We start from the raw sequence: 112,410 nt of genomic DNA, 5'->3' as shown, positions 1-112,410 counted from the left end.
ATAATACAAGGACTAAAACCAAACACTTTCACTCGAGGGATCATACTATCAACATAACACTGAAAATGTTCTACTATGATAAAACTAGTAAAGAACTAACATAAAATTTGCTTCGTCGTCATAACACAAGTGAAAGTTACATGGGGCGAAACTGTAACACAGTGTTACAACTACCCCCGATGGTAGTAGCCATGTTTCATGCCAAGTCACATGTTAACAACTTTGGGCTTCTCAAATATTTTTCAAAATATGTCGTAATACCTCGATTTTACACTTGAAAAGTTAATTCCGTTAATTTCATACCAAGCAACATTTACTGCATTAAGAACGTTTTAGTACATTTTGTAAAAAAAATTTACTTACCCATGTGAAAAACGACTTTTCGTCAACTGCGTCTCGTCATGAGCGAGCAGCTGATAGACGCCAGGAAAACAAAGGGAAATAACTCTACTCACCAACACTATGCTCGAGCGAAAACCTTTAGGGAGTAATTGCCCCGTGTTACCATTGACCCTGGTCCCCCATACAATATAGACTTGGGCACGGCCTCATCACTGCGCCAGAATATTCAAAATAAGCCATCGGCCGATTGGAACCCCGTGACGTCAGAACAGGCGATGATGACGTCATGCCCTCTGTACTCCGGTGGCCTTTTAATGATGACGTCACTACGAGCATGAGATGCTCTGGGGTTGCTCATCTTGCGGGAATGGCCATCCTCGGTCTTCCGGTTATGTAACTGTCAGATGTCTGGTTGACGCGTCTGTTTAGTCTGATTTGGGGAAGGGGTAGCCCGGTGGTTAAAGCGTTCGCTCGTCACGCCGAAGGCCCGGGGTCGATTCCCCGTGTGGGTACAATGTGTGAAGCCCATTTCTGGTGTCCCCCGCCGTGATATTGCTGGAATATTGCTAAAAGCGGCGTAAAACTAAACTCACTCACTCAGGTCAAGAAATCGTGGCACTTGGATTCGAACTCCTGACCACAGTGTTCAGAAGTGCCAACCCGAGACAACTCCGCACAGCGATGCGGCGATGGGGCCACCTGTGTGCCCGATATATTATAAGAGCATTAACGCGAACACGCGTGTGTACGGACATAATGCACACCTGGGAGAGGTTACGAGGTGCTTCGATGTTTGACAAAGCTGTCTTTGTCCATTTTCCATTTAATGCGTGTAAAATGACAAGAAAGTAAAACGCGTAGAACATCAAACAGAGATGAAAAGTCTTCATCAAAGTGGCAATATTGATTGTAAAGTATTTATATCAACAATCGAAAGTTTAATTTCCCTGATGCATAGTAGAAAACATACGCTACAGACAAAAATTAGGGGGTTGATGAAATGATAGTGAAGTGAAATGACGATACACGTCCATAAAATTAATTCCGGGCATGTAGATCAATATCTGGTGTATCCACCGTGTTGGGCGATAAATACACGACTCTTTGATGGCCCTCTGTTGAATAACTAACGTATGGGTGCGTTTAATGTTGACCGCCATCCCGCCGGAGGAGTTATCAACAGCTGGATTTATTTATCCCGTACAGTCTGCGATGGACATGTTTGTTTGTTGTTTAGCTCCGTACTTAGCAATAATCCAGATATATGACGGCGATCTGTAAATAATCGAGTCAGGACCACATAATCCAGTGATTGACATCATGAGCATCGATCTACGCAATTGGGGTGACATACATCAAGCAAGTCAGCGAGGCTGACCACCCGATCCCGTTAGTCGCCCTTTGCGACAAGCATGGGTTGCTGAAGACCAAATCTAATCCGGATCTTCAGAGGTTTCTAGAGAACATGCCATAGATCTGTTTGGAACACGTAGTCAGACGGTCTACATTCTCTTTGGATCTCTTTGGGACACATTCCCGGATGCCGGTATACATTCTCTTCCCACAGAGGTTACTCAAGTCATTATCTTCCCACGTACGTAGGTTTGGAAGATACGACTTGAGTAACTCTCAGTGGGAAGAGAATTGCCGGTCTATTGTCCACGTGTCTTATCATCGGATAATTATACTCGCTGGTGGCCAGGGCACGATGTGGTCGGGCATTGTCAGCCTACAGTTCAAACTTTCTGTGGATAATTCTAGCGAATGGAACAACGACTGGACACATTATTACCTCAACACGATCCCTTGACAGTAAATGTCCTAGCACAATAACCAAACAGGTTTCTCTGGCTTGTGATACCACCCCACATCATGACACTGTCGCCTCTGGGAACACCACTCACCGCTGCATCGCCAGCAACGTTTTCCGCTGTCTTATGATTCCTTCATGAATATGGCGTAAAAACAAGGACAACCGCACTCCTTTCCGCCTGTGGTTAGCTGCTAAGGTCACACCCTTCACTTTATCCCAATTACGTAGATCGATACTCAGGATGTTCATCACTGGATTGTCTGGTCCGCCGTCATACAGCTGGAATATTGCTGAGTGCGGCGCAAAGCAACAAACCAACCAGCCAGCCAGCATAGTCGTCCTTGCTTTGTGACATAGAACCGGTTTTTAACGGTAGATGTTGCAAGGATTTCTCTGTTGATAAAAGGAACAGATTTGAGTCTGGCTGTTGCACTGTGCATTTCATGTTATGAGGCGGTCTTCTCAAGGTGTGGTATTTTTAGGCCTGCCATACGTTTTCAGCACCTGTGGTTTGTGTTTCATTCCCAGCATGGTGTGTGTACTTATACTGTGGCTCAAAAGGCCACAAAATATCTATATGCATAAATTAGTGTGCGTTCTTGTTAGTTTCAGGACACGGTTTTCCAATATAGCGCACTGTATCTTGTTGTAGGGCAGTGTGACTCGCTGAGTAGCTGAGTAACAATGTGTCAAGTGTAATACCTTATATATGTGACCCGTGAAGATCGCGGTTAGAACTGATCTTCAGTAACCCATGCTTGTCGTAGGAGGCGACTAACGGGATCGGGTGGTCAGGCTCGCTGGCTTGGTTGACACATGTCATCGTATCCTAACTGCGTAGGTCGATGCTCATACCGTTGATCACTGTATTGTCTGGTCCAGACTCCATTATTTACAGACCGCCGTCATATAGCTGGAGTATTGCTGAGTGCGGCGTTATATATGTGGACAGTCAATATAGCGCATTATATCTACATTATCATATATCGATTACGTGGCATACTAGTGAGTGAGTGAGTTTAGTTTTACGCCGCACTCAGCAATATTCAAGGTATATGGCGGCGGTCTGTAAATAATCGAGTCTGGACCAGACAATCCAGTGATCAACATGATGAGCATCGATCTACGCAATTGGGAACCGATGACATGTCAACCAAGTCACGTGGCATACTATAGTTGCCATGGTAATATACGTTTATAACGAACTCGCTTATACCGAACTGATGGATGTAACGAACTGATGGATGTAACGAACTGATGGATGTAACGATCTCGGTTCTGTTGTCAAATATTTGATGTTTTAGTCAAATGCGAACCACGAACCACCGTTATGACGAACAAAAATTAGTGCGGGGAGTTCGTTATAACCTTTGTTTACAGTTTTACCAAACTCGAGCTCGTATTCGCATTACCTGATGAAATACAAGACTAGTATTCCTTTCGTTAAATTATCACGTAACACATATTGGTGTAACAGTCTCTCTTTTGAACACTCTTATCTTCCACTACAGGATAAAAATAGGAACTGCGCATTCAGCAATTTAACATCTGCATGACGTGCTTGACGTCCCTGACCTCACGGTGCATTCCATACATGCTAGTGTATACTGGCGTCGTGGCACTAACGATAAGGTCCTTCTCACGGGTGTGTCGTGGAAGGACAATTTGTCCCAGAAATAAGCTTATCTTATTAAAGATATGTGTCCACAAAAATATTAAAGTCCAAATGGAACCCTGCACATTGCTTCATTTCAGGCCGGAGCTGAGAAAATGGCTTAAGTTGGACTCCTTTTTCATTTACTCTCCGGGAATCACATTACACTATTTCTTTAAGGTCAAGGTAACTATTACAACTGCGTAGATCGATGCTCATGCTGTTGATCACTGGATTGTCTGGTCCAGACTCGAGTATTTACAGACCGCCGCCATATAGCTGGAATATTGCTGGGCGCGGCGTAAAACTAAACTCAGTTGCTCGCTACTCACTCACTCACTCGCTCACTCGCTCGCTGTAGCTGTTATACATACGTATTGTAATATGTTTTTTTAAGTGTACGTTTATTAAGACCAGACATACTGGTAATGAGCGTTTGGTGGTTCTCGGTGACTCGGTGGCTCGGTGGTTCGGTGGCCCGGTGGTTCGGTGACTCTTTGGCTCGGTTGACGTATGTTACCTAATCCCCAATTGCGTTATGATGACGATCATTGGATTGTCTGGTCCATATTCGATTATCTACGGACTGGCATGATACACATGGATCCACTGCAAACAGACAAAATCTAACCGCACCATGCAAAGAGATACGTTGCAAACAGTTATACTTTAAAGAATAATATATTCAGAAGTTACGGGGGGAAACAGTTAGCTATGGCTTACCCCTTTTAAATGCCTATAGTGTTACGCCGCTTTTAGCAACATCAAAACGAGGGATACAAGAAATAAGCTTCACACATCACCCCCATGGGGGAATCTTCGGATATTGGCCTGGCGCCATCCCCTATAAAGGGTTTACTCTTGTTTAAGATCGAGATAGAAAGAAAAAGTTGTTAGTGGGGTACTAGGTTCTGTGTTTTGCACAGTCCCAAAAACTGTGTTAAAGTCCATCAAGCACAACTTTGTCTGTCTACACGTCCATATTTCATTATGTATATCAATACCTGACGCCCCTGAGACGAATGCTATGCACACATGTATTTACGTATATTAGTGTCTGACCTCCATAGAAACCTGTTTCTGTGCAAACTGTCTCGCGTACATGATGATCGTGGTTGAATAGACGGGAAACCAGTTTAAATATCACTTTCGATTTTGAACCAGCTGATGTTTACATGTTAGATATTAAAGGGTCTTTTCTCCTGTTTTCTATCATCATTATTCTTAGGGGCAGCTTAGTGGTGTTCCCTCCTCACTTCGCGGACCCTGGCTCGATTTCCCACCTTGGTACAATATGTAAAGCCCATTTCTGGTGCCCACCGCCGTGATACTGTTGGCGCTTTGAGCACCCATGTAGTGGTTGGATATAGCGCTATATAAATTTCCAGTATTATTATTATTATATTATGATATCGCTGAAAGCGGCGTAAAACTAAACTCACTCGAATTTTCATTTTCAAATATATTATGTAACCCACTACATACCCAACACGTCTTAAATCCGGGCGGATCTTCAGCAACCCATGCTGGCTAAAGCGTTGGCGACTCATGCTTGTCGTAAGAGGCGACTAACGGGTTCAAAGGCTCGCTGATTTGGTTGGTCATTGGTTCCCAATGCGCAGATCGATGCCCATGCTGTTGATCACTGGATTGTCTGGTCCAGACTCGATTATTGACAGACCGCCGCCATATAGCTGGGATATTGCTGACTTCGGCGTAAAACTAAACTCACTCACTCACTCACCCAACACGTCTTAAATAATAATGAGACTGTAACACAAACCAGAATAATACCAGAATCAGATTTTTATGCTTTCGAAGCATACCGTTGACGACAGTGAAATATACCTGGATTTGGAAAACAAGAAATGGAAACAGCTGCTTTAAGTCAAGAGAGGATAACGGTAATATGGGTGTAAGGTTAAAGTCGAGTTGGACTAGAAGCTGTGTGCGGTACGTGATGGTCACGTGGAGGGAGCTGCATGGACAGGCTTGTGTGTAGGATATCTCCAGCATCTCTTGCAGTTGATGACAGGCGGTGTCTGGTGTCGATGACGAACACCATCATCTGTACAATGGAGTGATAACCTCGCACTTGATGAGACAGAGGCATTGGCCATAACACATTTTAGCGAGATAAAATCTGTTTGGAATTGTGTCTGAGTCAATTTGTCCCTCCATCCGTCGTGGGTTCGAATCCCAGACCCTGTCCTCGGATGTATCTTCATGGAAACATCACACTTGGGTTTTACAATGGTCCACAGCCTGTTTCAAGTTGTGACGGGTGAGGTGGATTTAGTTGGGTTGAGGTTATGTCGGGTGAGGTGGATTTGGTTGGATTGAGGTTATGTCGGGTAAGATGGATTTGGTTGGGTTGAGGTTATGTCGGGTGAGGTGGATTTGGTTGGATTGAGGTTATGTCGGGTGAGGTGGATTTGGTTGGATTGAGGTTATGTCGGGTGAGGTGGATTTGGTGGATGGATTGAGGCTTATTATGTCGGGTGAGGTGGATTTGGATTGAGGTTGGCTGGATTGGGTTATGTCGGGTGAGGTGGATTTGGTTGGATTGAGGTTATGTCGGGTGAGGTGGATTTGGTTGGCTTTATGTCGGGTGAGGTGGATTTGGTTGGATTGAGGTTATGTCGGGTGAGGTGGATTTGGTTGGATTGGATGGATCTGAGGTGGATTTGGATTTGAGTTGGATTGGCTGGAGAGGTTATGTCGGGTGAGGTGGATTTGGTTGGATTGAGGTTATGTCGGGTGAGGTGGATTTGGTTGGATTGAGGTTATGTCGGGTGAGGTGGATTTGGTTGGATTGAGGTTATGTCGGGTGAGGTGGATTTGGTTGGATTGAGGTTATGTCGGGTGAGGTGGATTTGGTTGGATTGAGGTTATGTCGGGTGAGGTGGATTTGGTTGGATTGAGGTTATGTCGGGTGAGGTGGATTTGGTTGGATTGAGGTTATGTCGGGTGAGAGTGGATTTGGTTGGATTGAGGTTATGTCGGGTGAGGTGGATTTGGTTGGATTGAGGTTATGTCGGGTGAGGTGGATTTGGTTGGATTGAGGTTATGTCGGGTGAGGTGGATTTGGTTGGGTTGAGGTTAGGTGGGATGACTTGATGTGATGTGAGATAGATTTGGTTTGGTTGGGGTGAGTTGAGGTGGTGTGAGCTTGGAGTGAGGGTGAGATGGGGTGGACTTGGAGTGAGGGTGAGATGGGGTGGACTTGGAGTGAGGTTGAAATGGGGTGAACTTGGAGTGAGGTTGAGATGGTGTGGGCTTTGGGTGAGGATGAGGTGGTGTGGACATGGAATGAGGGTGAGATGGGTCGGACTCGGAGTGAGGGTGAGATGGTGTGGACTTGGAGTGAGGGTGGGCTTGGGTGAGGGTGAGGTGGTGTGGACTTGGAGTGAGGGTGAGGTGGTGTGGGCTTGGAGTGAGGTGAGGTGTTGTGGACCTGGAGGTGGGTGAGATGGGGTGGAGGCTTGGAGTGAGGGTGAGATGGGGTGGACTTGGGGTGAGGGTGAGATGGGGTGGACTTGGAGTGAGGGGTGAGATAGTGGCCTTGGAGTGAGGGTTGAGATGGTTTGGGCCTTGGGGTGATGGAGTGAGAGGTGTGGACATGGAGTGAGGGTGAGATGGGGCGAACTCGGAGTGAGGGTGAGGTGGGGTGGACATGGAGTGAGGGTGAGATGGTGTGGGCTTGGAGTGAGGGTGAGATGGGGTGGACTTGGAGTGAGGGTGAGATGGGTGGACTTGGAGTGAGGGTGTGATGGTGGGCTTGGAGTGAGGGTGAGATGGTGTGGACATGGAGTGAGGGAGTGAGATGGGGTGGGGCTTGGAGTGAGGGTGAGATGGGGTGGACATGGAGTGAGGGTGAGATGGTGGTGGGAGCTTGGGGTGATGGTGAGATGGGGTGGACTTGGGGTGAGGGTGAGATAGAGGTGGGCTTGGGGTGATGGTGAGATGGGGTGGACTTGGGGTGAGGGTGAGATAGTGTGGGCTTGGAGTGAGGGTGAGATGGTGTGGGCTTGTGGTGATGGTGAGATGGGGTGGACTTGGGGTGAGGGTGAGATGGTGTGGGCTTGGAGTGAGGGTGAGATGGGGTGGACTTGGGGTGGGGGTGAGATGGGGTGGACTTGGGTGAGGGTGAGGTGGGGGTGGACTTGGTGTGAGGGGTGAGATGGGGTGGACTTGGAGTGAGGGTGAGATGGTGGCCTTGGAGTGAGGTTGAGATGGTTTGGGCTTGGGGTGATGGTGAGGTGGTGTGGACATGGAGTGAGGGTGAGATGGGGCGAACTCAGGTGAGGAGTGAGGAGGTGGGGTGGACATGGAGTGAGGGGTGAGATGGTGTGGGCTTGGAGTTAGGGGTGAGATGGGGTGGACTTGGAGTGAGGGTGAGATGGGTGGACTTGGAGTGAGGGGTGTGATGGTGGGCTTGGAGTGAGGGTGAGATGGTGTGGACATGGAGTGAGGGTGAGATGGTGTGGGCTTGGAGTGAGGGTGAGATGGGGTGGACTTGGAGTGAGGGTGAGATGGTGGGGACTTGGGGTGAGTGGTGAGATGGGGTGGACTTGGGGTGAGGGGTGAGATGGGGTGGGCTTGGGTGAGGTGAGATGGGGTGGACTTAGAGTGAGGGTGAGAGGTGAGGGCGGACTTGGAGTGAGGGTGAGATGGGGTGGACTTGTGGTGAGGGTGAGATGGGGTGGAGCTTGGAGTGAGGGTGAGGGGGTGGACTCGGGGGTGAGGATGAGATGGGGTGGACTCGGAGTGAGGATGAGGTGGGTGGACATGGAGTGAGGACGAGAGATGGTGTGGGCTTGGAGTGACGGTGAGATGGTGTGGGACTCGGAGTGAGGGTGAGATGGGGTGGGCTTGGAGTGAGGGTGAGGTGGTTTGGGCTTGAAGTGAGGGTGAGATGGGGTGGGCTCGGAGTGAGGGTGAGATGGGGTGGGCTCGGAGTGAGAGTGAGGTGGGGTGGACTCGGAGTGAGGGTGAGGTGGTGTGGGCTTGGAGTGAGGGTGATATGGATGGCTTGGTGTGAGGGGTGAGGTGGTGTCGTCACCATCGTCAATGTCATCATCTTGGAAATACCATCATGTTGTCAATAGCCCCATGTTGTCAATATCATCGTGTTGTCACTTTCAGCGTACTGTCAATGCCATAGATTTGTCAGTATCAGGGTATTATCAAAACCACCGGGTTGTGTCATCAAAGGAATGATGTCACATTGTTATTTCAACACGAGTTCTTGTAACTGTGAATAATGTTTTAAATTATGAAATTGTTTTTATAAATAGTTTAATTAGTCTTTCCTACACAGTTGCACGTGTATATAAATATAACACTGTTACATAATGGAAGTAGATAGATCATTATTTATTAAAGTCTCACCTCATTTGGTACATTTTAATTGCATACAACATATTTATAAGCGCATAAATTACATAAAAAACCATGAGCCACTCCATTTGGAGTTATGAGAGACTATAAAAGCATAAAATATACATATATACACAATATACAAAAAATAAAGAAACATAGCTATTTGTATAAAATATTACTACGAATATCTAAAATGGTAACTATAAGCGAAAGGATTTGCAAGTCAAGTCCTCTGTTCTTCTGATAACAAAGTATTTAAAATTTCAATAAGTTCAATGACTTAGAATACTTGACAACGACAGAAACACCCGTATGCATATGTAAACGATGCCCTGTGGTCCCTCAAGCGATTTGCATTTAGACAATTGATCAAATGACTTATGTGAATATATTGTATTTTACCCTTTCTTTATCCAAATTTAACGGTGCATCGGTATTGTTTGTCATTACGAAACATTTATTTCTGTATAAAAATAATGTAAATATTTATATAAACGAAAAAGCTTAACAATACAGCTTAAAGGCGTACACCCATCTAACAAATGCAACGCAATAATGCTTTTGAATACATTAAATGGATGTGATACAGAGAGCTAAATTGTATACTATTGTCTTATCAAAAAGATGTCATTCATAATTCATTTTCTAAATAAAAGTTAAATTAACAAACGGCGCACGTGAATATATTACGAATACATAGTTTAAGTAGCCTTTATACGTATTCATCTTCTTTATAGTTTTGTGAAAGATCATAATGGAAATGTATGATATTAGAACTTCATGCATTAAAACATTAGTTGGCTTTCGTCCGGTTTATTGACTCAGAAACTCGTTTTAGTCGACACGCCCCCTGTCACACCCCCTTTTTAGGGTAAACGAGGGAGAATAATTATTACTAACAATTTACTTGATAAAAGAGAATAAACACATTTATAAACGATAGTTATTAATTATCATCTACTATATACTCCTACTTTTGTACTATAAAAAGTCCCAAAACGTTATTTATTCTACTATTCTGTCTTGTCGTAAATGTAAATGAGTTGAGGTGTTTTCTCGCAATAACTGCTCCCTAGCGGAAGTGCCTTCATCAAATGCCACATTTTCATCATGGCGGATGATGGTCGGTGTAGCAGATAAACCAGATAATATTTTACTGTTTGCCCGATTTGCTAGGTATACTGAACACCAAGCCTCAGCCGTTTTGTCGACGTCGCCACCCTCTACTGTGCATTATTGTTTTTACAGTTCAGGTAAGCCGGTTTCTTCTATGTTCAGAGAAAACATTCGCCGGATTTCGTGTCACGGTTTGTTTCAGCGAACCTTCGTAACCCGTGACCTAGACTTGAGTGTCACCATGCGAGTCTGTGTACACTGACAACACCCTACTGTGATAACATTGTGTATATACCCATGACACGCCACGGTCACGTTTTTCTAAAGGAATGTTTAGTGACGTTAACACAACGAAGAACGTTAAGCTATGTTTATTCTCCCAGCTGCTCCCCTCGTGTTACCATGAGGCTACCTATACCTACTACATATGGAGGATTGTAGTAATTTCCCACCGAGCATGCCGGTGGTCTAAACCAATGTTAGCAAGCCTGCTGTTTGTAACGGACTCGTATCCTGTAATTTCAAGGTTAATTTCTTATGAATTTATTTGCCTAAACCAATGATCTTCACGTCATCTGGTAGGTAAATTATTATTCATTTCATATCCACGTTTAAACCTTTACGAATCCGGGTCTCCACATCGAAACAATTGCTCATCTATGAAGAAGTAGACTCTTTTGCTCAGTTTAACAACTCCCATGGGTAACAAATGCTAACTAGTTTTTGCTGGTGGCTGTCCGGTAATTGTTTTTATTGTGTAGAACATTTATGATCGAGATGTTATGACAGCATATTTCATATTTATTGTGAGGCAATGGTAGACAGTAAAGAAATGTCATTTAGTGTAATAATGTCTTGTAAGTCTTTGAAATTCATGATAATCTGTAGGCCCAGGATTTCTAAATTGTGCTGTGTAACAATCCCCAATGGATAGTCCTCAGTTGTACTACTAGCATTTGAGGGCTGTAATTCTGAACCAGATTTCTATATTTCAGAACTGATAGAAAATGTAAAGATTTTTGTCTTGCTCAGGCAGGACTAGATGCAATAAGGATTGGTGAAATTAGGTTGTTATTAAAAAATAATACATTTATACTAGACTGAAAAGTCTGTTTCAGTCTGTATGTAACAGGGAACAATTGGGGACATGTCACCTTGTGTGTGTGTGTGTGTGTGTGACACATGTGACTTCCAATGTATGTGTAATACATGGAGTATTCTTGCAGAGAAGGAACATGATAGAAAATACCAACAAACATTAAACATGATAATGAATATAAATCCAATCTTTTGAGGACCAATGTCAATTAGAAAATGCTATTCAACATGTTCAATTCATAATATTTTCCATTGCATAAATCTAGAGGCAATGATGATGCTTACATCTAACTGTGAGAATAATAGGATTTGAGTTAAGTAATCTATTGCAATTGCTATATGTCTAACAATACCGGTGAATTTACACCAGTTGGGTTTTAACTGTATCCCCATCTTAGTGTGCTGATATCCTGCCCTTTCAGGTGCCAGGTTTTATTGATTCCTTGGTGTGTCTTGCAGTTGCCCAGCATAAACGACCATTTAGCATCAGAATTATTCTTAATCGTGGCCTGCTTCAAACAAGTCAAGAGCTGGTATTATTAAGCGGAAAAAATAACGGATTCTGATCTGTCATAATCATCCAATCTTTAAACATATTAACTTTGTCATGCTGTTTATTGCCCTGAGGTTAAGAATGGAAACCAAGTAAACTGTCAAGGTCTACTTGTCTGCAGTTTAATGGTTATTTCCCTTCAGATTTATAGCTTAGATGTTTTTCAGATTTGGAAATTGCAATTTCCTGGGGATATCATTCATGTGAGAATAGTTCCAGGCACCTATGCTGGTTATGAGAGACTTGGTGACCATGTTGATTCTGTTTCATACCCTGATGGCTTGGATTGTTGGCGGAATATTGATCACAAGTTCGTCTGGTCTATATTCAGTGTCTTACAGTTCATACCCATGAAGATCCAGCTTAGAATTGGTCTTCAGCAACCCATGCTTGTCATAAGAGGTGACTGACAGGATCGGTGGTCAGGCTCGCTGACTTGGTTGACACATGTCATCGTATCTCATTGTGTAGATCAATGAATCATGAATGATCATGATGTTGATCACTGGATTGTCTGGTCCAGACTTGATTATTTACAGACCGCTGTATTATAGCTGGGGTATTGCTGAGTGCAGCGTAAAACTAAACTCACTCACACAATCAATCAATCAGTTTATTGCATGAAAGCCAGAGGCCCATATACAAAATAAATATGTATGATATGTACAACATATACAACATGCGACACACACGTTACATTGAATCTCTTCTCAATATAAGCGCGTGATAAATAAATAGAGCTACCTTATATTGTAATAGGGATGCTTTACATGAAAGTATTGAATACAGTTTTGTAGCATTAATATTTGATAGTAGCCATTGTGGAAAATACAGTTGCCTTAAATCATTATATGCAGGACAAAGAAATAGAAAGTGTAATTCATTCTCTACAGTATTACAAAATGGACAGAACCTTTGTGATTTTATAATAGATGAATATCTTCCTTGATTGATATATAAATCATTTAGGCCAAGTCTCAGGCGTATGAAAACATTACACACTTACAGTTCGTAGTCATAAAGGTGGAATATTTCTCTATGCTAAAGGTGGATTATTTCTCTATGCTAAAGGTGGAATATTTCTCTATGCTAAAGGTGGAATATTTCTCTATGCTAAAGGTGGAATATTTCTCTATGCTAAAGGTGGAATATTTCTCTATGCTAAAGGTGGAATATTTCTCTATGCTAAAGGTGGAATATTTCTCTATGCTAAAGGTGGAATATTTCTCTGCTAAAGGTGGAATATTTCTCTATGCTAAAGGTGGAATATTTCTCTATGCTAAAGGTGGAATATTTCTCTATGCTAAAGGTGGAATATTTCTCTATGCTAAAGGTGGAATATTTCTCTATGCTAAAGGTGCTAAAATATTTCTCTATGCTAAAGGTGGAATATTTCTCTATGCTAAAGGTGGAATATTTCTCTGCTAAAGGTGGAATATTTCTCTATGCTAAAGGTGGAATATTTCTCTATGCTAAAGGTGGAATATTTCTCTATGCTAAAGGTGGAATATTTCTCTATGCTAAAGGTGGAATATTTCTCTATGCTAAAGGTGGAATATTTCTCTATGCTAAAGGTGGAATATTTCTCTATGCTGAGTTAAACAAAAGATAACACAAAGCAAAGTGTGTCCACTTCAGTTTTCTAAATCAAATTTCTTTTTTAGCTCTAAGAATGATTATCTCCATCAGCATTGTTTTCATTAATGAGGATGTATGTAAACTAACATTGATTTAAAAATCCCTTTAGATCTCAGTGTTAAAAGTATAGTGAATTCTTAATAACATGACGTCATTCGGTAGATTTTAAATACATTAAGTCATCCAGCAGCATGAAATATATGCTGCATATATTAATAAATAATGTTCCGGTAACCATGGTAACAACAATGTAATGTGGTTATATTTGATGTTTAATCAAGGTTAGTTCATGTAATGTAAGTAGTTGCAATCTGCTTGAATTGAGTATTCTGTGTTGTGTAATCTCAGATTGATTATTGGGGCGATGCTGGTGGGCGTGTTTGTATGCCAGCTGTACATACCTATGGTACGCCATGAGACATCAATTTGATCAGATTACTAAACTAATTGGTTCAGTACGAAAATCAGTAAAATAAATGATCTTATCTGATGTATATCGACTCACTTCTGCTTGAACAGACATTTATCAATTAATGATTAACATTGATCACTGCTTGAACAATAATTTATCAATTAATGATTAACATTGATCAGTGGACATCAGTCTGATCTTAAGCAGCATAATTCACTGGTGGATGTCAATTTAAATTATTTCCTAGCCTCACTGTGTCCAACAGTGACGGGACTTGGTTGACACATGTCATCGGTTCCCAATTGCGCAGATTGATGCTCATGCTGTTGATCACTGGATTGTCTGGTCCAGACTCGATTATTTAAAGACCGCCGCCATATAGCTGGAATATTGCTGAGTGCAGCGTAAAACTAAACTCACTCACTCACTCCAACAGTGACGGGCAGTGGGGTAACCTAGTGGTTAAAGTGTTCCCTCGTTACACCGATGACCTGGGTTTGATTCCCCACATACATACAATGTGAGCATTTCTGCTGTCCCTCACTGTGAAATTGCTGAAATATTGCTAAAAGCGGCGTAAAACCATACTCACTCCAACAGTGATGACAGGGATAAGTGTTTAAACTGGGAGCAAAGTAAGATGTTTAAATCTCCCTTGTTTTGTTGAAACATTTCATTCTCATGAAAAACATTGGGCACAAGTTATCACAATTTATCACAACTTAGAATGCCCTCTCCCATAGATTTTTTATGCATGCTTGTGTATGGTAAATACATGAAATGGCAGACAGAAAAGAAGAGAAATACAGAAATGTGTGTACTTGACCACTTATGGCCAGGACAAGATGGCCAAATACCCAGCACCCTCATTGCCTTCATTCATCGGTGTCAATAATGGCCTGTGGATGGAAATATGTTCATTTACATTATTAATTAGTGTTTGTTTGACGTAACAGTTGACATGGCCAACATTATGAATCTATTGACTGTGATCGATACTTGTAATACTGGGAAGAATGTCATGATTCTCCATTGTATCGTCCCATCACTATACGTTACCCTACATTTATCCCGTCCTGTTTCAAGAGAATATTTATAATAATAATAATAATAATTGGTTGTATAGCACCTAGTTTTGATCACAGATGCTCAACGGCGCTGCATACATCGTTAAAAACACAATAAGTGTGAAAAGAGTTCTATTCAGAAGCCATCTTGAAGTTTTTGAGCAAGTTCTTGAAAAGTAGGAGGCTTCACATTCAAGGACAGAGAAATATGATGCATCAGGTTTTACGTTCATCAATAAAGCAATAAAATGTACAAAGGTTCAGGTTCGGTGATAACGGAACCTAATACATCAGGCCTCATGTCCATCAATAAAGCAACTGGATAAGCTAGGCTTCAGCTTCACAATAAAAACAAGAAACAAATCTTCAAGGATGTCAGATTTATCAATTGTGAGGGTTCTTATGAGCCAGAGTCTTCAATAAGTAAAACAAAATACAGTGGGTTTCAGATTCTTCATTGTAAAATATTGTATATCAGGCTTTAGAAGATTGGATTTATTTGAGTGAAATAACTTTGGCATGAAAGTTAATGATGGCTAAATGGTAATAAAGGTAGGGGTATTGCTTGTCTGTTAGAATGGCTCATTGATGTTTTCCAGTCCATGTTTGCAATCACTGGTCTGACAAATAATAGAGCAGGTGGGGTAGTCCAGTGGTTAATGCGTTCGCTCACCATGCCGAAGATCTGGGTTTCATTCGCAACATGGGTACATTGTGTGAAGCCCATTTCTCGTGTCCCCCGCTGTGATATTGCTGGAATATTGCTAAAAGCGGTGTAAAAGCCAACTGACTCACTTCAAATAATAGACAGTAGTTATTTTATGACCCTGGCAACAGTGGAAACTACAGCTTGGCTGGAATACAGCAGGGTTTTACCTCGACTCATAAACATGGGGGTCCCGGGGACCCATTACTAGTTTTAAGTAGGGCTGCAACGAATACACTATGTGGCGAATATGATACGTATCATGAATATTGGGTAACGAACATGAATACAGTATTGATTGATGTACAATATGGAATGCCTATTTTGACAGTTTTGATTTGTCACTGCAAATAACCAGTGATCTCTTGACACTCAAATTTGGTATGCAATAGTTATAGTTGACAGTACCATGTGCGGCCTTGGCAAACTAACATGACTTGCGCTACTGCAAGGCTAGTACATATTCAATCCTTGCATATCCCACTTTCCAAAAGTACACAAGGATTCAAGTAAAACATGCTCCCTTAAAAAAATCGTAAATATTCGTTAATATTCGGTTCTGGTGACCACGAATAACGAATTGAATTCATGAAGGGCTACAGTTTGATTCACCTAATATATGCGAGTGAATCGTTACAGCCTTAGTTTTAAGAGTCCTTGATAACAATACGGGGGTCCTGTGAATGAACAATGTAGAGAAGTGTATGTCTTGATATTTTCTTTAGAGCCTGGAATGAATCCTTGATCATATGGACCGATGGATGACATGATGCTTGTAACCCAAAATACTAAATGTAAGTTTCTGAAAAATATGCACATAGGTGAAATTCGCTGTTAAATATGGTCAAAGTTTGCTTACAATTTGCACAGTTTTTGTCAAAATTTGACTGTTTAATTTTTTCATTTTATGTTTTCATTCATGTGAATCAATAACTTGAACAACTATAAATGACTAACAAATTTTGTTCAATTATCTGCATAAATAACACTTTTAGACACGTTTTTGTGTGACATGCAGAATTTCCCTGTCTTTGATCAGGCAGTCAGGCAAATGAGTGACCCTCTCTCACATAGTCACTTGTACACGTAATGGGGGACCGTCTCGCGTACACATTACAGGGCTCGATTTAGTGCTTTGTTACTTGCACTGATGCTAGCCAATATTACAAAATGCAACGTATTTATTAGTCTAACTTGCACCAGGTGCAAGTCAAGTTGTGAGTGGATAAACTACTGAATAAAACATCTAAATAATTCAATAGCATATTCCATTCATTACATATTACCATAAAAGCAGTATCACAATACGTAGGTTACGTTATGTATCACAATACGTAGGTTACGTTATGTATCACAATACGTAGGTTACGTTTATGTATCACAACGTGCATATTTATATTGAATCTTTACTATGAATATTTGAGAGCAGGTTCAAAAGGAAACGCCAGCCGTAGAAACCTGTTTGCAGCGTCTGTTTTAGTAGTGAATTTGGAAGGCTACACAACACATTTTCAATATTAAAATGGCCAAAATACTGGTGTATTTTTAAAATATTAGTAAATATATTTTAGGCATCTGTCGATACAGAAAAGTAATGCCACGTATCTCATTGTCCTTTGGAAACTCAAGGTGCACTGGTTGCACTAACGTATCATGTCCTCCGAGGTTTGCTTCCATTCCACCTGCTGGGGATGGAGATGATGATTGAATGAGTACACATGCACTTGGATCCCAAGCTTCCAATTCTAAATGAGATTACTGAGTGCCTGTAGACATTACCCAGACTAGACCTTAGGAGGGCAGGTTGGTTGGGAGACACAATGTATGGATTTCATGTACAATGATGTATGTGGACTTTTACAGTGACTCCAAGTTGTATAGTGCAGAAATATTCAGCGTGTACAGCTAGCTGATGATTCATCAGATGAAGATGGGGATCATCCTGTGTGATTACAGTTGCTTAAGCTGATGTGATAACATTTGATTGCTTTGATTAACCCTGTGTGATAACATTTGATTGTGTTTATTGTGACTGTGAGCTGATTGTTTTGATTAAACCTGTGTGATAACATTTGATTGTTTTGATTGACCCTGTGTAATAACATTTGATTGTGTTGATTAACCCTGTGTGATAACACTTGATTGTGTTGATTGACCCTGTGTGATCCGATTGTGTGATAACATTTGAATGTGTTAATTAACTCTTGTGTGATAACATTTGAATGTGTGATTAACCTTGTGTTGATAACATTTGAATGTGTGATTAACCCTGTGTGATAACATTTGAATGTGTTGATTAACCCTGTGTGATAACAGTTGATTGTGTTGATTGACCCTGTGTGATAACAGTTGATTGTGTTGATTAATCCTGTGTGATAACATCTGATTGTGTTGATTAATCTTGTGTGATAACATCTGATTGTGTTGATTAATCCTGTGTGATAACAGTTGATGTGTTGATTAATCCTGTGTGATAACATTTGATGTGTTGATTAATCCTGTGTGATAACAGTTGATTGTGTTGATTAATCCTGTGTGATAACAGTTTGTGTTGATTAATCCTGTGTGATAACATTTGTGTTGATTAATCCTGTGTGATAACAGTTTGTGTTGATTAATCCTGTGTGATAACAGTTTGTGTTGATTAATCCTTGTGTGATAACAGTTTGTGTTGATTAATCCTGTGTGATAACATTTGATTGTGTTGATTGACCTTTCCTGTGATAACAGTTTGTGTTGATTAATTGACCTGTGTGATAACATTTGATTGTGTTGATTAATCCTGTGTGATAACATCTGATTGTGTTGATTAACCCTGTGTGATAACATTTGATTGTGTTGATTAACCCTGTGTGATAACAGTTGATTGTGTTGATTAATCCTTGTGTGATAACATCTGATTGTGTTGATTAATCCTTGTGTGATAACATTTTGTGTTGATTAACCCTGTGTGATAACAACTGATTGTGTTGATTAATCCTTGTGTGATAACAGTTTGTGTTGATTAACCTTGTGTGATAACATCTGATGTGTTGATTAACCTTGTGTGATAACAGTTGATTGTGTTGATTAATCCCTTGTGATAACATCTGATTGTGTTGATTGACCTTGTGTGATAACATTTGATTGTGTTGATTAACCCTGTGTGATAACATCTGATTGTGTTGATTGACCTTGTGTGATAACATATGATTGTTGATTGACTCTGTGTGATAACATTTCATTGTGTTGATTGACCTTGTGTGATAACATTTGATTGTGTTGATTAACCCTGTGTGATAACATCTGATTGTGTTGATTGACCTTGTGTGATAACATATGATTGTGTTGATTGACCCTGTGTGATAACATCTGATTGTGTTGATTGACCTTGTGTGATAACATATGATTGTTGATTGACTCTGTGTGATAACATTTCATTGTGTTGATTGACCCTGTGTGATAACATCTGATTGTGTTGATTGACCTTGTGTGATAACATTTGATTGTGTTGATTAACCCTGTGTGATAACATCTGATTGTGTTGATTGACCTTGTGTGATAACATATGATTGTTGATTGACTCTGTGTGATAACATTTCATTGTGTGGATTGACCTTGTGTGATAACATTTGATTGTGTTGATTAACCCTGTGTGATAACATCTGATTGTGTTGATTGACCTTGTGTGATAACATATGATTGTGTTGATTGACCCTGTGTGATAACATCTGATTGTGTTGATTGACCTTGTAACGTGATAACATATGATTGTTGATTGACTCTGTGTGATAACATTTCATTGTGTTGATTGACCCTGTGTGGATAACATCTGATTGTGTTGATTGACCTTGTGTGATAACATATGATTGTGTTGATTGACCCTGTGTGATAACATCTGATTGTGTTGATTGACCTTGTGTGATAACATATGATTGTGTTGATTAACCCTGTGTGATAACATCTGATTGTGTTGATTGACCTTTGTGTGATAACATCTGATTGTGTTGATTAACCCTGTGATAACATTTGATTGTGTTGATTGACCTTGTGTGATAACATTTGATTGTGTTGATTGACCTTGTGTGATAACATTTGATTGTGTTGATTAACCCTGTGTGATAACATCTGATTGTGTTGATTAACCCTGTGTGATAACATTTGATTGTGTTGATTGACCTTGTGTGATAACATCTGATTGTGTTGATTAACCCTGTGTGATAACATTTGATTGTGTTGATTGACCTTGTGTGATAACATTTGATTGTGTTGATTAACCCTGTGTGATAACATTTGATTGTGTTGATTGACCTTGTGTGATAACATTTGATTATAGGTTGATTGACCTTGTGTGATAACATTTGATTGTGTTGATTAACCCTGTGTGATAACATCTGATTGTGTTGATTGACCTTGTGTGATAACATTTGATTGTGTTGATTAACCCTGTGTGATAACATTTGATTGTGTTGATTGACCTTGTGTGATAACATCTGATTGTGTTGATTGACCTTGTGTGATAACATTTGATTGTGTTGATTAACCCTGTGTGATAATAACATCTGATTGTGTTGATTGACCTTGTGTGATAACATCTGATTGTGTTGATTGACCTTGTGTGATAACATCTGATTGTGTTGATTGACCTTGTGTGATAACATTTGATTGTGTTGATTAACCCTGTGTGATAACATCTGATTGTGTTGATTGACCTTGTGTGATAACATTTGATTGTGTTGATTAACCCTGTGTGATAACATCTGATTGTGTTGATTGACCTTGTGTGATAACATATGATTGTTGATTGACTCTGTGTGATAACATTTCATTGTGTTGATTGACCTTGTGTGATAACATTTGATTGTGTTGATTAACCCTGTGTGATAACATCTGATTGTGTTGATTGACCTTGTGTGATAACATATGATTGTGTTGATTGACCCTGTGTGATAACATCTGATTGTGTTGATTGACCTTGTGTGATAACATATGATTGTTGATTGACTCTGTGTGATAACATTTCATTGTGTTGATTGACCCTGTGTGATAACATCTGATTGTGTTGATTGACCTTGTGTGATAACATTTGATTGTGTTGATTAACCCTGTGTGATAACATCTGATTGTGTTGATTGACCTTGTGTGATAACATATGATTGTTGATTGACTCTGTGTGATAACATTTCATTGTGTTGATTGACCTTGTGTGATAACATTTGATTGTGTTGATTAACCCTGTGTGATAACATCTGATTGTGTTGATTGACCTTGTGTGATAACATATGATTGTGTTGATTGACCCTGTGTGATAACATCTGATTGTGTTGATTGACCTTGTGCGATAACATATGATTGTTGATTGACTCTGTGTGATAACATTTCATTGTGTTGATTGACCCTGTGTGATAACATCTGATTGTGTTGATTGACCTTTGTGTGATAACATATGATTGTGTTGATTGACCCTGTGTGATAACATCTGATTGTGTTGATTGACCTTGTGTGATAACATATGATTGTTGATTGACTCTGTGTGATAACATTTCATTGTGTTGATTGACCTTGTGTGATAACATTTGATTGTGTTGATTAACCCTGTGTGATAACATCTGATTGTGTTGATTGACCTTGTGTGATAACATATGATTGTGTTGATTAACCCTGTGTGATAACATTTGATTGTGTTGATTAACCCTGTGTGATAACATCTGATTGTGTTGATTGACCTTGTGTGATAACATATGATTGTGTTGATTGACCCTGTGTGATAACATCTGATTGTGTTGATTGACCTTGTGTGATAACATTTGATTGTTGATTGACTCTGTGTGATAACATTTGATTGTGTTGATTAACCCTGTGTGATAACATCTGATTGTGTTGATTGACCTTGTGTGATAACATCTGATTGTGTTGATTGACCTTGTGTGATAACATATGATTGTGTTGATTGACCTTGTGTGATAACATTTGATTGCGTTGATTAACCCTGTGTGATAACATCTGATTGTGTTGATTAACCCTATGTGATAACATCTGATTGTGTTGATTGACCTTGTGTGATAACATATGATTGTGTTGATTGACCCTGTGTGATAACATCTGATTGTGTTGATTGACCTTGTGTGATAACATATGATTGTTGATTGACTCTGTGTGATAACATTTCATTGTGTTGATTGACCTTAGTGTGATAACATTTGATTGTGTTGATTAACCCTGTGTGATAACATCTGATTGTGTTGATTGACCTTGTAGTGATAACATATGATTGTGTTGATTAACCCTGTGTGATAACATTTGATTGTGTTGATTAACCCTGTGTGATAACATCTGATTGTGTTGATTGACCTTGTGTGATAACATATGATTGTGTTGATTGACCCTGTGTGATAACATCTGATTGTGTTGATTGACCTTGTGTGATAACATTTGATTGTTGATTGACTCTGTGTGATAACATTTGATTGTGTTGATTAACCCTGTGTGATAACATCTGATTGTGTTGATTGACCTTGTGTGATAACATCTGATTGTGTTGATTGACCTTGTGTGATAACATATGATTGTGTTGATTAACCCTGTGTGATAACATTTGATTGTGTTGATTAACCCTGTGTGATAACATCTGATTGTGTTGATTGACCTTGTGTGATAACATATGATTGTTGATTGACCCTGTGTGATAACATCTGATTGTGTTGATTGACCCTGTGTGATAACATTTGATTGTGTTGATTAACCCTGTGTGATAACATTTGAATGTGTTGATTGACCTTGTGTGATAACATTTGAATGTGTTAATTAACCTTGTGTGATAACATTTGAATGTGTTGATTAACCTTGTGTGATAACATTTGAATGTGTTGATTAACCTTGTGTGATAACATTTGAATGTGTTAATTAACCTTGTGTGATAACATTTGAATGTGTTGATTAACCTTGTGTGATAACATTTGAATGTGTTGATTAACCCTGTGTGATAACATTCGATTGTGTTGATTAACCTTGTGTGATAACATTTGAATGTGTTGATTAACCCTGTGTGATAACATTTGAATGTGTTGATTAACCTTGTGTGATAACATTTGAATGTGTTGATTAACCTTGTGTGATAACATTTGAATGTGTTGATTAACCCTGTGTGATAACATTTGATTAACCCTGTGTGACAACAGTTGTTTGTTTTGATTACCCTCTATGATAACATTTGATTCTTTTGATTGAACCTGTGTGATAACACTTTATTGCATTGATTAACCGTGTGACAACAGTTGATTGTTTTGATTGGCCCGATGTGATCCGATTGTGTCGATTATCCCTGTGTGAACTGATTGTGTTGACTCTTTATGAGATCTCTTGATTGTGAGTAGATTGACAACAGTTGACTGTATTGGTTTACGCTGTGTGACAACAGCTGATAAACTCTTTGTGACTTGTTTTGATTAACCCTTTCTAATAACAGTTGATTGTGTTAATTGATCCTGTGTGATAACAGTTTGTGTTGATTAATCTTGTGTGATAGTGTGTGTGCTCCTGTGTGAACAGTTTGTGTTGATTAATCATGTTTTGATAAACTGTGTGTTCATTTATCCTGTGTGATAACAGTTTGTGTTGGATTAATCCTGTGTGATAACAGTTTGTGTTGATTAATCCTGTGTGATAACAATTTGTGTTGATTATTCCTGTGTGATAACAATTGTGTGATTTTTTGATTTGATCCTCCTGTGATAACAGTTTGTGTTGATTAATCCTGTGTGATAACAATTTGTGTTGATTAATCCTGTGTGATGACAGTTTGTGTTGAATATTCCTGTGTGATAACATTGTGTTGATTAATCCTGTGTGATAACAGTTGTGTTGATTAATCCTGTGTGATAACAGTTGTGTTGATTAATCCTGTGTGATAACAGTTTGTGTTGATTAATCCTGTGTGATAACAGTTTGTGTTGATTAATCCTTGTGATAACAGTTTGTGTTGATTGATGGTACTTCTTGTTACCCTGCCTGGTGATCAACATTAACATGATACAACAAGAACTGGTCAGCAAGCGGTCAGTATACTGTGTTTATGCCCGGTATATCAGTGGACTGTCACCATAAACCCATTGTTGGCTGTGGGCTAGCCTAGTGGTTAAAGCGTTCGCTTGTCACACTGAAGACATGGGTTCAGGGGTATGATGTATGAAGCACATTTATGGTTCCATGCCATAAAATTGATGGAATTTTGCTTCCACTCACTATATAAACCCCTTGTAAGTTCGGACAAGAGCACACTCGCATATGTTACTGTAAGTCTGTGAAATAATTTAAGTCTCCATTAAAGGCCATTTCAATTATGCATTATTGTTTCGAGCATTTCATCCTCTGAACATATCTCTGTCAAAAACCGTGTTGTCTGGAGCTCCAGACAGCTCAATTGACCTTCGGACTGAGAATATTTTACTGCTCCATTTAGATTGATTTTGTGGGTATTGTTGAAACAAAAGCATTAAAAATTCAATGTTTCTCCTCGCTAGCAGAGTGTCTCAGAATATTCCTCGCAGACAAACACATGCTTCAGGATCACTTCTTGAAGAGAGTTTTCTCCCAATTTCACCATCTTGCAGTGTAATGGTAATGAATGGCCCAGAATGGCCATTATTTGATTGGTCAGTGAAAAGCCGTCCAGAGCCGTCGATATCGCCTTGCATAGTTTGTTCAACCCGGCTTTTGTAAACATCAATAAAACGTGGATCCCTTTCTCAAATAGTTGGCAATGCATTTACATATGAAAGCCATGGATGTCTTCCTACCAGAGTTGATGGTATTACAGCTTGATTGCAAGCCCCTCTTGAGACGCACACCCTATGCAGGTTTTGTTGTAATAATGATGAGGAGATAGCCCCTGTGATGTAATGGAATAGATGTGTTCAAAGGTACCCTTATGCTTTCAGTATAATGATACAGTTACAACCAGACATGAATAGGGGTCGTCTCAAATGCAAATAGGGTAATTTACTCGCATGAGTGAGTGAGATCAAATTTACCATTTCTTTGGCATTATGCTCTTTGGAGATTGGTATTTTGTGTTTTATGTGTCAGATGTGAATAATACATTCATCGTGCTTAGTCTTGCATGATTTCGATAATGACCTGTGTCATTCATATTTTCGACCCATGAAAATCCCATTTAGGATGGGTCTTCAGCAACCTATGCTTATTGTAACTAGTGGTGGTCTGATTAATTGAAATAATCGAAGATTGGTCGCAGTGACTAAACGACCAAGCAATCGATCATGTTTTCTCATAATCGAACACAAACAATTCTGGAACACTTGTTTTCATAAACAATATTTTTCACAAGGTTGGTTTTGTCAGTTACATTTCCTGAGCACTACAAGCTCGTTTCAAGTCATGATTGAATTTATCTTAAAGACTCCAAGAAATTTATTTTCCTGACATACTAGTCATCCTTTAAACAGAGGCCCAGATAAGCTGCGTATCCGGGTAAAAATACACATAGAAAATTTCCAATTACATTGAAAAATAATTGTTATGCATTACCAATTACAGCATTTAAAATGTTAGATACACAAAAGTTTAAAACAAATCGTCTGAATATATTTATAAAAATAAAACTTAGCGTATTGAAAAAGACATCGATTGCTATCAAGTTGTACTGTTAGTATGGGACTAGTGTTGTACTGTCAGTATAGGATGAGTGATTTTTATGAAATCATTTCCATTATATTTAAGTTGGTTTTGATTAGGTATGATATAAGGCAGGACATACCTGCTTAGTAAACTTACTCAATGACATAATACTTAGGTGAGTAAAATGACTGAAATACGCATATTTTGAAAGCAGTGGAGTAGCGGAAAATGAAATACCCACTCAACATTCATAATACCCACTCCAAAAATTACAGTGGGTACAGTACCCACATGAGCTAAATCTTATCTGGAGCTCTGTTTAAAGATGTGAAATTTTGCCAAAACACCCCAAAAGAACTACATGTTTTTTCTTTATTTTTATGTGCATTAACAAATTTCATTAATGATGCTAACCAATTTTTTTCGATGATTGATCGGTTGTAATAAACCAATCATCAATTATGAGATTTTAACCAAGTCCCAACACTAATTGTAACCGGTGACTTATGTGATCGGTGGTCAGGCCTGCTGCTGACACATGTCATCTTAACCCAATTGCATGCTGCCGATCACTGGATTGTCTGGTCCAAACTCAAATATTAACAGAAAGCCACCATATAGCTGGAATACTGCTGAGTGTGGTGACAAATTATATATATTTTAAATTTTTATGTTGCAAGAGATATATTGCAATGTTTGCACACAAACATGGAGGTTACCATGGTTACAAGAGGGATCATGTTTACCATGTTAAATTAAAGTCATTCTGTTGATCCGAAAATGAAATGAAATTAACCTGAGGATTCGCAGCTGTTTAAAAAGTAGCCAACAATTTAAATGTATAGTGCAAAAAGTTTCTTTGGCAGGTTAATGCCTGGCCCGCACTTCACTGAATGTACAGTCAGACCGTTCTATCAACACGATCAGGATGAAGGGGTAGTCCAATGGTTAAAGTGTTCAATTGTCATGCTGAAGACCTGGGTTGATTCTCCACATGGGTACCGCCAAAGAATTTTCATATTGCAATATACAGTCATCCCTACGCAATAGCGGCTCTTAGCGATACAGCTGGATTCGGTTAAACCGGCGGGGTAATCCGTGGCTCCCATAAAAGTTGCCCAGTGATCACACATATTCCGCGTGATCGAAAATAGCACATCAACAAATCCGCTGTTGAGCTCTGGTTAATCAAGTAGTCAACTAGTGAAATTCAGTCGCGGATTGCAATTAACAGTGTTTATCGTATATATCCATGGTTTTCAGATGCTTAAAACATGCAGGGTCTTTTCAATAATAATTGATGAACAGCGAAACATCGTAATAACTTTATCATAAAGACATGTCGATTATCAGCCGAGTAATTGCCTAGCGTTTGCTATGATGCAACACACGGCGTAATTGGCGCTGGAATACACCGCCATCCGAGAATGTATGATGTCAGAAAACACATTTTATTTGATTAAATTCAATCCTATTTTCATTCATTAAAACTGTTAACAATAACAAAGGAGAAACCGTGAGTGAAATGGCATTACCTCATTCCATACAACACCCGCTTACCACATTAGCATTCGGTGAGGGTCCGTTTTTCAAGCCTACAGCGATAGCACCAATTTCACATTTTTCTCAGCAATCACGAACAGATTACAGCCTTGTCATCCATTGACCCCAAAACCAGCGTTATTGACTCGTTGAAGTCATATTTGACAATTAATTGCCAACATTTTGTTTTACAATCAAAGTGGCGCGTGCAGCGGAAGTCAGCGGTGACTTGTCAAACTGTCTCCCTACGTAAAATGTATCCAGCCAGGTAACCCAAAGTGCTTAGCAATGCTTATTATTATGTTAAATATGTTAAATCGAACACATGCATTATACTTATACGATGTAATATATAAGATCTCTGTTAGAGTAACTGCTTGACATATCAATTATTCTGATAATGGAATAGAAATTCCTGGATGTTATATTTTCGGATCGTTTTTAAATGAATCACCGGTACATTGGACCAAAACATCGATGTGTGCCCAGCTGATTGCTATTTCCGGCTTAGTTGAATAACAGGTAGCATGACAGGAACAACAATTGAATTATCATGTCTTGTGGTGTTTGATTGCAAGTTTCATGTACATACATCTATTTTTTATTTACAAACTTGTTACTTTTTTCACTTCCAACAATACGATATAGTTTTGACTGGACACAATAAACGAAATAGCAGTTTTGTTATGTCCATGGAAAATACGATTTTACTTGGCCTTTGTTCCGCGTTATGTAATCGTTACTTATAGCGAATTGTCTAATGTACTAACGCGGGGGTCATCCATGGACCCCAAGACCAGCGATTATGGCGAAGATATGCCTGTATTGCGATCACGAAAGCATTTATTGTAAGAAGTATTTTTAACAAAAAACTACGTATAGTCGTGTTAATGCTTGATTAATAATGCATGAACACAACAAAATCCACTATGCTTGATTAAGCTTTAATAAAACTTTTAATCATGACAAAATAATAATGTAAATAATATTTAGCACAAATGAACAAGGAAATATCCGAAGATTTCCGTGTTCTGAAGTTTTCGAATGCAAGTCAAAATACCGTTTTTAATCAATGCGTGACGCATAATGCGGTATTGTTTTCATGTCTGAACCGGTAAATACCGGTAAACCGGTTATATTGCGCATCCCTAGTACCATGTGTGAAGCCCATTGCTGGTGTCAACCGCCGTGATATTTGGAATATTGCTAAAAGTGGCAGATGTTGTCAGCAATGAGGCAAAAAGCGTTTCATTTGATGGATATTCATGTTCATTGTGTGCTACCATCTGTTACCGTGTTTGCCATATGTTATATAATTTAAATATAAAATAATAAGTTATGAGTTTTATTCAGCTTAATGTATTTCAGTTAGATCATGATGAACCAACATTAGCATTGGGCTAAAGTTGGGCTTCTGCTTGTGCTTGAGGAATGGGATCACGTGATCAGACTCTCTGATTCTGCCAATGTAGTTACTCATAGCCCAGTTTGTTTAGATCCTCGGGTATTGTGGGTTCAAAAAGGTCCCCAGTCACGAGATGAATCCTCGGGTGGTGCTGTGTTATCCTTCCTTTATCGGGATGCAGATAATTTTTCAACATCAGGAGCATTACTCCTTTATTTGTTCAATATAGGAGTCCTGGAAAAACCTTATGTGTACATTTAGAGTACTGAATGGAAATTAATGGACTATCAGTAATCTTGTGTTTCGTTTTCATATATGCACCACAATATTGCTACTCTTGTGTAAACAGGTCAATAAACAATAAAACAATACTTTTTTCAGATAAATACGCCTGTAAATGATTCTAAGACCGTACAGCATTGCTGTGGTGCGTATCTCGTTTTTTCTGAATTAATTCCTACCGTATTGTGCATATTTTTATCCGTATACCGATACGATAGCCCCTTATCTGGAGCCCTCCTTGATGGTGTAGATCTTTGTTCCTAATATCAATCACTGGATTGTTTGGTCCAGACTACATTATTTACAGGTTGCTGTCAGACAGCTTGAATACTATTGAGTGGGGCATTATACAATGACCATGTGATACGAAAAGACGTCAAAAGATGAACATGAATTGTTGCCTTGCTTGGCACTTGACAATAAAGGGAGATAACGAGGGCAGATCAGCTTGGAGGTTTTATGCTGTGTCTGAATGGGGGATAGTATCTCAGTGGGATTTAGTGGGACTGGTTTAATCACCAGGAAAAACCCTCACTCACTCATGAACGACATGAAAGATTGAAATTTTACCTCACCTGGCCTAAATCTTTTCATCATTTAATTCAAAATTAATTTCTACTCGACAGCTTTGGCTATTTCGTTTTGCCAGTTGTGACATGCTCCCTTCCTGTCTGTATCGATTTGTCATAAAATTTTGTTGCTGTGCATTTTTCTTGTGTAACTGAAAAACCAACTGAAAATAGTATAAATCTCGTCCAGTGATCATGCAGAGCCTAACCATGTATTTATGAACTTTCCAGCGCCCTTTTTGTGGCTTATTGATCTGTTTGTGTGGTTTATTAGATTAGAATTCCTCAAGTGACACACAGATACGGAACATTGCATAAAAAATCACGATTGGAAATGTTAAACTATTTTTTGTGTTTGAGATGGCCCATGTTCAGATATTGATCTGTAGCGTGTATGAATCTTTGTGTTGTACTGTGACTGTGGTGCCTTGTACATGGGAGGAAGTGCTTCCTTTACAAGGGGGAGGATCACGTATGTGCATGAGGATAGTACACAGGAGATGGCAGTCCTGAGAGGATAGAACACGTGCAAGGGTAGTACACAGGAGAGGATAGTACACAGGAGGGAATAGTACACAGGAGAGGATAGTACACAGGAGAGGATAGTACACAGGAGGGAATAGTACACAGGAGATGGCAGTCCTATGAGGATAGAACACGTGCATGGGTAGTACACAGGAGAGGATAGTACTTGGGAGAGGATAGAACTCAAGATAGTACACAGGAGAAGGCAGCCATAAGAGGATAGAACACGGCAAGGGTAGTACACAGGAGAGGATAGTACACAGGAGAGGACAGTACACAGGAGAGGATAGTACACAGGAGATGGCAGTCCTATGAGGATAGAACACGTGCAAGGGTAGTACACAGGAGAGGATAGTACTTGGGAGAGGATAGAACTCAAGATAGTACACAGGAGAAGGCAGCCATAAGAGGATAGAACATGTGCAAGGGTAGTACACAGGAGAGGATAGTACACAAGATAGTACACAGGAGAAGGCAGTCATAAGAGGATAGAACACAAAATAGTACACCTAAAATAGTACCCAGGATAGAACACACGACTGACACTGGAGAGGATAGTACACAGATGATAGTACCCAACAAGATGGAGGTATGTGCATGTTTCACATCCTGTCATTTGCGGACGTGAATGTCTTCATTGGTTTTCTCTATTTTCATTCTTGGTAATATGAGATACACTTCAGTGATTTATTTATGAGAAGAGTCTGTGTTAGAAGTTAACTATAAGGTGTCTGTTGGTATATAATATTTGCTGCTACAGTATTTGAATTTTGGAGCCCTCTCTCAATTTTCAACTTATGCTCAGTCATTCATCCAACAACCAAATACCCAGTTACCCGCTCACTCATGGCTTGGGAGGTCACTCACTCACTCACTCAATAACTCACTCACTCACGAACTCACAAACTAACTCACGAACGACCAGGGGCCAAGGTGAGGTGAGGTGAAATTGGGTTTAACGCTGTTTGAGAATATTTCGCTCATATGACGACGTGCATGCGTGTGTATGTGTATGTGCGGCTGCTTGTACTAGCCCAGACTGAAGCTGGTTTTATAGTGCTAGCCCACTGAGATACCATGCCACAGTGAAGCATGAATACCCCACTCAGACACATTATACTGACTCCGAGCCGACCAGTCCTTGTTGTACCCATTAATGCCGAGCGCCAGGCAGGGACCAACAAGTACCATATTTTAACGTCTTTTTGGTATGAAGCGGTTGGGGATCGAACCCGCGACCTAATCCGCTCTCTGGGCAGCCGCTCTAACCACTACACCACGGAGGCGGCCGGGGGTTAGGGTGCATAACCACATTTTAACATTGGCTGATGTTATGAAGTGGACCCGATGGCTTAACACTCTCTTCCCCCTAATTAGGTCTTTGATATTGGCATGGTGGCAAGATGTCATCCTTCATTCTGCAGGCTGGATGATTTGGTTCATCCAAGCCCATCCATCATCGAGATGGATGAATTACGTTTGTGTATTTTGACATCTGATGGTTGATCACATCCGCTGTTTAAACCTTGTCAAGATGGGATTTAGTTGGTTGGGTTGTAGGTTAACACAGCAATCACCAATATTCTAGCTATATGGTGGTGGTCTGTAAATAATCGAGTCTGGACCAGACAATCCAGTGATCAATACAATGAACATTAATCTACACAATTGGGTGAGTCAACCAAGTCAGGAGTCTGACCACACGATTGCCTCTTACACGACAAGAATGGGTTACAGAAGACCAATTCTAACCCGATCTTCACGGGTACCACACAGTGGTAATGCGTTAGGTACCTAGGTGCATATGCTGGATATATCAACTACATTTGTTGAGGCAGTTGCTTGACAATCCACATTAGAATCTATGTCTAAACGTCAAGCTCTATATAGAATAAAGAAGTTGTATATCATAACAACGACATTAGAATCTATGTCAAACGTCGCCTATATAGAATAAAGAAGTTGTATATCATAACAACGACATTAGAATCTATGTCGAAACGTCACCTATATAGAATAAAGAAGTTGTATATCATAACAACGTCGAAACGTCACTTCTATATAGAATAAAGAAGTTGTATATCATAACAACGACATTAGAATCTATGTCGAAACGTAGCCTATATAGAATAAAGAAGTTGTATATCATAACAACGACATTAGAATCTATGTCTAAACGCCACCTATATAGAATAAAGAAGTTGTATATCATAACAACGACATTAGAATCTATGTCCTAAACGTCACCTATATAGAATAAAGAAGTTGTATATCATAACGACATTAGAATCTATGTCGAAACGCCACCTATATAGAATAAAGAAGTTGTATATCATAACAACGACATTAGAATCTATGTCTAAACGTCACCTATATAGAATAAAGAAGTTGTATATCATAACGACATTAGAATCTATGTCTAAACGCGTCACCTATATAGAATAAAGAAGTTGTATATCATAACAACGACATTAGAATCTATGTCGAAGCGCCACCTATATAGAATAAGGATGTTGTATATCCATATAAATAGTCCTTATTCTTGAAACTGACTAGTGAACTTGGTTTACATCAAATAAACAGAAGTAGCTGTCAGATCTTGTAACTCGCTCTGTGTTTTCTCAAACCTCTACTGCTTCACTATGAATATACAGACCAGTTTTAGACTAAACGACAAAAAAGAGAAGATGATTTGTAATAAACATGCATATTCTTAATGATTGATATTACAATTGCCAAGTAAAAATATTCCGTTGAATGTTGAAAATTGGCAAGTGTCAACCAAGTCAGCGAGCCTGGCTACCGATTCCGTTAGTCGCCTCTTACGACAAGTATGGGTTATTGAAGATCAATATTGTAACCCGGATCTCCATGGGTCAGATGGGAATTGTGATGTAGTAAGAGCTTGGCACACTTGTATTAGGTATCCTAATTAGCTGGGTATCGTGTTGCAGTGTAATACTTTTTGTTTTGGCCTAAATGGAGTTTTTTCAACCTAATCAATAGCAACAGCTTGTCGTTAAGCCAGATGCAATTCAACTTTGCTGCAGTTATAAAAATAAGATAGTTCCTCAAGCAGCCTTAAAGATGTTTTCGTTGAGCACAGACTGTGATATGAAGACTCTCACACAACAGGCTTGTAATCAATATTGACTGGAACACTAGGCATGAGAGACTACAAACAATCCTCTTTAACTGTCAGAATTGAAATTAGCATTGATCTCGGACACAGGTTGTATTCAGAAAGCTGGCAGATAGTTGATTTCCATAAGCATCTAGGTCTCTAGGTCTGACTTTCAAATTCAAGTAAAAACTGAATAATAATCAGGACCACACAGTGAGTGAGTGAGTGAGTGAGTGAGTGTGATTTTACCGGACTTTTAGCAAAATTACAGCAATAGGACACCAGAAATTGGCTTCACACATTGTACCCAAAGGGGGAATCGAACCTGGCTTTTCATTGTGACAAGCTAATGCTTTAACCACTGGGCTACCCCACCACCGGCTACCCCACCGCCGGCTAGCCAACCAAAACACTTGTATTTGTTTTGCAACGAACCATGTTCTGACATCTTCTGGTATGAAAAGAACTGGGTTTAAGCCACATGCACGTTGCTCTGTTCACGCAGCAGAAAATGGGTACCCGGTGGGATAAGTCATGTGACTATTAACCTACTAGCGCCTCCCAGGTAGCTAGGGGTAATAATGTCTATTATGTTGTATAAACTTAGAGCATGTCCTTGTGCCGTGGAGTTCATATAAGTATATATGTGGCAGGGCTCAATTTAGGAGATGTTAACCCACTTGCACCAGGTGCAACCTAAGATAAAAACCTAGTTGCACCAGTCAAATTCCAGTTGCACTGCTTTTAATGCAATATGTAATATCAGAAATATGCTATTGAATTATTTAGATGTTTTATTCAGAAGTTTACCCACTCAAAAATTGACTTGCACCTAGTGCAAGTTAGACAAATAACTAGGGTGCACTTTGTAATATTGGGTTGCACCAGTGCAAGTAACAAAGCACTAAATCGATCCCTGTGTGGCCATATTATTGTATAATTGATCCTATCTCGATGATGATAGGAAGCCTCACCCACCCTCATCAAAGATTTGGTTAATTACAGGTACATGAATGGTGTACATGTTGATTACGAACCCAGTCTTAGTTTTTTGACATGTCAATTAAGAAACAATGTGACATTCCTCTAAAAGAATATGGTCTGTTGCCTTTATTTTCCTTTTTGTCTGCATCCAATTATGGCTTCAGTTCTTACAAAATGTCAACAGTCAGTTGTGAAAAGTTAAAAAGTGCCGGAGAATCTCCCGGTGTCTTTTTCAAATGTATTGACACGAGTTGATACAAATTTGAAACTTGCCGAATGTACTTAACAGTTACCCAACATCATTCTCCCAACTTTGGAAAACGTGTCTGAATCCAGCATCCGAATCAGACATCAATTCTTTGGGAGAGAAATCTGTAGTGTGACACAGCTCGATTTAAGAGATGTTAACCTACTTGCACCAGGTGCAACCTAAGATAAAAACCTAGTTGCGCCAGCCAAATTCCAGTTGTACTGCTTTTATTGCAATATGCAGTGAAAGAAATATGCTGTTGAATTATTTAGATGTTTTATTCAGAAGTTTACCCACTCAAAACTTGACATGCACCTGGTGCAAGTTAGACTTATAACTAGGTTGCACTTTGTAATATTGGGCTGCACCAGTGCAAGTAACAAAGCACTAAATCGAGCCCTGACATGTAATCATCTGTATGCGTGCCTGTGGCATGTTCGGAAAGACATATCTCTCCTTGTATATTCAGCATGTGGAGAAGACAAGAATGGTGGCTTGTGTTGCATGCATGTATACAGTGTATGAAATAAGCCCAAACCCAGCCAGACATCAGGGTATGTGGATGTAACCATGGAATTTGCTTAGATGTATGGAACATCTAAAATATTTAACAGACCATCAGGCTGGCTAGCTGTAAATTTAGACTGTTTAAGGGCCTTATTTCGTACACTGATGTATGATAAATTCTGTATAATTATTTCCTTCCTGGCCGTCTTCAGGGACCAATCAATCACCTCATCTCCATTCATGTCATGCAGTGTCATGTGATGTCATGTGATGATAGACACGTGGTTCTGCTGGGACCGGTAAAAACCTTCCACTTGATTGATGTGTACAGAAATGTTTGTCTTAACATATGGCCATTCTATCCTGACAGTCCTGCGGGGATAATATACATAAAAATATGCAAAATTTGTACAGCACCCAATATGGTTTTAGACCCATGAAGATTCGGGTTAGAATTGAATTTCAGTAACCTATGCTTGTCGTAAGAGATGACTAACGGGATCGAGTGGTCAGGCACGCTGACTGAAGTTAGTTGACACATGGCATCATATCCCAACTGTGTAGATAGATGCTCATGCTGTTGATCACTAGATTGCCTGGGCCAGACTTGATTATTTTCGGACTGCCGCCATATAGCTGGAAATTGGAATATTCCTGAGTGGGGTATAAAACTAGACTCACTCATTCACTGTGATTTAGGTAGAAACAACCACTCTAAATACTGGCCTGTGTTTTGAAAAAAGTGTCACTGGTGCCCGTGTTAGGTAGATCTTATGTCAGGCTCATAGTTTGATGTTTGTATGGATCCTTATGGAAGTAAATTTACGTGTCAATATGTTCGTCACGGCAGACTGCAGTTATTTAATGTATGCTTGGTTTGTTTTTCACTCTGATGACTCACCAAAGAGGTGAAAGTCTGAGATGGACTTCACTTCAGGTTTTCCTTCAACACTTAGGTAACTCGCATGCTGTGACATGACTAGAAGACTGCTCAAAATGGTGATAAACCTACCTCTTTCACGACCTGTGAAGGTCCGGGTTAGGATATTGATCTTCAGTAACCTATGATGCTTGTCGTAAGAGGCGACTAACGGGATCGGGTGGCCAGGCTCGCTGACTTGGTTGACACATGTCATTGATTCCCAATTGCGCAGATCGATTCTCATGCTGTTGATCACTGGATTGTCTGGTCCAGACTCGATTATTTACAGACCCCTGCCATATAGCTAGAATATTGCTGAGTGCGGCCTAAAACTAAATTCACTCACTCACTCACTCACTCACCTCTCTCACATTTCTTGATTCGAATTAGTCTCTCAGCCACCTATGGTTTCAGAAACGGCTACTTGATGAATGAGTGGTCAGACTTGGTGATGACTCGTTACACATTGGTTCGTCAGTGATTTGATTGGCCATCCAGACAGCTCGACAACCTCGACAGCTCACTCACTCACACACTCAATCAATCAATCAATCAATCAATCAGCTTGGTGATGGCGTGTTATGCTTCCCAGATGGCGTAGATCTTTACTCGTAACGTCAATCACCAGATTGTTTGGTCCAGACATCACTCCAGACCCTGCTCCCCCCATCAGGCTGCGATGCCTTGATTACACCTCAACCACTGTTCAAAGGGCATTTACAAAACTACAAGTTATCTTGAGAATATTAAATGATTTCTGGCTTGTCCCTGGTTTCGGTGAATTATTACTGCAAGTAATTGCCTGGCCGTGATATCATGGGTGTTGTATTTGACCTGAATCTCAGTCCTCCAGCTGCCGGACCTGGTGACCTGCAGATGGTTGGCCCTGGTGGTTGTGATTGATGATTGGCTGGTGACCCCATGAAGATTTGATGACCAATCACATGGGCCCAACTCGACTGCCTGGATATGTATGAAATCTAACAGGCTGTTGGTGTTTGACAGCAACACTAGTGTTTAATCTGCTCACAGACAGTGTGTTAGCCGTCATTAACGTGGTGAGGGGGCAACCAGCCATTAATTATTGTGTTACTGGTTGAACCTTTTGGGTCCAATTTCAATGAAGTTTGGTATGATATGTTACCAGATGGGTAGGTGGGTAGCCTAGTGGTTAAAGCGTTCTCTTGTCATGCTATAGACTGTGGTTCGATGCCCCATTTTGGTACAATGTGTGAAGCCCATTTCTGGTGTCCCCCCGCAGCGATGTTGCTGGAATATTGCTGAAAGGGGCGTAAACCAAACTCACTCACTATTACCGGACGTCCTTTGAACATGTTGAATAATGAAATCTGTTGCAGACAAACCAGGGGTTGATATCATGAGCAAACACCTATACCACTGTGAAACAATGACAGGCAGTAATTGTTCATGAAGCAATTCACCAAGTCAGACCTTCCAATCTGTGTTAGTTTTCAAGCTGTATGTCCCTGGGACACCTGATACTAGTTTTCAAGCTGTATGTCCCTGGGACACCTGATACTAGTTTTTCAAGCTGTATGTCCCTGGGACACCTGATACTATGTCCCTGGCACACCACCTGATACTATGTCCCTGGGACACCTGATACTATGTCCCTGGGACACCTGATACTATGTCCCTGGGACACCTGATACTAGTTTTCAAGCTGTATGTCCCTGGGACACCTGATACTAGTTTTCAAGCTGTATGTCCCTGGGACACCTGATACTAGTTTTCAAGCTGTATGTCCCTGGGACACCTGATACTAGTTCGGCTGTCTTTATCATGAAGGAAATCAGGATTTTGTTATATCTGGGATGTTCTAGACCGCTTCTGGCATCTTGTAGATGGATCGGTTGGTTGGTTGGTTGGATGGTTGGTTGGTTGGATGGTTGGTTGGTTGGATGGTTGGTTGGTTGGCTGATTGGTTGGTTGGTTGGCTGGTTGGTTGGTTGGTTGATTGGTTGGTTGGTTGGTTGGTTGGTTGGTTGGTTGGTTTCGAGTCTGGACGAGACAATCCAGTGATCAACACCATGAACATTGATTGAAACAGATCACATGTATCAACCAAGTCAACAAGCCCTGACTACTCTAACGACAAGCATGGGTTACTGAAGACCAACTCTAACCCGGATCTAACGTGTCGGATCAGGTGGAGGTTGGAGTTTTGTTTCCAGCAATGGTGAGAAGTGGTGCTTTGTGTGTTGGCCATCTCGAGCTGCTTGCATGTCCCACAGCGAGAGAGTAAGTTTGAATCCTGGATGGGACTCAGTGTACTAGACTCTGTACTTTTACTAAGAGACGACTAACGGGATTGGGTGGTCAGGCTCACTGACTTGGTTGACACATCACATCATATCCTAGTTGCGTAGATCGAGTCTCATGTTGTTGATCACTAGATTGTCTGGTCCAGACTTGATTATTTCCCGACTGCCGCCATATAGTTGGAATATTGCTCAGTGCGGCGTTAAACAACAAACCAACTACTGAGAAAGTGTAATCCCAAGTATCTCGCAGTAAACGATAATTGTTGTAGGGACATTAATGGGATAGAACACTAGTTAGGAATATTGCTCAGTGCGGCGTTTAAACAACAAACCAACTACTGAGAAAGTGTAATCCCAAGTATCTCGCAGTAAATGATCATTGTTGTAGGGACATTAATGGGATAGAACAAGAACATTGCTGAGTGCAGTAATCTTCAGCGGGACGGTATACCCCATTTCCCTTTGTTACAGTTTATGTCCATGTCAAGTTCAAGCCTCCATCATTGGAAGCAGGGTGTGAAATTGAAATGTCCATTCCCAGACACATAATTTTCCCCAGTGTCCAAATCATGAGCGTTTAATAGCTAGCCTGTCATTAGGTAGATGGTCATATCAGGTCATGTATGCATCGGTGCTCTGGGAAGGAGAGCTCGTCGTGGTGTGAAATTGTTCAGACTTTCCTGAGTTACGATCATGTGATGATGTGCACTTTGGGGTTGACAGTTGTATGGGCCAAAACTGATACAGTGAGATGAAGGTGAGACGGAAGCTGACATTGTGAGATGTGGGTGAGATGTAAGCTGACATGGTGAGATGAAGGTGAGACGGAAGCTGGCATGGTGAGATGTGGGTGAGATGTAAGCTGACATGGTGAGATGAAGGTGAGACGGAAGCTGGCATGGTGAGATGTGGGTTAGATATAAGCTGACATGGTGAGATGAAGGTGAGACGGAAGCTGGCGTGGTGAGATGTGGGTGAGATATAAGCTGACATGGTGAGATGAAGGTGAGGCGGAAGCTGACATGGTGAGATGTGGGTTGGATATAAGCTGATATCTCACTGGTAACATCCAGTCTCGACTATTGCAACTCCCTCCTAGTGGGCGCCACCAATGTTCAACTATCAAAGTTACAGCAAGGAAAGCAAAATGCAGCTGCCCGAATCGTAACCAGGACCAAACCATGAGAGCATATCACTCCAGTACTTAAGCAGCTCCACTGGCTACCCATCTAGCACAGAATACTCTTCAAAACTCTCTGCTTTGTTTTCAAGGGGTGTAACTGGCCAAATGCCGCACTATATAACTGAACTGATTCAGCCCTACATCCCTCGCGAGAACATTCTGATCCAAGTCCAAGTCACTGCTCGTGGATCCCTCCAGTTAGAACGTCCAGCTATTGGAACTGGCCAAATGCACTGACTATATAACTGAACTGATTCAGCCCTACATCCCCGCGAGAACATTACGATCCAAGTCCAAGTCACTGCTCGTGATCCCTCCAGTTAGAGCGTCCAGCTATTGGAAGTGAACCTTCAAGTATGCTGCATAAGGCATGGAACGAACTAAACTGCTGGAATGTTTGAAAAACTGTCCAAATCTACTTGACTTCAAAGCGAAGTCTCAAAACTCATCTCTTTAGACTGTCAGATGACTAGTTTCATCTCAAGTGACTAATATTTTAATTCTGTGCTTTGAGCATTTACTGTGAATGGAAATAGCATGGTACAATGGACTATAATAATAATATAATAATAATTATGATAATGATAATATGGTGAGACTGAGACTGTATTCTTGCTCTTTTGCATTCCATATTCTCGATATGTGTGTTTTCTTTTCATTTAGCAATCTGTGTTGTATATATCAGGCTACTGCACTGCAATAAGATTTGACAAAGGGTAGTGTTTGGCGGTTTATAAGTGAATCAACTTAGTTAACAATATTTCCTTCCTAGTAGTTGGTAACATATGTTATATTTGGGATTACACTTTCTTAGTAAAGTACAGATTCTAGTACTTTTTTGGGGTTGAGTCCCATCCAGGATTTTTGTGGAAAGCAGCGGTGGCTGAAGCCGGTCTAGGCGTCTGACTTTGTGTGCTGGCGATTAGGTGCCTGACTCTGAGGGTGTGGAGTTCGAATCCCGGATGGGACTCAACCCTAAAAATACTAGAATCTGTACTTTACTAAGAGAGTGTAATCCCAAAATATACTAACGATACTGTAGCGTATTATTTTAGCGTGGTGCAATTTTTAGCGGAATTGACAGTTTAGACTACTTGGCGGTCAATTATTGGCGCAATCAGTAATTGCCCTAACCTGCCAGCTGTCTCTTTGGCCGCCACTAATAGCAGTGAAAACAAACAGAGTGGCTGAACCTGTCGAAGAGCGTTTATTGCCTACTCACAGGAAATCCCTATCTGTGCGATATACTGGTTTACACAGCAATCCGTTTACTCACGGAAGTATTAAGTGCTTAGGAAGTGAGATACCGTGATGCAAGTACTAGTATATAAAGAGATGAAAACCACATCAGTCTTATGTTCCGAATTCTGACGAACTGACTATGGCATTGCGAATGTGGTTGAAGAAAGCACCTACCCCCAAGACACCTGGACTTCCAGATCCAAATGAGTGTAAAGATGAGACTGAGATCGAAGTCGTAATAGCTGCAAATGCTGCAGTAGATCTACTTGAGGAAGAAATGGCGACAAGTGACACGTCACGTGACCCATCATTCCGTAAAGGAAGCGTGGGGAATACCAAAACTATGATTAGAATGCGGTGAAAATTGCTGTTTATCGCGATTGAACATGGTGTTATGAAGGCAGCCCGTAAGTACACACCAGTGACCTGAAGAAGAAGGTGAACGAATCTACAGTCCGTTAGTATGAAAGCCAGTTTTTGAAACAGCAAAGTAAATCGGCAGAATCTCCGCGCTATTGGTTAAGGCTGTCGAGGTCAGAGGCCAAAGCTGGGTCAATATGAAGAGCGAGATAAAGAACTGGGTGAGAAAAACAAGATTGTCTGGTGGTGCTGTCAACACAAGAACATTGCTTGCAGCAACTGATGGAATCATGAGAAAGCGTCACAAATCTGTGTTGAAAGAATTTGGTGGACATGTTCAATTGAATGATTCCTGGGCTAGATCACTTCTAAGAAGAATGGATTTTGTTAAGCGCCAAGGGAACAAAGGTGTGAAGAAGCTGCCGTCTGATTTAGCCCGTCATCAAGACTGAGTTCCTGAATGCGTGTAAAGAGTGTCATCGAACCAGAATGTCATCCCGATAAACTAGTGATCAACTGGGACCAGACTGGCCTCTCTCTCCTTCCTGGTGGTGACTGGACCATGGAAGAGCGTGGGATGAAACAAGTGACCATCTCAGGCATGGATGACAAGCGACAGATCACAGGTCTACTTTCTATGACAAAGTCCGGTGATTTGCTGCCCCTCAGCTGATCTCACGGCTGGAAAATCAGACCCGATGTCATCCATCCATCAACTTTCCTGCTGACTGGGACATCACACATACTGACTCACATTGGAGCACCGAGGTATCCATGCTCAGATTTGTAGAGAGCGTCCTTGATAGACCCCACGTTAAGTAGCAACACGCGTAATGAACTGGGATTAGATCCCGACCACAAGGCATTGTGCATCTTTGATGTCTATAGAGCTCATCGTACCGACAGTTTGAGCGTGAACTCCTACAAGAAAAGAACATTTGTTTACGTGTACGTCCCAGCCGCCTGTACTGACAAGCTGCAACCACTTGACCTGGCACTCAACAAGAACTTTAAGGCCGAGATCAAACAGTGTTTCCACGGTGAAAGTGGTATTCATGTGAGGTTGTGCGCGACAACTGGACCGAGCAAGAGGATGCAGGGAGCGATGATGCAGTGTCTGCAATCTCAGTTGACACCAGGACCAGCGTCATTAAAAGCCCTTCACGGACAATGGGTTATCAAGGCATTTGATACCATGTCAAAGAGGAAGGACCTCATTCAGAGCGGATTTAAACAAGCCGGTTGATTGAGTGTTAAATTGACAATCATTGACTTCTACTGTATATGAAGCTGTTTGTAATTTCAAACAAGCCGGGTTGTTGTGAGATGATTGGGTGCTAAATTGACTACCAGTATTAAGCTTCATGATGTACTGGTAAAATCTTAATGAATAAATAAAATACTGCCTTATTATTTCTTTCCGAGTATGTTTCATGGTAATCTGTTTTGTATCAAACCATCTGTCACTACTGATTGAATTGAAATAGACCATGTGACCAATTTCAATGGCGACACAACACACATTGCTGTTTTAAGCTAATTCAGCTGATGGGACTTGGCTCATTATTTAGTAGTAATTAATGGTTTGGGAAATCCATTACAGCGACAGTTAAGTATGATTCTTTATGCTACTATCAGTCGTCATTTTAAGATTCCGTAGATTTCTGTCTTCAAACTTGATGTGTTATGGCAACAACTCAGAGGCGAAAGCGTGGCTAGAAATGATCTATCTGTACACACCATTCTCAGACTGGCTGGTCAAGAGCTGTGGAATAATTCAAAATTATTGTGACATTATATACATTGCAACTCTTTATTGTGCTCTAGTGGCCTTTCTAGCAATATAGATGATATATTCAGCCAGCAGAGAGCTTCTGGAATTGTGATATTGGAATCAATAATGGAAGCTACTTGCATCTCTTTCTTGTTGAGCATGATATCTATGTTGAGACTTGAGCAAGGATGGAACAGTTCCACCCTCCATCATCCACAAGTAAAGTTCCATGTTGTTGTGATAGATTCCTCGTGAAGATCCACGGTAGAACTCCATTTGCCGGGATTAGGTGGTCTGGTTTCTCACTTGGATTTTGCATGTCATCGTCAGGGTTTTATGGCACGCAAGATTCCTGCGTATTGGACGCAGAAATTTGGTGAAGTACCCCCAAACTAAAATCCTGTGAGTCCTTGTGGACTCAATATAATTTTTTTTCTGGGAAAGAACTTTCTGAGTTTGTAATGACATCCCATATTAATATGTTAACATTTTATTTACAATCGTTATTCTAATGATATTGAAAGTAACACATATCATAACGTAATCATTATCAAATGGGAAGCATCCATTATCACTGATTTCATGCAAATTGATTGACTCCCAATTTTGGAAATGGTCTGTCAAAAAAATATGCCCTGAGTCCCCAGGACTCCTAGTTTCGAAGAGCTATGTCAAACCCTGCATCGTATCCTAGTTGTGTAGGTCATGGTGTCAGTCACTGGATTGTCTGGTCCAGTGTCTGTACCCTAATTTGGGGAATGGAACTTGGGTCTACAGCTTGATGAGCATGCTAGGAGAATGCTTTAACCACTATGACACCCCACCACTCTCGACAGATGGGAAAACTAATTTCCCTTCAAAGCAAAGTATCCTTCACATTAGGGGATCATTTCAGCGTTAGAAATACGGTCTTTATTCCATCACACCTTGAGGTCAGGACTGAAACAACACACTGAATTAGTTTTCGCACCCTGCGAGGTGATATGAACATAACATACCAAAAAGTGAAGATGTCAGAGTTTGAGATAATGGGGTTTCCAAGTGCAGATGAACAAAAATGTTTCTCTCTCAAGAATTAGGTGAACAAATTCACTACAAAACAGCTGTGAGTTTTAAGTTTTGCTGAGTTTACAAAAATGGATATGCATCTACAAAGAGCTGTGGCGTGGTCGGTGTAAATGCTCACAGTTTGACTCAACCCTCTTAGCTTTTCTTCTAATTGCTTCCCCTAATCAGTTTGCTGTTGGTTTTGCAATTTCTACCAGCCATCTATTAATTCGTTCCTGCGATCGCTGTCACGTTGGAGTGTGGAAAATGGTCGGATGAGCGGCTTTGAGATGAGCTGCCATTACTGATCAATGGGTGTAATTTGTTTGAGCTCCACCGGTGCAACTCTCCATGTAGACTGGGTCTGTTGGTTTGTCAGCGTCATCGTGGGAGGAGAATGTTGGAGATTGAGTAGACAGTTTGGAAATGGAAGTCTGGCTGAGATTCTGTGATGTGTTCAGGAATGTTACCGCTGTGAACAAGTGAGTGAGGGTGAGAAGGGGTTTGATTTCAGTTGGTCGTATCACAGCTGTATCAAGCACTTGGAGAAGAAACTTGATTTTGTTACTGAGAGTTTGGAAATGGCAGCTTGGCTCCGCCTGCTTGTTTCAGGAAGGGTATCAATGTGGTTGCCTTGAACATGTTCAGTCACCTGTGTTCAAATATATCATGGCAGTCGTTGACATAGGCAGGTAAGCAAGTGGTTGATAGCATGGCAGCCGTTGACATAGGCAGGTAAGCAAGTGGTTGATAGCATGGCAGTCATTGACATAGGCAGGTAAGCAAGTGGTTGATATCATGGCAGTCGTTGATGTAGGCAGGTAAACAAGTGGTTGATAGCATGGCAGCCGTTGACATAGGCAGGTAAGCAAGTGGTTGATAGCATGGCAGTCATTGACATAGGCAGGTAAGCAAGTGGTTGATAGCATGGTAGTCGTTGACATAGGCAGGTAAATAAGTGGTTGATAGCATGGCAGTTGTTGACACAGGCAGGTAAACAAGTGGTTGATAGCATGGCAGTCGTTGACAGGCAGGTAAGCAAGTGGTTGATAGCATGGCAGTGGTTGACATAGGCAGGTAAGCAAGTGGTTGATAGCATGGCAGTGGTTGACATAGGCAGGTAAGCAAGTGGTTGATAGCATGGCAGTGGTTGACATAGGCAGGTAAGAAAGTGGTTGATAGCATGGCAGTGGTTGACGTAGGCAGGTAAACAAGTGGTTGATAGCATGGCAGTCATTGACAGAGGCAGGTAAGCAAGTGGTTGATAGCATGGCAGTCGTTGACATAGGCAGGTAAGCAAGTGGTTGCTAGCATGGCAGTCGTTGACATAGGCAGGTAAACAAGTGGTTGATAGCATGGCAGTGGTTGACATAGGCAGGTAAGCAAGTGGTTGATAGCATGGCAGTCGATGACAAAGGCAGGTAAGCAAGTGGTTGATAGCATGAGCAGCGATTCAGTGGTTTGGCCTTCTGGTCGATTTGATTTATTTGTCACTTTGTCCACTTCTGCTGTTCATGTCCCATCCCGTCCTCACCCTCACGTTCCCTCCCAATCTTCAACCCCTCTCACATCCCCTCACAATCTTCAGGGATGAAAATTTTCCGTGGATCTGCAGAATTCCGGGAATATCATATGGCCAAGGGTCATTTTTGTGAATCATCTAAATCCGTTGACAATTGTATGAATGTGCTTCAGCAGATTTAAACTTTCTTAATGGTTGCTGTGTTCATGATATTGTCATTTCTGAGCCAGTTTTAAAGGTCTAAAATGCCTAAATATCAGGAGCTTCGGCTAGTTTTCAGAGTTTTTCTCAAAACTTCATTCTCATCCCTGCTCTTTTCATGTCCCATCCCAATCTTCATGTCCCTTCCCTCTAGTCACGTCCCCTCTGAATCTTCCTGTCCCCCCGCTCTATTCATGTCCCCTCCCTGGGTCACGATATGGCTGAAATATTGCCGATGTGACGATAAATATTAACTCACTCACTCATGTCCCCTCCCAATTTCCATCTCCCCTCCCTCTATTCACATAATCAGATGTCGCTTACAGTGAATTATAACTTCCCTCATTTACTGTTTTGCCTTTCAGCATTTTGGGATGTAATTAATTAGGAGTGAGTGGGTGAGTATGGTTTTACGCTGTTTTTAGCAATGTTCCAGCAATATCACGGCGGGGCACACCACAAATGGGCTTCACACATTGTGCCCATGTGGGAATTAATTAGGAAACAGTGTTGTCGTGTGAGTGTTTGCTGTCTTCCATGATGTCCATGTTGCAGGTTCTGTTGCTGTCTGTGCAACAGGCAGGGGCTGACTGTAAAGTTGCCATACAAACAAGCTGGATGATAAGCTGGTGTTTCAGACCTGTTGCCGATCCAGGTCATGACATTGTAGGTCACCTCAACTCTTCCATGTTGCTATGACCCCTTCCTGGTGGGCCGCCTCCGTGGTGTAGTGGTTAGAGCGTCCACCCGGAGAGCGAAAGGTTGCGGGTTCGTTCCAAGAGACATTAACATATGGTACTTGTTGGTCCCTGTCTGACAATGAGCATTAATGGGTACAACAAGGACTGGTCGGCTCGGAGTCAGTATAATGTGTCTGAGTGGGGTATTCATGCTTCACTGCGGCATGGTATCTCAGTGGGCTAGCACTATAAAACCAGCTTCAGTCTGGGCTAGTACAAGCAGCCGCACATACACATACACATGCATGCACGTCGTCATATGAGCAAAATATTCTCAAGCACGACCTTAAACCCTATTTCACCTCACCTCACCTCCTTCCCTGATGGAATCTGAGCATTTCCTTCCCTGTTGTAAACAGACCTATATCACGTGGCCAGCTTCATATACATCCTTCCTTGATGGAATCTGAGCCATTCCTTCCCGTTGTAAACAGACCTATATCACGTGGCCAGCTTCATATACATCCTTCCTTGATGGAATCTGAGCCATTCCTTCCCGTTGTAAACAGACCTACCCCGTATATCACGTGTCCAGTATCACGTGTCCAGTATCATGTGTCCGGCTTTATATACATCTTGCCTCAACACTCTAGTTTACTACCACCCAACATTTCTCAACAAATTCTAAACAAATTGTCCTTGGCAGATTAGCAAAGAAATCTTCATCTTGTTCAAAATTGGGATATCTTAAAACTACTTCTAAATTCTGAAGAATATTAACGTTGGAATAATGTAAACCTATTTTCAAATTAAAACCTTGACCTTGACATTGGTCCTGCTATCGGTGGTACCCAGTTTTCTCTGTCAGTGTTTGCTTTAAGTTTATGACATTAATTACAACTATGTCAACTAGGATATATCTAGTGAGGTGAGGTGAAATGTGGTCTAACGTCATACTTAATAAGAATATTTCACGCATATGACGACGTGCATGTGTGTATATGTGTGGCTGCTTGTACTAGCCCAGGCTTAAGCTGGTTTTATAGTGCTGCACTGAGATACCATGCCGCAGTGAAGCATGAATACCCCATTCAGACACATTATACTGACTCCGAGCTGACCAGTCCTTGCTTTTCCCATTAATCTCAAGCGCCAGGCAGGGACCAACGAGTACCATATTTTAACGTATTTTGGTATGACGTGGCCGGGGATCAAACTTTCCCCGCTCCAGATGTAAGTCTGTGTTATGAAGCATACATCTGTACTAGTGCTACAATAGTTTTATGAAATTGATCCCAAGTCCAGATAAACCCCTTTCAAAGTCTGCAGCGTCAAGTTATTTGCCAAGATCATAGATTTACCTTGAGTCCTGTTTTTGAGGTTCCCTGGGACTCATACCCTCAATTTTCATGGGTCCCGGAAAACAAAATGGGGGGTCCCATTCACTTAAATATTATTATTGATATTGTTATTGTATTGTGTATCATGATCATCATCATGTTACAGTAATTGAATTGAAAATTATACCATAACCCAGCTAGTAGCGAACTCTTTGATAACTTATTGTTACTTGATTGGAATTTTTACAAAAAGTATTTGGACTTTTTCTGCGTCCCTGTGGATGCGCTAATAATTTTTTTGCATCCATTGTCAATTTTTATGCATATAGGAGGCAGGAATTCGCGTCCTGTAAATCCCTGCAAGTTGAAAGTTTTGTCATGACTACCAGAGGCCCCCCTCCAGAGGACACCCTCTAGAGGACACCTCCCATCAGTGTGTGGATTTGATGGGAGTCTGTCTGTGGAGTTCATCTCAATTAAGAATTGATTGTTGTGTAATTGCCATCATGTACATTCTGTGGGGCAGACATCCATGTGTAGAAAATTTGTTGCCTTGTAAACTGTGGAATATCGACTTTCTTGCTAACTTGATTAAGTGTTTTGATTTAATTACCATGATAGGACTTTAAAAATGCTGCTCATTATAGAAAGAGCCCCATGCAGTGTCTTTGATCTGCTTCAAGTGATGGGGTTTCAACGCTGTGATATAGAGATTCCATACCTGCTATTAAGTCCTTTGTTTGCTGTAGGGCAGTGGGGTAGCCTAGTGGTTAAGGCCTTCGCTCGTCACGCCGAAGACCCGGGTTCAATTCCCCACATGGGTACAATGTGTTAAGCCCATTTCTGGTGGCCCCTGCCGTGATATTGCTGGAATATTGCTAAAAGCGGCGTAAAACCAAACTCACTCACTCACTCACTTTGTTTGCTGTAGGCTTGTGGTCGTCTTAGGTGTTTCAACTTCTTGTGTTGTGACCATTTTAATACCTCTTGTACATTCTGGCATAAAATAGTATTTTAGGGGCCCTTGATAATATATGGCTAGGGGGGGATGATGATGATTGTTATGGAGAAGCATGTACAATGTGAGTGGCCCCCCCTACAATTTATGTACAAAGTAAGTGCATGTCATGTACAAAATCAATGACCCCCTCCCCTTCCCATATTTCTTAAGCATAATTTTAAAATATTTTTATGCCCCTGCCATATATGGCTGGGGGCATATAGGGTTACCCTCCGTGTCCGTCCGTCCATACGTCAGTCTGCATGAAACAGGGAATGTACTCTATCCACTTCTCCACAAAAACGCTCTGTGGAATTCAATGAACTTATACATGGGCTTTCTTGGGACTCTAATGATGTGCATCTCATATTTTGTTTTTGTATTTTATAGTTTTTTGTATGTTAAGAGACATTTGAACTTAGATAAATTTTGTTGAATTTCTCTCTGATGATAGTGAAATAGGGGATTAAGTCTATCCACTTCTCCACAAAAACTGCTCAACAGAATTGATTAAACTTATACATGTGTTTCATTGGGACTCGAAAGGTGTGCATCTCATAGTTGCATAGATGTTTATTGAACTTGTTCGTGAGTTTTGTTCAATTATTGATCTTTATATCTGTCTTATGAATGTCAGCGGGGGCATCCGTGTCCCTGGACACAATTTTTTCTTGTTTAAAATAGTGTTTTGTTTTACCTTCATATATATATATGCTCTGCTGGCGCTCTAACTAACTCATAAAGGGACAAAACAAGAATAGATGTCACAATTCATGTTTGACCATTGAAAATACAACTTAATGTTTAACCCTGAACATCATTCTCCATGGATTTCAGATAGAAATGACACATGTGGAATATTGTCTAATGAGCTGATAAACATCATCGCTTGATTTTCTGTTAAAGGGCAGGGGTTTTAGATATTTCACAGTAAAATGTATCCTCTCTTCAGCAGATAAATCTTTTTTCTCATTATTGGGTTCTTGCAGGTTTTTGTTGTTGTACAGACATTTAGTTGTCTTTGAAGTTGGATGTTTTTATATCTCTGATCCATCATTACGGTTGGCGGCAATGGTAAAGTTTTACCATTTCTTTGTTGTTGGCGTCAGTCAGTCAGTCTGTAACCATGGCAACCTTGAAGATTATTTTAACAAACGTAACAATCATGCCAGGCAAAGACTTTTGACTTTAATTAATTTAGATAAAGCAATATTGATAATCTCATTTTAGAGACTTCAAGAGTCTGATGCTTTGAAAAGAAATAAATTGGCCTTGTTTATCTCCAAGGAATATAACTGGTCTGATCTTTTAATCATGTTTTTGGATGAATGTTTTGTCAAAAGAATTGCTAGAAAAACAACATTTGTAATGATAGTGGCTCTCTGCACCATCACACATTGTGATTAGACAAACAATCCAAGTTCTTCAATTCAACAACAAAGGATTTTCTTTCTGATTGTGTAAGTTGAAGAATCTGGACCATTTTCCAAATGTGGAGTCCGTTCGACATATGTTGACACACGGAACTTTAAGATAAGTTGTTATCTCATGTCGATAAGTCTCTGTCACTGTTTCCTGGCCATGATGACAAACAGTTTTATACTCTGAATGTTTTCAACATGGCATGCCAGCATGTCTATTGAACAATTAATTTCTTTTACAAAACCCAAGACTAAAACATGTTTTTCAAATATATGCAGGAAAAGATTCTGTTTAATACTAAGTGGTAGGCATCAGTGATCTATTTCACTGACGGACAGTTGTAAAGAAAGACAGCCTTCTTACAACCAGCCATTGTTTGTCCTCAATTAAAGATGCATCTGATTTGTTCCTTTTGGTTATGTTTCTGTTTCCATGGCAACCCTGTGGGAGATTGTTCATTTGGTCCTATGTTGTTGAGTTGGTGCCCTGGGACATTAGTGAAAAGCAAAGTTTACGTCATCATAAAATTATGGATGTATGGTACAACAATGTTGTCGGGACGGAAGTGAATGTTGTGACTCTGTGAAGTCAGCTTGTTAGCCTAGTGGCTAAAGCGTTAAGCTGCGAAGGGTTGATTTGTGGGCACTCTGTGAGTCATCTGACATACATTGGTATTTTCCAAAAGTGATTAGACCCGTGATTAGACCCGTGAAGGTCCGGGTTAGAATATTGATCTTCAGTAACCCATGCTTGTCGTAAGAGGCGACTAACGGGATCGGGTGGTCAGGCTCGCTGACTTGGTTGACACATGTCATCGGTTCCGTCAGGCTCATGCTGTTGATCACTGGATTGTCTGGTCCAGACTCGATTATTTACAGACCGCCGCCATATAGCTGGAATGTTGCTGAGTGCGGCCGAAAACTAAACTCACTCATTTACTCCAAAAGTGATTATTATCATTAACATGTCCTGTCATATACTGACATCACAATCCTTGAAAATAAAGTCCGGAGAAGGACTGGGACATGGAGGATACATGATTTCAGCCAGCACTGTCTTCACTGTCTTCATTTGCTTTGTACAACAAGCAAGAAAACAGGCAAGATATTTTATCCAGGAATCCCTTGGGTGCACACAGCATGAATCAGTGAATGACGAAACGTTCTGGAAATGTTTAAAGCACAAACGTTTGCAGTTTTATGGCCTCTCATGAACACTGAGCGATAAAGATGAAATTGCATTAAAAAAATCATCAGTGGCCGATCCTGGTAATGAATGATGAATGGAGCAGAAATCAGGAGAATAAACCGTCTGTAAATGACTTGAGTAAAAGGTTAACAGTCCTAGTTCATGCTGATGTCTGCTGGTTAACAGAGACAGGCCATTCCCTGGTGTCAAACTTACAGAATCAATTACGCTAACCTGGTCTCCACGTTTATCTCCATCACTCCCCCAATTCTCGTATTTGCTTCGTCCGTGGAAGCATGACGTGGAAAACATGATTCTGCAATGGAAGTGCCACCATCTTGAATATTCAGACTTAACCATTAGTGATTTCAAGCAGTCTGGTCCGTCTGTGGTTGTCACGAACGCTGTGGCTTGAATCAACACTGCTGCTGTTTGACTTTGATTCTGCGATTCAAGAGCCGACCATCCCCGACGATTGACTCCCTAGGAGATCATGAGAAGTAGGCTGAATGGGCCAAAATTGACAAACTGATGTCATGAATCCTGGCGATGGTTTGTGTTTCATAAACATTATGACTGCAGCATAGAGGGACACTGAGTGTGTTTGGTGATGCGGTCATGCCGATGTTGATCCAATGCTGTCACTGATGCTGGTGTAATTGATTCAAAGATTGAATGCAATGTGATCTCTTTGACAGAAAATCGGTACGTTTCTTCTCAGTTTTTTGTTTCTCTTTTACCAGAATCTCATGGAAATTGTTTGTTTTGCATTGTGTGGATGCTATGACTGTGGGGAGGTGTTGAAAGTTGTGAATGCTCAAGGGTTCTGATAGTGTGGGTACGATTCACAATCGCCACAAGCAACTCTAAATCTACAGGTTCACATTGCCAGAGTGTACAATAGATTGAGTGTACAATAGCTTGAGTGTACAATGACTTGAGGGTACAATGTCTTAATGAGCATACCAATGGCTTGAGTGTACAATGGCTTGAGTGTACAATGGCTTGAGTGTACAATGTCTTAATGAGCGTACCAGTGGCTTGAGTGTACCATGACTTAAGGGTACAATGTCTTAATGAGCGTACCAGTGGCTTGAGTGTACCATGACTTGAGGGTACAATGTCTTAATGTGCGTACCATTGTTTGACTTCACCATGACTTGAGGGTACAATGTCTTAATGAGCATACCAGTGGCTTGAGTGTACCATGACTTAAGGGTACAATGTCTTAATGAGCGTACCAGTGGCTTGAGTGTACCATGACTTAAGGGTACAATGTCTTAATGAGCGTACCAGTGGCTTGAGTGTACCATGACTTAAGGGTACAATGTCTTAATGAGCGTACCAGTGGCTTGAGTGTACAATGACTTGAGGGTACAATGTCTTAATGAGCCAAGTACCAATGTCTTGAGTGTACAATGTCTTGAGTGTACAATTGCTTCAGTGTACAATGACTTGAGTGTACAATGTCTTTATGAGCGTACCAATGGCTTGAGGGTACAATGTCTTGAGTGTACAATTGCTTCAGTGTACAATGACTTGAGTGTACAATGTCTTGAGTGTACAATTGCTTGAGTGTTCAATTGCTTGAGTGTACAATGTCTTGAGTGTACAATTGCTTGAGTGTTCAATTGCTTGAGTGTACAATGTCTTGAGTGTACAATTGCTTCAGTGTACAATGACTTGAGTGTACAATGTCTTGAGTGTACAATTGCTTGAGTGTTCAATTGCTTGAGTGTACAATGTCTTGAGTGTTCAATTGCCTGAGTGTACCATAGCTTGAGTTTCAAATAGCTTCATTGTGTACAGTTGCCACGGATGGCAATTTTCCGCTGATCCACGGATTTCAGCTGATTTTATTTCAAATTGTTCAATTGTGAATCGTCTAATTCCATTGAGAAACCCTCAACTCGATGACACAATATTAAGTTTTCAGCTGAAAATAGATTTTCCTGTTGCCATCCCTGAACTGCTTTAGTTTACCATTACTTGAGTGTTTCAGTCCTTGAATCTTTCATGGCATGAGTTAACCATAGCTTGTTAACCATTGCTTGACTAAACAATGCTTGAGTGTACCATTGTTTGACTTAACAATGCTTGAGTACACCATAGCTTGAATGCACCATAGCTTGAGTACACCATAGCTTGAATATACCATAACTTGAGTACACCATAGCTTGAATATACCATAACTTGAGTACACCATAGCTTGAATATACCATAACTTGAGTACACCATAGCTTGAATATACCATAACTTGAGTACACCATAGCTTGAATATACCATAACTTGAGTACACCATAGCTTGAATATACCATAACTTGAGTACACCATAGCTTGAATATACCATAACTTGAGTACACCATAGCTTGAATATACCATAACTTGAGCAAACCCTGCCTGAGTACACCATTGCATGAGTGTACCATTGTTGAAAGTGCTTTAGTGTCCCATGCAATGAGTTTAACACTGCTAGCGTGTTCATGGTTAAAGTAGCTCAAGTGAAATAAGTATTTAAGGGCATGACTTAAGGGCAATGGGCAAGATCTGACAGCTTAAAGAATAAGTGCTTCAAACTAGGGCTGGAACGATTCACCGATGCATCGATGCATCGCGATACTTTTAAGTTTGATACAGCTATCGTATCGTCGACTGGTGTATCAATACAAAATGATACACAACTTTTTTTCAAAACAGTATTATCTTAAACATGTTACACAGTACTTGTTTAGAAAAAATACACAAGTATGATGGAGTTACTTGTTTGATTATTACAACAGTGTTTTTGTTATACACAAATACCTTGAAATAAATCATTTTAAATCTAGATACCGTGTCATTCTTTCAAGGTGTATGTATCGTGATACATATCGTGATCGCAGGTAAAATATTGCGATATGTATCGTGATCGTGACATAGTGTATCATCCCAGCCCTACTTAAAACAGCAAGACATGAGAGATAAAGCAGAAGTTATGGACAAAGAGCAAGATTTTCACCTAAGAATTAAAACAAATAAAAGAGCAAGAGACCAGGATAAAAATAATAGCCAAGAGTTATGAACAATATTTAAATCAAGAACAAAACCTAGGTGTTAACGCCTGAAAGCAGGAATTAAGAGCATAGTGCTGAGAATATAACCCAAGAGCATAAGTTAAGTGCAGTTAACTACAGTGAACGGGGTCTCCTCACTGTGCAGGCACCTTTTCATAATTCAAAATTACTGAAGCACTCAGGCGCATTAAACAACTAAACAAAGGGATTACTAGGGGACTGTATTAGTATTTTTCTGTCTAGCAGAAAAATAGTGATATAAATTTATTCTTCATACAGGAGGTGAGGTGAAATTTGGTTTAGTGTCGTACTTGTTTAGTGGTTTCGCCATATGATGCAAAGCATAATGCGTGTGTATACATGTAGTGGTACAAAGTTTACTAGCCCAGACTTAAAGCTGAAATATCATGCCGCAGTGAAGCATGAATACCCCACTCAGACATTATACTGACTCGAGTGATACAGTCCTTGTTGTACCCATTAATGCAAAGTTTAATGCAGGGACCAACAAGTACCTTATTTTAAAGTCTTTTGGTACCCGACCTTCCGTGATACAAAGTTTAGTGCTTCTAACTCCCAGTTTACACCACAAGGCAGTCTCTTCATACAGGAAATAGTGATACAAAGTTTAGTGATTCAAAGTTAATCAAAAATATTATTCTTCAATACAGTATCGTAACTAACATACAGGCAATAGTGATAGCTAAATAGAACTTTAATTCTTCAACAGTGGCACAGAATTGAATCAAACTTTTACTTGTAACACAGTAAACACGTACTGTAACATACTCCGTTGTAATAACAGGTCAACAATGGAAGAAATCAGCACTGAATTGGGAATAACTCTGCACCGGACAAGATGAATTTATTCAGTGACATTAATTGAACATGGATATTGGATAATTGGTGAGTTGATATCTGGTCTGAAGACAAAACAGTGGAACAGATCGCGTAAATGCACCATGCTTCTCGGCAAACCGAGGAGCATGACTTTTCACGTCTTGTCCGACCACATGCTCTTGACCACGGGAAAAGCGGTCAAAATCGGTTGAGTTATGCATGGGTTAAGGTCTAACTTGAGTTTAGACGTCAGTTGAGTTCAGGTTTCCCTTGAGTTCGGTTGTTTCTTGAGTTGGGTGACAGCTCGTCAAAATAGGATTTAGATAGACTGATATAAAGAATGTATTAGTGCATCGAAATAGAAGTTCCATATAGCTAGCTGCTATAGAGCTAGATAATGTAGATAGTAGACTTACGCTGCAATAGAGCTAGATAGTGTAGATAATAGAATTTAAGGTATCACATTAAGTTTCTTGCCTCATTAGCATTTGTTATAAAAAATTCACATTTAGTTCCCCATTTATTGTTTGAATTATTTCATCAGTTTAATCAAGAGAGTCACGTTTAGTTCCCCAAATAGCATATGTTGATACTTTAATTTTAGTTAGTTTAGTTTTCAATTCCACTGGGCAACAATATCAGTCTGACAATCTATCAGCTTGGGATCTGTCCCATGGGTATGAGTTACGTTCTGCTAAATCATGGGACGACCCCTTTCCTTAAAACAACATCACTAATCCTCTGCAGGCTGCCTGCACAGTGAGGATAAACCACAGTATGAGCTGAACTGCCAGAGCAACATCAAGAAACAGCACACCAAAAGTTACCCTGACCAGACAATGACAACTGTGAAGTTGAGAGTAATCCCTTGGCTTGGTCCTGCTATGCAGGGGCTTGTCTTTATCACCTTGTTATTGCCCCATTGTTGAAGCATTGTCGTCAACATGCTTCAGAGTCATTTGCCTGGCTCCGAATTGTAGCAAATTAATGCAATAGTCAACTCAACCACATAAAAAATCCTTTAGCGTGTAATTTAACTATTTGGAGGTAGAGAAGTTGGTTGGAAGGATATATGCCTAGGTCCCAGAGGTGTCCCATGTAATGGGCAAAGAATACGGCCCAAATTGAGTTAGGGATTATTTGGCTTTTCGTCATGCGCTGGAAGCATCTTCTTGTCGCGCTCTGATGGGGAATCAATACAAACTGCACTTGTTGCGCCATCCCATCACGAAACTCGTCAACTGGCTCGGCAGGAATTATGAACGGGCACACGTGGCACGACATTTCTACGGGACTAATGAAGTTATCAATTTCTGGATGCATAGCCGGTGCCTTTCACTTTACTTACTCATTCCAGGTTTATTTAAGCTGTTGGCCAGCGTGCGTTAAATGTTGAGCAGCGATGAATAATTTATTGCCTCTGCCGCGTCCGACCAGAGGAAGGATCCCTCAGGGTTCAGATCTGTTCACGATGCTGCTCTGGCCACTGGTCTGAAATGAAGTTGAAAGCTGAGTTTCCATACTGATAATTACATGTTGGGATGTCGAGTCTCAGAATGCTCGTCATGTAACGGGGAATCCTGGAGGGAATTGTGGGTCTGAGGAAGATGGTTCGTGTCGGGCCATGTATCCTCATGAAGAACTTGGTAATGGACCATGGGGAGGTTTGCCATGTTAGTTGACCTTCTTTGTGATAACATTGTAACCTATCAGTTATTTGGTTTTAATTTTATATTTCAGCTTGTAGATTGGAGGGATTTTATTATATAGAAAGAATCTCACCCAAGTGTCTACTGGTATTAATTATATCAACAAGTTATATAGTTACAAATATTCGAGGTTTGCGAGGTGTCTTCTGATATATTTGATATCAGAAGACACGAAGGTGAGATTTTATTTATCATCAAAAAGCACTCTTCATTAGTTTTCAATGAAAAATGTACATCTCTGAACACGGTACTGCCATTAGACTTGCAGTGCAGCGATGTCATAGCATTGTGACATCATCAAGTTTATGATGTCATAGCATTATGATATTCTAAGTTTTTTTACATCATAGCATTATGAGTCGTGTAATTGATGATGTCAAAGCATTGTGATCTCATGTAATTGATGACAAGAGGGCATTGTACAAAATCTACTGTCAAAACAATATCTCCTCGGAGATATCGTTTGATCTCACACAAGCAATATCTCCAGTGGAACACAGTTTGGATGATAAATAATCATACCCTGTATTATAATGAAGATGTGCAGCAAGTCAGAACACATGAAAAAAGGTGTTCTTAAATCATTTTTTATGAGTATATTTGCCAATGGTATAGTGGCCAGCTAGGACTTCTATCTTGACCTCATTGGACCCCAAACTTATTGCCGACACTCAGTGTCCCACAGTCTTACAGATATAGACCGAGTTCAATCTCTGTTGTTTCAGGAGTTCACGGAGCACAAATGACTTTACACCCAGGCATACCCTGCGTGTGGACCAATCAGGTCGGCCATCAGACAGTGTTTAATCAGACAGTTATCAGTTACAACAGCAGCCTTGTAGCTGGCCAGGCAGCTGGCGAGTCACATCAATAACTAGAAACCAGCTTCCACTGATGCTGATTGTACACAGCGGACAACTTATTTGTGGATCAACTTTTAGCATGTTTTGTATCTGAGGTGTAAATAATGGTGGCTGTCGGACATATTTTCACCATGTACAGGGAGAGTTATTTCCCTTTGTCACAACTCTTGTTGTTGCATTATCATGGACAGTGAAGATCCCTTCTACAAAAGATCCTAGAGCTATTATTGTCATAAGTTTGTTAAGTATGGGAGTTAATGCTAACATCATAGTAACTTGGCATGGACAGTGAAGATCCCTTCTACAAAGGGATCCTATTGTGATGATTGTTGGAAGGTTATTAAGCGTGGGAGTTAGTGCTTACATCATAGTAACTTGGCATGGACAGTGAAGATCCCTTCTACAAAGGGATCCTATTGTGATGATTGTTGGAAGGTTATTAAGCATGGGAGTTAGTGCTTACATCATAGTAACAGAGCTCCCGATAAGATTCAGCTCATGTGGGTACTGTACCCACTGTATTTTTTTGGAGTGGGTATTATGAATGTTGAGTGGGTATTTCATTTTCCGTTACCCACTGCTTTCAAATATGTGCGTATTTCAGTCATTTTACTCACCTAAATATTATGTCACTGAGTAAGTTTACTAAGCAGGTATGTTCTGCCTTATGTCATACCTAATCAAAACCAACTTAAATATAATGGAAATGATTTCATAATAAATCACTCATCCTATACTGACAGTACAACACTTGTCCTATACTAACAGTACAACTTGATAGCAATCGATGTCTTTTTCATTACGCAAGCGGTTTTTATAAATATATTCTGGACGCATTTGTTTTAAACTTTTTGCGTATCTAACATTTTAAATGCGTAATTGGTACGCAACAATTATTTTTCAATGCGTAATTGGAAATTTTCTATGCGTATTTTACCCGGATACGCAGCTTATCTGGGCCTCTGTAGTAACTTGGACAGTGAAGATCCCTTCTACAAAGGGATCCTATTGCGATGATTGTTGGAAGTTTATTTAGCATGGGAGTTAGTGCTTAGATGATCTTAGTGCTAAGGTCATCTTGTGGAACGGTACCCAGGTGTCAAAGGCTGTACTAGGTATGTTTTCACATGCTGGGGTAGCCTAGTGGACAAAGTGTTTGCTTGTCTTGTCAGAGGCTTGGGTTCAATTTCTCCAATGGGTATAACGTGTGAAGCCAGTACCTATTGAACCAGCCGAGATGTTGCTAAAAGTGATGTAAGGCAGTAGTCACTTCAGGTCAAGATATCATAATGTGTCGGGGTGACTACTGAGGGGAAACAACTATTGTGATACCCATAGCCTATTGCAACACACCATTGAAACCTACTGTTGCAACACACCATTGAAACCTACTATTGCAACACACCATTGAAACCTACTATTGCAACTCACCATTGAAACCTACTATTGCAACACACCATTGAAACCTACTATTGCAACACACCATTGAAACCTACTATTGCAACACACCATTCAAACCTACTATTGCAACACACGATTGAAACCTACTATTGCAACACACCATTGAAACCTACTATTGCAATAGTTTTTTCTCCCTGAATTGTCTCATTTGAAGTCATTTCACAAAATGAATGTATAGTTTATATGAAATAAAAACAAGTTAAAGTAGTTTCAGTCTCTTTTAATAACTGACTAGAAACTGGAACCCCAGATTAAGTAATCAGTCATGTTCGTTGAAGAGGTAACAGGGGCTGATAACTCTCAATTAGATTGAACGAATCTGTACTTCCTGCCTTTTGCGCTGCGTATTTATCAAAGGAAGTCAATTACTAAACTATCGATAGTCACAGATACTATTGAGGCATCTACCATCGATTAATTGCTATCAGAGACTCAATAATTACAATCCATGGATAGTTTGATGCATCGTTACAGCACTAATAATATGTGATCTCTATTTTTCAGATGGCCTTGACCTCCAATTGATGTGCATGGCCGGACTGTGGGACTTCGAGGATGCGGCTGAAACGTACACACCTGGTGACCGTGGTCATCGGTGTCTTTCTCTCCTGGAATATTCTCACGTACTACATGCTGGTTTCTAAGCAACCAGGAAAAGTGAGTATGCAGCTTCACAGAATTGACTGAAACTAGCAAGTTTTCGTTTGGACAAGTTGTCTGTGTGAGGGTTTGAGTTAATTCTGTCTCACCACTCTGTAGAATTCACCGACAGACCACTTAACTTGTACGGATTCTCTGTACTTCCTAAGGATTTTGAATTGAAAACAAACTAATACGAATAAAGGTGAAAAAAATATGGATTTAAATGGTATGAAATAAGGCAGGTTCTAATGAATTAATATGAAATGAAACACAGTGTAGTTCTGTGTATAAATGTACACAAAACTTTATCGAAGTACATTTTCAAACTGGTATGACCGCCTCCGTTAAAATATGGTACTTGTTGGTCCCTGCCTGGCTCTCGGCATTAATGGGTACAACAAGGACTGGTCAGCTCGGAGTCAGTATAATGTGTCTGAGTGGGGTATTCATGCTTCACTACGGCATGGTATCTCAGTGGGCTAGCACTATAAAACCAGCTTCAGTCTGGGCTAGAACAAGCAGCCGCACATACACATACACACGCATGCACGTCGTCATATGAGCGAAATAATCTCAAGCACGATGTTAAACCCCAATTTCACCTCACCTCACCTCAAACTGGTATAGATTGTTTTTCTGGTTTAAGATGGTGTGCTGCATTCATTGAACGAATAGAGCATGACGAAAGATTATGTTGCATTCTGAAAAAATTGACCTTGGTCAATCAATTGTCAGTATAGTCCAAGGTTATAAAGTTACGTGTTTAAGCAGCACAGCGATACGTTGGATTCAAACCGTCTGATCTGACTGTGTCAAAGTGACTCAAAGAGGTGATGGATACTCTTTCATTGCAACAAGAGAGGTCAACTTCACCCGCTTGCACGCAGTTTACAATATATTTCATCTTCTTGGTGATGCTCTGGACAAGAACAAGGGTGCCATACAATTGTTCTCTGCCTACTTAGTATTATGTTTAGCATGGTAAAATATCCCGAGTTCTTGAAGTTGGCTGGTGAAAATGTAATTTTGGAGGATTGTAGTGACTCAGGGTTAGAATTGGTCTCCAGCCATCTTGATTAGTCTCAGATGAATGCATGTGTAATTTTGGACTCAGTGTTAGAATTGGTCTCCAGACACTGTCATTGGTCTCAGACTATTGGACATGTAATATTGGAGGATTGTGGTATTTCTTGGTTAGAATCGGTCCCCAGCCACCTATGGTTTCAGAAACAGTGACTTGATGATTGAGTGGTCAGACTTGGTGACTTGGTTGACGACATGTTACACATTGGTTTGTCACTCATATGACTTGCCATTGTCTGTCCTCAACCATTTTGACCAATGTCTGCTGCCCCTTCCTTACTCACTCACTGACTCATTCACTCACTCACTCACTCATTGACTGACTGACTGACTCATTGACTGACTGACTGACTCACTCACTCATTGACTGACTCACTGACTGACTGACTCACTCACTCACTCATTGACTGACTCACTGACTGACTGACTGACTGACTCACTCATTGACTGACTCACTGACTCATTGACTGACTGACTCACTCACTCACTCACTCACTCATTGACTGACTCACTGACTGACTGACTCACTCATTGACTGACTCACTCATTGACTGACTGACTCACTCCTGACTCACTCACTTTTAAGATGCACTTTTAAGATGCAGATATATTTACTTTGTACTATAAACATGTTTTCTCCTAAGCACAATGACCAGTAATGACTATGATTTATTGTATCCCAGTGTTGTGGGGCATTGCTCATGACATCAACCACTGGTTTATTTGGCCAGAATCGATGATTTATATGCTGCCATCCAGTCTGAAGTAAAACAGACATGTTTGAATAGCATCAGTAACAAAAGACACTTTTCAGGTGGGAAATTATCTAACATACCCTGTCAGTTCTTCTTCTATTTCTATCAGATGTCTGAAATAATCTCGGCAGATTCGCTGCTTTTCATCAGACCCACCATAAACCTACTTTGTCACTTTATCTTGGTCCCCGGGAAACCCCTAGATGCTAGAAGTGCCACTTTTATTAATGGGTCACCTTCTACAGACCAACTAGTGCTGACCTCTCTGTGATGCCGCTCTCATCAATCTTTCCCTGATTTTCAAACTGCCGCTTGCCTACTGCTCTCAATCTCTTTAAATTTATCCCCAGTATTGATGAGACATTTCATCCAGCTCAACCTTTCCACAGCGGCCCACGAGACGATCCATTCCCCATTTCCATCATTAAGAAAGAAACCCAAGTTGCCTGTAAGGACGGGCGAAAAAATGAAAGCATGTATCACGTTTATAAATGTTGTGTGGCATGTTCGTCTCCCTGGGAGGCACAGCGGAAGCTTTAATCCTTACAGGAGGAGGTTGAAAAATGGAGAGTTTTTCAGGAGATTGTGGAATAAATCAATGGCTTGCTTATTAAACACTCACGAAACAAGGCTTAGGGTTCCTCCGAGAGGGGCGAGCAGCGAGATTCATCACATCTTTGGGGACTTGAGTAATTAACCCTTTCGAAGATAAGTCCTGAGTGCTGGTGGAGGAGGAGTCATTAGCAAGGAAGTAAAGCCTGTCTGTGATGAGTTGGGGAGGAAGTAATTGGTTGAGACCACTACTATGTTGTAGTTGTGATGTGTCTTGGAGTTTGTGAATCCCCACATTCGTACAATGTGTGAAGCCCATTTCTGGTGTCCCCCGCCGTGATGTTGCTGGAATATTGCTAAAAGCAGCGTAAAACCAAACTCAGTCAGTCTTGGAGTTTGTGAACCCATGAAGAGCCGGGGTAGAATAGGTCTTCAGCAACCCATGCTTGCCACAAAAGGCGACTATGCTTGTCGTAAGAGGCGACTAATGGGATCGGGTGGTCAGGCTCGCTGACTTGGTTGACACATGTCATCGGTTCCCAATTACGCAGATAGATGCTCATGCTGTTGATCACTGGATTGTCTGGTCCAGACTTGATTATTTACAGACCGCCGCCATATAGCTGGAATATTGCTGAGTGCAGCGTAAAACTAAACTCACTCACTCACTCTTGAAGTTTGTGGGACTTACCTTGAGTCCTGTATTTGAGGGTCCCTGGGACTCATACTCTTAATTTTCAGGGGTCCTGGACAGCAAAATGGGGGGTCCCACACACTTAAATATTATTATTAATATTGTTATTATCCCCCGCCTCGCGTTTAACGCGAAGCGGGGGATATAGTATTAGGCACTGTCCGTCCGTCCGTTGGAATATCTTAAGAACCTTTCTCTAGATTCTTTTCATATTTGGTACCTAGGTTCATCACAGTAAAAGAAAGGTCCAAGTCAGGTTCGGTGACCTTGACCTTCATTTCAAGGTCACAAGGGGACTTTCACGTTTTACCTGCATGTTAAGCTATCTCAAGAACCGTTCACTAGATTTTCTTCATATTCAATACCAAGCTTTATCTAGGGAAGGCGCAGGGCGCAGTCGAATTTGGTGACTTTCACATAATTTACAAGGTCATGGCGACACTTTGAAGATTTCAGCATGTAAACCTGCATGTTAAGCTATCTCAAGAACCGTTCACTGGATTGTCTTTATATTTAAAACCAAGCTTTATCTTGGGAAGGTGCAGAGCCCAGTCAGTTTTGGTGACCTTCACTTAATTTTCAAGGTCACAGCGACACTTTGAAGATTTCAGCATGTTAACCTGAATTGTCAGCAAGATATTTCAAGAATGGTTCACTGGATTTTCTTCAGACTTTCAAGACTTCCCTTAAATGTTTTTCAATAAGCAATTTCTGTAGTACTATTTTTGCATATTTCATACACTATGACATTCATGTCAAGATCAAAGTCAGTCTTGAAAATATGTGTGTGTTTGAACACCTAAAGAGGAAGATATCAAGAGAAGTTGACTGGTCATGTTTTTGATGACATTTAACTTAAACTTTCATTACTTTATAAGTTTGATTTGATCATTTGTGTCGGGGGATTATGTCACCTTAGTGACAATGCTTTTTGTACTGTGTATCATGATCATCACATTGTTACAGTAATTGAATTGCAAATAATACCATAACCCAGCTAGAAGCAAACTCTTTGATATCTTATTGTTACTTGATTGGAATTTTTACCAAAAGTATTTGGACTTTTTCTGTGTCCCTGTGGACGCGTTAATAAATTTCGTTGCATCCATTGTCAATTTTTATGTGTATAGGACGCAGGAATTCACATCCTGTAAATCCCTGGACATTGTATATAATTTATACTTTGTAGTTTGTTGATGTGGTATAACAGTGTTTAGAATCTACCTCGGGGCTGGATAGGGTATCTGTGTTACACTGCGACATTGTATATAATTTATACTTTGTAGTTTGTTGATGTGGTATAACAGTGTTTAGAATCTGCCTCGGGGCTGGATAGGGTATCTGTGTTACACTGCGACATTGTATATAATTTATACTTTGTAGTTTGTTGATGTGGTATAACAGTGTTTAGAATCTACCTCGGGGCTGGATAGGGTATCTGTGTTACACTGCGACATTGTATATAATTTATACTTTGTAGTTTGTTGATGTGGTATAACAGTGTTTAGAATCTACCTCGGGGCTGGATAGGGTATCTGTGTTACACTGCGACATTGTATATAATTTATACTTTGTAGTTTGTTGATGTGGTATAACAGTGTTTAGAATCTACCTCGGGGCTGGATAGGGTATCTGTGTTACACTGCGACATTGTATCTTGATGGGCTGTCCCTATGATACAGGCACCTCCACTGACATCTTTGCTGCTCGCTGTGCAATCACCACAACCCGTCTGACTTGATTCACTTCGCCATGATAGTGTCCATCAACTAACTGCAGCGTTGCCCGGTCAGAATGACACTGTCAGTTTAAATGATGTAAAATTACAAAAATGAAATGCTTGTTCCACGATTTTGAAATGGGATGCTTGTTCAATAATAGATGTATTGTGGTGGAACTATTGCTCTTGTGGCTACGCAAAGCTTTAAAACGCCTTGTGTAAATTAAACACACAGCTCACTACTGTTCATCCCATTGGGACGCAAGGGAAAGCAGATGATAGGACATTGTGGTTGTCATTAGATGATTGCTGGGTATGATGTGGTGGTTTGTGGGCGGCAGGCTGATTTTGTGGCAGCGTTGGAAGCAGATTTCCTCACCTTGTGTGTAATGTACATTTTACATTCACTGCATGTGCACACACCTGCACACACCTGCACACTCATGCACACCCAGGATTCCGTATTTAGAATCCACAGAACTTATAGCCAATCACATGCTTAGTATAACATCGAGATTTTCCGATTCAATAATGCCGGACCTTAGTAACCGAGTGCATTTGTCAAATTTGGCATTTACGATCGAACATTATTACAAATAATATGATAACAAACTACTTATAACAGAAGTGTGAGGGGGAAAGTGGTGAGGAATCGGGGATAAGTCCTGACAAAAACAAAACTGACGGCAGTCACGCCGAGAAATCTAGTAGGCAGTGTAGGTGTTGTCAAAATTAAGTTATTCAGTTCATTCATTTTGAAATTACTTTTATGTTTTTGCTTGTTGAACTTTCATTTAGCTTGTAGCTTAAAAAGTCACAGCCAATCTTTTGCTTGTGCTTAAAAAGTTAAGATCTAACCCTGCACGTGTGCAGAGTGGAGTGTGTGGAGTTGACCAGGAGGTATTTGATGGCACTGTGACAGATTATTGTTGCAGACTGAAGAAAATATTTTATTAGTTTCTAACTCTGCTCAAATACGTTAAAGGTCATGTGTTGGAATATCTCACCATGTAATCCGATCAGTTTCATTAATTTTGAACAGACTTTACTGCTGAAAAATGGCTGTCCTCTCCAGAGGGTATGCAGGGAAATAGCAGACGACAGTTTTCTGATAAATGGCAGGAGTGTTGGACATGATATTCCTGTGTTATCGGGAAGCGTGGCCTTGTGGTTTATTTGTTTGCTCATCGTACCAGAGGCCTGAGTTTGATGCCTGACATACGATTCATGTCAGTCCATTGGCTTAAAACAGTGTAAATCACTCCTTACCTGGTGTGCCATGATATTTTCTAAGTGTTGCTGAAGGCAGAATACAGTCCTGCTCACTGAAATATGTTGCAGTAAAACCCCAGACAGATTGAATTGTTTAGAATTTGACCATGCAGTATCAGAATTTACTGCTTTTTAATAATAAACGTACTTGCTTCATGTTTATTTACAACTGTCAATCCACTGAGATTGTGAAATGGGACCCTAGGCAATGCCCCAATACATTGAAGATCACGTGTTGGACAGGATATCTCGACTTGTAATCCAATAATTTTCATTAATTTAACTGGTGTTACTGCTGTGATATGGCTGTCGTCTCTAGAGGGTTTCGGAGGGCAGCATCAGATGATTTATTGATTGGCTAAATGGCTGAAGTGTTTCCTGCCAGCTTTTAGATAATGAAAAGTCATTAATGGAACACACCAAGGGTAGTTTGGTCGTCTAAGGTGCGGCTGTTTGCTGTGCAGAGTTGCGTCTGCTGTGCTTCCAGAAACCTGTGATTGTGTGTTTGGATCAGATTAGGCTGGCGTGTCGTATTTTGACTGGAATATTGTTTAAAATGGCAGTAAACTCACTCACTCACTCACTCACTCACTCACTCACTCTTTGTTTTTGCTGTCTGCAGTATATAGTCTAGTGACATGACATGATTGTCTTCAAAATATCAGATTCTCACAAGTGCTGGAATTGCAGCTCCATTGTAGGGTCCTATGACAAAGCACGTCTGTTGTAAGTTTCATTGTGTCGTGACATGTGACATCTTGATAAGTTTACACATCAAGATCTCCTGATTATCAGCTGTGTACACACTGGGTGTGTCTCTACCGCCGAACGGTCATAAGTGACATATGGTCTTGAGAGTTACCTGCCCTTGGTCAAGTGGAGAAACTGGAACAAGGGACCGCATGGCGTCTGAAACTGAGGACATTAAAAAAAATAAACTCACAGAGTCTGTGCAGAAAAGCCGCCTGCTTGAGACTGTATCCTATATTGTTTGGATCACGTGACCTTTGTCACATGATTGGCTGAAATGTGACTGACATAAGTCACATTATGATGCATGGGTTTCTCAGAAATTGTAAATGTATTGCACCTGTTTTGTATTTAGGGAAATCAACCACGATACTTTGCTGAAATATTGGTGGAAGTTGTATAACACTCCTTTGCACTGCATTACAGCTTGTTCAGCTTGACCTGATCAAGTGAATACTAATGTATTGCGTGACCGTGTCACAACTGGTTGGGTCTATTATTGTGAAGGGGTGTACCTTTGTCAGTTGATTGACAACATGTCCGAACAGCCGAGACCAGGTCGCCGTTTGACATCTCAGTGTCGAGAAATCGTCAGCAACGTCCTAGTAACTGGGACAGAAACTTGTGAAAGGAATTGACGTCGGTACTTTGTTGTAAAGTTAGCAAACCAAAATACATAGCATATGGCTGTATAAACAATTCAATTAAAACATGAAATGATTGTTTTTTTCAGAAGTGTTGTTTTCCTGGACAAGTTCTGTAACGAATCCATGTATGCAATATTAGTGGTGTGACGATTCATCGATATACATCGATCCATGGGCCGCCGATACAGTTGATCGATACAAACTTTTATATTGTCGAATATCCCGATACGATACTTCAAAAGGGCCACGATACATCGAGTTTTAACTTTGAATATTGCCGAATCGCGATATCTGTCATGAAAAAACACTTACTTTTGTTTGATGATTAAAATATATGCATACTTATTTTCCCTTCATAAGTAAACGTTTTCTCGGAAATTCTTGCGTCAGGAACTGTGTTAGACATAGCGCTCGCATGTTATTAACATTCACAAAGTCCGTGTATAAACTTAATTATCTCGTTTCCGAATGAACATTGAAAAACGCTGGCGGAATGCAGCTTCGCACGAACACAACATTAATAACATTCTCTGCTCCCCTATTTAATGAAGTTAACTCGGCCTGCCGTTTGTGCCATTTGACGTCCTGGTTCATGCTCAGGTCAAGCTGAACGAGCTGTAGTGACCATCATGTAGAACTTGGTTATGACTTTGACCCATAGTGTTGACCTTCACATTGACCCATAGTGTTGACCTTCACATTGACCCATAGTGTTGACCTTCACATTGACCCATAGTGTTGACCTCCACATTGACCCATAGTGTTGACCTTCACATTGACCCATAGTGTTGACCTTCACCTAATCACTGTTGTCTCTGTTTCAGATCACTGATGTTCAGGGAAAAGAAGCTTTAGCCACACGGCTGGGTAAACTTGAGAAGGACTTGTCTAGTCAGCTGGCGGAGAACGAGGAGCTGCTTCAAAAGCTTCGCCATCTCAAGGAGGAGGCAGGTTAGCAGGTTTTAGCATGATTGTCCGGTGTGCAGGGGCAGTGGGGTAGCCTAGTGGTTTGACCCGGGTTCAATTCCCCGAAAGCTGTGTAAAAACTAAACTCACTCACTCACTCACTCACTGTGTAAGGTTCTGTTATGGAATGCCTGTATTATGAATTGTATTGTAATATGCTAGGAGGTCAAGGTCAGAATGGGGCGGTGGGGTAGCCAAGTGGTTAAAGCGTCCGCTCGTCACGCCGAAGACCCGGGTTCGATTTCCCACATGGGTACAATGTGTGAAACCCATTTCTGGTGTCCCCCGCCGTGATATTCCTGGAATATTGGTAAAATCGGCGTAAAACTAAACTCACTCACCCACTCAAGGTCAGAATGGTCAGTCAAATATATTTCTCTTTTGATTTTGGATTAAGCTATACAAATGATAACAAAACCTCTGCTGGTTTCTAAGTATACCCTGTATATACTGAAAGCCTATTTTAAAACCTCTTGTTTGAAAAGTATATTGCAGTATACCAATACTACTTTTCCCAATATACCCGCCATATACTGATAACCCAAAACTTATTGTGTATTGCAGTATACCGGTAAACCTGTGTTCTACGATGACTTCAGTAAATACTGGATTGTGATTGGTTAATTAAAGTCATCAGAGGTTTATAATCACATGATTTTTCAAAACAGTATTATTTTTTTAAATCTTAATAACGCAGTAAAATGGAGATAATCATTCTGTGTTGGAAAATCAGGTGATTATAAACCTCTAATGACTAGGTATATAACAAAATTATAATAGCTCTAAAAATTTTATTTGAAACCTCACCCTACATGTTTGGTTTTAAATCCAATTTAGACCTTTGTAATTTTGTTATATACCTCTGATTCATAGGCTCCTGACTCTGATATATTTATAAGTATGACCTATATCATAGGTCATACTAACAAATCTCAGGCTACAGACCTGCACCGAATAGCAGAGCTGGTCTCTGATTGGATAGCGTCTTCTATTATTCCCACCTCTTTTAACGTGCAACTATATTATGCAATCAGAGACTCGCTCTACTATTCGGTGCGGGTCTGTAGCCTGAGATTTGTTTACTTCCGGGCATATGTCCTGACTTCGTGCGAGAATGGACGGCAAAATTATTGAAAGCTTTAAATGAGAATAAAATCACCAGGTTAGTGATACGCAAGGTACTTTACAAAAGTCAACTGGGCATAAATTATGCAGTTTATTCAACGGTCAAAGCGATGGAAGCGTTTGTCAAACCGAAACCCAGCCGAGCCGAGCCGGGCGCCGGCTGCCATTTTGCTTCGATTTACTGACACACCTTTCTTATATCTTATATATATATGTCATACTTATAAATATATCAGAGTCATGCGCCTATGCTCTGATTTTCCAACTCAGTATGTTTATCTCCTAAACACTGTGCTGTCCTACTACCTGGAATATTGTCTGCAGAGTTTTATCTGTTCTGAGTTTCTGTTTTCTCTTTGTGTTTCAGACCAGCGAAAAAATGTTCCGGCAAGAGTAAACCCTGACGAGACTCATCCGAACCAGATCGCCATCTTGATGATAGCGTGTGACCGGGTGACTGTGAGCCGCAGTCTCGACCAGCTCTTAAAGTGAGGATATGTTGTGCTGTTTTGTCCTTTGTTACCATGGTTACACATCCACCTACCCTAAAATTTAATAGGTTAAATTATATTTTATAATTTGCAGTTTTTCTAATCCGGTTCCAAATGTTTTAAAACTTGTTACTTTTGAGATGAATATTAATGGATAGTTTCTGATTTTTGTAACTTCGATGCCTTTCACGAGCGTCACTTTGTGAGGCCTAGAAAGCAAAATGCTTTGGTTCCGATTACCCGACCGACCCTTGAATTCTGGTGCCGACTTTAGTTTTTTTTATAAGGGTATCAATAAAATAAGCTTTCAGATACCATTGTTTTTGTCCGGCACCAATGACATTGGTCATTCTGATCGAGAAAGTCAACATGATGGCCGAGAGCTTGATTGAATAAACAATTATACGTTGATAAATATGTTATTAATTCATACTTTACTTCTAAAAAATAAATGTAAAAAAAAAAGAATTCCTACCTACTTACCCTAAATTTTAAAGAGGTGTAATCGGAACCACAACATTTTTTTTATTTGGCCTGATGTGCATGGCAACTGGCAAATATAGACAGCCTGTCAAAATAATTGGTTCCAGAATCTTTAAAACATGTTACTTTTGAGTTGAATTATAATAATACTGGGCAGTTTCTGATTTGTGTAACCTCAAAATCTCAAAAAGATGTCGAAATTTCCGTTTTGGAATTTGAATGGAAATGACACCAATGTAAGTAATGTTTGATGTAACTGACAAGAAACCCTGTCTTTTATGTAGATATCGTCCAGCTGGTGACAAATTCCCGATTGTTGTCAGTCAGGACTGTGGTCATCAGCAGACATCGGATGTCATAGACGGATACGTCAAGAAACAACTCGTGAAACATGTGAAAGTAAGTCCGTCACATCCATCATCAGTACTTCGTGTGTTGTTTTACTAGGGCTGCGCAATATAACCGGTTCAGACATGAAATCGATATGTATTCCGATACGCTGATCGAAAACCGGTATTTCGACATGCATTCGGAAAACTTCGTAACACTTGGAAATCTTCGGAAATTTCCGTTTTTCACAACGGAAGTCAAGGTTTGAAGTTGTCTTCTTTATTTCTGTTCAAGTGTTTCGCAATGTTTTGGATCTGAATGTTTTAAATATTTACTCATTAATGACCAGTGATATCTGCCTGACCAGGTCAAGTTGCTGTCTAAAATCTCAGCGCTTTTTTTGAGACTGTAGAAACTAGTTGGAACTAGTAACCACTGTGTTGATGTTAAATTGTTCTTTTCCATGTTTCATTTGTGCCAAATATTATTTATTTTGTCATGATTAGAAGTTTTTATTAAAGCATAGTGATTTTGTTGTGCTTTTGCTAAAACATTTTTAATCAAACATTAACTCAATTATAATTATTTTTTTGTTTTAAAACAAATCTTGCAATATATTGCAATACATCTCTCAATATATGCTTTCACATTGCAATATATCGCAATATGAAAATTCACTGCAATACCCACCCCTATGTTTTACATCACGTCCCACCATCTCCTGTGTCTGTCTGTGATGTCGTCACTGTTTCTAACTCATGAATCAAGGGGGGCGTTGGGGTAGCCTAGTGGTTAAAGTGTTGGCTCGTCACGCCAAAGACCTGGGTTCGATTTCCCACATGGGTACAATGTGTGAAGCCCATTTCTGGTGTTCCCCGCCGTGATGTTGCTGGAATATTGCTGAAAGCGGCATAAACCAAACTCAGTCAGTCAGTCAGTCAGCATAAATCAAGAGCAGGCCTGGTTCCTTCAAGAGGGCAGACGGGAGATATTGAGTTCTTGCCGAGTGATGCATTCACCAACAACAAACAAACAAACAAACTCTATTGCCTGAGAGACAGAAAATGCTCAGATCAAACACCTAAATTTTACAAAGTGTGCAGTGTTTGCCACAGATGTCTGCTCAAAACTGTTCAGAGTCGTGTTAAATCCAGTCGCTCACTCCGTTAAGATCTGAGTTTGAACTGGTCTTCAGCCATCCATGTTTGTGTCATAAGAGGCGACTAACTGGATATCTCGATATGGTGGTCAGCTCACTGACCTGGTTTATTACATGTTGTCATATCCCAATTGTGTTGGTCAATGCTGACTGGATTGATCAATCACTGGATTGTCTGGTCCAGACTCGATGACTTCCAGACTGCTGTCAAATCGCTGGAATGTTGCTGAGTGCAGCATTCACCAACAAACAAACAACCAAACCCACTCTATCGTGATGCTAAACCTGTGGTGTATTTGTTTCAGCAACCTAATTTATCCAACATCAACCTTCCCTGGCCACAGAAGAAGTTTGTTGGCTACTACAAAATAGCCCGCCACTACAAGTGGGCTCTAAACCAGATATTTAAAGTCTTCAACTATTCCACAGCTATCATTGTAGAAGGTAAGCACCCGATTCCTGACTGTTGCTGACACCAGTAGTAGATATGGAGTCCATCAAAACAATAGCTGAGTTGTAGTTTTGTCAGGTTGCACGTGGGGCCTTGTTGTCTATAGTGGTGTTCCGATTAATTGAAATAATCTGAGATTGGTCGCATTGGCCAAACGACCAAGCAAAATCACACTTTCTCACAATCGAACACAAATGATTTTGTAACTACTGTTTTAGTGTTTGAAACACTTGACGATGAAACATATCTTAGAAGCTGTCAGTGTCAGGGCCTGAAAACATGTTTCATTCTTAGACAACTCACTTCACTTACTGAAAAGTACTGACTGAATATTTCTTGAAGACTCCAGGAAGTTTATGTTCATGATATAATAGTCATCACTTTAAAGTAGCAAGTTGCATCATTTTACATTGGATGTGAAGTTTGCAAATGCAATTTGTGCACTTTCTAAATACAACATAAAACATCAGAGAACCATCTTATACCTATCTAATCTGCAATAACAATAAAAAATAGGAAAAATGATGCTAACCAATTTTTTTCGATGATTGCTTGTTGATAATGAACCAATCATCCATTGAGAGATTTCAGCCAATTCCCAACACTAGTTGTCTAGGGTGCCACGATTGGCTGTACTCACAAGAAACAAACAAGAACGTCTGAATGTGGGATCAGATCTGGGTTTGTCCAAATTCTGGTTCCAGGTTTGTGAGCACCATGCCAATCCCTATCGGTTCCACCAGTGGTTAATGTCCGAGATCCCCACATGGGCACAATGTGTGAAGCCCATTTGTGGTGTCCCCCGCTGTGATATTGCTGGAATATTGCTAAAAACGGCATAAAAACCATACTCACTCACTCACTCACTCACTCACTCACTCACTCACTCACTAATGTCCGAGACGTGACTCACGACTGAGCTTTTCTCCCACACCAAAACACGATGTGATTCAACTGGAGTAATGTTGAAAGCTGCACTAAAACCCAACTCACTTCCTGTCTTCTTTCGGGCCGGTAGGGTAGCCTATTGGTTAAAGCGTTCACTCGTCACGCTGAAGACCCAGGTTCATTTCCCCACATGGGTACAATGTGTGAAGCCCATTTCTGGTGTCCCCTGTCGTGATATTGCTGGAATATTGCTAAAATTGGCGTAAAACCCAACTCACTCACTCACTCACTCCTGTCCTCTTTCATTGCAGATGATTTAGACATATCACCAGATTTCTTCGAATATTTTGCTGCCACGCACACTATAATGAAGAACGACCCTCTGTTGTGGTGCGTGTCTGCTTGGAACGACAACGGAAAGGACAACATGGTGTCCGACAACTCCGGTAGGTGGATACGGTCAGGGGACCTCCGGTGAAACACATCTTCTTTTGTGTGTGTGACGGGGCACTCATAAAGACGGTCTCACCTTGAAACTTAAAATGTTCGAAATGTTCTTTCAAAAAGAATAAACTTCATGTCAAAATATTTAGGGGATCCCAGGGTTCAAATATTTCACAATAAAAGTATTCGGGGGACCAAAGGATCACCAAGGACCCTCTGGACCCCCTTGATTTTCAAACACTCAAGTGTGTGAAATCTGACCTTTAAGATGACCAGCTACCTTCCAGACCGCCTCCGTGGTGTAGTGGTTAGAGCGTCCGCCCGGAGTGCGGAAGGTCGCGGGTTCGATCCCCGACCGCGTCATACCAAAAGACGTTAAAATATGGTACTTGTTGGTCCCTGCCTGGCGCTCGGCATTAATGGGTACAACAAGGACTGGTCGGCTCGGAGTCAGTATAATGTGTCTGAGTGGGGTATTCCTGCTTCACTGCGGCATGGTATCTCAGTGGGCTAGCACTATAAAACCAGCTTCAGTCTGGGCTAGTACAAGCAGCCGCACATACACATACACACACATGCACGTCGTCATATGAGCGAAATATTCTCAAGCACGAAGTTAAACCCAATTCCACCACCACCACCAGCTACCTTCCTGTGACATGAGGAGAATGATGGATTCAGTTTCACAATTCCCAAGTTTACTTGATGAGACTTATTGCCCATTCAGTACATTCATACGTTCCAATACCATACTTGTGTACAATATACTTGTGCCACGTACATCGCTGTCGTCATGTAACAAACACTGGTCTGTAGCCTGCCTCTTGTGTTGACAGAGCTGCTGTACAGGACAGATTTCTTTCCCGGTCTCGGATGGATGATTGAGCGAGCCACATGGCTGGAGCTGGAGCCCAAGTGGCCAGAAACGTGAGTCATGGTGAAACATTGGTGAGGATGAAATGTGTGTAGTTGTGAAACATGGGTTTGGAGTGAAATGTGAGTCAGGGTGAAACAAGTTGAAATTTTAGTGAGGGTGAAATGTGCGTCATCGTGAAACATGGGTCCGTGTGAAGTGTCAGGGTGAAACATTGGTGAGGGTGAAATGTACGTCGTTGTGAAACATGGGTCGGTGTGAAATGTGAGTCAGGGTGAAACAAGGTGAAATGTGAGTCAGGGTGAAACAAGGTGAAACATTGGTGAGGGTGAAATGTACGTCATTGTGAAACATGGGTCTGTGTGAAACGTGAGTCAGGGTGAAACAAGAATTGGGGTAAGGGATGAGTAGAATTCATTTTACAGGTGTGTTATGTTACAAGTGGGTCACGTTACAGGTGCGTCACGTTACAGGTGTGTCACGTTACAGGCGTGTCATGTTACAGGCGTGTTATTCTAAAATACAGGTGTGTCAGGTTACAGGTGCATCATGCTACTGGTGTGTCACTTTACAAGTATGTCACGTTACAGGTGCATCATGTTACAGGTGTGTCATGTACTTGCAGGTTCTGGGATGACTGGATGCGGGCACCCGGAGCAGCGGAAGGGCCGAGAGTGTATACGGCCTGAGATCTGTAGAACCAGCACGTTCGGCAAGAAGGGCGTCAGCAAGTGAGTGTAGCATCCACGTGGTCATTTTAACCTGATCCAGTTTTGTGCACATTCACCAGCAAGACCGGTGTTGAATGAATTGTGGCACCAGTGGGTGTAGCGAAACAGATGTCTAGAGTTGATAAAAAATTGTTCTGGTTCTGTGGATTTAATCTCATTATGTGAACCTGCCATGGGGTTATTGGCAGACCACTGTCATCTAGCTGAAATACTGCTGTCAGTGGCAGTAAATAAACAAAATCATCTGGATTTTGCTGATCCTGGGTTCAGATTTTACCTAGTTATACTGATATGATATCATGATAGTCAGTACCACTGGTTGCGAGGTTCCTAAGAGGTCTTCATTTTCAAGTGTGGCATGGCATTTCACTGGACTGGTCTATAAAACTGTCATTAGATCAGACTGGTGTACACATCTCTGTATGGAGGTGAAGCCATCTTGCCCCTGACATTGTATTGTGATTGTCTTGCAGACTCCTTGTTAAAATACTTTTGTTCTGTTTCAGGGGGTTATATTATGAAAAACATTTAAAGTTCATAAAGTTGAACCAGAAGTATGTGCCTTTCACACAACTAGATCTTTCATATCTGGAGAAGGTACGTAAAACTTGTCCTGTTGCCATCATTCTCTTCCCACAGAGGTTACTCAAGTCATATCTTCCCACGTAACCTCTGTTCTAATACGGCCATATTTCCCGGTTATCGTAAAATCCCCTGGTGGCAAAAAAACGCAACACAAATTATCACCCTTCTTTCTATCCAATCAGAACACGTGTTACATCTACTTAGATGCAATATGGCGACCGCCATGGAGTTAGTAGATCAATATGCAAAGGATAGATTCCATATTTCATGTTTAGCTGAAAATCAGAAGCTAGCAATAGAAAGTGGGGCCACAAATATCCCTCCTCTGCCGTGACACACAAGACATTTAATGGCTAGCTTGTCCGTTGTCAACGCATGCGATGGAGACGCCATTGATCTGACATATCATGACTGAGTTCTGTCTAGAAGAAACGTTTGCGCGCATCGCCCAGGGGAAGAGGTTACAGTTTTCCCAAAGCATACGGAATTACCGAGGCTTTGCAAATGGTCACTTTTGAAACAACGTCGCCGCTAGCACAATTAAATCTGATTGCAACCAATCACGAATCTTGAACACTCGCACCTTGAAAGCGCCGTATTAGAACAGAGGTTACATGGGAAGAGAATGGGTTGCCATTAGAGTCTTAAATACATTCATACATGCATAATTGAACAATCACTGATGGTCTGAGGGATGTTAGACCCGTGAAGCTTCAGCAGGCCATGCTTGTCATAAAAAGCTCACTGACTTGGCCTTTGAATGGCATTTAGAAGCGGTACACATAAGGAAGAGAGTTTTAAGGATGTCAACTTCTTTATCATGAGGATAACAAATAACAAGAATTACTCCTTTATTGCTGACTTGGTTGCTATGGTGTCGCTGCTGTGTAGACCCATGCTCGTGATGTTAATCACTGGATTGTCTGGTCCAGACTCGATTATTACAGACTGATGTCATACAGCTGTAATATTGCTGACTTGGTTACTATGGTAACGCTACTGAGTAGACCCATGCTCATGATGTTAATCACTGGATTGTCTGGTCCAGACACGATTATTACAGACTGACGTCATACAGCTGTAATAATGCTGAATATGGCATTGAACAACAGACAAAACTTAACATGTTGACTGCCACCACGAGTATACTCGTATCAATTCTGGCAGAATTTGCCACTACAAGTTATCTCGTAGCTACATCAGTGGTATTTTCAAACAAGTTTCACATGCTGGCAAAATAGGCAGAAGAAGCAATCGTCTCCTGGCTGTAACAATGAACGCCAGGAGACGTTTGTTGGTTGTGCCCATTTTGCCAATTGAAATTTGTTTTGAAATACCAGTGATGTAGCTACGAGATAACTTGTAGTGGCAAATTCTGCCAGAATTGATACTACGAGTATACTCGGGATAGGCAGTCAACATGTTAGGGAATAATGATGATCTATCTCCATGTACTGGTGCTTGCTACAACGAGGGGCGCTCATTGAGAGGACTTATTATTATTATTATTATTATTTTTATTACAGGAGCGTTATGACACCGACTTTGTAAAGCATGTGTACGAGTCCCCAATGTTGTCTGTGGCCGAGGTCGTAAGTCAGAGCAAGAGTGATTATGGAACAGTCCGGGTGCAGTACAATACAAAAGATGAATTCAAAAGTCTAGCCAAAAAACTTGGAATCATGGATGATTTCAAGGTAAGTGTGAAATATCATTTGACATAAACTTAAATATGTCTTCACAGATACATGGATGTTGTTTGTGGTGTACGTCACAGAGTTTCGGATACTTTTTATGATTATTATATCTTTTGCTTACACAGACACAGGAACACAGACACACGCAAAGACACAGACACACTCAACACGCATGCATGCACACACACACAGAGCTATAACGGGTGGATCCAGGATTTTGGAGAAGGGAGGGATGCACAAAAATCATGAAGTCCAAAGGTTAGGGGGAAGTGCTCCTCAGAGATACTTTTTTCAGGGGAGAGATCTGGATCCGCCCCTGTATAAGAGTGCCGCCCAATGCAACCCAGTTTGGCCTGACTCCTGTAATCCCTTCATGTTTCAGGCTGGTGTCCCTCGGGCAGCTTATAGAGGAGTCATCAGCTTTATGTATAAGGGTAGGAGGGTCTTCCTTTCACCTCCCCCAAACTGGAGTCAGTATGACCCCAAGTGGAGCTGACCAATGACAGCACTTGTTAGGGAGCCTGCTAGAAGCATCATCCAATGAAAACCACAGAGAGGTGATCCAAGAATACCATGAACCAATCAAGTGCTGTGTTACATATTTAGTGTGTCTGGGAGTGAAAGGAGTGTATCCGAGGTTTCGTGCGGTTCTGGTGACAGTCATGTCGCATCCACAGCTCAGTGAAATGAATTTTTGTTGCTCGGGAGTTCCCACATCAAGACTACTTCAACATTGATTTCACTTGGACTTGACAAGAGCTTGTTCCTGTGTACCATTTTTCCTTCATGATGGAACACATCAAAGCATAATGCACACTGCCCTCTAAGGGCTGTAGTAATTTTAACAAATATACTGAGAGAAACAAATAAAGGAACACACGAAAATTCAAGCGTACCTTTGATATTTTCCAGTTTTTATCACCAGCTTTGAATAGCGCTTTGGGAGGAAATATGAGAATAAATAAAGGAACACTGTCATGAGGTGATGTTCCCTTATTTGTTTCCCTCAGTATAGATTATCTCGCTTTATGAGCAGTCAAAAGCTACATTGTATTCCTGGTTTAGTTACATGTTGAGGCAGTGGACCTAATTTCAGTGAGGTTCATATAGAACCATGACTTTCCATTGTCAGATAGTTTGAAATATTTTTATGCACTAGTTTATTTTTTTGTTACTTGCATTTGTGAGGAAATAAGAAAAGACAGTAATGTTGAAAGTCTTTGGAAACTATAATTACCTTCAACAATTATTGTTTAAATTTCATAAAGCTTATATCAACATGTATATAAATCAGTGAAAAAGGAAGATTTGGACTTTGAACAATACCAGCATTGACATCACCTGTCTTTTGTCAATTTAAGTTTGCCATTTTTGACAGTTTGAAAGTCTCTGGAGCAAGAAATATATTTGTGTGTACAAGTGGAATGAAAACAGTGTCTACAATTTCACTGTTAACTGAATGTGTGTGTGTGTGTGTGTGTGTGTGTGTGTGTGTGTGTGTGTGTGTGTGTGTGTGTGTGTGTGAGCTTACTTCAACAACTGTTTTAAAGAAATCTGTTAACAAACAAGCACCTTGTCAACCCCCATGTCAGATATATTTCACTGAACTACAGTTTTCACATGCACTTCCTGTTATGCTTGAAAATATGAATTCATTTTGTTGGGCCCAAATGCTTCATTGAATCACTGCAAGTCTGGTTAAAGTGATTTTTACCAATGTTAATTTTTGTTCATTATTTATATCTACACTTCCCCAGACCAATATTGTATATGGCTTCTCTGATGTGTCTGTAACCAAGGTGATGTGCTTTTGAATTTTTTCTCAGTGTCTGTTTTTCCGGTTGGCGGCGAGTCATCTGGTTTGACGGTTCCTGTTACATTCTCTTTGAAATCCTCTGATAGTTCCTCATATTTCTCGAAATTGCAAATAGAACGAGACTGAATTTGATATGGATCGTTGCTTTTATGTTTGTGGTAAAGGTTGAGATTATTTTGGGGTTTCTTGTCAATGTTGAAGGGGTGGTGGGTTAAGATAGTGGTTAAAGCATTTACACGTCATGTCGTAGGCCCAGGTTCTATTCCATATCTGGATACACCGTGTTAAGCCCATGTGGTGTCCCCTGCCACGATATTTTTGGAACATTGCTAAAGGTGGCGCTAAACCTACCTGTGACGTAGACCTATACAGATGATGCTGCCAGTTTGGTACAGAGTATCGTTGCAGATTTACAGTTGTATCCTCAGTATATAGTGGTTGCAGGTTTGAATCTCAGGTTTGTGATCCTCGGTCTATCTGCACCAGACCATGCAACATGTTATAAGTCTTAAGACCTTCAGATTCTTTCCTATTACGATCCTTGATTTACACCAAGATGGTAAAAGTCTGAGACTGGTACATTGGCATCCACCATCAGTGAAGTGATACAACGATGATATCACCCTCTTAGACCTGCAGCAACATAAACATGATATCATCCTCTTAGACCTGCAGTGATATAAGCATGATATCACCCTCTTAGAACTGCAGCGACATAAGCATGGTATCTCCCTCTTAGAACTGCAACATAAACATGATATCATCCTCTTAGAACTGCAGTGATATAGGCATGATATCACCTTAGAACTGCAGTGATATAAGCATGATCTCACCTTCTTAGACCTGCAGTGATATAAGCATGATATCACCTTAGAACTGCAGTGATATAGGCATGATATCACCTTCTTAGACCTGCAGTGATATAAGCATGATATCACCCTCTTAGACCTGCAGTGATATTATTATGATATCCCCCTCTTGAAACTGTGGTGAATCTTCACTATAAAACAACCTGTTTTAACAATCAGCTGTGTATAGGTGAAGCATTGAACCAGTCCGAGCTCTATACTCATATTTATCTTGCGCTGTGGTTTCGGAGTGTGTTTTTTTCTATTTTGAGGCTGGGTTGAAGGTCCTTGTATGTTTGGGATGTCAGTTTTAACGAATTGTTCCATGTTTTCTGTTTAAGATATTTGTTGAAGAATTCCATGTGTTTTCCAGTGTGGTTGTGTCGGCAGAAGATAGAGTAGATGTTGTTTTATATACACACGGTCTGCAGCGTGAAGGTGTCACTTACATTAAGTACATATCAGCAAATAATTGTGCAAGAATTATCAATTATTTTGAATTTTGTATCCTAAACACAGAATCGTTAAATAACATCCGCAATAACGCAGTGGATTGTGTCCCCTTCCTGGTTTGATGAATACTTAGGATGCATTCCCTAAAACAGATTCATGGTTTTTAATGTTCGTGTCTGTTTCTACCTTCAGACATGTTGTATAAGTGTTGAGTTATCACTCTCTGCTGAGAATAAACCTTGTTTCTATGGACATTGGCCGGCTATGGTACTGTCCCATGATGCAACACTCGATAATAAGTAAGTGGAGCAAAAGGAATTTCAATCAAATGTGGTTTCATGATCGTGAGATGACTACATGTTCATAATTTCCATTGTGACAAAACCAACATCGAAACAGGAAATGGTTATCGGTACGTTTCATGCACTAATTCTTATGACAGTGTAGAAGATCGGCTGACGGAGAATTTCATTTATTTCATGGGAAGTTTAGGACTGCAATGTGCTGATAGACATAAGTAATTATACACTTATAGAAGTATCTTGTTGGGAAATAACACCATGAGATTATTTTTGAATCATTCACCTCTTACAGAAAAACATATCAACATTTCATTATAAGTTCTTCACTGGTCACGAGGGGAACATAAAGAAACATCGAGGGTACATCAAGTCATGGGCCCCGAGGGACCAGTGAACAACGTATTTATCTTTCCGAACACCTCTGGTAATTTTGAACTGTTTGATGCACAGGTACCAGATCTTAGTATGGAGCACCAGACGACAAGAAAAACAAACTTAGAGTTATCTCCCTTCTGTCGATTTGCATTCGCAAAACATCGGTAATTTCCATACATCATTCGTGATTCAATGTTATTTGAGATAAAGAATTAGTACTACGAAGTACCAAATGAGTTCGGCATTCCCAGCGGGGTACATAGAAAATGTTAATCGCTTGTGAGCGGGGTACATTGAAAATAACAGAAGAGCGCTCAGCCAATCAGAAAATGACATGTATGTGTGAGGCAAAATAATTGCTCATGCACCAAGACTGTGAGATAGCTGCAGTTTGATGAAAACCATTCTGGATTACGAAAACGGATGACATAGCTGTGATGTCAGCTTCAGGACTATCAATTAGTATTGTGTAATATGGGCTTCACTCACTTGCTTAGAAGGGGAGGTAGGTAGCCTAGTGGTTAAAGCGTTCACTCGTCACGCCAAAGACCCGGGTTCGATTTCCCACATGGGCACAATGTGTGAAGCCCATTTCTGGTGTCCCCTGCCGTGATATTGCTGGAATATTTCTAAAAACAGCGTAAAACCATACTTACTCACTCACTCACTTGCTTAGAAAGTAACCATTCAATATTTTGGGATACGAGGGAGGCTTGTTTTTTTAAACTGAATATTGTTTTAGCTACAGCTGCGAAACCATGTTTTCAGTTAAATGTAAGATCTTTCATATTTAATAGTAAAGTTAAAAAAACATCCTGCAGGAATATTGTTTTTGTGGCAAACAAGATTCTTTTTGTTAACAGTTTGAAGCATAAATCAATTATTTTAAACATTTTCGGAGGTGATCTATTTTTTCCGATAAAATCCATGTCGCCCCGAGTAGTCTGTAATATATTTAGGAGATTTGCTTGTTACCCAATGCTGGATACTGGTAGACAATGTTGGTGCTTCTGTGCAGATGAAGTTCCTTATCTTTGTTTATTTACTTCCGTATGGTGTTTGCCTGAATGTTTGTAATGTGAACGACGGAACTGTTTCAGTGCAGCGTTGTTTATTCATGATCAGATTTTATTCAATTTTCATGTATTTTGTTCAAGAGGGAACTGATACAGGGATTGTAAACTAGTTTTCTCTTTGAATGTTTGTATCCGTAATGTGCACCGTTGACAAATATAATAAAGATGTTTATTCTGTTTTTCTCTGGTACTCTGTGAAGGGTGGACAGTGTCTGTTTTTCTCTGGTACTCTGTGAGGTGTAGACAGTGTCTGTTTTTCTCTGGTGCTGTGTGAGGGGTGTGGACAGTGTCTGTTTTCTCTGGTACTCTGTGAGGGGTGTGGACAGTGTCTGTTTTTCTCTGGTACTCTGCGTGGGTGGACAGTGTCTGTTTTTCTCTGGTACTCTGTGAGGGGTGGACAGTGTCTGTTTTTCTCTGGTACTCTGTGAGGTGTGGACAGTGTCTGTTTTTCTCTGGTACTCTGTGAGGTGTGGACAGTGTCTGTTTTTCTCTGGTACTCTGTGAAGGGTGGACAGTGTCTGTTTTTCTCTGGTACTCTGTGAGGTGTGTGGACAGTGTCTGTTTTTCTCTGGTACTCTGTGAGGGGTGGGCAGTGTCTGTTTTTCTCTGGTACTATGCGAGGTGGACAGTGTCTGTTTTTCTCTGGTACTCTGTGAGGTGTAGACAGTGTCTGTTTTTCTCTGGTACTCTGTGAGGTGTGTGGACAGGGTGGGACAGTGTCTGTTTTTCTCTGGTACTCTGGAAGGGTGTGGACAGTGTCTGTTTTTCTGGTGAGGTCTGTGGTACTCTGTGAGGTGTAGACAGTGTCTGTTTTCTCTGGTACTCTGTGAGGTGGTGGACAGTGTCTGTTTTTCTCTGGTACTCTGTGAGGGGTGGACAGTGTCTGTTTTTCTCTGGTACTCTGTGAGGTGTGTGGACAGTGTCTGTTTTTCTCTGGTACTCTGTGAGGGGTGGACAGTGTCTGTTTTCTCTGGTACCTGTGAGGGGTGGACAGTGTCTGTTTTCTCTGGTACTCTGCGAGGTGGATAGTGTCTGTTTTTCTCTGGTACTCTGCGAGGGGTGGACAGTGTCTGTTTTTCTCTGGTACTCTGTGAGGTGTGGACAGTGTCTGTTTTTCTCTGGTACTCTGTGAGGGGTGTGGACAGTGTCTGTTTTTCTCTGGTACTATGTGAAGGGTGGACAGTGTCTGTTTTTCTCTGGTGCTGTGTGAGGTGTGTGGACAGTGTCTGTTTTCTCTGGTACTCTGTGAAGGGTGGACAGTGTCTGTTTTTCACTGGTACTATGCCAAGGGTGGACAGTGTCTGTTTTTCTCTGGTACTCTGTGAAGGGTGGACAGTGTCTGTTTTTCTCTGGTACTATGTGAAGGGTGGACAGTGTCTGTTTTTCTCTGGTACCCTGTGAAGGGTGGGCAGTGTCTGTTTTTCTCTGGTACTATGCGAAGGGGGGACAGTGTCTGTTTTTCTCTGGTACCCTGTGAAGGGTGGGCAGTGTCTGTTTTTCTCTGGTACTATGCGAAGGGGGGACTGTGTCTGTTTTTCTCTGGTACTCTGTGAAGGGTGGACAGTGTCTGTTTTTCTCTTGTACTCTGTGAGGTGTGTGGACAGTGTCTGTTTTTCTCTGGTACTCTGTGAAGGGTGGACAGTGTCTGTTTTTCACTGGTACTATGCCAAGGGTGGACAGTGTCTGTTTTTCTCTGGTACTCTGCGAGGGGTGGACAGTGTCTGTTTTTCTCTGGTACTCTGTGAAGGGTGTGGACAGTGTCTGTTTTTCTCTGGTACTCTGTGAGGGGTGGACAGTGTCTGTTTTTCTCTGGTACTCTGTGAGGGGTGTGGACAGTGTCTGTTTTTCTCTCTGGTACTCTGAGGGGTGGACAGTGTCTGTTTTCTCTGGTACTCTCGAGGGTGGACAGTGTCTGTTTTTCTCTGGTACTCTGTGAGGGGTGGACAGTGTCTGTTTTTCTCTGGTACTCTGTGAGGTGTGTGGACAGTGTCTGTTTTTCTCTGGTACTCTGTGAGGGTGGACAGTGTCTGTTTTTCTCTGGTACTCTGTGAGGGGTGTGGACAGTGTCTGTTTTTCTCTGGTACTCTGCGAGGGGTGGACAGTGTCTGTTTTTCTCTGGTACTCTGTGAGGGGTGGACAGTGTCTGTTTTTCTCTGGTACTCTGCGAGGGGTGGATAGTGTCTGTTTTTCTCTGGTACTCTGTGAGGGTTGGACAGTGTCTGTTTTTCTCTGGTACTCTGCGAGGGGTGGACAGTGTCTGTTTCTCTGGTACTCTGTGAGGGGTGGCCAGTGTCTGTTTTTCTCTGGTACTCTGTGAGGTGTGTGGACAGTGTCTGTTTTTCTCTGGTACTCTGTGAGGGTGGACAGTGTCTGTTTTTCTCTGGTACTCTGTGAGGGGTGGACAGTGTCTGTTTTTCTCTGGTACTCTGTGAAGGGTGGACAGCATCTGAGACTCAAATCATTGGTTCGTCTTCTCTGACTGTAGAACAATCATATCATAAACCTGTGGACGTTAGGAGCAGAAGGAACTGTCTCGTCTGTGCCAGACTTTTGTTTTGTTTTCATTTATAGATTGCGATTCTGAAAAATGTCATCAGAAGGTCGACAAAGAAACCCATTGTAGTGTGTTCTTTAATCAATGCATCCTTGGGTTTTTTCATGGCATAGTTCGGGTGTGTGTAAGCATTCTGAATCAAAATACTGACTTATAATGTCAATTGCTGCTGGAAATATTTTTGTTTCCATCATGTGGGAATTCTGTGGATATTGTTAAGTGGTCTTTGCTGGAGGTGTTTTAAAAAACTGTCATTCTCAGTTTGTCTGGTTGAATCTGTAACTTTTGGGGGCCTATATGATTCGAAAATGGATTGTTCAGATGGAGATTACATGTAATACCATATTCCCTACCCGGAGTGCCTAGACAATTTACAAAGAGGGCGCTAAACTAAAATGTGTTTGATGATAGTTACAATGAAATCTGTATGACATTTGTGCTTATGTATTCTGTAACATGTACAAGAAATACTGACTGGCATTTAAAGTTTTGGTCTGGGCAGAGTTCTCCATTAAGATTACCTACAGACGGGTGTAGAGTTTGGTCTGGGCAGAGTTCTCCATTAAGATTACCTACAGACGGGTGTAGAGTTTGGTCTGGGTAGAGTTCTCCATTAAGATTACCTACAGACAGGTGTAGAGTTTGGTCTTGGCAGAGTTCTTCATTAAGATTACCTACAGACGGGTGTAGAGTTTGGTCTGGGGTGAATATGGTATGTTAAACATGATGGTGTGTTTTCTGTTTGATGAGAGTGGGTGTGATCAGATTTATTTATGGGTGCAGCTTCTATATTGTGTCAGTCACAGGACATCATTCTTTGTGCCACAGATTTATACTTCAGCTTTGTGTACATGACGTTCCCCCATCACCTGTGAATACTTAGTCGCGTTATGTGGGAAAATAGATACCATTATTTAAATTCACTCTTGCCTGCTGGCCCGCGACTACTAAATTGTGCTTAGGACTGGTAAGAATACAATGATATTTGTCCTGATAGACAAGTAGCATATGCATGCAGTAATTCTGAACCTGGTCTCAAACACTCATAAGATTGAATGAAACAGGAAATATTTCTGTCTTGTTCATGCAGGATTCACTACTGATTCTGAGAGATAATAAACTTGGATTTCCACTAGTCCTCTGGACTTATTTGGAGCTGTGACTGGCTTGCGGTTAACTATTTTGGTTAGAACAGTAACTACACCATACATCGCGAGTCATCCATGGGGAACGTCATGCATACCTCACCATGAAGGCTCATTTGCAGACGTATTTATACTGTGTATTATCATCACAACTCATGCGACAGATAGTCATTGTATGTTGATAATAATACCAGATTAGATTAGCACTTAGAGAACGGGGTAATATATCTTAAGGTTTCATTCTTACTCTTCAATAATGGATCTGTATATAGTTCTTTGACTAAAACTCCTAAAAAAACTCAAACATCTGATTCTGTCATGGCGTGAGTGATTACTTGTAGTCATATAAAGCAGGGGGCGTTGTTTGACTTCTTTGTTTGACTCTCTTATTGGCCATGTTAGATGCTTATTAGATAATTTTACCATTTGAATATTATTTGTTACAAAATTTGACATGTTCAGTTCCCTATTAGATGCTTAAGTCGAACTTGTAGTTGACAAAACTGTTTTAGAATTTTTGCAGATGGAATTCTTTTGGTGCCATTTTTCAAACAAGCTTTGCTTGTTTCAAAAATATCAGTTTCATTTAATTACATGGTGCTCGCCAAGTGTAGACTTGCGTTACATCTGTTACTGTGTTACCCGTTATAAACGTCACATTCAGCCATCTTGTAGCTCTTCATTTCAGGATTTTGTTAATGATTTAAAAAATAATGCTGAAAAATGAAACCATCTTCCAAAAAAACAAATTTTGAAACCCTTAGAACTTATTATTAAGTATTAGAAGAATGTTGACATTCAAGTGTCAGGTGAGTTGTAAAAAAGTTTAGATTATCTTCCATTCAAATGGAGTCCAGTTTTCTAGGGTGCCACAGGTTTCTTTGAGTTGTGTCCCTCAACAGTGCCAGGATCCGATAATCATGGGTTTGAATTCTTATTCATCCTTATTACCATGTTAAGTTTGTCAGTATCGGGTTTCCCTTCATTGGTTTTACATCAAGTAGCAATGTTTCCTCATCTCACTGAAAGAACCGGGTTCGATTCCCCACGTGGGTACATTGTGTGAAGCCCATTCTTTGTGTCTGTCCTCTGCCAGACTTTGCTGCAATATTGCTAAAAGCGGCATATGCTCACTCACTCACTTGAGACTTTCCTACAACATCAAACATCCCATGGTACAGCTGAAATATTGAACCAAGTGGTGTTAAGCTGATTCACTCCCAATACAAAACCTTTCGAAGAATTTACTTAGTTGCTTGATATTGAAGGAAAACCAAATGGATATCCATCTTCTTTATTGCATGAGATAGAACTTGGTTTTCCTTCACCTAAACAACTTCCAACATGCCTCGGGGCGGTGGGGTAGCCTAGTGGTCAAAGCATTCGCTCGTCACGCCAAAACCCCGAGGTTCGATTCCCCACATGGGTACAATTTGTGACGCCTATTTCTGGTGTCCCCCCCTCGTGATATTGCTGGAATATTGCTACAAACAGCGTAAAACCATACTCAGTCAGTCAGTCTAAAATGCCTCTCAAAGAAGTTTCTTGAAATTATTCAACAGGAAGTTTAACTGGCTCAAGTGTCACAACAATCAAAATCTCCTGATTGAATATTTTCCAGTATTTAGTTACAAATTGAACTAATTTTTTTTTACTTCCACATACTTTTAAGAATTTTTTTGAAATTGAATGAAGTAGAAACAAAATGGCTGCATGACTTTGTGTCAGTTTCGAATTAGTTTTAATGGCAGGCAGTAGGTGTCTCTGGTAATGTGTCACAAAACGGTTTAGTACATGTTTGTAAATATTTTGAGTTTCGCAAGTAAGTAATTAGAACTAAAACTTCATTGTTAAATGCAGTTATGCTTGTCAGTGATCTCACACAAGGTGCTAATAGGGAAATTAGATGAATAAAGTTGTAGGTTCCCAGGTTTACTTCCTCTGTTCTACTTGAGGTTTCCCAGGTGTACTTCCTCTGTTCTACTTGAGGTTTCCCAGGTGTACTTCCTCTGTTCTACTTGAGGTTTCCCAGGTGTACTTCCTCTGTTCTACTTGAGGTTTCCCAGGTGTACTTCCTCTGTTCTACTTGAGGTTTCCCAGGTGTACTTCCTCTGTTCTACTTGAGGTTTCCCAGGTGTACTTCCTCTGTTCTACTTGAGGTTTCCCAGGTGTACTTCCTCTGTTCTACTTGAGGTTTCCCAGGTGTACTTCCTCTGTTCTACTTGAGGTTTCCCAGGTGTACTTCCTCTGTTCTACTTGAGTTTTCCCAGTTTGGAAGTACATAGCGGATTCAGTGACTAACACAGTTATGTTTCTTATCATTTATTTGTAGAAATTTGAATCTGTAGTAAATTAAATTCATAGTAAAACACCAAACAGAGAGATCCTAAATAGTGACACAGACAGTGGTGTTTCACATTCTAATTTTATTTGACATATGTAGAATTTCAAGTTGTTAATAGAACCTTTAGTAATACGCCTGATAAAACATACCCTAGTTTTCATGCTCATAGTATACCCCACTTACATGTCTTCATTGTTAGGGGCGGGGCGGTGGGGTAGCCTCGAGGTTTAAGCGTTGGCTCGTCACGCCGAAGACCCGGGTTCGAATCCCCACATGGGTACATTGTGTGAAGCTCATTTCTGGTGTCCCCCGCCGTGATATTGCTGGAATATTGTTAAAAGCAGCGTTAAACTGAACTCACTCACTCTTCCATGTTAAGAAGCCAAGTTCAAGGTGCTGCAATTCCCCATGGAGAGTTGCATATTCAGAAACAACAGGGTCTATCAAATATTCACAACATTATAATAGTGCGACCTTTATTGTTTACATTTGGAACTGTCCATTTCTGTTCATTTTCAAAGTACAAAAGTAAGATATGCTGATCTGAATGCTCACGTACTGATAACTTAGAGAGTATTATATCAGAGTAAAAGTTTTAATGAGATTCGACCTGCCCAAACCACACTGTCACTCCAGGTCAAGGGACCACCTACCAACTGATGACCAACATTGTCTAGTACATTCTTATGTAGAGACCGGGCTCCAAGTGATGTAAAGAGTCAGTGAGTATTGACTCGCAAGTTACCAGACACTGGGTATTTGAAGGGTTTCTGTGGGTATTCAGTAATGTTTTACTTCCAGTCTATTTGGTATTTTTACACCAGTGATAATTTCGGAAGATAATTCTTAAATGTTTTTCTTTCTGGTGACTTGAATTGTATCTGTGTGCTTCCCCATGTCTGTAAACTCGGAACAGCGATTTTCATGTCTCGCTGACAGGGATGCACCTTCTTTTATTTATTCAGTATTGTTTGTGTATAGGTGATGCCTGCATTTAATCAGTAAATACAGATCTGGGCCCACTTGCACAAAGAGGACTCAGCCCTATGACTATCTTAAGTTGATGCCGGGCGGTGGGGGTAGCCTAGTGGTCAAAGCGTCCGCTTGTCGTCACGCTGAAGGCCCGGGATCGATTCCTCACATGGGTACAGTGTGTGAAGCCCATTTCTGTTGTCCCCCGCTGTGATATTGCTGGAATATAGTTACAGCGGCGTAAAACTAAACTAAACTAACTCACTCACTCACTCTTAAGTTGATGCTAATGTATGGGAGTTACAATCACCTTAGCTCTAAGATCTCTTTGTGCACATGGACCCTGCACAGAGAAACAGGTAACAGAATGCATTGGTTAATTCTTAGGGAGTTATAATAATGTTTTTTGAAGTTTACATGCTTATTTGTTGAAGCAACACTAATAGAGTAACAGTGATTTATTCTGTGTAGATAATACAAACATGCAGCCTGTCTGTAGCTCTGAACAGAGTGGTCTGATTGTCAGTACATTCTCATGTATAAAATAGTCATAGTTTTATGACAATCATTGTATCAAATAGTCACAATTCTGACAATGTGCTATGTAGGTGAGTACTCAGACTGACTCTACAACATTTATTTATTTCTTTTAAGAAGATAGTGTTTGTAGTTTCATGACTTGTGTTGACTTAAAGATTGATTAGAACTGAGAATGTAGATGAAATAGTAAATCTATATATGTATTAATGATATAAATACTCACTCAATAGACAAATTAGCAGTAGATAAACTTCACACATTCTATTCACAGACATGACACTTAATATTCATTCATGTAATGCTCAAACAGTGATAAAGTCATGTGTGATCCAGAACCTAATTATATACTGAGGGAGCAAAATAATGCAACAGCTGTTTGACAGACATTTTTATGAAGTTGACAGTTGAGGAAGTAGTCATGTTATGGATAATGCAAACGTTATCACTGTTTTAAATTAATTATGAACATTACTGGGTTCATTTCATAACCCAAATATGTCAAGTTAAACATTTAGGGGTGAGGCATGGGGGTCCTTAGATTCAGACAATGGGTAATCAATCCCAACACACATCATATTTTAAAACACTTTCTATTAATGGAAACATTTTGTTGTTATAATGTTATCATTACCCTAAATAACCATAGATTGCTTGTGAACACCTACTAATCATTTGGTTGATACAAGGCATTTGTAGATGAAATACATGCTTTATTTCTGCTGTAACCTTACTTTCTTGCATCAGTATATATATGGGGAATGAAGTCCGTTGAGCTATAGAATTTGATTTGTCATGAAACGAAAACGTGAACGAAATAAGTGTTGATGATTGAGAACTAATTTTGCCAGTCTGCAAAATCACAATGAAAATACAATTAATTCCATTTGTGTAATACATTTGTATCATTAGCTGATTAATACATCGAGCACTTGCACTGAAGCTAAGTTTGATTGTGTAACACTTGGCGAGCTGTTTGTAGATCAGATAGGATAACTAGATATTGGTTGTCAGATTCTTCTCAGTGTTACAATAGTGTTCATTTTGACAATGTCGGCAGGAGCTTGTCCTGGCAGCCGTTCTTGGCTGTTCTCAAAAGACACTGCTGTGCAGAGCCACCCTATAAGATGACAATGTCGAACTGAGCTTGTCCTGGCAGCCGTTCTTGGCTGTTCTCAAAAGACACTGTTGTGCAGAGCCACCATGGAAGGTGAGCTGCAGAACCTGTGGTATTTATGAATCAGCAGTTAATGCTACTTGTCACATCTCTGTGTGCATGTAATATTCAGTGTATATAGGTTGTACATATACAAATTAACATTAAATTCCAGTATTTTTGTATATAGTGAAAATGTCATGTTCTTTCAGAGAATGATAAATTAAAACCATTCGAAACTGCTGGTGTTTTGTTGAATATCTGGTTTTATATTTGACGTTCAACATCATTCAGCTAAATGTGGCAGTAAAAGAACTGTCTGGACCATACAATCACGTGATTGACATGTTGAATGTAAGACACTGTCGGAATGCAGTGACATGCAGTCGGTGAATCCCACACAATGGGCACCTAGCATGACAAGCACAGATTGATGGGACTGATGCTTCTTCTGATCTGGACATGTGAAGATAGTTGGCTGAGCCAGTACTCCTGTGTACACAATGGGCACCTAGCATGACAAGTACAGGTTGATGGGACTGATGCTTCTTCTGATCTGGACATGTGAAGATAGTTGGCTGAGCCAGTACTCCTGTGTACACAATGGACACCTAGCATGACAAGTACAGGTTGATGGGACTGATGCTTCTTCTGATCTGGACATGTGAAGATAGTTGGCTGAGCCAGTACTCCTGTGTACACAATGGACACCTTGCATGACAAGTACAGGTTGATGGGACTGATGCTTCTCCTGATCTGGACATGTGAAGATAGTTGGCTGAGCCAGTACTCCTGTGTACACAATGGGCACCTAGCATGACAAGTACAGGTTGATGGGACTGATGCTTCTTCTGATCTGGACATGTGAAGATAGTTGGCTGAGCCAGTACTCCTGTGTACACAATGGACACCTTGCATGACAAGTACAGGTTGATGGGACTGATGCTTCTTCTGATCTGGACCTGTGACGATAGTTGGCTGAGCCAGTAATCCTGTGTACACAATGAACACCTAGCATGACAAGTACAGGTTGATGGGACTGATGCTTCTTCTGATCTGGACATGTGAAGATAGTTGGCTGAGCCAGTACTCCTGTGTACACAATGAACACCTAGCATGACAAGTACAGGTTGATGGGACTGATGCTTCTTCTGATCTGGACATGTGAAGATAGTTGACTGAGCCAGTACTCCTGTGTACACAATGAACACCTAGCATGACAAGTACAGGTTGATGGGACTGATGCTTCTTCTGATCTGGACATGTGAAGATAGTTGACTGAGCCAGTACTCCTGTGTACACAATGAACACCTAGCATGACAAGTACAGGTTGATGGGACTGATGCTTCTTCTGACCTGGACATGTGAAGATAGTTGGCTGAGCCAGTACTCCTGTGTACACAATGGACACCTAGCATGACAAGTACAGGTTGATGGGACTGATGCTTCTTCTGATCTGGACATGTGAAGATAGTTGGCTGAGCCAGTACTCCTGTGTACACAATGAACACCTAGCATGACAAGTACAGGTTGATGGGACTGATGCTTCTCCTGACCTTGACCTGTGAAGATAGTTGGCTGAGCCAGTACTCCTGTGTACACAATGGACACCTAGCATGACAAGTACAGGTTGATGGGACTGATGGACATGTGAAGATAGTTGACTGAGCCAGTAATCCTGTGTACAAATGATAACTGAACACACAATGAACACCTAGCATGACAAGTACAGGTTGATGGGACTGATGCTTCTTCTGATCTGGACTTGTGAAGATAGTTGGCTGAGCCAGTAATCCTGTGTACACAATGAACACCTTGCATGACAAGTACAGGTTGATGGGACTGATGCTTCTTCTGATCTGGACCTGTGAAGATAGTTGGCTGAGCCAGTACTCCTGTGTACACAATGAACACCTAGCATGACAAGTACAGGTTGATGGGACTGATGCTTCTCCTGACCTTGACCTGTGAAGATAGTTGGCTGAGCCAGTACTCCTGTGTACACAATGGACACCTTGCATGACAAGTACAGGTTGATGGGACAATGCTTCTTCTGATCTGGACTTGTGAAGATAGTTGGCTGAGCCAGTAATCCTGTGTACACAATGAACACCTAGCATGACAAGTACAGGTTGATGGGACTGATGCTTCTTCTGACCTTGACCTGTGAAGATAGTTGACTGAGCCAGTACTCTTGTGTACACAATGGGCACCTAGCATGACAAGTACAGGTTGATGGGACAATGCTTCTTCTGATCTGGACATGTGAAGATAGTTGGCTGAGCCAGTACTCCTGTGTACACAATGGACACCTTGCATGACAAGTACAGGTTGATGGGACTGATGCTTCTTCTGATCTGGACATGTGAAGATAGTTGGCTGAGCCAGTACTCCTGTGTACACAATGGACACCTTGCATGACAAGTACAGGTTGATGGGACTGATGCTTCTTCTGACCTAGACCTGTGAAGATACTGTGGTCTCAATCCTCCATATATATTTCAGCATTAAGTACTCAGTATTCCTATATATAGAGGGTATTATATGAGTGCCCATGTCATTCTATGTTTAGGACATGAGTGCCTAAATGTTGGTATTTCGATATTTTGGCACCGGTAAACATAGTATGATATGGGCATGAATATATTATTCTACTTATTACCAAAGTCGTCAAGTTGAGGAAAATAAACCCAAATCTACTTTCAAACATAGGCTGGCTACCGGCCATCTCCGCATGTAGAACTCACGGTCATAGAAGAAACGTGACGTATTGTTCATGACGTCACGTCACCATGACAAAGTGATATTTTACCCTATGGCATCGTATGAAAAATATGAACCCCGATATTTTCGCCCTCGTAGGTAATAACTTACATAATTAAGGCTTCAGGCCAACGTACAGCCAATACAATGAAGGTGCTTTTTTGAAAACGAGTGCTACAGCAAAAGGTTACAGTTTACGATCGGAGATTCATTACAAATATTACATTTAAGATGACTTGCATCAGAGGACTGCAACATTGTTATCAGACTGTCCATTGGATTAGGAGATCAGCTGTACAACTTTATCGACTCGAGACATTTCTTTAGTCAACCTGTGTTTATTCTAAATGTGAGACTTGTTTTCATCACGATATGTCTGACCTGTGAAGATCCGGGTTAGAATATTGGCCTTCAGTAACCCATGCGAGTCGTAAGAGGCGACTAACGGGATCGGGTGGTCAGGCTCGCTGACTCTGTTGACATATGTCATCGGTTCCCAATTACGTTGATCGATGCTCATGCTGTTGATCACAGGATTGTCTGGTCCAGACTCGATTTTTTTACAGACCGCCACCATATAGCTGGAATATTGCTGAGTGCGGCGTAAAACTAAACTCACTCAGTCACGATATGTCTGTAAGCACAACCAGTCAACCATCGGATGTCATGATCCAGCATTACAGCGCCTTCACCGACACACAGGACGACAAGGATCAGTTTCTTCAAATGTGTCCCAGATAACTGTTTGGTTCATTTGTGGTGTTGGGTGTATTTCTACTACGCGAGGTAGAACAATTTCAGTAACACAGCGACAGTGTGACGAACATGTGTACTCCCATGTCTTAATCGACTTATGTTCAGAGTGAGTGAGTGAGTTTTAGACCGCTGTTATATTCCAGCAACATCACGGCGGGGACACCAGGAATGGGCTTCACACATTCTACCTATGTGGGGAATCGAACCCGGGTCTTCGGCGTGACGAGCGAAAGTTTTCTCAAGAAGGTTACCCCACCACCCATGCTTGCATACAGAAAGGAGATTGTCAATGAAGGAGAGCCAGGGAGTTAGATATGTAGAATATAATCTCGGCTGTACAGGGCTTCAGTGGAGCACTATTTACACTACAACTTATCATATACCTTGCGTCTGATCAATCCATATTCCCCACTCATAAATTATGCACCCGTGAAGGTCCGGGTTAGAATGAACCTTCAGTAATCCATGCTTGTCGTAAGAGGCGGCTAACAGGATCGGGTGGTCAGGCTCGCTGGCTTGGTTAACACATGTCATCGGTTCCCAGTTGCGCAGATCGATGCTCATGCTGTTGACCACTGGATTGTCTGGTCCAGATTCGATTATTTACAGACCGCTGCCATATAACTGGAATATTGCTGAGTGCGGCGTAAAACTCAACTCACTCATTCATAAATTATGCCTATTTCCATGTCCCAATATTATGTTTGTTTCACATATTGTTCAACGCCGCACTCAGCAAGTTTCCAGTTATGTTTCGGCAGATAGTAAAAGACTGGTCCGGACAGTCAATGAAATCCGTCTACGAACTGGTAACACGATAACATGCTCTTAAGTCAGAGAGGGCGGTGGGGTAGCCTAGTGGTTAAAGCGTTCGCTCGTCACGCCGAAGACCCGGGTTCGAATCCCCACATGGGTACATTGTGTGAAGCCCATTTCTGGTGTCCCCCCGCCGTGATATTGCTGGAATATTGCTAAAAGCGGCGTAAAACCAAACTCACTCACTCACTCACTCACTCACTCTTAAGTCAGAGAATCCAACCATCCAATCCCGTTGGTCTCCTCTTACTAACGCACCCAGCCCAGATGTACCTCACGAAAAGTAACACAATGATACTAGTATACTGAAGGAAACAAATAAGGGAACACGTCAAAGCACAAGTGTTCCTCTATTCTCTTCCAGGTTTCTTCACAAGCTTTGCATCGCACAGTGGGTGCAAATCTGAGAATAAACAGAAGAACACTGTAATGAAGTGATGTTCCCTAAGGTGTTTCCCTCAGTATGTAGTGTGATATCAACTTCATAACAACTGGTGCTAAATATTTATTGCACAGCTTTACAATATACAGTAACGGTACAACAGCATCCCAATACCACATTTTGCATAATGGTCCAGTGATTCCAACAGTGATGGGTATAGTCTGTTTGCAGTGAAAACGTACCGATGATTTTCACTTCCAACAAAAATGTAAATCAATTAAAGTGAAATTAAGTTTGCGAATCCTCATAATTGTATCTTGTCATTTGAACATTTAAAACTCAGAATTTTATTCAACTTAGGATAAAAGTTGTTTAACAAATGATCATAGTTCAAATCGCTAATACTGGTTTGTATTACAAGGGGGTAAGCGCAGTAGTTGGAACAGAGAAACAAATACACGTGCGGTTCGTGATGAGCGTTAACTTAGACCAACCCTACTTGTTCTCGGTGTTTCATTTAATGTGCACACCCCCTAGTAGTACAAACCAATAATAGCGATTTGAAACTATGATCGTTTGTTAAACAACGTTTATCCTAAGTTGAATGAAATTCTCAGATTTAAATATTCAAATGGCAAGGTAAAATTATGAGGATTCGCAATCTTACTTTCACTTTATTTGATTTACATTTTTGTTTAAAGTGAAATTCATCGGTACGTTTTCACTGCAAACAGACTATAGTGTATGCCGCCTCGTGAATCAAACAATGTTTCACACATGGCAAAGAGAGAGAGAGGTGTGTGTATGTGTCCGACAGAGAAAGACTTCTAGATAAAGAGAGAGAATGACAATTACTGTTTACAAATCACTAGCTTTAGGACTGTTTGGGGGTAACACAAATACCCCATCTTTTGTGCTTAAAACTAAAGTATTCTGAACGGAAATCATGCTTGACGGGGTAGTGTTCAATGACGTCAAGACATTGTATTTTCCACTTAACGGATACAATTTGATGACATCACGGTCGTTATTGAAATATATCACTTCTTGAGAGCGATCAAAGCTCAAAGACGTTGTTTGTATTGACTGGATTAATGTCGTAAATCCTTTTCCTGAATAGCTACACCGAAGTAGTTTTCTTGAGGTGCTTACATACATCACACGTCTCTTGGAGTCAACTGTAATCAGCTGAAGATCCTCCATGGATTGGAATGCGTTTATTGGCGTACCATCTACTGTAATCCTCATAACTCGTTTTGATGCTTCAGCTGTAACGACGTATGCTTCATGTCTGTCGTCATCCACGGCGATGTCTCGAACCAGAAGGTTTTCCCAAATAGTCTGTGAGCTCTGTCTTTCCAGTTTGAAACTTAGTAGCTTTCCACCGTGACTTACTGACAAAAGGAGACCATATGATGACGGTATGTAACCAATGGCCGTCACATTTTCCATGTCTACAGGGTACGTCATCACGGTCCACGATGGAAAGGCGGTTTGATAAAACTGACTCTTCCAATAATCCGCCATAAATGGCACAAGTAGCACTCTGCGTTTGTCCTGTGGATGCGCGACTGTGGGCACTGTGGAGACGGTTGAGACTGTAGAGCTGGGATGTGTTTCTGTGGAGGAAATTACAGAGGAAGACATTATTACATAGGAAGACATTATTACAGAGGAAGACATTATTGGGGGCATTATTACAGAGGAAGACATTATTGAGGACATTTTTACATAGGAAGACATTATTGAGGACATTATTACAGAGGAAGACATTACTGAGGACATTATTACAGAGGAAGACATTATTGAGGACATTATTACATAGGAAGACATTATTGAGGACATTATTACAGAGGAAGACATACTGAGGACATTATTACAGAGGAAGACATTATTGAGGACATTATTACAGAGGAAGACATACTGAGGACATTATTGCAGAGGAAGACATTATTTAGGACAAATTATTACAGAGGAAGTCATACTGAGGACATTATTGCAGAGGAAGACATTATTGAGGACATTATTACAGAGGAAGACATTATTCAGGACATTATTACAAAGGAAGACAGTATCTAGGACATTACTGCAAAGGAATTGACAAATTGTACATGATTATTCATGTAAAGTGCAATTTTTATTGTAGTTTTCCAATATTGCGCATTCTGTGCTGTCTTAACGGTGAGTCTGCGATTAAAAAAACTGGCAGAGATTAATCAGTATCGAAACGCCAGCAGATATATACCAGTATCGTGTAAGTGAGTGAGTTTAGTTTTACGCCACACTAAGCAATATTCCAGCTATATGGCGGCGGTCTGTAAATAATCGAATCTGGACCAGACAATCCAGTGGTCAACAGCATGAGCATCGATCTACGCAATTGGGATACGATAACATGTGTCAACCAAGTCAAGCGAGCTAGCCCATCCGATCCCGTTAGTCGCCTCTTACGACAAGTATGGATTACTGAAGATCAATTGTAACCCGGATCTTCACGGGTCTAAACCAGTATCGAAACGCCGGCAGATATCAATCAGTATCAAATATTTAAAGTGATGAAACCTACTAAATCAAAACACACAATGAATGAATGAGCACTGAAAATAAGAAATAATGGAATGTTTCATTTAAAACCATTAAATTGTTTGAACTATTTTAACAATTACTCACAAAAGGACTAGTATACTGCCTTAACATTCATAAAAGTTCTTAATAGCAATTACGATACGTGAGAAACACAGTTAATACGTATATTTTCACAAATGTGATTTTGAAACTGAGAGTAGACGACGTGATGTCTTACCACAATGCAATGTCCCCGCCCGGCTGTGCCTCTTGAACATTGGGCAGTCTCAGACAAGCCTCGTTGTACCACCTGGAAGGAGTGAGTATGGTTCACGCCGCGTTTGGCAATATTCCAGCAATGGGAAATGGGCTTCACACAATGTACCCACGTGGGGAATCGAACCCGGGTCTTCGGCGTGACGAGCGGACGCTTTACCTACTGGGTTACCCCACCGTCCCCGTCTCGGTATGAGATTACCACATCAAGTTATCACTGGAAATAGCACACTGTTGTCAATTATTGTAAACAATGTGTACAGTGCTATCAGACAAAGGCCCACATATATTGGGTTTCACAAGTTGTACCCATGTGGGGAATCGAACCCGGGACTTCGGCGTGACGAGCGAACGCTTTAACCACTAGCCTACCCCACCGCCCCTGTAGTCAAAGGAGGGATGCAGACACGCATTTTTGTGGACAAAGCCTTCGCTTAACACGCTGGAAATCGTATTTCAAAGGCAATTTCAAATCATAATGTTTATCATAAATCATTTCGCTTATTATTATGGGTGGGCGATAATACCATTTCATGGGTATATTGCATTTCGAACTTCACAATACCATATATTGCGGCACACTTTTCGCGAACCGGTTCACCTGATACGATCGGCAATTTCCGTGACCATGATCGGTAATTTTCGTGATGTAGTCATAAATACTAATAACATTTGCATTTCCTTTATATTATTATACATTAATATTTTTTGAGAACGTTTATTGGTCATGTAGTTGCATTTGCATGACTTTTAAACCATATAAATAAATAAAAAAAAAAATAGATTTGTACCGGCACTCGTTGTATTGATAAACAACCAAAATTCTACCATGGCTACGTGAAATGATCGATTTTGATTGGTCAATCAATCAAATTAGACGCTATCAATTTTGGATTGAAAATTTGTCTGATTTTATGACCGCTTCACTGCAGACGTATACAACACTGCCGCATCAGCTTGACCACCAACATGGCTAATATCAACACAATAGACGTGATGGAAATGCTGATAAAACATTATTAAAACTCGAAAATACAATTATTATATGATTTTTCCTCCACAATTATTAGGGAACCTAACTATCATATAACCTTCTATAATAAAAATATTCAAACTCAATTACAATACACAGCCCCAAACATAAACAAACAATATCTAACATGTAAATCAGAAAGGCTTGTAAATTTCATCCCTATCTATACAAAATGTGCAGCAAATCCTTACTAAACATTTACCTACCTGGTAAATGGTATATTTGTTTCCGTTTAGAATCATAAGAATGGGAAATTCGCAAGATAAGGGTCAGGCAAAACACAACATGTATGCCACTCACACTCCATCATGTCCCGTTGCATCGTTAAAAAAATACTGCATGTGTTGGACCAAGAGGCTGTCTGTCATGTGTTGGACCAAGAGGCTGTCTGTCATGTGATGGACCAAGAGGCTGTGTGTCATGTGTTGGACCAAGAGGCTGTCTGTCATGTGATGGACAAAGAGGCTGTGTGTCATGTGTTGGACCAAGAGGCTGTGTGTCATGTGATGGACAAAGAGGCTGTGTGTCATGTGATGGACCAAGAGGCTGTCTGTCGTGTGTTGGACCAAGAGGCTGTCTGTCATGTGATGGACAAAGAGACTGTCTGTCATGTGATGGACCAAGAGGCTGTGTGTCATGTGTTGGACCAAGAGGCTGTCTGTCATGTGATGGACAAAGAGGCTGTGTGTCATGTGTTGGACCAAGAGGCTGTCTGTCATGTGATGGACAAAGAGGCTGTCTGTCATGTGATGGACCAAGAGGCTGTCTGTCATGTGTTGGACCAAGAGGCTGTCTGTCATGTGTTGGACAAAGAGGCTGTGTGTCATGTGTTGGACCAAGAGGCTGTCTGTCATGTGATGGACAAAGAGGCTGTCTGTCGTGTGTTGGACCAAGAGGCTGTCTGTCGTGTGTTGGACAAAGAGGCTGTCTGTCATGTGATGGACAAAGAGGCTGTCTGTCATGTGATGGACCAAGAGGCTGTGTGTCATGTGTTGGACCAAGAGGCTGTGTGCCATGTGTTCGACCAAGAGGCTGTCTGTCGTGTGTTGGACCAAGAGGCTGTCTGTCATGAGTTGGACCAAGAGGTTGTCTGTCATGTGTTGAACCAAGAGGCTGTGTGCCATGTGTTGGACCAAGAGGCTGTGTGCCATGTGTTGGACCAAGAGGCTGTGTGCCATGTGTTGGACCAAGAGGCTGTGTGCCATGTGTTGGACCAAGAGGCTGTGTGTCGTGTGTTGGACCAAGAGGCTGTGTGTCGTGTGTTGGACCAAGAGATTGTCTGTCGTGTGTTGGACCAAGAGGCTGTCTGTCGTGTGTTGGGCCAAGAGGCTGTCTGTCATGAGTTGGATCAAGAGGCTGGCTGTCGTGTGTTGGACCAAGAGGTTGTCTGTCGTGTGTTGGACCAAGAGGCTGTCTGTCATGAGTTGGATCAAGTGGCTGTCTGTCATGAGTTTGGCTGCTATACAACTGCGTGACAAATGTTAGAACTCAACCAACACACGGGCCCATTTTGAGATTTGAAAAACAGATTGTGTTGAGAAACAAACAAATGGAACACGAATGCCAGAATGCTGAGTTTTCTGAAGACGACACTACCAGCGTAAGTGCTTGGCTGATGTCTGGCGGAAAGGACGCCATATAATCGCTGGATTTATGTCATACTTGTCAGTTATCTGAAAAACATTTATTTTGCTATCAGACTCATATTTACAATTCTTGGCAGTGTGGCCATTTATTTAAACGATATATTACGTCACAAAACGGAAAGGTTGATACATGATAAGCACAAGACCAAAATGAAGCCGTGCTACTCCGGACTGTCCTCAGTTTTGCTTAAGTGGTTATTGACAGTGATTTATTTACATTCGATTTGACAGAAACATTTTTGTTTCAAATTCCTTTCATATGTCATCAGGAAACGACGTATCGTCTTGCAATTCAAATGTCATCAAGCATGAAGCACACTTTTCATATTTCCAGACGTCTTTGCAGCTCAGATTTCCCGGGGCTGTCACAGATATGTACCTTCAGATTTGACCTTTCGATTTAATCAGAAACCATTCTGCTCTGGGTTCAATGTATCGTACAATCTGTCAACATTCATCATCAGTTATCTGAAACTAATAATTAAGTTATGATTGTATATTTCTCTTTTTATGTTTATTTAATGTTCGGGTAAATATCATTTTGTTGAGTGGGCCTGTCGCTTTGAGTTGGCAGTGATTCAGTGAGAGTGAGTGTTTAGTTTTACGCCGCTTTTAGCAATATTCCAGCAATATCACGGCGGGGGACACCAGAACTGGGCTTCACACATTGTACCCATGTGGGGAATCGAACCCGGGTCGTCGGCGTGACGAGCGAACGCTTTAACCATTAGGCTACCCCCACCACCCCGATTCAGTGACAGAGGGACAAGCGAGCAATCACCAACACCATGTGACACAACTAAGCTTCAGACCAAGATTTATAACGATTTAACTTGGAGTGTAAACCAACTGTGCCGGGACATCTCTCCTCTCCCCACTTTTGTATCTGAGGGATAAAGAACCTGGGTAAGGGTGTGGCACCCCTTTTGTATCTGAGGGGTAAACAGTGCGTTTAGTTTTACGCCGCACTCAGCAATATTCCAGCTATATGGCGGCGGTATGTAAATAATCGAGTCTGGACCAGAAAATCCAGTGATCAAGAGCATGAGCATCGATCTGCGCAACTGGGAACTGATGGCATGTGTCAACCAGGTCAGCGAGCCTGACCACCCAATCCCGTTAGTCTCCTCTTACGACAAGCATGGATTACTGAAGATCAATTCTAGCCCGGATCTTCACGGGTCTGAGGGGTAAAGAAGCTGGGTAAGGGTGTTGCAATCTTTGTATAGTGCAGGTTAATGGAAGCTGTAATGAAAATTGCTGTTTACTGAAATAGCAGATTTTTTATGGGTTCAGATATTGTGTTGTAAAGTGTTGAGTGTTGGTGATGGCAAGGCTCGTTAGCCTCTACTGAGTGCACACTGTCAGGTTATATATAATATCATTATTCTAATCATTATTGCAAACATTGTCATGACAGACAGTGACACACACACACGAGTGACATGTATATTTGACAATCATATGTTGTCCTGTCAGGGGAATATATTGATGCTTTTGTATGTGAAGAGTTTTCAACAACGGAAATGATGTTTGTAAGTATATGTGAGTTACGATCACTTAAGCGTTAAGATCAGGGACATGGACCCTGCACAGAGGAAAAGGTAACAGAATGCATTGGTTAATTCTTAAATTCTTAGAGAGTTATGATGATGGTTTTTCAATTTTACATGCTTATTTGTTGAAGTAACACTGAAAGAGTAACAGTGATATATTCTGTATATTTAATACAAATATGCAGCCAGTCTGTAGCTCTGTATACATTCTCATGTATAAAATAGTGTGGTTTTATGATAAATTATTATGCATAAAATAGTCAAACTTGTCACAATGTAGGTGAGTTATCAGATGGTGACTTCACAACATTTATTTATTTTTGTAGGAAGATAGAGTTTGTAGTTTTATTACTTGTGTTCACTTAAAGATTTATTAGGGACTGTTCATAAGTTATGGCTGGGGTGGGGATGGGTGGGTGTGGGTGTGGGTGTGGGTGTGTGAGATGATGATGATTTTAAGGGGGTCACCTAATTTGTTCTGGGGATTTAGGAGGGGGTGTCATCAATTTTGTAAACACATACTAGGGGTCATCAATTTTGTACAGAAAAATATGTTTAAAATTATTATGCTTAGAAATTATGGGAAGGGCAGGGGGGTATTGATTTTGTACATGACATGAAGTGAGGGGGGTCACTTATTTTGTACCTAATTTTTTTTTTTTTGGGGGGGGGGCATTCACATTGTACATGCTTCTCTGTAAAAATCATCAGTTAGCAGTAGTTAAGATAAACTTCACACGTTCTATTCACATACATGACACTAGTATTCATTCATGTAATACTCAAACAGTGATAAACTCGTGTGTGATCCAGAACCTAAATATATACTGAGGGAGCAACATAATGCAACAAGAAGTTGACTGTTGACAAAGTAGACACAGTTTATGGATAATCAAAAATCGTCACTGTTTAAAATTAATTATGAACATTAATGGGTTCATTTCATAACCCATAATTTTGAAGTTAAACATTTTGGCATGGGGCATGGGGGTCCTCAGATTCAGAAAACATGTAATCAATCCCAACACACCTCATATCTTAAAATGCTGTCTATAATTTGAAACATTTTGTTGGCAAGGTGTTAGCATTACCATCCATAACCATAGATTGCTTGTGAACAATTACTAATAAAATACATGCTACAATTTTGCAGTTCCCTTACTTTCATGCATCTGTATATGTCGGAGGAATGAAGTTTGTTGAGCTATAGGACTTTGATTTTTCATTTTGAAGGAAATAAGTGTTGATGATTGAGAAATAATTTTGCCAGTCTACAAATCACAATGACAATACAATTAATTACATTTGTGTAAATAGCTGATTTATAAATTCATGTTCTTTCAGAGAATGATGAATTAAAACCGTTTGAAACTGCTGGTGTTTAGTTGGAAACTGGTTTGTCTGTTTCCTTTATAATGCCACACTCAACAACATTCAGATTTGAGGGAGAAAAAAATAAACCAGACAATAGGTGATTCATCATACACCTGCACTGGTTCTACAACTCTCGTCTCTGAAGCTAAGTTCATGTGAAACACTTTGAAAGCTGTTTGTAGATGAGATGGAATAACTAGATGTTGGCTGTCAGTTTGACAATGTCGGAGGGAGCTTGTCCCAAGAGCTGTTCTGAGCCACCCTATAAGATGACAATGTCGGACAGAGCTTGTCCCGGCAGCCGTTCTTGGCTGTTCTCAAAAGACACTGTTGTGCAGAGCCACTGAGGAAGGTGAGCTGCAGAACCTGTGGTATTTATGAATCAGCAGTTAATGCTACTTGTCACATCTCTGTGTGCATGTAATATTCAGTGTATATAGGTTGTACATATACAAATTAACATTAAATTCCAGTATTCTTGCATATAGTGAAAATGTCATACAAATCACAATGAAAATACAATTAATTACATTTGTGTAAACAGCTGATTTATAAATTCATGTTCTTTCAGAGAATGATAAATTAAAACCATTTGAAACTGCTGGTGTTTTGTTGAATATCTGGTTTGTCTGTTTCCTGTTTAATGCCACACTCAACAACATTCAGATTTGAGGGAGAAAAAACTAAACAAGCCAATCAGGTGATTGACATGTGCAAGAAAAGAACATAAGTACCATATTTGGGACATTTTATCAAACATATGGTTAACAGTAAATATAAGTTTATGTCCACAGAATGGTTAGCCTGGACTGAGCTTACATGGCAAAGTCCATATACATGTACAAGTGATTTAGACTGGATCAAACATTACATTATTCATTTAAATACAGGTTATACTTCAAGGACAGAATGCAAAACAGAAAGATAGGGTAGGGTTGGCATGCATCACACTAAATGCAGTCTGGCCACGCCTGTATCATCCTCGATGATGAAGGATATTGGCGTCATTCAGTTGTAAATACACAGGACACATTTACCATCATAGCTTCAACTGACACAGTGCTTCAAAGACCATATAATCAAATTACAGGGTTCTTCCATGACGGCAGCAGCTTGAACTGCTGACTTTGGCACCAGGTAATATCACAAGGAATGGAAGCCTGCATCACAACAATAGTCACGATCTAGTCACTTGTCCGAAGTCCAGCCACAATTCTGCCACAGTTATAGGAGATTGTAGTAATACTATATGGACATGCTCAGCTGTGATAACTGGCAACAGTTATAGGAGATTGTAGTAATACTATATGGACATGCTCAGCTGTGATAACTGGCAACAGTTATAGGAGATTGTAGTTATACTATATGGACATGCTCAGCTGTGATAACTGGCAACAGTTATAGGAGATTGTAGTTATACTATATGGACATGCTCAGCTGTGACAACTGGCAACAGTTATAGGAGATTGTATGGACATGCTCAGCTGTGATAACTGGCAACAGTGATAGGAGATTGTAGTTATACTATATGGACATGCTCAGCTGTGATAACTGGCAACAGTTATAGGAGATTGTAGTTATACTATATGGACATGCTCAGCTGTGATAACTGGCAACAGTTATAGGAGATTGCAGTTATACTATATGGACATGCTCAGCTGTGATAACTGGCAACAGTTATAGGAGATTGTAGTTATACAATATGGACATGCTCAGTTATAATATGGACATGTGTGATAACTGGCAACAGTTATAGGAGATTGTAGTTATCAGCTGCTCAGCTGTGATAACTGGCAACAGTTATAGATTGAGATTGGACATGCTCAGCTGTGATAACTGGCAACAGTTATAGGAGATTGTAGTTATACTATATGGACATGCTCAGCTGTGATAACTGGCAACAGTTATAGGAGATTGTAGTTATACTATATGGACATGCTCAGCTGTGATAACTGGCAACAGTTATAGGAGATTGTAGTTATACTATATGGACATGCTCAGCTGTGATAACTGGCAACAGTTATAGGAGATTGCAGTTATACAATATGGACATGCTCAGCTGTGATAACTGGCAACAGTTATAGGAGATTGCAGTTATACTATATGGACATGCTCAGCTGTGATAACTGGCAACAGTTATAGGAGATTGTAGTTATACTATATGGACATGCTCAGCTGTGATAACTGGCAACAGTTATAGGAGATTGTAGTTATACTATATGGACATGCTCAGCTGTGATAACTGGCAACAGTTATAGGAGATGGTAGTTATACTGTATGGACATGCTCAGCTGTGACAACTGGCAACAGTTATAGGAGATTGTAGTTATACTATATGGACATGCTCAGCTGTGATAACTGGCAACAGTGATAGGAAGCTGTGCATACTAGAAAAGACTTCGGACTAGTGGCTAGAGAGGAAGACCGAAAAAACACAACAAACATCGTATCTGGCCACTTCACAGTCTACCAGCTTATCTCGTGTTTGAGACACAGTATTAAATATTCTGTGTCTAACAAAACCTGAGACAGATAACAAGTGGCAAGAGATACTACTTCAGTACTGGAAAACTGTACTGAAGTAGTTTCCACACAAGTCGCTATGACCTTTGTGGTAGACATGCATGATTATATATATGTCTAAACACACAAATATATACAATCACATCAGTCTGTACAAACCAATATATATTCTAGCTGCTAGAAGATCCTAAAGGACAACAATTTCAAATTACAAATGCAAGTTTGAGAGAGGTAAACAAGAATTGCACTTGATTTTTGTTTAATCAGTGTTCTCAGACATTTGTTTCATATAAACATGCAATGAAACAGTCTACAATCATTTCTTGACTATGAGCAAAAATGCAGAATAATATCGATACATATGTTGGAGTCTTCACTCCATACCAGCACATAAAAAGACTTTAGTTTACTGTTGACACTGAACATTTGTGAAAATTGGGGATTAGGAAGAGGTACGACTTGGTAGCCATTACAACAAAACCAAAACAATAGCACAGGTTAAGTTGTACAGGGCTACAGATAAGGGGCGTACAGGCGTAATGAAGGCCTCAAAATCAATTAAGTACGACATAATATAAGATTTCAAGCGTATCGTGTACACACATAAATACCTTTGTACGTCTAACATTTAATTTCCGTGCGTATCATGCAATGGAAATCTATTTCGGATAAATACTTGTTTCTTTTGCGAAACACAATTTGACACATGAGGAAACCCCGACAGTAGGAATCACTTGCGTTGCCATGCAACGATATGCGTCACTATGTTTCTATTGGCTAAAAACTACACTCTTCCTATTTATATCCAGTCGGACCTGACATTTCGCGCATCACACGGTCACTCAGTTATTTCTCACGCGTCTTCAAATACAAATACATGGTTGGAAATAGTGATCGATGAATCGTCCAGACAAACCACATCACCAACTCGCTCACACAAAAACATGTCAGTACTCCTTCAAAATTCTCAGTACACCTCCACTTGCAATATGATGTGTAAGTACACTCGCACCCCCAAAAGTTATCTGGAGCCCTGTTGTATATAGCATTTTGGAGATATTGTTTAAAAAAGGTAATTTTAGAATCAATGCATACATTATGGCTTGAAGATTACACTGTCTGTAGTAATTTTGTTTACGCAAACGAGGCAGTTGCCTCATCCAGGAAACTCCTGATGATTTACGATTGACAATAATTACACTGACTGAGTTTAGTTTTACGCCGCTTTTAGCAATATTCCAGCAATATCACGGCGGGGGACACCAGAAATGGGCTTAACACATTGTGCCCATGTGGGGAATCGAACCCGGGTCTTCGGCGTGACGAGCCAACGCTTTAACCACTAGGCTACCCCACCACCCCTACAATAATTACAACTCTTCATGGTATTAATCACAGTTGCTGGGGTCCTATGTGAGTAAGCTTGTCGTGGTTATTGAACAGAATGTCTAAAATGCTTCACGGAGTACCATGGCATACAAGAGACAGTGGGCTGTGACACGTGTTGTAGGTAACCTGGTTATGTGTGAGAGAAGTAACGAGGGTTGTTGTCATAACACAAATCACACAAACAGGATCAATAGTCAATATCAAGTTAGTATGGTCTATCACATTCCCATGGGCTTTGTTACACAGTTACTCTGCCAATCAAAAGCTGATTCTACACTGTAACATATGTTATATTTGGGATTATACTTTCTTAGTAAAGTACAGATTCTAGTACTTTTTGGGGGTTGAATCCCATCCGGGATTCGAACCCACCCCCACAGAGTCAGGCAGCTAATCACCAGCACACAATGTCAGACGCCTAAACCACTCAGCCACCGCTGGCTTCCACACTGTTCTACACTGTTAAAGAATACCCAAGCTTGTTAGATGTCACTAGTGTGAGTTAAATAAGTTAGTAAGTGAGTACCTTGTTAGTTTGGCCTATCATCTTCCCATTGGTCTTCGTTATAAACTGATTTCTAAAGGAACGCAAACATTACAATTGTTTGAAATTACATGCAATAAGACACAAATATAGGCAAAATGGTGTGTGATGCTCAGATAGTTATCCTGGTCAGATCTGATGATACTGAAATGGCTGCTAAAGGAGGCCAAACTTGATACTGAAATGTCATAACTCTTACGTGAAATACCAAATGGCACAATCTAACTACGTCTCATTGACATTATTATAGAACACTTCTGGTTTTGAATAAAGATCATTTGAGTGTTCACTGAAAGAACTCACATTGTATTCGTTACATGCCTTCGTAAGAAAACATCAATCTCTTTATTCATCCCTATTTTAGGGGATTCACGTTTCTTTTGGAAGAGAGTATATTTGCCATAGCAGCACCTCCTCTTTTAAACGAAATACCCCTTGCTACATACAAATATTTTAAACATGATTGGTTTCCACCTAAAATAACAGGACTACCAAACAGAAGTTGGTCCCAGTTCAAGTCTCGATGTCAGGATAACCCATTTTAGCAGTCCTTAACAGATTACAGTGTGCATCCAGCAGAGCCTGCACATTTACACCTCCAATCAAAAACACATAATGTACTGCATGCTATTGTCAGGTTGAGGTATCATTTTAGGAAAAACACTTCCTCTAGAATTTTGCTCTCTTCTAGATCCTCTGTCTGACCCTCTCTGTCAGACAATGACTGGTCCCTGGACTGACTGTGGGGTGATGTGTACCCGACAAAGCTCTCTTCTCTACTGTGGAAGCTGCCGCCTAAAGAACCATTGTTCTTCTCAATGGAGTTAACTAGTTCTAATACTGCTAGAGTCTTGTCCCTGAAATGAAAGAATCAACAATGACAAGATCATGTTAAAACATGTTGGGTTGGGAATATTAATGCAGGGAGGGACACTATCATGACTATCAACTCATTCCTGACTAGTGCTTGGTGAAACTGAAGTAGACTTGGTGAGGAAATACGTTGCCTGGCCTGATTGTCACCAGTCTCTGACTATCGGACCAGCGGCTATGTACCCTGTGGTGTACAAGATGGACCATGTAGGCTGTGAACAGTACTTTTTCTAACTAAGTGTCATCCTATAAAGTCAAGCAGAATCAATCTCCATCACTAGCAAGGATTTAATGACACCTGCTAGGCAGGCGTGTAAAGAAGTCCAGATGTGGAAGTATTACCCTGGAGAAGGAGACCCTTTAATGTGTGGAGATGGACTGGTCCTTTGGTGGTTGAAGGGGAGGTTACTCTGTTGTGGGGACCTGAAACAAGAGTGTTATGAGTTAGCATGCCTGTATGAAACACTTGTGAATGGTAAGACTGGCCTCATAAAACCTGTCCACCTTAGAAATTTGTGGTTCTACAATTCATTGTTCTATTCCTGGTCCCCGCCCACCTGGATATGTTTGTATGAGACACTTGTATCTGCATCTATAAAGTCCCCGCCCACCTGGATATATGTCTGTATGAGACACTTGTGTCTGCATCTATCACGTCCCCACCCACCTGGATATATGTCTGTAAGAAACACTTGTGTCTGCATCTATCACGTCTCCAACCACCTGGATATATGTCTGTATGAGACACTTGTGTCTGCATCTATCACGTCCCCACCCACCTGGATATATGTCTGTAAGAAACACTTGTGTCTGCATCTATCACGTCCCCACCCACCTGGATATATGTCTGTATGAGACACTTGTGCCTGCATCTATCAAGTCCCCACCCACCTGGATATGTCTGTATGAGACACTTGTGTCTGCATCTATCACGTCCCCACCCACCTGGATATATGTCTGTATGAGACACTTGTGTCTGCATCTATCACGGCCCCACCCACCTGGATATATGTCTGTATGAGACACTTGTGCCTGCATCTATCAAGTCCGGCCCACCTGGATATATGTCTGTATGAGACACTTGTGCATGCATCTATCAAGTCCCACCCACCTGGATATATGTCTGTATGAGACACTTGTGTCTGCATCTATCACGTCCCACCCACCTGGATATATGTCTGTATGAGACACTTGTGCCTGAATCTATCAAGTCCCACCCACCTGGATATATGTCTGTATGAGACACTTGTGCATGCATCTATCAAGTCCCACCCACCTGGATATATGTCTGTATGAGACACTTGTGTCTGCATCTATCAAGTCCCACCCACCTGGATATATGTCTGTATGAGACACTTGTGCCTGAATCTATCAAGTCCCACCCACCTGGATATATGTCTGTATGAGACACTTGTGTCTGCATCTATCAAGTCCCCACCCACCTGGATATATGTCTGTATGAGACACTTGTGTCTGAATCTATCAAGTCCCACCCACCTGGATATATGTCTGTATGAGACACTTGTGTCTGCATCTATCAAGTCCCACCCACCTGGATATATGTCTGTATGAGACACTTGTGCCTGCATCTATCAAGTCTGGGATGTCCGGTGTCAGTCGGCCTGATGCGTCTAGTCTGACCGGCGATGTACCTATGGACACTCCTTGCCGAATGTTGATGGGGGACGTGCCTGCTGACTTCATCTGTTTGCTTCTGCCTTTCTGACTGGAAATATCTTGATAGAAAACAAGCATAACATTACAACTCATAATACGGACAATAGTAGGACCTATGAACAATAACTAATCCCACGTCCCAAGAGACATTACATTCACAGTCCTGAGCTAGCACTGTATCTCTATATGTGTACAAATCGTGGCCTATCACAACATACTTTCTCAATTTCTTATGTTTTCATGAGACAGATGGGCAAATATTTCTCCATTCTATATGATTACAAACAAACAGACTACAGAACACATCAGACCCCTTACAGATTAATCATTATTCATGATAACAAGTTAACACGACAAAAAATGTTTGGTTAAAGATCCCCCTTCCTTCCCGCTCAAATTCCCAATAATGTTCTACAAGTGGATTAAACAAGAGTTCAACAAAACTCACTTACTCTAACATAGTGTCAACATGTTTTAGTAATGGACAAGAAGTGAACAGTATCTCAAAACATATCACAAGGAACAAATTAAACAACTGTGTCCAGATCAGTGATTCAATGTGTGTTCTCACCACTGCCACTGTTAGACCGAGAGAGAGACAGCCCTGAGTACTCCAGTCTCTTGGCCAGATCCTCTATGCCTCTGTTCTCAGTCACTACTGTTTCTTTCGCCATCCTCGGCTGTCCACTGTGTCTGTCTGTCCCACCATTCTGTGTTTTCTTGTTCACATCAACAAATCTATTCTGGATATTTTGGTTTTCAACATCGGTCAAAACTGGCTGGAACTTGAATTCCTTTTCTTGCAGTCCTCTGTGTTTCAGCTGCTCTTGTTTTTCCCGCAGCTGAGCTTCCTGTTCCAGTAACACGTGTTTAAGTCGAATTTGTTCCTCCAACAACGCTGCCCGCTGTCGCAGCAGCTCTCGTTTCCTTTCCGCTGGAGTCAGTTTCTTGTAATATTCCATGAATTCACGGTCTCCAGCGACATTCTTCTCCAACTCCAACACTGGAGAGTGAACACGTGCACTGTCTAAATCTTCAGGGTGATCTATGAAACCAACACGATTCCTAATTCTGTTATCTGGCTGGTTGTCATGGAAACCGTTATGTCCACTTGCAGCGAATGTCGTCCGGGGACTATCGTCTATGGGAAGAGGTTGATAGTTATCACTAGCAATAGTTGGTAAAGAATTGAAAGACATCTCTTCATAAATTTGTGAACTCTTCTGAGTACTGGACATGATTGGCTCCCGAAGAGGCCCTAACATCTTCCTGGAACTTTTCTTCCCGTGTCTCTGTCTACCATTGGGCAGTTCAGCAGCAGGGCCATGTTTTGCAGTGTTGTATTCCCCTTGTGACACAGATCTATATTCACCTTGCGACACAGGTCTATATTCACCTTGCAACACAGGTCCATAGTCCCCATGTGAGATCGGTCTATATTGCCCATGTGATACAGGTCCATATTCCCCATGTGATAAAGGTCTATATTCCATATCCTGCATGGGTCTATACTCCTGCTTCATTGATACAGGAACGTATGTCCCACCATGAGCTACAGGCCTGTATTCCCTGGTGCGAGGTAAGGCTTCGTACTGCATGCCATGCGGCTGGTTCTCCTGCTGTCTTTGCTGAGCTATCTCC

General features: G+C 40.8%; 4 protein-coding genes and 3 long non-coding RNA genes across 7 annotated transcripts in view; 4 read left to right on the top strand and 3 right to left on the bottom strand.

Annotated features, from left to right (window-relative positions):
• Window positions 1-6,911: 6,911 nt before the first annotated feature.
• On the bottom strand, window positions 6,912-8,141 carry LOC124259215 (extensin-like). Its single transcript, XM_046693322.1, has one exon. The coding sequence runs from the start codon at window positions 8,139-8,141 to the stop codon at window positions 6,912-6,914; it is 1,230 nt and encodes a 409-aa protein (XP_046549278.1).
• Window positions 8,142-8,173: 32 nt separating this feature from the next.
• Window positions 8,174-35,564, bottom strand: LOC124259214 (leucine-rich repeat extensin-like protein 3). Its single transcript, XM_046693320.1, has 2 exons — window positions 35,489-35,564; window positions 8,174-8,892 (listed from the first exon to the last, which is right to left on the bottom strand). Exons 1-2 carry the CDS (start codon window positions 35,562-35,564, stop codon window positions 8,174-8,176), a joined length of 795 nt encoding a protein of 264 aa, XP_046549276.1.
• Window positions 10,302-77,960, top strand: LOC124259229 (alpha-1,3-mannosyl-glycoprotein 2-beta-N-acetylglucosaminyltransferase-like). Its single transcript, XM_046693341.1, is given in 13 exon segments — window positions 10,302-10,447; window positions 59,184-59,336; window positions 67,619-67,745; window positions 69,253-69,373; window positions 70,144-70,258; window positions 71,654-71,792; window positions 72,999-73,133; window positions 73,968-74,058; window positions 74,631-74,652; window positions 74,654-74,736; window positions 75,243-75,333; window positions 76,848-77,018; window positions 77,401-77,960. Coding segments are annotated over 12 exon segments (1,311 nt in total). The 5' UTR covers window positions 10,302-10,447; window positions 59,184-59,234; the 3' UTR covers window positions 77,515-77,960.
• Window positions 77,961-81,058: 3,098 nt separating this feature from the next.
• Window positions 81,059-82,833, top strand: LOC124259235. The gene is made up of 3 exons (XR_006893784.1): window positions 81,059-82,281; window positions 82,546-82,583; window positions 82,797-82,833. It is a non-coding gene; the product is annotated as an uncharacterized LOC124259235 (long non-coding RNA).
• A 1,152-nt stretch (window positions 82,834-83,985) lies between these two features.
• Window positions 83,986-86,324, top strand: LOC124259234. Its single transcript, XR_006893783.1, has 2 exons — window positions 83,986-85,042; window positions 85,135-86,324. It is a non-coding gene; the product is annotated as an uncharacterized LOC124259234 (long non-coding RNA).
• Window positions 86,325-87,016: 692 nt separating this feature from the next.
• On the top strand, window positions 87,017-90,838 carry LOC124259233. The gene is made up of 2 exons (XR_006893782.1): window positions 87,017-87,542; window positions 87,849-90,838. It is a non-coding gene; the product is annotated as an uncharacterized LOC124259233 (long non-coding RNA).
• A 16,706-nt stretch (window positions 90,839-107,544) lies between these two features.
• Window positions 107,545-112,410, bottom strand: part of LOC124259223 — a 12,369-nt gene continuing 7,503 nt past the window's right edge. The window contains exons 8-11 of the mRNA XM_046693332.1: window positions 111,341-112,410; window positions 110,645-110,828; window positions 109,435-109,515; window positions 107,545-109,076 (exon numbers count right to left, since the gene is read on the bottom strand). The exon at window positions 111,341-112,410 is cut by the window's right edge and continues 128 nt beyond it. Coding sequence (XP_046549288.1) covers window positions 108,866-109,076; window positions 109,435-109,515; window positions 110,645-110,828; window positions 111,341-112,410 — 1,546 coding nt within the window. The 3' untranslated portion in view covers window positions 107,545-108,865. The remainder of the gene's footprint in view (window positions 109,077-109,434; window positions 109,516-110,644; window positions 110,829-111,340) is intronic.

The sequence above is a fragment of the Haliotis rubra genome, unplaced genomic scaffold (genome assembly GCF_003918875.1).
Source record: "Haliotis rubra isolate DU_JTF1 unplaced genomic scaffold, ASM391887v1 Scf714, whole genome shotgun sequence".
NCBI classification, from domain to species: Eukaryota; Metazoa; Mollusca; class Gastropoda; order Lepetellida; family Haliotidae; genus Haliotis; species Haliotis rubra.
This window is presented reverse-complemented; position numbering and strand designations above follow the sequence as displayed.

What these genes read in the sequence shown, in the direction of transcription:
- LOC124259214 (XM_046693320.1), bottom strand. Translation starts at nt 35,564, where the DNA reads ATGTCACAGCATGCGAGTTACCTAAGTGTTGAAGGAAAACCTGAAGTG. An exon ending in CTCAGACTTTCACCTCTTTG is followed by an intron (nt 8,893 to 35,488) that starts GTGAGTCATCAG and finishes GGTATTTCCAAG; the next exon opens with ATGATGACATTGACGATGGT.
- LOC124259215 (XM_046693322.1), bottom strand. Translation starts at nt 8,141, where the DNA reads ATGTCCACCCCACCTCCTCACTCCTCACCTGAGTTCGCCCCATCTCAC.